The 144,179-nt window shown below is 45.1% G+C and overlaps 4 protein-coding genes across 6 annotated transcripts; 1 reads left to right on the forward strand and 3 right to left on the reverse strand.

Moving 5' to 3' along the window:
- Window positions 1–20,447: 20,447 nt before the first annotated feature.
- LOC121547751 (annexin A5) lies at window positions 20,448–38,290 on the reverse strand. Its single transcript, XM_041859169.2, has 15 exons — window positions 38,186–38,290; window positions 31,789–32,166; window positions 30,651–30,682; window positions 29,948–30,172; window positions 29,657–29,744; window positions 29,266–29,360; window positions 28,823–28,936; window positions 28,224–28,314; window positions 26,441–26,520; window positions 25,630–25,686; window positions 24,382–24,475; window positions 22,936–23,031; window positions 22,179–22,237; window positions 21,781–21,903; window positions 20,448–21,573 (listed from the first exon to the last, which is right to left on the reverse strand). Exons 2-15 carry the CDS (start codon window positions 32,156–32,158, stop codon window positions 21,514–21,516), a joined length of 1,584 nt encoding a protein of 527 aa, XP_041715103.2. The 5' UTR covers window positions 32,159–32,166; window positions 38,186–38,290; the 3' UTR covers window positions 20,448–21,513.
- A 4,152-nt stretch (window positions 38,291–42,442) lies between these two features.
- Window positions 42,443–77,356, reverse strand: LOC121547881 (ribosome-binding protein 1-like). Its single transcript, XM_045218063.1, has 31 exons — window positions 77,134–77,356; window positions 74,080–74,208; window positions 73,743–73,841; window positions 72,395–73,043; window positions 69,536–69,687; window positions 68,956–69,078; window positions 67,074–67,226; window positions 66,713–66,831; window positions 65,324–65,477; window positions 58,963–59,080; window positions 58,466–58,647; window positions 57,784–57,818; window positions 57,609–57,696; window positions 57,103–57,140; window positions 56,866–56,980; window positions 56,371–56,408; window positions 55,961–56,051; window positions 55,580–55,620; window positions 55,325–55,397; window positions 54,832–54,921; window positions 54,441–54,533; window positions 54,272–54,343; window positions 52,486–52,575; window positions 52,117–52,209; window positions 51,948–52,019; window positions 51,693–51,773; window positions 50,944–51,027; window positions 50,712–50,804; window positions 46,875–46,916; window positions 46,627–46,725; window positions 42,443–43,469 (listed from the first exon to the last, which is right to left on the reverse strand). The coding sequence occupies exons 2-31, from the start codon at window positions 74,179–74,181 to the stop codon at window positions 43,431–43,433; spliced, it is 3,318 nt and encodes a 1,105-aa protein (XP_045073998.1). The 5' UTR covers window positions 74,182–74,208; window positions 77,134–77,356; the 3' UTR covers window positions 42,443–43,430.
- Window positions 77,357–121,589: 44,233 nt separating this feature from the next.
- On the reverse strand, window positions 121,590–138,947 carry LOC121547752 (sorting nexin-5-like). Of its 3 annotated transcripts, none has more exons than XM_041859170.2 (13): window positions 138,647–138,946; window positions 136,467–136,571; window positions 135,876–135,986; window positions 134,986–135,107; window positions 134,649–134,772; window positions 133,050–133,145; window positions 131,656–131,761; window positions 130,543–130,618; window positions 128,421–128,460; window positions 127,431–127,517; window positions 125,363–125,522; window positions 124,630–124,715; window positions 121,590–123,315 (listed from the first exon to the last, which is right to left on the reverse strand). In XM_041859170.2, the coding sequence occupies exons 1-13, from the start codon at window positions 138,680–138,682 to the stop codon at window positions 123,265–123,267; spliced, it is 1,200 nt and encodes a 399-aa protein (XP_041715104.1). In that variant the 5' UTR covers window positions 138,683–138,946; the 3' UTR covers window positions 121,590–123,264. The 3 variants fall into 3 exon arrangements, with proteins under 3 accessions (XP_041715104.1, XP_045073999.1, XP_045074000.1); XM_045218064.1 differs by lacking the exon at window positions 138,647–138,946 and adding an exon at window positions 138,482–138,553; XM_045218065.1 differs by lacking the exon at window positions 135,876–135,986 and having other exon boundaries at window positions 138,647–138,947.
- Window positions 138,948–139,154: 207 nt separating this feature from the next.
- Window positions 139,155–140,786, forward strand: LOC121547754 (mitochondrial genome maintenance exonuclease 1; the record flags this gene model as incomplete). Its single annotated transcript, XM_045218066.1, is given in 3 exon segments — window positions 139,155–139,922; window positions 140,052–140,292; window positions 140,654–140,786. Coding segments are annotated over 3 exon segments (927 nt in total), but the record flags the coding sequence as incomplete, so codon positions are not given.
- Between the last annotated feature and the right edge of the window lie 3,393 nt (window positions 140,787–144,179).

Here is a 144,179-nt window from a genome sequence, read left to right on the forward strand (position 1 = left end):
TCTGCACACTCACAGGACTCTACACACTCACAGGACTCTACACACTCACAGGACTCTACACACTCACAGGACTCTACACACTCACAGGACTCTACACACTCACAGGACTCTACACACTCACAGGACTCTACACACTCACAGGACTCATATGCGCTGCTGCTACTCTGTTTATCATACACTGAGTGTAGGAAACATTAGGAACACCTTCCTAATATTGAGTTGTACCCCCTTTTGCCCTCAGAGCAGCCTCAATTCGTCGGGGCATGGACTACAAGGTGTCGAAAGCATTCCACACGGATGCTGGCTCATGTTGACTCCAATGCCTTCCACAGTTGTGTCAAGTTGGCTGGACGTCCTTTGGGTGGTGGACCATTCTTGATACACACGGGAGACTGTTGAATGTTTATAAAAAAACAGCAGCGTCGCAGTTCTTGACACACTCAAACCGGTGCGCCTGGCCTCTACTAACATACCCTGTTCAAAGCAACCTTACCATACCCCGTTCAAAGCAACCTTACCATACCCCGTTCAAAGCAACCTTACCATACCCCGTTCAAAGCAACCTTACCATACCCCGTTCAAAGCATCTACTACCGTACCCTGTTCAAATAACCTGCCCAGGGACTGCGGTTGAAAATTAGCCGGCACTTTTACTGAAACGTTGATTTAATGTCTGAAATAAAAAAAGGATAAACTCAAACTCAAAGCATCTACTACCATACCCAGTTCAAAGCATCTACTACCATACCCAGTTCAAAGCATCTACTACCATACCCAGTTCAAAGCATCTACTACCATACCCAGTTCAAAGCATCTACTACCATACCCAGTTCAAAGCATCTACTACCATACCCAGTTCAAAGCATCTACTAGACTACCACCAGAGCTACCATACCCAGTTCAAAGCATCTACTACCATACCCAGTTCAAAGCATCTACTACCATACCCAGTTCAAAGCATCTACTACCATACCCAGTTCAAAGCATACTACCATACAGTTAAAATCTACTACCATACCCAGTTCAAAGCATCTACTACCATACCCAGTTCAAATGATCTACTACCATACCCAGTTCAAAGCATCTACTACCATACCCAGTTCAAAGCATCTACTACCATACCCCGCACTTAAATCTGTGTGTGGGTTTTGTGTACGACTCATAATATTATATTCTGGGTCGTACTCTCATCTTGTAGGGTTATAAGATTCTAACCTGGGTCGTACTATCATCGTGTAGGTTTATATTGAGGTATTCCCATCCTGGCAGTAGGTTTTTACTTCAAAGCATTCAATCAAGACCGTGGGACGGCATTCTGAAAAAACAAGCTAAAATTCAGCTCAAACAGGCTGCTGGGTTTTTCCTTTATGAACAAACACACCCAACATGTTAGACCTGTTTGATCAACACTTTTCTGATCAGATTTCCATGGTTTATTTGTTATCTTCTTTGAAGAGTTGGTATGGACTGATAATGGAATGGCCATTCAGAGGAACAGGCTAGTTTATCAGAATCTGTATTGAGACCATAGATGAGTAATTTGATGGTTGACACAGCATACTTTTCTTATCCTTTACTCTCACCTGGTGTTCAAACTACAATTTTGGGTTTAGAGCTTGCAAGAAAGGCATTTCACTGTACTTGTGCACGTGACATTAAAACTTGAAACTAGAATATCTTAGCCTTTACTCTCTCATCTGGTGTTCAAACTAGAGAACTGCTTTTTTCAAATCAAATCACATTTGTATTTTATTTTATTATTTATTTTTTACCCCCTTTTTTCTCCCCAATTTCGTGATATCCAATTTGGTAGTTACAGTCTTGTCCCTCCCGTACGGACTCGGGAGAGGTGAAGGTCGAGAGCCATGCGTCCTCCGAAACACGACCCTGCCAAGCCGCACTGCTTCTTGACACACTGCTCGCTTAACCCGGAAGCCAGACGAACCAATGGCGTCGGAGGAAAGGCCGTACAGCTGGCGACCGAATCGCCCGGCCCGCCGCAAGGAGTCGCTAGAGCGACGGGCCAATCGGGTCTCCCGGTCGCGGCCGGCTGCGACACAGCCCTGAATCGAACCCGGGCTATTTAGCAGACGTAATTGCGGGTGTAGCGAAAAGCATGTGTTCCTAGCTCCAACAGTGTAGTAATGTCTAACAATTCACAACAACACACACAAATCTAAAAGTAAAATAATGAAGAAATATATAAATATTAGGACGAGCAATGTCAGAGTCCGGAGCTATATATACTGCATGTATGATGGGATGCATAGACATTATGGACAGTATGTGGATAGAATATGTAGTATATCTGTAGAATATGTAGGATAGAATAGCATATGTACAGCAATAGTTGAATAGGATGGACTTGACTAGAATACAGTATATACATATGAAATGAGTAAAACAGTATGTAAACATTATTAAAGTGACCAGTGATTCCATGTCTATGTACATATAGGGCAGCAGACTTTAAGTTGCAGGGTTGAGTAACCGGGTGGTAGCCGGCTACTGACAGTGACTGAGTTCAGGGCAGGGTACTGGGTGGAGGCTAGTGATGGCTATTTAACATTCTGATGGCCTTGATATAGAAACTGTTTTTCAGTCTCTCAGTCCCAGCTTTGATTCACCTGTACTGACCTCGCCTTCTGGATGATAACGGGGTGAACATGCCGTGGCTCAGGTGGTTGATGTCCTTGATGATCTTTTTGGCCTTCCTGTGACATCGGGTGCTGTAGGTGTCCTGGAGGGCAGGCAGTGTGCCTCCGGGGATGCGTTGGGCACACCGCACCACCTTCTGGAGAGCCCTGTGGTTGCGGCCGCTGCAGTTGCCGTACCAGGCGGTGATGCAGCCCGACAGGATGCTCTCAATGGTGCATCTGTAAAAGTTTGTTAGTGGCCAAGCTGAATAGGGGCCAAGCTGAATTTCTTCAGCCTCCTGTGTGGGTGGACCATTTCAGATTGTCAGTGATGTGTACGCCGAGTAACTTGAAGCTTTCCACCTTCTCCGCTGTGGTCCCGTCGATGTGGATGGGGGCGTGCTCCCTCTGCTGTTTCCTGAAGTCCACGATCATCTCCTTCGTTGTGTTGAAGATGATGGAGATGTTATTTTCCTGGCATCACTCCGCCAGGGCCCTCAACTCCTCCCTGTAGGCTGTCTGGTCATTGTTGGTAATCAGGCCTACTACTGTTGTGTCATCTGCAAACTTGATGATTGAATTGGAGGCGTGTTTGGTGAACAGGGAGTACAGTAGGGGCAGTGGCGGCTCCTGAAAAAATTCTCAGGAGGGGCAATTTTTCTGATGATTTAGGTGACCTACACACATTTTAAAAAAGATATGTCCAGCAACAACATGAAGACAGGGGCAGCATATAAGTCAATACCAGAAGCATTTATTGACTGATCTGGGGAGATGGATTCCAGTTTCTGTGACAGATTATAAATAATCTCTGATGCCTTTGTTATATTAGCTTTTGGTTGAATGTACTGTCGTAGTAAATATATAATGTTATAGCTTGGTCTGACTAAAATCTTGTGCATGACCCATTTTGTGTTGGGCGTTTGTTTTCAATCAATGCTGTTCCTATCCTATAACAATGGACAAAAGATTCCTATCTTGTCAGCCTTGTCAGCAGGTGGCCAAGGACAACACCCACGCCATAGGTCTCTCAGTTCTTCCAACTCACGAGTTCTTGCTCTGAGGACACACACACACACACACACACACACACACACACACACACATCATCACTGATAACACACACACACACACACATCATCACTGTTAAACACACACACACACACACACAAAAATCCCCTCTCTTTAGGCTGAACATTTGAAGACAGAGAACCCGACTCAGAGCCAATGCAACAGTGGAGGGGACCTCGCCCAACTCATCAGGACCAATCAGAAGATCAGAACTACTAGATTCAACCTACATCATTTATTGTATAAAATGTCTGCACACAATGTTTTCGGGGCTCTCTTCAGATAGCTCCCTAAGAGTTTGACGAACGAGTCCGTGCACGCGATTCCAGATATCTTTACCTCTGAATAAACTGCCTTTATTATACCATATCCACCCTGTCCAAAGTCTCTACTTGGTCTCAGTTCTCCAGTAAACTTGTGATTATCAACAGTACACAACGGTAACAAACAATTGGGGGAACTCACGGGGCAGATAGTAAGGTCGCAGTGACACAGAAAGCAGTTCAATGTCGGGGGTACAGAGTCGCTCTCTTACCAGGATCGATTTTCCCTGTGACTGTCAGATCGCGGTCCGCTCTGACCAGGGTGAAGCCGGCCGGCTCCACTTCTCTGTCCGGGGACTCTGTCATCCAGCCAAGTCTCCCAGCTGTATTGGATTCCGCTGCCAGCAGCGTTTTCATTATTTAGTCCGTTCGTAGCGGGTATGTACACGATCAACAAGATCAGTCCAAAACCCACCACTGGAAATCCATGGTTGGCAGAATGTTTGTAAACTAAGTGTACAAATTAAAAACATAAAATAACGCCACTAAGTGTACAAATTAAAAACATAAGATAACGCCACACTGCAGGTCGCAACAGAGACGCTGCTAGCCGCTATTTTCTTAGTTACGTTTCATGGTTACGTCACGTATGACGAAAGCGCGTAAGTGCAAGCCCACAGACACCCATAGAGATTGTATTGAAAGCTTTGAAATTTGAAAAAATAGATTTTACATGGGAGTCTATGACAGACTTCTGGGCGATTTTCAACCTGACTGAAATCGCCCCCAAAAACGGCGGGCCATTTGAAGCACGACTTTAGCCTGATTTGACATTTAGTGGCAGTCAGATCAGATTAGAACACTGATAACTACTGTTGCCGTGATATAATTGATTAGAAAAAAAATCCCTTTCTTTTCCCGTTTGGCAGTGCGTCGCCCATATCGCCCTATTGAACACACCGCCCCTGAGTAGGGGGCTGAACACCCTTGTGGGAGGCCCCTGTATTGAGGATCAGTGTAGTGGAGGTGTTGTTTCCTAACTTCACCACCTGGGGGCGGCCCGTCAGGAAGTCCAGGACCCAGTTGCACAGGGCGGGGTTCAGACCCAGGGCCCCAAGCTTAGTGATGAGCTTGGAGGGTACTATGGTGTTGAATGCTGAGCTATAGTCAATGATCAGAATTCTTACATAGGTTTTCCTCTTGTCCGATTGGGATAGTGCAATGCGATGGCGATACGCATTGTCTGTGGATCTATTGGGGCGGTATGCAAATTGAAGTGGGTCAGGTGACCTCTTCTGGTTGTACCGTGTGTAAAAAAAAAAATGTATTAAAAATGTAACATAAAAGAGCCATAACGGTACAGATACGTCATACAGGCTCTTTGCCACCTTCTCCTCCCTGCTGAATCCTCCTCCTCCCCCTCCCTCCTCCCTCTCTGTGGATGACTTAATCAACCATTTTGAAAAGAAGGTTGATGACATCCGATCCTCATTTATTAAGTCAAATGACACCGCTGGTCCTGCTCACACTGCCCTACCCTATGCTTTGACTTCTTTCTCCCCTCTCTCTCCAGATGAAATCTTGCAACTTGTGACGGCCGGCCGCCCAACAACCTGCCCGCTTGACCCTATCCCCTTCTCTCTTCTCCAGACCATTTCCGGAGACCTTCTCCCTAACCTTACCTCGCTCATCAACTCATCCTTGACCGCTGGCCAAGAGAGCGAGAGTTGCACCCCTCCTCAAAAAACCTACACTCGATCCCTCCGATGTCAACAACTACAGACCAGTATCCCTTCTTTCGTTTCTCTCCAAAACTCTTGAGCGTGCCGTCTCTAGCCAACTCTCCTGCTATCTCTCTCAGAATGACCTTCTTGATCCAAACCAGTCAGTGTCACGGAGGCTCTCCGCACTGCTAAAGATAACTCTCTCTCCTCTGCTCTTATCCTTCTAGACCTATCTGCTGCCTTTGATACTGTGAACCATCAGATCCTCCTCTCCACCCTCTCCGAGTTGGGCATCTCCGGCGCTGCTCACTCTTGGATTGCGTCCTACCTGACAGGTCGCTCCTACCAGGTGGCGTGGCGAGAATCTGTCTCCGCACCACGTGCTCTCACCACTGGTGTCCCCTAGGGCTCAGTTCTAGGCCCTCTCCTATTCTCTCTATACACCAAGTCACTTGGCTCTGTCATATCCTCACATGGTCTCTCCTATCATTGCTACGCAGAAGACACACAATTAATTTTCTCCTTTCCCCCTTCTGATAACCAGGTGGCGAATCGCATCTCTGCATGTCTGGCAGACATATCAGTGTGGATGTCGGATCACCACCTCAAGCTGAACCTCGGCAAGACGGAGCTGCTCTTCCTCCCGGGGAAGGACTGCCCGCTCCATGATCTCGCCATCACGGTTGACAACTCCATTGTGTCCTCCTCCCAGAGTGCAAAGAACCTTGGCGTGACCCTGAACAACACCCTGTCGTTCTCCGCTAACATCAAAGCGGTGACCCGATCCTGCAGGTTCATGCTCTACAACATTCGTAGAGTACAACCCTACCTTACACAGAAAGCGGCACAGGTCCTAATCCAGGCACTTGTCATCTCCCGTCTGGATTACTGCAACTCGCTGTTGGCTGGGCTCCCTGCCTGTGCCATTAAACCCCTACAACTTATCCAGAACGCTGCAGCCCGTCTGGTGTTCAACCTTCCCAAGTTTTCTCATGTCACCCCGCTCCTCTGCACACTCCACTGGCTTCCAGTTGGCTTGCATCTACTACAAGACCATGGTGCTTGCCTATGGAGCTGTGAGGGGAACGGCACCTCCTTAACTTCAGGCTCTGATCAGACCCTACACCCAAACGAGGGCACTACTTTCATCCACCTCTGGCCTGCTAGCCCCCCTAACTCTACGGAAGCACAGTTCCCGCTCAGCCCAGTCAAAGCTATTCGCTGCTCTGGCACCTCAATGGTGGAACAAGCTCCCTCACGACGCCAGGACAGCGGAGTCACTCACCACCTTCCGGAGACACTGGTGCGGCTGGCTTCCGGGTTAAGCAGGCGGGTGTTGTTTCGGAGGACGCATGACTCGACCTTTGCCTCCCGAGCCCGTTGGGGAGTTGCAGCGATGAGACAAGATCGAAAAATGGGGGTAAAAAAAAAGAACACGAATTATAGAACACAAAAATAGAATGACCTTAAATCCCCTATTGCATGTCATTTATCAGAGGCCGGTCACCCCGCGTCCTTCTGTGCTACACAGTAGATAAAACGTTCACGTATGGGAGTTCATCTTTAACTTAGTCTTCTCCAGACCGAATGCAGGTGGATGTTCTATTTAAAAACGTTCCACCCATCAAGCATGAATGAAGAATTGTTATTGAAGTGTTTTCTGTAACTCTTATTGGTGTTCTATATCCCCATCTAGTGGCATCTCTAGCTCCCTACTCTTACACAATCATCCTTTGTTATTTATTCTGAGGAAATGTTCACGTGGTATATATGTAAAAGCTTTAATTTCTCTTTCCGCTTTTGTATATGTTGTATATCATCTAGATCATGCATTCTATTCTACTAGGTAGTGATTCATAGATTTTCTGATGCGTTTTCTTGCTTGATCATGTGACATATGCAATTATCCTTGAACTAGAACACAGGTGTGTGTGAGGATTTACACTGATGATGGCCTGAAGCCCAAACGTTTGTGTTTTGTTTTAATTTATGCACTTTCTTGCACTAAGATTTTTTTTTAAATAAACATCTTTATTTTGCATTCAAGCCTCAGTTTTGGATTTATTCCTTTTTTTCGACAGTGTGTGGGTCTCCATCTTTTCAAGTATTCTTATTTTGACTCCTACGTACCTGGAACAGACACTATTCAGTAGTAAGGACCTATGAGGTTGGAATAATACTGCGAAATTGTGAAAATGATGATAATGCATTTTTTTTTTGTGTGAGAGCTGGTTGAAAAGACCACCTCAAATTTCATCCTGTTTTGGATGGAGTTTTGACCTGCCTGGTGACCGACCACTCCCAGACAGTCCTAGAAAAAGGATTGCCTGAGAAATTGCTCTTTGCTCAAAAGCAAATTGTGTTTCTTTTTGACCATTATAATTGAAAACAATCACAGTATGGTACTTCATTGTTACCCAGAAATGATTTGATATTGAGATAAAAAAAAAATGTCTGTGTTTGTTTTAAAAAAATGATATTTCCCCACTATGAGGTCTAAATAACACTCTGACATCTTGAAAATTATGATCATTGCCCTTTCTGTGTAAGAGCTGTTTGGAAGAAACAAAACGCCTGGAATTTCAGCCTGTTCAGGTGGGTTGGTTACATGCACTGGAGAGACTGTGTAGTATACTGGCTGCAAGGCAGCAATTATTTATTCTATCAGAACAATCACTTCATCTGATTTGGCAAATGCACAGCACTTTTCGCTAGCGGATTTGCTAGAAAGCTTTATCCATCCTGCTCCATCTGGGTTCTGTCCTGTCCCATACATCTCGCATCCAGCAGAGTAGGTCCATGCAACTTATTATGTGACTTGTTAAGCACATTTTTACTCAACTTATTTAGGCTTGCCATAAGAAAGCGGTTCGATTCTTATTGACTCAGAACATTTCAGTTTTTCATTTTGTAATTAATTAAAACAATTATAAAACATAATTCCACTTTGACATTATGGGGTATTGTGTGTAGGCCAGTGGGAGAAAAAAAATCTCAATTTAATCCATTTTAAATTCAGGCTGTAACACAACAAAATGTGGAAAAAGTCAAGGGGTGTGAATAATTTCTGAAGGCACTTCAGGTGGTTGGCTGGGTTAGCAGTAGAATATTGTCGTGTACCAAGATGACAGCGCATCTTGCCTCAGCGAGGGCACTGGATGGGCGTCACATGAGAATTAGCTTCTTAGACTATGAGTAGTGGTGTGATTACGGCACAGTGTAGATGGGTAGTTTATTTTTTATTTACCAAGATGACAGCTATTCGGAGGACAGAAATTATTAAATATTAAAGCATTAGACCTATCACTAAAAGCTTCAGTCATACAAACGTTATACTTAAATCCGAACTGGTTCTCAAGCAAATTAGTAAGATTGTCTCACCCAATGTTCAAGAATGGCCTTTTTCCCTTTATTCAGATTACAACCACTCATTTTCAGTTATTTGAAAAGGAAATCATCTCCCAAATATCACTATTTCTAAAACAAGCCATAGAAAGTTGGTTGCAATTTCAATTTAATCCTCCAGAAACGACAGAACAAATAATGCAACAAATATTGTGGTTAAATTCAAATATACTAATTGACAAAAAAACTTTATTTTTTGACAAAATGTTTAAAAAAGGTATAATCTTCGTAAATGATATCATTGGTAGGACTGGTGTAGTTATGTCGCACATGCAGCTAACAAAAACATGGAAATGTCTGCTCTACCCAAAATTACAACCAAATAATTGCAGCATTACCGCAAAAGTGGAAGAGGAAAGTGGAAGGGGGAGAAAGTAAGGAACTTGTCTGTCGGCCTTGCATTAAAGAATATAATTGGTTAAGGAAAACTGTGATAAATAAAAAAGTATATCAGTTTCATTTAAGGACCAAAGGATTGACAGCCGTCCCATATAGATTGCAAAATAATTGGGAAGAGATTTTTGATGTACCGATCCCATGGCATAGTGTTTATGAACTGATACGCAAAACGATGCCGGATTCAAAAATTAGAATCTTTCAATTTAAATTATTATATAAAATTCTTGCTACCAATATAATGTTATTTATATGGGGGATACAATCTTCCCAGCTCTGCAGATTTTGCTGTGAAGAGACAGAATCATTAGATCATTTGTTTTGGTTCTGTCCATTTGTAGCTTGTTTTTGGACACAGGTCCAGGAATGGCTAAAGGATTGCAATATTTACCTGGAGCTAACCTTGCAGATAGCATTACTGGGTGATCTGAAAAGTCATAGTCAATCGATCAATAATATAATAATACTTTTAGCAAAAATGTTAATTTTTTATTCACAATCTGTAGAAGCAATGAGAATAGAAAGGTTCAGAACTTTTGTAAAACATCACAGTACAGTTGAAATATATATGGCAAATAGAAATCCTATATGGATGGTGTTAAGAGATAGATGGGAGATATTGAATGGAGTTGAAGGATGGGACTAATAACAAATAACAACAAATAATAACAAAGATAGCTAATAATATAAGCATACTGTGTCCATAATAAGTATATAGGTTGTATGTTGGGAGCTTTTGTGAAAGAGCACAGTTAGAAAGATATGGCATATAGAAGCAAACCGGATGGACATCATGAAAATGATCGTAGAGGTTGAGAGTAGAAGAAGTTCAGGAGCAAAAACTAATAAAATATAATTATTGTAAAATTGACTGTGTCCATAAAATGTAGATAGTAAGTATAAGCTGGAAGTAGAGGCCCAAGCATTGTTGTTCACTAATTTATCCCAAGTAGGGAAAGGATGGCGGGGTTGAAAAGTAATAAAGGGGAGTATATATATAAAAAACATGGGGGATTGGAAGTGATGCAGACAATTACATTGATAGAAGATACAATCTATCTGCAATATTAAGCTGATCTACCCCCCCAAAAAAAATAAACATAGAAAAAAAAGAAGAAGATGACAGCTCATCTTGCCTCAGCGAGGTCACCGGGCGGTTAGTGACATGGGAAATAAGCCTACTGCGGTTTTCTGAGAAGCCATTTCAGTAAGGTGTGCCTGCTATTGCCTACATATCGCTTCACCTTCATGCTACACATAGTATCATACATATGACATTATCTTTAAACTCTTAAATGCTGCGGTTCTGCCATACACACAGTTTGTTGTCTGTTAGCAGTTCTGCTGTTTTGGGGATTTGGGGATTGGTACAGTGTACCTTGCTCACTGCCTGTAATCATTATCTTAACATGATGCACGCGCTGGCGGCGAGCTACCCCGAAGGAGCAGAGCTCTGGCGGCGAGCTTCCCCAAAGGAGCAGAGCTCTGGCGGCGAGCTTCCCCGAAGGAGCAGAGCTCTGGCGGCGAGCTTCCCCGAAGGAGCAGAGCCTAGACAATGTATTGTATGTATAGTAATCTCTCTAATAAATGGTTAAACGAGTATGTGGCATTTCCTGTGTGAAATACCATTCCTGTGTTTACACGACATCATTGGCTAACTGCTGGGGGGCATGGAAAACAGCGAGTGCTTAGCCAAAGAGCTGGGAGCGACAGGTCCAGACTCTCCTCCCCCTCCCAGGGATAGTTTAACTAGACGCCCCCGCAGCCTGCCACAGAGCTGGTAGTGTACCATAAGGCCCAGCCTCCAGACTCTCCTCCCCCTCCCAGGGACAGAGAAGCTCAGCCCCCACCACAGAGCTCAACCCTGGGAGCATACCATACCACCAGACTCTCCTCTCCTTCCAAGGACAGCTGGCACTCAGCTGATGACAGAGGAGGCTTAGCTTCAATCAGACCCACTCCATGTTCACCTGTGTGTGAGTGTTTGTGTGTGTGTGTGTGTGTGTGTGTGTTTGTGTGTGCGTGCATTCGTGTCTGTGCCTGAGTTTGTGTCTGTGTGAGTGAGAGCGTGCATGTGAGTGTGTGCACGTGCGTCCATAGAGGACCTCAGTGCTGGGTTCAGCAGACTTAATCTTCCCTCCGATTACAAATGAAAATGCCAACCAGAGGTCGCCTTCAGTGGATCACCATGATCCTGCCCTAGCCAATGCAGCTGGAGGAGAGGAATGTCGTATAGCGCCGTTTTTAGATTAATTACATTTTTATCACTTTAATAATCTGTTTTGCAACGTGTCTGTGATAGGACCCTTACGGAAAAAACACATGATTTCACATGTGGAAAATCACATGATTTCACGTGACATTTCCACATGTTTTGCACATGCGAAATCATGTCTTATTGGAACATGTGATGATATTTTCGCATGAAGTTTCACATGTGGATTTTCACATGATCACATAACCTTTCACATGTGCATTCACATTTTTCATGAGATATCACAGGTGATGCCCTGCAAACCAAAAAATGAGACATTATGATATACACACAGGGGGCTTTTAAACATAGTGTTTTCAATTGACCTTTTTGACACACGACTACAATGTGTATACAGTAATTATTATTCAACATGTCCTCATCTGGGATTTGAACTCACAACCTCTTGGTTAACAGCGTGCCACTCTTCCTGCTACGCCACCACTCAGTAACATACCCATATTTATACACTTTGGACTTCAAAGTAAATCTCAGCTTTGTAAAAAAAAATGCACTCAAGAAAAACCATTATATTTATCCTAGTGATTCAGGAGTAATATTAAAACAGAATAATATACCAACATTAGACAACTATACAGAAAACCCTCAAACAGCTGAAATAAGTAAATTAAATCAATGATGAGAGAATAGTCAGAATAACTAATAGCTAAAATAACATTGCAGATGGCACTGTTTTTTAGCTTTTTGCCTGGGATTTGAACTCACAACCTCTGTTTTACTAAGTGCACAACCTCTGGTAATTCATGTTTAGTGGGTTGCTACAGACTTTGTGGTGCAGAAGAAATACCAGCATACCTAAAATCCAGAGGTTGTGAGTTCAAATCCCAGGCATGGTGTAAATTACTTAAGTAAATATACTTAAAAGTGCTACTTAGGCCTCCCGAGTGGTGCAGTGGTCTAAGGCTGTGCTAGCAGTGTCACTAGAGATCCTGGTTTGAGTCCAGGCTCTATCGTGACCGGGAGACCCATGGGGCAGTGCACAATTGGCCCAGTGTTGGGAGGGTTTGGCCAGCTGGGATGTTCTTGTCCCATCGCGCACTAGCGACTCCTGTGGTGGGCTGGGTGCAGTGCACGCTGACTTGGTTGCCAGGTGTACGGTGTTTCCTCCGACACATTGTTGCGGCTAGCTTCCAGGTTAAGCGGGCACTGTGTCAAGAAGCAGTGCAGCTTGGTTGTGTTGTGTTTCGGAGGACGCACGACTCTTGACCTTTGCCTCTCCCCTGTCCGTACAGGAGTTGCAGAGATGGGACAAGACTGTAACTACCAATTGGATACCATGAAAAAGGGGGTAAAATACCAACAAACAAAAACATAATTATATATTTTTTAAATTAAGTGCCACTTAGAGGAAAATTCCAGCCCAAAACACATCATACGGTGATGATTTCTGTATTTTGAAAGTGACATATCTTGAAAACTTGATTGCTGACAAGCAAATCATTTTGGGACTATGTCAACAATGGATTAATGAAACAAACAACAAAAGATAGTTTTAGGGTGGAGTTTTCCTTGAAGTCGTTTTTTGTGGTATCTGTACTTTACTATTGACATCTTTTACTTTTACTCCACTACATTCCTAAAGAAAATATGTACTTTTTACTCCATCAATTTTCCCTGACACACAAAAGTACTCGTTACATTTCGAATGCTCAGGCAGAACAGCAATATTGTGCAATTAACGCACCTATCAATATAACGCATTATCAACCCTACTGCCTCTGATCTGGCGGACTCACTAAACACAAATACAACAAGTTGGGGCTCATTAGCATATTTGGGCGCATGGTCTAAAATATATTGTATTTGTGCCAACCATCAGTTGAAATGTTGTACCAGTTTAAGTCATCTTATCATTATGTTGGTTAAGGTGGAGCATGTCTTTTAACATTATTAGTTCTGCAATCTTTGTAAGAATTTGTAGCGCTCAAGCGCTGCACTGTTCAGAGGTAGATGTGTATTTTCCGGTAGCTGCTTCTCAAAAAGTTAACGTTTAATCTTCAATGACTAACTTAACTAATTACAAGGGGTTTCTGGTCAAATCCACAGTAGTTTGCAGTAGCTGATCTATCACACTCCCTGACCTGATAGTCTGGTAGGAAACGGAGTATAACAATGACATGGTGACTGGCTACAAATGAAATGTGGTTATTCAGTATCACATGCACTTTTGTTGTAGGCTGTACAACTGACAGTTTTGAAGGTTTTTGTGTAGGAACAGACCAGATTAACTGGGATGACATTCCCCCTTATGGGAGACCAAAAAGAGCTGCCTGAATGAAAGCCACACCTCGAATAAGCCACGCCTGCAATCTTCTGATAGGCTGCCGCTGTGAAAAGTGTGCTGCCAATCAGCAATTGATGTGCTTGTTGTCTACAGAAGCAGTAAGTGTCCTGTATTTTACTGGCAACATTTTGTTATTGTGACTTTTACAATAACTTACTGACAAGTAGTTTCCAGTTAAGAAATTACACTGGCAATAGTAGCCATCAAGTTACTGGAAAATGCACAATAACCTCTTCACAGTGCAGCACATTACTGACATTTACTCTTTAGGGAAACAAAACTTTGATCAACACACTAGTGGCACCTGCTGGTCAAAATTATTTCAAATTTAGTAAAAGCCAAATTATTACAGGGTAGCCTTTTTGTCTTCTATCAAACCAATACCAAACCAATCAGGTGGTTGTTCGACAAAAACGAAGCTTCGGACGTCATTGATCACGTGCTTCTGATACATTGATACAAGCATCGGCACACTGCCTCGAAGTAAACTGCTTAGCGATTTCGACACTCCGGCATCCAAACCTAACATCACTAGTTCTCTTACAAAGATTGCAGAATGTATGTGTGAAAGGCGGAGCTCTACTTGCAAAAGGCATAACCTTCAAAGAACTTAAACTGCTACAACACTTCCACTGACGGTTGGCACCAATACACAGTGGCGATTTTAGCATGTAAATCTTGGTCCGCATTTTTGTTTTAGATGTATGCCAGCAAAGCCACAACACAACACTAAACAATACATTAGTTGCACTATAACGGTGACAAACGATGCCCACAAACTGTAAGGGCCTACATAAAGCTGTCCCAACAGCAGAGCTTTCTTTTCAGCACCATGAAGTGAATCCTTACCACCTCTAAACCTGGCTATCAGCGGAGCCTTGTCTGGCAATAGAGTGTCTAGTTTGAGAAACAGACGCCTCACAGGTCCTCAACTGGCAGCTTCATTAAATAGTACCCGCAAAACACCAGTCTCAACGTCAACAGTGAAGAGGCGAATCCGGGATGCTGACCTTCTAGGCAGAGTTGCAAAGAAAAAGCCATATCTCAGACTGCCCAATAAAAATAAAATATTATTATGAGCAAAAGAACATAGACACTGGACTTTTTCTTTGCAACACTGCCTAGAAGGTCAGCATCCCAGAGTCGCCTCTTCACTGAAATAATACGTGTCACATATCAGTTTGCAAACAATATATTTTTTTAATGTATTGTACTCCCGAGTGGCGCAGTGGTCTAAGGCACTGCATCGCAGTGCTAGCTGTGCCACTAGAGATCCTGGTTCGAATCCAGGCTCTGTCGTAGCCGGCTGTGACCGGGAGACCCATGGGGCGGTGCACAATTGGCCCAGGGTAGGGGAGGGAATGGCTGGCAGGGATGTTGGTAGAGCATGGTGTTTGCAATGCCAGGGTTGTGGGTTTGTTTCTCACGGGGGGCCTGTATGAAAAAATAATATATGCACTAACTGTAAGTCACTCTGGATTAGAGCGTCTGCTAAAATGTAAACATTAATAAAGCCACATACAAACATGGTGTCTTTCTTGAGTAAGGCAGCTCCAAAATGCAAGTGTTTCAGCCTAGCTCAGTGCTTTCTGTGGTGGAGGGGCAGCCAGCGGAAAATACGGAGTGTAGGGGTTGGTAATGTTCTCTAGTTGCGCCGTGATTGGCTCAATGTTCTGTCACTCATGGGGACACTACATCACCACAAAATCTAGTGGGTGAGTTACAAAGTTCAAGCCCCCTTGGGTGCTGCCATAGATTTACATTAGAAGTGCCCATCCAAGAAGGCTCAAGGTCATTGGCTACAGATCAAATTACGTTATATCTACAGTAGCTTTGATTGGACTGATCATGTCAACATCCTACTTTCAAAACCTTAACTAGCAAGCTAGACAAGCAGTCATCATCATGAATCACATCGACAATCTACTGGCAAATCCTTGTCATATGAAGATAAATTATAGATAAAACCTATCGGTGCTCATCGGCCATTGGACATAAACATTACACAACAAGTTGGAAATCGCAAATTCAACAATGAGTGGTTTGGAAGGAATCAGTGGCTAACTGCCAGTGTTGCAAAGCATCACAATTTTGCTTCCCCAGCTTCCCCTGCCTGCTACATCTCCCGAGTGGCGCAGTGGTCTAAGGCACTGCGTCGCAGTGCTAGCTGTGCCACTAGAGATCCTGGTTTGAATCCAGGCTCTGTCGTAGCCGGCCGTGACCGGGAGACCCATGGGGTGGCGCACAATTGGCGCAGCGTCGTCCAGGGTAGGGGAGGGAATGGCCGGCAGGGATGTAGCTCAGTTGGTAGAGCATGGCGTTTGCAACGCCAGGGTTGTGGGTTTGATTCCCAGGGGGGGCCAGTATGGGCAAAAATACAAAAATAATGTATGCACTCAATAATGTAAGTCGCTCTGGATAAGAGCGTCTGCTAAATGAATAAAATGTAAAAATGTAAATGCTATTTGGTGGAGAGGGTGTAAGGGTCTACAGTGGCTTGCGAAAGTATTCACCCCCCCTTAGCATTTTTCCTATTTTGTTACCTTACAACCTGGAAATAAAATGGATTTTTTGGGGGTTTGTATCATTTGATTTACACAACATGCCTACCACTTTGAAGATGTAAGACAAAAAAAACAGAAAATGCATAACTATTTACCCCCCCAAAATCAATACTTTGTAGAGCCACCTTTTGCAGCAATTACAGCTGCAAGTCTCTTGGGGTATGTCTCTATAAGCTTGGCACATCTAGCCACTGGGATTTTTGCCCATTCTTCAAGGCAAAACTGCTCCAGCTCCTTCAAGTTGGATGGGTTCCGCTGGTGTACAGCAATCTTTAAGTCATACCACAGATTCTCAATTGGATTGAGGTCTGGGCTTTGACTAGGCCATTCCAAGACATTTAAATGTTTCCCCTTAAACCACTCGAATGTTGCTTTAGCAGTATGCTTAGGGTCATTGTCCTGCTGGAAGGTGAACATCCGTCCCAGTCTCAAATCTCTGGAAGACTGAAACAGGTTTCCCTCAAGAATTTCCCTGTATTTAGCGCCATCCATAATTCCTTCAATTCTGACCAGTTTCCCAGTCCCTGCCGATGAAAAACATCCCCACAGCATGATGCTGCCACCACCATGCTTCACTGTGGGGATGGTGTTCTCGGGGTGATGAGAGGTGTTGGGTTTGCGCGAGACATAGCATTTTCCTTGATGGCCAAAAAGCTCAATTTTAGTCTCATCAGACCAGAGTACCTTCTTCCATATGTTTGGGGAGTCTCCCACATGCCTTTTGGTGAACACTCTTCCGTAAAGCCCAGCTCTGTGGAGTGTACGGCTTAAAGTGGTCCTATGGACAGATACTCCAACCTCCGCTGTGGAGCTTTGCAGCTCCTTCAGGGTTATCTTTGGTCTCTTTGTTGCCTCTCTGATTAATGTCCTCCTTGCCTGGTCCGTGAGTTTTGGTGGGCAGCACTCTCTTGGCAGGTTTGTTGTGGTGCCATATTCTTTCAATTTTTTAATAATGGATTTAATGGTGCTCCGTGGGATGTTCAAAGTTTCGGATATTTTTTTATAACCCAACCCTGATCTGTAGTTTTCCACAACTTTGTCCCTGACCTGTTTGGAGAGCTCCTTGGTCTTCATGGTGCCGCTTGCTTGGTGGTGCCCCTTGCTTAGTGGTGTTGCAGACTCTGGGGCCTTTCAGAACAGGTGTATATATACTGAGATCATGTGACACTTAGATTGCACACAGGTGGACTTTATTTAACTAATTATGTGACTTCTGAAGGTAATTGGTTGCACCAGATCTTATTTAGGGGCTTCATAGCAAAGGGGGTGAATACATATGCACGCACCACTTTTCTGTTATTTATTTTTTAGAATTTTTTGAAACAAGTTATTTTTTTCATTTCACTTCACCAATTTGGACTATTTTGTGTATGTCCATTACATTAAATACAAATACAAATCCATTTAAATTACAGGTTGTAATGCAACAAAATAGGAAAAACGCCAAGGGGGATGAATACTTTTTCAAGGCACTGTATTTTCCAAGCTTAAAATGAGAAACATTCACACGCAACACCATGGGCCAGAAAAGGTTAAATGCATTGGCCATGCTGTCAATCCAGCATGACTTCTGACACTTTCAAAACAACTGGAAACTCAGAACTGGGAAATGTCAGACATCATTGAATTCTAGACAACTGTTTTGAATTCCGACTCGGAATTCCAAGTAGGGAACACGGGCCTCTTTCTATCGCTCCGACCTGAAGATCACTGACGTCATGATTCAAACTTATTTTTTCTCAGAGTTTCCAGTTGTCTTGAAAGCGCCATACATCCAGAGAATGCCAGACTTTGATGACAAAGTTCCATGACAAAATTTGCCTGTTCAAGTAAGCACAGCACAATGGTGAGTCCAAAAATTTATTGTATGCTGCTGCATAAATGGTGTCATACACCAGGGAGATATGTACAGTTGTGGTCAAAAGTTTTGAGAACAAAATACTAATTTTCACAAAGTCTGCTGCCTCAGTTTTGATGATGGCAATTTGCATATACTCCAGAATGTCATGAAGAGGGATCAGATAAATTGCAATTAATTGCAAAGTCCCTCTTAGCCATGAAAATGAACTTAATCCCAAAAAAAACATTTCCACTGCATTTCAGCCCTGCCACAAAAGGACCAGCTGCCATCATGTCAGTGACAGGTGAGAGTGTTGACGGGGACAAGGCTGGAGATCACTCTGTCATGCTGATTGAGTTAGAATAACAGACTGGAAGCTTTAAAAGGAGGGTGGTGCTTGAAATCATTGTTATTCCTCTGTTAACCATGGTTACCTGCAAGGAAACACGTGCTGTCATCATTGCTTTGCACAAAAAGGGCTTCACAGGTAAGGATATTGCTGCTAGTAAGATTGCACCTAAATCAACCATTTATCGGATCATCAAGATCCACTGAAAGTGTATGTTGGTGTTCTTCGGCTTGCAAGCGACCCCCTTTTTCCGCCAAACATAACAATGGTCATTATGGCCAAACAGTTCTATTTTTGTTTCATCAGACAAGAGGACATTTCTCCAAAAAGTACAATCTCTGTCCCCATGTGCAGTTGCAAACCATAGTCTGGCTTTTTTATGGTAGTTTTGGAGCAGTTGCTTCTTCCTTGCTGAGCGGCCTTTCAGGTAATGTCGATATAGGACTTGTTTTATTGTAGATACTTTTGTACCTGTTTTCTCCAGCATCTTATAATATAATAATAATATGCCATTTAGCAGACGCTTTTATCCAAAGCGACTTACAGTCATGCGTGCATAAATTTCTTTGTGTATGGGTGGTCCCGGGGATCGAACCCACTACCTTGGCGTTACAAGCGCCGTGCTCTACCAGCTGAGCTACAGAGGACCACATCTTCACAAGGTCCTTTGCTGTTGTTCTGGGATTGATTTGCACTTTTCGCACCAAAGTACGTTCATCTCTAGGAGACAGAACGCGTCTCCTTCCTGAGCGGTATGACGGCTGCGTGGTCCCATGGTGTTTATACTTGCGTACTATTGTTTGTACAGATGGGTCCTCCTGTAGCTCAATTGGTAGAGCATGGTGCTTGCAACGCCAGGGTTGTGGGTTCGATTCCCACAGGGGGCCAGTATGAAATATGTATGCACTCACTAAGTGTATGTCGCTCTGGATAAGAGCGTCTGTAAAATGTAATGAACGTGGTACCTTCAGGCGTTTGGAAATTGCTCCCAAGGATGAACCAGACTGGCTGATTTCTTTTGATTTTCCCATGATGTCAAGCAAAGAGGCACCGAGTTTGAAGGTAGGCCTTGAAATACATCCACAGGTACACCTCCAATTGACTCAAATGATGTCAATTAGCCTATCTGAAGTTTCTAAAGCCATGACATCATTTTCTGGAATTTTCCAAGCTGTTTAAAGGCACAGTCAACTTAGTGTATGTAAACTTCTGACCCACTGGAATTGTGATACAGTGAATTATAAGTGAAATAATCTGTCTGTAAACAATTGTTGGAAAAATTACTTGTGTCATGCACAAAGTAGATGTCCTAACCGACTTGTCAAAACTATAGTTAGTTAACAAGAAATTTGTGGAGTGGTTGAAAAACAAGTTTTAATGACTCCAACCTAACTGTATGTAAACTTCCGATTTCAACTGTAAGTGTATGTTGGTTAGTAAGCTGTTAGTAGCCCATGTGCCTCACCCTAATAATGAACCTGGTGCCAAATCGGTTTGTGCTCGTGCCATCTCCAATGCTGTCACTGTCAAGCCAATAAGAGACAGGGACTTGGCTTGAAAGCACAAAAAGACTAGCACTCAGGCTATGACAATCAATGTTATGAAGCACAAAAATCTCATTATTGAAACAATAAATCATAGCCAGTCAAAATATTTTAATTGACACGAATGACACCATCATAAGCCTGTGGGTGAACATTACAACAATGAAATGATTCTCATGTACTAACTAACATTTACGAAGGCAGCACTTTTGGGCCATTGTGACAAGTTACAAACGTGGTACTGGTATATAGTTATATAATATTGCAGTTACAATGCCTCAGTGGACCCGTTGCCAATTTCACGTGCGTGTTCAAACTGCCCTCTACTGGCATCAAATTATTGTATACAGTTTGTGTACTGTATATAACTATGTGATGAATAAATCCTTCAACAATATTGACAACAAATAATGAAATATTTCAGCAACAAAAAAAACATTGAAAGAGTTGCATGCCATGGCGGCTTTGGGTACGCAGCATAAAAAGGCAACATTGTGTTTAAATCTGGGAAACAAGCAATGGAAAATAACCAAAATTATTAAAAGGTGTCAATAAGAGAAAAAAAAATACCAGCTTTGTGTGGTGATATTTCATTATCATTGGCTTTCATTTTAAATGAAACACGGTGGTAATTTGCATAGAATATAGCAGTCAGCAATAAAGCTCTAAGATACTCAATTTTAAATACCTTAAGTATCTAAATCTCCTAAAATATTTGCACGTGTTGACACATCCAGAAATATTCATATACATTTAGTATTTGGCACTAAGCTAATATAATAATTTGTAAATTAAAGTACTATATGTTTTTTAAATTATATTATCCTGATAACATGAAATATGATTACACATATCACAATTAAAAAAATAACTCCTGAAAATGAATCAAGACTACATAATAACAATAACTGATTGCATATGCAGCAAATAAAGTAATTATCCTGCATATATCACCCAGCACATTATGGTGTGAGACACAAATTTGGCAAAAATAACTACATGCATCACAGGTTGATATAGGATCCTGTCTGGTACATTCTTATGGACTACTACAATCATAGAATCAGAATGAGGTAACCATAGCACCTCTGATTCTATGATTCTCATTCTAATTCTATGACTTCACTGTCCTGCTGTATATAGATGATGTCTTCATATCCCTCTAATCACTTCCACCACACAGTTTCAGCAGTAGCTTCTTATAGTCCCCAGAGGTATCACCCTATCAGATGAAATAAAAATAAAAACCACATACAAGTCACAGCATGTTAAAACAGCATCATATTTCCATCAGATAGACCAAGAAATTAACATAATGTATTATTAATTAAATGTACATTATTTTGGCAGCAATCTTTCTCCATAGCATAAAAGCAGTGGATTGGTTCCAACCATATAATTGTAGTGATTATTTGTGTAAGGTACATACAGAGATGGCGGTGTACAGTGATTTCCCGTAGTTCTTCTGGTACACCTGTCTGATGTCCAGCATGTCCACCTCAGAGCGAGTCACCATGACCCGAATCAGAGTCCTGTCCTTGGTCCCAGCCCCCTAGGGACAACACATAGCACAGACTGGTTAGTCATCTGGTAAGTGCTAGGCCTGAAACATGGCTTGTGGTCGCCGTCACTATGGTGTCTAAATGTGTGTGTGTGTGTGTGTGTGTGAAAATACAATATGTCTAAGACACCATAGTGATTGAGACTACAGACCTTGTCTCAGGGCTACACTTAAACATGGTTAAAGAACATTTCCATCGGCGGAGTCAGAGTGCGCGGGGTCAGAGTGCGCGGGGTCAGATGTGAGAGACAGTTGTTCTTTCTTACCGCCATGGCCTTGTGCAGCCTCTCTGCAAAGTATTCAGGAGTGTTCCTGATGCTTTTCACTGGAACACAACAAGACAAGGCTTTAGTTCATAGAGTAGAAACATGACTAACCTTTATACCGGCTCAGTCCCAAATGCCACCCCATTCTCTGTATAGAGCCCTATGGGCCCTGGTCAAAACTAGTGCTCTAGATAAGAAATGGGGTACCATTTGGGACTCACCCACGGTCATATCAAACCAATTCAAAAAATCAGGGTGATCCTGAATCACCTGATTCTAAACATTCAACAGCTATGGGATTTCAGATCCCAAAAGGTGATAGTCACTGAACTTGGAGAATTAAGTCACACACACTGTTCTCTCCTTGCAGTGACCAGATGGTTATTACTGACACCGTTCTCTCCTTGCAGTGACCAGATGGTTATTACTGACACCGTTCTCTCCTTGCAGTCACCAGATGGTTATTACTGACACCGTTCTCTCCTTGCAGTGACCAGATGGTTATTACTGACACCGTTCTCTCCTTGCAGTCACCAGATGGTTATTACTGACACCGTTCTCTCCTTGCAGTCACCAGATGGTTATTACTGACACCGTTCTCTCCTTGCAGTCACCAGATGGTTATTACTGACACCGTTCTCTCCTTGCAGTGACCAGATGGTTATTACTGACACCGTTCTCTCCTTGCAGTGACCAGATGGTTATTACTGACACCGTTCTCTCCTTGCAGTGACCAGATGGTTATTACTGAACTTACCAACAGCCACCATGCCATCCTCCACGTTTCCAGACATCTCTCTGCAGATGCTCTTCACGATGTCTCTGCCACTCATCTGCTGGTACTCATTGAACACTAGCAGAAACAAGAACCATAGGCAAGGTTGTTATAACCATGTCATAAGGTTGTTATAACAAGCTAACAAAACCATAGGCAAGGTTGTTATAACCATGTGGTAAGGTTGTTATAACCATAGGCAGGGTTGTTATAAACACGTAATACGGTTATAATATACTAATTAGCCATGGGCAGGGGTGTAGAAATAGTATTGAGATAATATAGACATATACTGTTCAGTCATAACAGTATACTAGTATACGTCTAGTATGAGGAACTACAACCCTTCGAGAGAAACAGAACTTGGTAATATAAACACAGTATGATTACCTACCTGCTTTCAGGTGGGGTTTGCTCCTGGAACACAGTATGATTACCTACCTGCTCTCAGGTGGGGTTTGCTCCTGGAACACAGTATGATTACCTACCTGCTTTCAGGTGGGGTTTGCTCCTGGAACACAGTATGATTACCTACCTGCTCTCAGGTGGGGTTTGCTCCTGGAACACAGTATGATTACCTACCTGCTTTCAGGTGGGGTTTGCTCCTGGAACACAGTATGATTACCTACCTGCTCTCAGGTGGGGTTTGCTCCTGGAACACAGTATGATTACCTACCTGCTTTCAGGTGGGGTTTGCTCCTGGAACACAGTATGATTACCTACCTGCTCTCAGGTGGGGTTTGCTCCTGGAACACAGTATGATTACCTACCTGCTTTCAGGTGGGGTTTGCTCCTGGAACACAGTATGATTACCTACCTGCTCTCAGGTGGGGTTTGCTCCTGGAACACAGTATGATTACCTACCTGCTCTCAGGTGGGGTTTGCTCCTGGAACACAGTATGATTACCTACCTGCTCTCAGGTGGGGTTTGCTCCTGGAACACAGTATGATTACCTACCTGCTCTCAGGTGGGGTTTGCTCCTGGAACACAGTATGATTACCTACCTGCTTTCAGGTGGGGTTTGCTCCTGGAACACAGTATGATTACCTACCTGCTCTCAGGTGGGGTTTACTCCTGGAACACAGTATGATTACCTACCTGCTCTCAGGTGGGGTTTACTCCTGGAACACAGTATGATTACCTACCTGCTCTCAGGTGGGGTTTACTCCTGGAACACAGTATGATTACCTACCTGCTCTCAGGTGGGGTTTTCTCCTGGAACACAGTATGATTACCTACCTGCTCTCAGGTGGGGTTTACTCCTGGAACACAGTATGATTACCTACCTGCTCTCAGGTGGGGTTTACTCCTGGAACACAGTATGATTACCTACCTGCTCTCAGGTGGGGTTTACTCCTGGAACACAGTATGATTACCTACCTGCTCTCAGGTGGGGTTTGCTCCTGGAACACAGTATGATTACCTACCTGCTCTCAGGTGGGGTTTACTCCTGGAACACAGTATAGCGTTGAACTGGGACTCATCCGTCCCCACTTTGTTCTCCCCGGCAGCATACAGTTTCTAACACACAACATAACATGATCAGTTTCTAACACAACATAACATGATCAGTTTCTAACACACAACATAACATGATCAGTTTCTAACATAACATAACATGATCAGTTTCTAACAACATAACATGATCAGTTTCTAACATAACATAACATGATCAGTTTCTAACATAACATAACATGATCAGTTTCTAACATAACATAACATGATCAGTTTCTAACAACATAACATGATCAGTTTCTAACAACATAACATGATCAGTTTCTAACACACAACATGATCAGTTTCTAACAACATAACATGATCAGTTTCTAACAACATAACATGATCAGTTTCTAACACACAACATGATCAGTTTCTAACAACATAACATGATCAGTTTCTAACAACATAACATGATCAGTTTCTAACACAACATGATCAGTTTCTAACACACAACATGATCAGTTTCTAACACCCAACATGATCAGTTTCTAACACCCAACATGATCAGTTTCTAACAACATATAACATGATCAGTTTCTAACATAACATAAAATGATCCGTTTCTAACAACATATAACATGATCAGTTTCTAACATAACATAACATGATCAGTTTCTAACATAACATAACATGATCAGTTTCTAACATAACATAACATGATCAGTTTCTAACACACAACATGATCAGTTTCTAACATAACATGATCAGTTTCTAACATAACATGATCAGTTTCTAACACACAACATGATCAGTTTCTAACATAACATGATCAGTTTCTAACATAACATGATCAGTTTCTAACATGATCAGTTTCTAACATAACATAACATGATCAGTTTCTAACATAACATAACATGATCAGTTTCTAACATAACATAACATGATCCGTTTCTAACATAACATAACATGATCCGTTTCTAACATAACATAACATGATCAGTTTCTAACATAACATAATCAGTATAAATCATGAACTGCTTGTCTATGATTATAGAAGCATATCTCTGCCAATATTTTCCAATTTGAAATTTTTTAAATAAATAACTGACAGCCGTAGATAATGTCCCCTTTCCTGTTCGCCTACGGGGTATATAAGCACTATTGTGGCATCAAATAGATCTTTAAAACAGTAAAATAAAAAGTATTATATTAGCAGAACAAGAAACAGTGTTCACCTGAGCATCCTGTTTGGCCATGTTGATGTCCACTTGTTCCCTCTCGTCTCGATTTCCCTTCAAACAGGAAGCGAATAAATTGTTTACTACAAAAGGAATGGATGAGTCTCAAATAGCGCTCTACTCTCTATCTAGTACACTACTTTTGACCAGAGCCTTGGGATGCTGATTATATTATTCCATGGGGCAAAAATCTGGAAAACCCTTACAAATTATTAACAGAGGAATACTGGCATCTTGGAAGGAATTTGAGGCATGGAAACTGTAAACTTCTCCTCCCCAATTGCTGTAATTGCTTCCATAAAACTTCAAGGGTATCTTTAGAGTAGTTCTTACTTCCTGACTCAAGAGTGTATGTCTCAAATGGGCACCCTATTCCCCATACAGTGTGACTTTGAAGGCCAAAGCTGATTTAAATTATGGCAACCTCCCAGTACTCAACATAATTGGTGCTCTTGCACTTTCCATTGGCTATCTGATGGCTACAAATATTATTATCCTTAAGTTTTGTTAACAATTCTGAAATGCTAAGATTAAAAAGACTCAGGAAACCAAATATCGCACCTCTCAAGATAAACATCTACTATAGCCACTTCCTTTCTGAGGCTACGTCCCAAATGGCACCCTATTCCCTACATAGTGCACTACTTTTGACCAGAGCCCATAGGAGCACCAATTATGTTGAGTACTGGGGAGGTTGCCATAATTAAAATCAGCTTTGGCCTTCACTTTCAAAGCCGTTACTCAATAATTAATAACATATCAATCAACATATTAAAAACCCATTAATAACATATCAACAAACAGTTACCTGACAGAGTGAGACGAGGAGTCTACGGAAATGTCCTGAGGTGTCGTTAATGATGGAATCCTCCAATTTCTTACCATACTCTGAAACACACAGCATTTCATTGATACTCTGAAACACACAGCATCTCAGCCACTATGCTTGTTGTAAATGATATTGCAAATGCCTCAGATGATAGAAAGCACTGTGCTGCGTTGTATGTAGATTTGTCAAAAGCATTTGACACTGTAGACCATGATATCCTTTTGAGTAAGCTGTCATCTATAGGACTGGGCACTGATGCCTGTCGATGGTTTTATGACTATCTTAAAGATAGAACTCAGGCCGTCATGGTCGATGGGGTCAAGTCTGACCCCTTACAGTTACTTAAAGGGGTCCCTCAGGGTTCAATAATTGGCCCACTATTGTTCTCACTTTATATAAACAACATTGGTGATGATGTCAGATATTGTAAATTCCATTTATATGCAGATGACACAGTGATGTACTCTATTGCTCCAACAGCGGACCAAGCTTTAATGCAGTTGGAGTCTGATTTTAGGATACTACAGGGGTCTCTTTTACAGCTTAAACTTGTCATGTTTTTTTCTAGGTCTAAACTCTCAATTAGAAACACTTTTGTAATCACTAGCTTGGATGGTACTCAAATCAAACAGGTCTCTGCATATAAATACTTAGGGGTGTGGTTAGATGATAGGCTTTCTTTTAAAAAACATGTTACTGAATTGGGAAAAAAACTCAAATTCAAGATAGGGTTCCTTTACAGAAACAGGGCTTGTCTGTCCTCCGTAAATAGAAAACAAATTGTGCAGGCTACTTTTATGTCCGTTTTAGATTATGGTGATATTATCTATATGCATGCATCGGCAAACACATTAAAACCACTGGATGCTATTTACCATTGTGCACTCAGGTTTATCACGGGTGATAGTTACAAAACTCATCACTGTTTCCTATATCAACATGTGGGTTGGGCCTCTCTATCTGTGAGGCGAGAGCAACATGCTCTCTTGTTTATTTATAAAGCACTTCTTTTAAAACTACCTCCATATATATATCATAATTAATTTCCACTAGATATACTAATTTTAAAACCAGATCACAGATGTGGATTACATTAGAGACTCCTGTGGTCTCCCCAGAGTTGGGTAGGACTGCCTTCAGTTCCTTTGCACCTTATTTATGGAACAAACTGCAGATCCAACTTAAGTTAGACACTCTGGTGTCCCTTGCCCATTTTAAAAATGTTATGGAGGATCAATATGATGTTGTCTGTGATTGTTTCTGTTGAATTGTGTTTTTTGTTTTGTATGTTTGAAATGTTCTTGTCTGTATGTCTAAAACTGTACATGTCAACATGTTTACACAGGGCACAGCCGTAAAAGAGATCCAGGTCTCAGTCAGTTTTTCCCTGTTAAAATAAAGATTTAAAAAAAAAAAAAAAAAAAAATATGTAATTGATTCTCTGAAACACACAGCATTTCATTGATACTCTGAATGAAACAACATTTCACTCTTATTCTGAAACAAACTGCATTTCAGCCCTACTCTCAAACACAGCATTTCAGCCATATTCTGAAACACAAAGCATTTCAGTTCATCATACAAGTAAATGTGTCTTGGTGCATCCCCAACACACAAACGGTGCAAAATGTATCAACATAGCTAAGACACATTTAGTTGTATGACTTAAACTGAAATGCTTTGTTTCAGAGTGTGAATTGAAATGCTGTGTGTTTCAGAATATGGCTGAAATGCTGTGCTTCGGAGACGGGCAGACACTTACCGTTTTTGTACATTTGATTGATTTCTCTGATTTCTGCGTTGGAGCGAGATGACAGGATCTCAATCAGACATGCTTCATCGGTACCTGCACCCTGTCCAGAGAACAAAACGGGTTGTACAGTGGATGGAATAAAGGCAACATGTAGGGTACTAGTAAAACAATTTACTAATCAAATGACTGAGAATCATCCTGAAGACAAAAAAGATTGATTGTCTACAATCAAAAGCGAAATTTTCTTTATAAAGTGCCTTCAGAAAGCTAAATTAATTTTGGACAATGTATGAGCGATGTACAATTCACGCCCCAACATGCCTGACATCGACGGTCTTTAAATGGAGCTTTTCTTTCTGTTCCTTACTGAGATGACTCACTAAAGACACTGGAAAAGACGCCCAATATAAAGAGTGAAATAATCTGGGTAGTGTTCAGTAGGAAGAAAACGCTCCAAAACGGACTGAAGTGGGGGAGGTACGATCAGAACTTGTCCAATAATATATTAACTCCAATAACTTGTTTCAGCTGTTTTCCAATTAAAAAATGTTATGCTACGTTTTTCTCGAATGAACATGTAGAGAAGAGTGACTAAAAGCCCCACTAACCGATATGGCTTCTTTGAGTTGAGATGCATCAAACTTGGTTGGCGTCTGCAACATGGCAATAGCCAGCTTCTCAAAGTTCCCAGTCAGCTCGGACTTCAGATCGTGGAATAAATCCTGTGAAATAGAAGATTGTGTAAGAGGTCACTCTAGATAGAGTATGCCCTTTATAGTGCACTACTAGACCAGAGCATTGGAGCAAGGCACTTCCATATCAACCGCTCCACCGCGCCCAGTGTGGCAGTCCACTGCTCTAACCTGTATATATATATAAATATGTATGTCTTTCGGAGGGGTTGGGATAAAGCAGAAATCCAATTTCCGTTGTACCTTATGTCCAATTGGACAAATAAAGTGATCTAAAATCTTTAATCTTAATATGGTGTTCATTGAACTCCAACAATAGAAGGAACAACACAACGTCATTACTGTAGTGTAAACCTCACCTTCCCATAAGTGGTTTTATAGGCTGCAACCATGGGAACCCTCTGCTTGTTTGTGCGACTCCCAAGAAGCTCAATTATAGCTGCCTCATCCGTGCCTGTTGAAAATAATCTGTTAATATTATTATTACCACTTTAACTGATAGTAAATTGAATGTGTGTCACTAAATAATGTGTTGTTAATTGTAGAATATTCTACACATGCAAATCTAGCCATAGAAAGTTGATATTTATAGAAGATTTACAGAATTGAATAAAATAACCAGAAGGTACTTCAGTTAAGTAATGTGTATCTCTCTAAATAATGTGTTATTAGATCTGTACTGAATCTCATTAACTCCTACATACATCTATCCATGATATAAGTGAATGTCTAGAATGATGAACTACTGACCAAAGCCCTTCATGGCCTTGCGGAGGACTTCCACATCCCTCAGAGGGTCAGCACCTGGGTGGTCCTTAATCACACCCCTATAGCCTCTCTAATGACAAATACAAGAAAATACTGGATCAAGCAAATACTGAAACTGAAGCATGGAAATACTGAAACCGAAGCAAGCAAGTACTGAAACAAGGAAACATTTTGTAAAGCATGTTAGGGAAAAGCATAATGTAAATAAATGTAATACAGAGTAACAGGGTTGATGATTTCATGTTAAAGACAACAACATTTAGAGACTCTCACGTTGATGGCAGGTGAACAGGGAGTAGCCGGAGCACCACCTCCGTATCCTGGCATGGAGGGGTTGGGGGCCGGGGCACCACCAGGGTAGCCAGGCATGGGGTGCTGTCCTGGGGCAGGACCGCCTGGGTACCCCTGGGGTTGACCTGGAGCAGGACCGCCAGGGTATCCCTGGGGTTGACCTGGAGCAGGACCGCCAGGGTATCCCTGGGGCATACCTCCGCCTGGCTGGAGGGAGAAGAGGAGCTGATTAGCTGGCATCACATTACTGACTCTGGTTATGTGCCCAAATGACACCCTATTCCCTACATAGTGCACTACTTTTGACCAGAGACCTATGGGAATAGGGTGCCATTTGTGTCGAGGGAAACAGGTTGGTATAATGTAAGACCATGTGGCAAACAGTAATGCAGGCACTAGGGATAGAGGCGTGAGCATGCGGGTCTGGGCAGATGTAGTTGTTGTTTGTCTGCGTCTGTAAGTTGTTTTTAGTATGTGTATGTTTGTATCTGGTGTGGGGAAAAAACTGAAAACTGAAATATTATCATACATTTAAAAAAAGATGTAACATAATGACTTGGTAACAGACTCCACACACGTTACAGGGAGTATAGATGAGGTGGTAAATAGAGCCAGCGGATTTAGAGGCTGTCAATATGTTGGTAGTCATCATGTTACTTGGTATAAAATAGGAAGTTATATTTACCATTCCACCAGCAGGGGATCCACCCCAACCACCTAGAGAACAAACACGATGAGTGGTGCGTCTTTTAGTAGATTTTAATACAGAAAACACAGGATCACTTCAAATATGGCTCGTTCCATCAGTTCGGTGCCTTTTGAGAAAAGTAACTTGGTAAAAAAAAATCTACTAAGATTTCACCTAATTTTAACATTCTCTTAGAAAAAGCACATGTTCAATTTAATTTTAAAAAAGTTTTTTCCCCATCTCAAGAGATTAAAGAAATAAACAAAAATACTATAATAAGTGCCTATTAAGTGTCAAATAAATAACAGAGTTGAACGTAACTTAAATCAGCCATAAATCCCCTTGTGACAGGGGGAATGGAAACGTATTGTGTGCAACAGGGAGTGCCAATTGAATGCAAGCGTAAACATTTGTTTTGAAGTTGTTCAAACATTTGACGTGTTATGCTCAAGTCGCTCAGTTTGCCACCACAAAATGACAAAGAATAGAAGAACCAGCTCTCTCTCTCTCTCTCTCTCTCTCTCCCTCTCCCTCTCCCTCTCTCTCTCTCTCTCTCTCTCCCTCTCCCTCTCTCTCCCTCTCCCTCTCCCTCCCTCTCCCTCTCCCTCCCTCCCTCCCTTTGGGTGCATCTTGCTAGCTGTCACTCAAATGACGAGGGGCTGAAGCTCATTGGTTGAACTCTAATTGCTAGGGGGCTGGCCCACATGGGGGAAAATGGCGCAGCACAGCTTCCAGAAAAACTAGGGATTTCGTGGCTAATTGAGGTAAAATAATAGTAATTCTGCATGCCTCAACTACACTTTGTAGCCGTCAAAGTACCGGAGCATGTCTTTAAAAGGCACTTCATTTAACAGGCTTTTAAAATTCAATATTGGTGAACAATTTCTACTTAAAATATCAGGGACACAAAAGGTACTATTTTGTGTGTCAAGGTCACAGACCAGGGTCTCATCTCAGATTTCCTGTATACCTTTTTTTAAAAACACAACAAGCGCACATTTGCACGACCATGAAAACAAATAGCAATAGCCTTAGAGTTGAGATGTGCAGGTGCTACTTAATGGCTTCTCTGGAATGGGGTGCTTATCTGGGTAAAGTCATGTAATCCCCAAAAATATATTAGCAATACCCTTACCTTGTGCTGGAGGCATAGAAGGATAGCCTCCGGCCTGAGGAGGGAAGCCTCCCCCCTGGGGGAAACCTCCACCTGGTTGAGGGTAACCCCCGGCTCCTGGAGGGTAGCCCCCGGCTCCTGGAGGGTAGCCCCCTGCTCCTGGAGGGTAGCCCCCGGCTTGGGGCGGGTAGCCCCCGGCTTGGGGCGGGTAACCTCCAGCTTGGGACGGGTAACCTCCAGCTTGGGGAGGGTAGCCCCCTGCCTGGGGAGGGTAACCTCCGGCTTGGGGCGGGTAACCTCCAGCTTGGGGGGGATATGCGCCTGATTGTGGGGGGTAGCCACCTGCCTGGGGAGGGTAGCCGCCTGAGGGAGGGTAACCTGGATAACTCATCTTTGGGACTTGAAAGAAAGGAAACAAGATACATATACATTTATGAGATACATATATACACACACAGTGTTCAAAACATGATGAACACCTGCTCTTTCCATGACATAGACTGACCAGGTGAATCCAGGTGAAAGCTATGATCCCTTACTGATGATGATTTTTAAGCCTCGAGACAATTGAGACATGGATTGTGTATGTGTGCCATTCAAAGGGTGAATGGACAAGACAAAATATTTAAGTGCCTTTGAACTGGGTACGGTAGGTGCCAGGCGCACCGGCTTGTATCAAGAACTGCAACGCTGCTGGGTTTTTCACGCTCAACAGCTTCCCGTGTGTATCAAGAATGGTCAACCACCCAAAGGACATCCAGCCAACTTGACACAATTGTGGGAAGCATTGGAGTCAACGTGGGCCAGCATCCCTGTGGAACGCTTTCCACATCTTGTAGAGTCCCTGCCCCGACGAATTGAGGCTGTTCCGAGGGCAAAGGGGGGTGCAACTCAATATTAGGACTAAAAAGCACTTTCAATGTAGAATCTCTTTTTAGTCCAGGACTAGGCATGATCTCTGTTCGGGAAACCGGCCCTAAGAGTTTATTGAACAACGATTTTAAAACAGTTTTGGTCGAATGGCCTTCATCACCTGAAAAAACAATGACTCTGAAATAGAAATATGGTGTCATGCACTGGTTCATCATAACAGTCACTGGTTCATCATAACAGTCACTGGTTCATCATAACAGTCAGTGGTTCATCATAACAGTCAGTGGTTCATCATAACAGTCAGTGGTTCATCATAACAGTCACTGGTTCATCATAACAGTCACTGGTTCATCATAACAGTCACTGGTTCATCATAACAGTCAGTGGTTCATCATAACAGTCACTGGTTCATCATAACAGTCAGTGGACCACCTGTTGCACGTATATCTAGCCTCATAGTGTTTTCCTTTGTTTGAAATGTTAGACTATACTATAGCTAAATGCATAAATGCCTGCACGTGCGGAAAATAATTGCTTGTGTCCAACAAAATGTAATATACAGTCGCTAGTGATCGTCTACAAACCCCTTGTAAAGTCTTGACTTTTTGCTGCCTGAAAGTTTAACCCAAGAGAATAGTAAATAACTGATCTACACGTTTTCAAAAGAGAAAGAAAAATTCTGAAACATTTTCTATAAACACAAAGACGTCTTGATTGTGAACAAAAAAGTATACTATTACAACCTATTGACCAGTATTCCATTACCAGGGGCCATATCCAGAAAGAGTAGAAAATTGGTCATACGTGCTGAGAATAAAGACGTCTTATTTTGTATTTATTAATTTTTTGTCATTTAGCAGACGCTCTTATCCAGAGCGACTTACAGGAGCAATTAGGGTTAAGTGCCTCGGGGATTAGAACCAGCGACCTTTCGGTTACTGGCACAACGCTCTTAACCACTAAGCCACCTGCCGTCTTACTACCTACTCTTAAAGGTTAAAAATAAAAGCTATTCATGAAGCCTCATTAGTCATAACAAGAGTCCCACCTAGTCGACAGATATTTAGGAGACCTCGAGAGCTGCTGTCCGAACCAGCAGGTATCTTGATTATAGAACAGGGCAGTGACTCAGTGGTTCCTGCGTCACATGCAATTTCGTTGGGAGTTGAAAGAACGTTTAAATATTTCTATGATCAACCCATAAATAATCTAGACCTACATGCAACAGTATCTCTTGTGCTTTTTACAATGATTTTACATGACGCCTAATTTACATGATATGGCTAAATATTTACAACCACTAGGTGAATAAATAAATCATATTTTCCTTTCGATTCTTTCATTAAACCTACATCGTGTTATTTCAAGTTCCATCCGTTTGGAGCAGAATATCACGTTGTTAAAAAAAAGTTGCCCATTATTATAAATTGTGCAATTGACAACATCTACAGTGAGGGAAAAAAAAGTATTTGATCCCCTGCTGCATGCAAATCAATTTATAACATTTTTGACATGCGTTTTTCTGGATTTTTTGTTCTGTCTCTCACTGTTCAAATAAACCTACCATTAAAATTATAGACTGATCACGTCTTTGTCAGTGGACAAACGTCGAAAATCAGCAGGGGATCAACTACTTTTTTCCCCTCACTGTATGTCCTTTGTGTTCGGTGATAATGCTTGAAAGGTCTAACGTTCTATGCAACATTATTGTGTGACTTGATACCTAGAGGGCCTACAGAAAGTCTGCACCCCCTTGAACTTTTTTCACATTTTGTTGCGTTACAAAGTCGGATTGAAATAAATGTAATTGTAATTTTGTGGTCATTGATCTACACAAAATACTCCATAATGTCAAAGTGGAAAGAAAATTCTACACATTTTTACAAATGAATAAACATTTAATAACTAAATATAGTCGGTGCATAAGTATCCGCCCCTTTTGTTCAGACAAGCCTAAATTAGTCCAGAAGTAAAATTTGGCTTAACAAATAATATAATAAGTTACATGGACTCACTCTGTTTGAAATAATAGGAGTTGACATGATTTTTGAACGACTACCCTTTTCCTCTGTCCCCCATACGTACATCTGTAAGGGCCCTCAGTCAAGTGTTGAATTTCAAGCACAGATTCAACTACAAAGACCAGGGAGCTTTTGGAAAGCCTCATAAAGAAGGGCAGTGATTGGTAGATGGGTAAAAATAACAAATCAGATATGGAATATATCTTTAATTTAAGCATGGTGAAGTTAATAATCATGCTGTGGATTATGTATTAAACCACCCAGACACATCAAAGATGCAGTCATCCTTCTGAACTGAGCTGCAGGACAGGAAGGAAACTGCTCAGGGATGTCACCATGAGGCCATTGGTGATTTTAAAACAGCTACAGAGTTAAATGGCTGTGATAGGAGAAAACTGAGGATGGATCAACAACATTGTAGTTACTCCACAATAATGACCTAAACGACAGAGTGAAAAGAAGAATACAAATATACAGAATAAAACATGCATCCTGTATGCAACAACGCACTAAAGTAATACTGAAAAAAAAATGGAATACACTTTTTCGGCCTAAATACAAAGCCTTATGTTTGGGGCAAATCCAACACAACACATCACTGAGTAACTGCCTCCTTATTTTCAAGCATGGTGGTTGCTGCATCATGGTATGGGTATGCTGGACATCGGCAAATACTGGGGAGTTTTTCAGGATAAAAAGAAACGGGATGGAGCTAAGCACAGGCAAAGCAGACTGAAGCAGACTGCTTTACACCAGAGAGGAATTCACCTTTCAGCAGGACAATAACCTACAACAACAAAACAATTACAATTAAATCAATTTTAATCCAAGGGGGGTATAACCTTTCTATAGGCACTGTACTGTGCAAAAAGGGATTTAGAGTTGTTGAACGAGAGTGACAAGCTATTGTGTTGATATAACGGTAATATTATATTTTTATAGAGTGGTCCTCTGTAGCTCAGCTGGTAGAGCATGGCGCTTGTAACGCCAAGGTAGTGGGTTCGATCCCCGGGACCACCCATACACAAAAATGTATGCACGCATGACTGTAAATCGCTTTGGATAAAAGCGTCTGCTAAATGGCATATTATTATTAAAAAATTACTTTTAACAACCGTCAAACTGTATGATTGCAATATGTCTATCACATTATCCAAAATATCATAATAAATAAATAAAATAATAAATAAATAATAATAACTCATGCATGCCAACATATTAGGCAAGAATAAAGAAACTGATCGTATCAGGCGAAGATTATATCAAAGGTTTTAACAGTACAGTCACATTCACTGTGGTTATCTGAAGCGTGCTATAGAGTTCACCGCTGGTGATGCCTCATCACGATTGATTATCCCCCATCATTTGCAACAATGTCAATGAGCATCATCACCCTCTTTCCTTTGCGGTACGTCAAAATTGTCGTGATTACCAGCTGAGATAAACTTTTATGAGTTGATTTTACTCCTGGCTCAGAGTTTGTCCGTAAGTCTCCTTTTCACCTCATTTAACACCTGATTTACTGAACAAAAGGTCTGTCATGACATAGCACAAGGGGGTGGGTCTTTCCTCTTTGGTTCTCTTGCACTGGGCACAGACGTCAGTTCAACGTCTAGTTTTGATTTACATTTAGTTGAGTTGTCAACTAACATGAATTCAACATGAAATCCGTAACAATAAGAAAATCACCATGTCATTGGATTTTTAATTTGCAATTTGGGTGAAAAACATACGAAATCCCTTACGTTGATGACTTTTTTGCAAATCCAAAACAGTTTTTCCATGTTGAATCAACGTCATCACAATGATTTTTTGTTTTGTTTAAAATGACGTGGGAAAAATATTCATTCAACCAGTTTTGGCCCAGTGGGCTATTGCGCCACTATTGTTGCTCAAGCAAAGGGGGAGGCCGATGACATCACAGGTTCCCCATCAGATCAACTCCTTGAAGTTTGCAGTGGTGTCTAAAAAAATACAACACTATTTTGCACAAAACTTAGTTTTTACCCTTTAGTATGTGTACTTTACTGTATTTATACTTGGGATATCGCTTTTCAACAGTAAAAGTATGTCTTTAACATCAGGTTAAAACCTACACTGAGCTGGGAGTATTTTTTTTGTCTTAAAACTGGTTTACATCAGCACTCCTCCTTTGAGGCACTCCCTGGACTGGTTAACCCAGACTGAGCTATATAACCTGTGACATATGAAGGGCGATTGCGTGTCCCCTACCCCACCCCATCTCCCATCGTCACACATTCCAGGATCTCCATGGAGTCTACCCTAAACATGGACTTATCTGAATAAACAGACCAGTGCAGCCTAATGCAAAGATTAAGGTGGCATTCCCCTGCTGTGTCATTGACTGACAGATTGCTATAACATATGGGGCGTGTTCCTCTGCCCAGGCATTGCTGATGCCTGCCAGATCTTACAACGCTTGGATAGGTATTTTATGTATAAGCTAAACACATATGTTAAAGCAATCAGTCAGTCGATGACGTGCGCAACAACTATGTGGTTATGGTGCTTTCAAGACAACTGGGAACTTCGGAAAAAACTACTTCAGCGAGCTTCGGGCAGGAAAGTCGGAGCTCTAGAAAGATGCCCGAGTTTCCGACTTGGAATTCCGAGTTGGAAGACCCCCGAGTTCCCAGATGTCTTCAACGCACTGCCGTCAGAAGTCGGACATTCCGAGTTCCCAGTTGTTTTGAACGTGGCATCTGCTGATACCTAAAATACCTATCCAGGCGTTGTAATATCTGGCAGGTTTCAGCAACGCCTGGGCAGAGGAACGCTCCCTAAGGAGGACACCCATTGCTCCAGAACTAGCCTCGAACACAATAAATGGATCTGTCAATAGGCCTGCTCCTTTGATTTGAACGCAACAAAATAACACTACAACGCTAATAATTTCCTACGCCAGTAAAACAACGTTCTTTCGGCTACATTAGGAGTGCTACAATGTAACCTTCCATCCAATCAGAATCGGTGGTCTCACATGTTTCGTGTGTCCCCTTCACTGCTGAAAAAAAATAATATATATATATATATATATCTACTAGGCTACACTGAAGCTGTTACATAATATTACAATGTAGCCATCCAAGATGTCACATTGTAGCTAAGTACACATCCTGAACTTGAGACAAAATGGCAGTTTGAGATTAAAGTACTTTATAGCGTACTTACAACCTAGTCGATCTGCCATTAATGCAGGAGAGGAATAATATGAAAACACGATTAAACTGTGACCAATAACTAAACCCAGGATCGTTCACAAATAAGAGCGTTTTTAAATGGCGATTGCTGGACGTTGTAGGGAGACGCGGATATGCTAACTGCTTTGGTCTGACTGTAACTGATAAATAGCAGCGCTAGTCTATATCAAAAAAAGCCATTCAGAAGCTTAAACCTGCACGCAATTCTAGAAGCCTAATTCTAGAACATTTCGAGTTGGCTTAGATCTGTACAACACCTAACATTGAAGAATATAATCATTTTCAAAGCAAACTGTGTCTTACTTGTTTCTGACGCTCGGGATTGTAGAAGGGGAAGAGATTGAATCAGGAAGAGTTTAAAAGATGGTTGCGCAATGTAGTTGTGGGTGGGCTCCTCCAATGTGTTGGCAACAACCTTTGCGCAGAACAGTCAAGTCATTCTCTCAGAGTCAAATACAACAACCAAAAAATGCTTTGAAAAGTTTAGAGCCTAGCGTCTAGACATTAATCTGTCTTAATTGTCATGTATGCCTATAGAGGCCTTACGTTTCAGTGTTTTGAAATGTCAATTAAAAAGTAGGCTTTGCAGAACAGAAATTGCCAGACATAATTAGGTCTAATAACCTATGAATTGCATTTATTTTCTTTGGGATTTATGGAAACAGATGTGGATATGTTGGTTCACATGGTGACTTAGATATGTTAATTTAGAAGTAGCCTATTTAAGAAACAGAATACATCATCAGCAGTGCAAACATTCTTTGTAAATTCTGTGTTATACAGTATTGCATTGAATGGAGTGGGTGGAGTAATGCGTCACCAGCACTCTGTATTAACCCCCCCCATCCCCAACCCCATGGTCAGTCTGTCATGGAAAGAGCAAGTGTTCTTAATGTTTTGTACACTGTGTATATTCCCAATGCTTTCACCGTAGGGATGGTGCCAGGTTTCCTCCAGATGTGACGCTTGGCATTCAGGCCACAGAGTTCGATCTTGGTTTCATCAGACCAGAGAATCTTGTTTCTCATGGTACGAGAGTCCTTTAGGTGCTTTTCGGCAAACTCCAAGCAGGCTGTCATGTGCCTTTTACTGAGGAGTGGCTTCCGTCTGGCCACCCTACCATAAAGGCCTGATTGGTGGAGTGCTGCAGAGATGGTTGTCCTTCTGGAAGGTTCTCCCATCACCACAGAGGAACTCTAGAGCTCTGTCAGGGTGACCATCGGGTTCTTGGTCACCTCCCTGACCAAGGCCCTTCTTCCCCGTTTGCTCAGTTTGGCCGGGCGGCCAGCTCTAAGAAGACTGTTGGTGGTTCCAAACTTCTTCCATTTAAGAATGATGGAGGCCACTGTGTTTTTGGGGAGCTTCAATGCTGCAGAAATGTTTTGGTGCCCTTCCCTAGATCTGTTCTGTTCTGATAAGAGCGTCTGCTAAATGACTAAAATGTAATGTCCAATCAATTGTGCCTCGACACAATCCTGTCTCTGAGGTATACGGACAATTCCTTCAACCTCATGGCTTGGTTTTTGCTCTGACATGCCCTGTCAACTGTGGGACCTTATATAGACAGGTGTGTGCCTTTCCAAATCATGTCCAATCAATTGAATTTACCACAGGTGGACTCCAATCAAGTTGTAGAAACACCTCAAGGATGATCAATGGAAACCGGATGCACCTGAGCTCAATTTCGAGTCTCAAAGCAAAGGGTCTGAATACTTATGTAAATAAGGTTTCTGTTTTTTATTTTTAATAAATGTGCAAACATTTCGAAAAACCTGTTTTCGCTTTGTCATTATGGGGTATTGTATGTATTGTGTGTAGACTGTCCTTCTGGAAGGTTCTCCCATCTCCACAGAGGAACTCTGGAGCTCTGTCAGAGTGATCATCGGGTTCTTGGTCACCTCCCTGATTGAACAACAAGATTGAACATCTGGAGGAAACCTGGCACCATCCCTACGCTGAAGCACGGTGGTGGCAGCATCATGCTGTGGGGATGTTTTTCAGCGGCAGGGACTGAGAAACTAGTCAGGATCGAGGGAAATATGACGGAGCAAAGTACAGAGATCCTTGATGAAAACTTTCTCCAGAGTGCTCAGGACCTCAGACTGGGGCGAAGGTTCACCTTCCAACAGGACAACGACCCTAAGCACACAGCCAAGACAACGGAGGAGTGGCTTCGGGACAAGTCTCTGAGTGTCCTTGAGTGGCCCAGCCAGAGCCAGACTTGAACCCGATCAAACATCTCTGGAGAGACCTGAAAATAGCTGTGCAGTGACGCTCCCCATCCAACCTGAAAGAGCTTGAGAGGATCTGCAGAGAAGACTGGGAGAAACTCCCCAAATACAGGTGTGCCAAGTTTGTAGCGTCATACCCAAGAAGACTCGAGGCTGTAATCGCTGCCAAAGGTGCTTCAACAAAGTACTGAGTAAAGGGTCTGGAAAAAAAAAAAAACTGTTTTTGCTTTGACATTATGGGATATTGTGTGTAGATTGATGGGGGACAATTTAATCCATTTTAGAATAAGGCTGTAACGTAATAAAATGTGGACAAAGTCAAGGGGTCTGAATACTTTCCGAATGCACTGTAAACGCAACAATTTCAATGATTTTACTGATTTACAGTTCATATAAGGAAATCAGTCAATTGAAATAAATTCATTAGGCCCTAATCTATGGATTTCACATGACTGGGAAGGGGCTCAGCCATGGGTAGGCCCAGCCAATCAGAATGAGTTTTCCCCCACAAAAGGCCTTTACAGACAGAAATACTCCTGTTTCATCAGCTGTCCGGGTGGCTGGTCTCATACCATCCCGCAGGTGAAGAAGCCGAATGTGGAGGTCCTGGGCTGGCGTGGTTGCATGTGGTCTGCGGTTGTGAGGCCGGTTGGATGTACTTCCAAATTCCCTAAAACGACGTTGAGGCGTCTTATGGTAGAGAAATTAACATTAAATTATCTGGCAACAGCTCTGGTGGACATTCCTGCAGTCAGCATGCCAATTGCACGCTCCCTCAAAACTTGAGACATCTGTGGCATTGTGTTGTGTGACAAATCTAGCCATTTAAAGTGGCCTTTTGTCCCCAGCACAAGGTGCACCTGTGTAACAATCATGCTGTTTAATCAGCTTCTTGATATGCCACACCTGTCAGGTGGATGGATTATCTTGGCAAAGGAGAAATGCTCACTAACAGGGATGTAAACAAATTTGTGAACAACATTTGAGAGTAATATGCTTTTTGTGCATATGTGAAATTTCTGGGATCTTTTATTTCAGCTCATGAAACATGGGACCAACACTTTACATGTTGCATGTTTATTTTAGTTCAGTGTATAATAGCGAGGGCATGAAGCTGGTCCGCATGGACACCACCCAGATTGGCAGCCTCTGCCCACAGGTGAGCGCCTCACTGCATTTCCTGGGTCCTGTTCAATACAGAGAAAACGTTTTGAAACTGATTGCTACTGGAGTAATCTGTCAAATAAAACATCTGCCCGTCCCTCTGGTTTCTTTCATATATTTTCTACGTTTTTAGTTTGTTCCTCATGGGGGCTGTCACAGAAAGCTGAACCAACAAGTTAGCCAGCTAACTTTTCAAAACTGCTTGAATTAACGTTGAGAAATTTAGACTCCAAATTGACTTCGACAACAACCATTAACAACTCTTTTTTTGTTTGTTTACCAGAGTCAAGAGATATACGTGGCTGTTTATTAGTTAGCTGGCCACTAATAATCCTTCTTTCTGGAACAGACCCATGGTTTGTCACATCAATCCTTGGTTTAAAATCAACATCAACAACAGGTTCAAGCACGAGTCATAACACAATAGCTACATTGTAGTTTTATTCTTTATCAAATTCATACATTTGTGTTGGCAGCCAGCTACTGCACACAGTACTGAAGGAGGCACTCAATGGATCGTATCCGTCCATCCGTCCTGTGTACCATAACTTCTTCCCATCATTCATCCAACCACTTACAAAAAGACACACAAAGTTGCGTCTGAAAATGGCACCCTACTTATTCCCTATACTGTACTGCTTTTGACCAGGGCCCATAGGGTTTCCCTATAGTAATATATAGGGAGCCATTTTTAGACACACAAAGTAATTGCACAGGTTGATGTACGTTTTAACGCACAATCGTTCTCCCTTTTAACACTGTGGACTCTGGGGGGGGTTCATTGTGACTATAAGGCAGAGTAGGTTAGCTCTGGTCCAGGGTGTTAGTGTGATCGATACATGGCATAGTGGAGGAACGGTGCAGTAATGCCCTGGACCAGAGCTAGTCTTAGGTATAACTTCTGACATAGCCAGAATCGTTGATGGAATGTAAGTTTGTCTTCAAAGTTTTGTTTGCAGCATAGTCTTTTTTTCCTCATCCCTAGATCAATGGAATGTAGCAACAGTTGGGTCGTTCCACGAAATGAGGGCCTTTTGCGTCCCTTTGATATTTTTAAAGTAGGAATTCTACACCAATATTGAATTTTAAAAGCCTGTTATATTCAATGAAGTGCCCTTTAGTAGACCACAGAGAATTCAATAAATCAGATTTTTAAAATATGAATAAAGTGCCAAAATTCAGCATTTTGACATGTCCCTACATGCATCCTCTATAATAATAATAATAATATCCTCTGACTCCTCGATAGATTTCAACCCACTTAATCCTAACATGTCGCAAAGGTTTCACCATCATTGTAAAGCCCTAGTTATTTTGTTGCTTTTACAAAGTCATTTCCAAAGATGATTATTTATTTAAAATGTAAATTAGTGATTCATTTTAAAAAAAAGGTACAAAAAAAAATATGTCCCTCATTTTAAGGCCAACCCTGTTACGGGAACTGAACTTGTTTTAATACGGTGAAACTATTCCTTTTTAAATGTTATAAAAAATAAACATTGAACATCTAATAGTCAAGTCATCATGAAAAAGCAGCTGGTTATACTATTTTTGGTCATTTTCTGTTGTTTTGTGGTGGAAAACTGAGTTGGTTCAGCATAAAACCCGTTATCCATAGATAGACAGGCTAGGAATGTTCACACAATATCTTTTTTTTGTGTGACGCTTGCATTCAATTGCCCTTCCCTGTTGCACATAACAAGGTTCCATTTCCCCCGTCACAAAGGGATTTATTGCGGGGTTTTTTGATGAAATCGTCAACCCTGTTACTTTATTTGGCACTTAAATATAGTAATCTTTGATTTAACCTCGAAGATGGGAAAACATGTTTTTTGATTAAGTTGAACATGTTCTCTTTATGACAAATGTTAAAACACTTCCTCATCTGAAAAGGCACCGAATTGGTGGAACGACCCAGAAATACTTTGGTCCGGTTTCCCCCAGACACAGATTAAGCCTAGTCCCTGACTAAAACTTAACTTTAAAATTGAGATTCTCCACTGAGCATGTATTTTAGCCCCAGGAACTAGGCTTAATCTGTGTCCGGGAAACTGGACCTTTGATTCTTACAGGAGTTGCAGCATTCAACTACTACAGTATAATAAATAAGAACAGTTATGGTAATCATGTTTTAGTGTCATATCTTCAGTCTCTTAAACAGATGTTCCTTCCTTCAGCCCTGTACTCTCTTCCTGAAAGACAGAAACAGAGATACATTACATTTACAACCACACCCAATACATTAAATCAATCAATCAATCAATCAATCAATCAATCATTGATGGACATTACTAAAATACATGACATAACTAGGTGGTCATGAAATTGTCAGCCGGTGATTTGTCAAGCAAATAACTGGTCGGTCTCACGGTAATTGACCATTAATTAACAAACACATTTAGCATCTCCTGGCTTCCACATATAGCCTACAAGCCACCGATGCAGACCTTTGGAACAGCTACATAAAAAAAAAAGTATAATAAATCCATTTAGCCTACACCATTACCATAAATCCATTTTTATTTTAGACAGCTCTAAAGAAACATGATATGAAGAAAATTTTGTATAATTCAGAAGAACAGAATAGATATGCCTATGCCATATTTGCCAAGATTTTCGTAGAATTCCGTGGCATTATTTTATAATATGAAGAATACAACTGAACAAAGCTGAATAATATAGAAAGGATATTTTCTCAAGATGATTTCCGAGGGAGTGGCCACATGCAGCTATTCTGTGTTGAGCGGTTAACAAAGAAAAATATGCTTAATTTAGAGTTATTTATTAAAACTTTACTTGCGATAAACGTAGGGGTATATGTTTTGATTTTTAATACATTCTAAGGCTGCATGATGCAACTCTAATGATGATTTGAATAAAGTCTCATGAAAAGACATGAGCTCTGCTCTGTTTCTTACACAGACTGCACACACACTTGTTAATATCCTCACCAGGCCTCGAATTTCCCAGCGGCATCCCACTTGTGTGGCCGTAATGCCCCCTAAAAAAGATCCATGCCTTTTGCGGCCAAAGTGGGCGTTGTGCCCCTTGGGCTGAATATAATCATTATAATTCCCTTCTCCTGGCTGTGTGCTCCGAAGCACCTCTCACTCACATGGCTCTCTCAGATATCTCAATTCTTATTAGCCAATGCCCGTCACGTGATCGGTTCCTTCTCACGGCGAAGAAGTAGGCTACAATTAATATTCCAAAACAGTCTGGGACAGTTGTGGGATGCGATAGATCCTAAACTAACACAACCACTTGCATCAAAAAACCTTTAAAAAGAAATGAGATTGATGCAACAGATCAGAACTTTTAGCTTAAAATGTTGATAAACTATTAGGCTATTTCTTCACATTATAAGCGCAGCAATGCGCACACGGCAGTAGTGTACAACATTAAGTGCAAATGTTCCAAAATGCAATCAACTAGCGGGAAAACACTCTCCTCAAAAGTGACCGCAAATGTGATTATAATAAAGCATTACATGCATAAAGATGCAATTTTAATGGTGAAAATGATCTTCCCCAAACTCGAAACTCCTTCGCCACCTATGGATGCCAGTTAAGCTCTACACCCCTTGTAAAGCGGACTAATGGTGCTTCATTTAAAGAAGTTATTTGGCCACTTTAGTTGTGATACAAACCTTATCAAAACATATAGGCCTATGGGCTAGGCTACATGAGGTGTGAGACTATGGATTTGAAAAAGTCGCCCCCCAAAGAAAAAAAGCCATGCACTGTTTCTCGCCTTACTGCACATGCTGGGCATCATACAAGTGAGAGGCTAATAGCCACCCATCAGACTATTCTTGATTTAATGTTGTCTTTACATATGCTAAATAATATATGTGCGGAATTAGTTTTGATTTAGAATGGACCATTATCATGCACCTGTCTCAGAACAGGGACATGAAAAAAATTAAGATAAAAAAAAAGTAATCTACGCACTTAAATAGAGAAGGGAGGACACTATTCCCGTGGTTCATTTTCATGCCAGACAGGTAGGCTATACTCCGGTTGTAAAGTGAAGCAATGTGCTTTAATATTAGGAAAGTTGATACATAAATATAGGCCTAGAAAGCTGATGGGATCCTCCTCTTTTTAATAGTGGCCATCAAAACTCTGTTCTCTCACGCAATTGCACAGCCTATAGAAATGTTGCGCAACATGACAGGTGGGCGGCAGGTAGCTTAGTGGTTAAGAGCGTTGTGCCAGTAACCGAAAGGTCGCTGGTTCTAATCCCCGAGCCGACTAGGTGAAAAATCTGTCGATGTGCCCTTAAGCAAGGCACTTAACCCTAATTGCTCATGTAAGTCGCTCTGGATAAGAGCGTCTGCTAAATGACTAAAATATAAATGTAAACATGGGCTCTCATGAAGTGTTTGATTAGATGTTCGAAAACATTTGCATTGATGTCAGAGTGATTAGAGGAACAATAGAGTGCTGAGTACCAGGCAGTTAGCAAGTTTGGTAGGCTACTAATGACCATCAGCAGCATCAGAGCTCGGAGAAGCCTAGTTACCGTCACATGGGATTTGACTGCGGTCATGGCGGTAAAACAAAAACCAGCATTACTGTAGTCATTCAGGCGAAGGTATTCCACTAAGCAGTTTACTCAAGAGTGACTTTCAGTACAGCAAGTGCTTATTTTAGTATCTGTATGTGATCCCTACGGGAATTGAACCCACAACCCTCGGTGTAATGTATTGTAATAGCCACCTTGGCCTCATCAGAGAGGTCCTGTAGAGTGTTGTGGTTATCCCACTCTCTGGGAAGCTGCTCCTGAGCGAACTTTAAGGAGCAGCTGGAGTTTGGGTGGCTGCTTGGCCCAGGTCTTTGGTTAGTTTCCACTCAGCCTTCTGACCTCACAACAGCATCAGCACTGACCTGGGCCTGTATTCATAAAGCTTCTCGGAGTAGGAGTGCTCGTCTAGGATCAGTTTTGCCTTTTAGATCATTGAATGGACATTACATCATAGATCAGCACTACTACTCAAAAAAAAAAAAACCCGCTTTCTAGGGAGTTTTTCCCTAGCCACCGTGCTTCTACATCTGCATTGCTTGCTGTTTGGGGTTTTAGGCTGGGTTTCTGTATAGCACTTTGTGACATCTGCTGATGTAAAAAGGGCTTTAAATACATTTGATTGATTGATTGATTGATTGATGAATACGGGCCCTGGTCCATGTTCAGTAGGTAAACGTTGTCCAACGTTGCAGGGTTAGCGTTAGAAATAGCATGATGTTTTTAATTCTACATGTCAGGAGAGGCAGGTTTGTTCTACATAACATATTTCTATCTGAAAGTTCCACAACATTCTGCTGAACGTGGCCCACGGTCACGTACCTTTAGCTGGGTTACGTCCTCTGTGTCGGCCTGTGGGGAGTCTCCTGCCTCTTTCAGCATGTCCAGCTGGGCCTGGAGTTCTACAACGGTCTTCTGAGCCTGGGAGGACAAGATCAAGTCAGACACAAAATACAAAAAATGTCAGTCGGATAAAGTCACAGAGACAAGTCACTGTCCAACTAAGCAGTTGTTTTTTTTGTTAGCCAATGTCCAAGTTCTGCCTTCTTCCGATTGGCTGTTGCGCGTACCTGTTCAAACTCGTCTGTGGTCTGACTCAACTGGGTCTGGACCTTGAGATGCACAAAACATAGTATTAGGATATGATGCATCACACACACACACACACACACACACACACACACACACACACACACACACACACACACACACACACACACACACACACACAGGCAGAAGATGAAGAACTGGACGAACACTGTAGATGCGTCCCCCATCGCCACAGACACAGATAGATAAAAGCTTGTCGTGTTTGACTAAAAGCAATGACTTGCACACCCACGCAGACACCCACACACACCACCCCTGTGCCATGTCAGTGCATCACTCCACACCACGCAAGAAGCAGAGTCATTTCAAAAACAAACCGTACGGCTCTTCAGTGAAAAACCCAAATCAGTGGAAAACTGAACCCAAGGAGTGAGTGATCATGCTAAGAATAGAGTGAGCCAGGCTGTGGTTAGGGCAGCTGAGAGTCAACACACCGGGTGGTTAAACAGCTGCTGCGTATGGAGAGAACTGGACAGACTGGACACACTGCCTTTAATAATACATTCATAATAACGCCGCCAAAGTCAAGACACTGGGGCGTCAACATTCTTGAGCTAAGGACACACAATCCGAGTTGACAGTGACACACCCAAGCCCGAAGCATAGGCATTCCTATGTTGCTATAGACTGCTCTTGTTTTTTTTATTGCTCTAATGGTTTTACCCAATCAAAATGTGTCAGTAAAGAACAGTGGGCTTTTTCTATTGGTCAAATGGATCACTGCACATATTAGAGCTGTATAGGTTCATGACATCACTCCATTATGAATTATATATATATATATATATTCCTAGGCAATGGTTAACCTGGAGCTATAGTACTAGTGGCCAATGGCATAAACTAGGGATATCAACGGTTAACCGGTTAGCTGCCGAAAATATACTGAACAAAACTAAATGCAACAATTTCAAAGATTTGACTGAGTTACAGTTCATATAAGGAAATCAGTCAATTGAAATAAATAAATTAGGCCCTAATCTATGGATTTCATATGACTGGGAATACAAATATGCGTCTGTTGGTCACAGATACCTTTAAAAAAAAGTAGGGACGTGGATCAGAAAACCAGTCAGTATCTGGTGTGACCATTTGCCTCATGTAGCGCGACACATCTCCTTTGCATAGAGTTGATCAGGCTGTTGATTGTGACCCACTCCTCTTCAATAGCTGTACGAAGTTCCTGGATAGTGGCAGGAAATGGAACACGCTGTCGTACACGTCGATCCAGAGCATACCAAACATGCTCAATGGAAGAACTGGGACATGTTCAGCTTCCAGGAATTGTGTACAGATCCTTGCGACATGGGGCCGTGCATTATCATGCTGAAACATTAGATGGCGGTGGATGAATGGTGCGACAATGGGCCTCAGGATCTCGTCACGGTATCTCTGTGTATTAAAATTGCCATCGATAAAATGCAATTGTGTTCATTGTCCGTAGCTTATGCCTGCCCATACCATAACCCCACCATGGGGCACTCTGTTCACAACGTTGACATCAGCAAACTGCTCGCCCACACAACGCCATACACATGGTCTGCGGTTGTGAGGCCGGTTGGACGTACTGCCAAATTCTCTAAAAACGACGTTGGAGGCGGTTTATGGTAGATAAATTAACATTAAATTATCTGGCATTCCTGCAGTCAACATGCCAATTGCACGCTTCCGCAAAACTTGAGACATCTGTGGCCTTGTGTTGAGTGACAAAACTGCACATTTTAGAGTGGCCTTTTATTGTCCCCAGCACAAGGTGCACCTGTGTAATGATCATGCTGTTTAATCAGCTTCTTGATATGCCACACTTGTCAGGTGGATGGATTATCTTGCCAAAGGAGAAATGCTCACTAACAGGGACGTAAACAAATTTGAAATAAGCTTTTTATTTCAGCTCATGAAACATGGGACCAACACATTACATGTTGCGTTTATATTTTTTGTTCAGTGTACATTTGACCGGTCATGCTTATCGGTCTATAGGTTAATTTGCATAATTTAGTGGAATTAAATTGGCACGTGTATTCGTTAGTTCGTCATATATATACAGTGGGGAAAAAAAGTATTTAGTCAGCCACCAATTGTGCAAGTTCTCCCACTTAAAAAGATGAGGCCTGTAATTTTCATCATAAGTACACGTAAACTATGACAGACAAATTGAGAAAAAAAATCCTGAAAATCACATTGTTGGATTTTTAATGAATTTATTTGCAAATTATGGTGGAAAATAAGAATTTGGTCACCTACAAACAAGCAAGATTTCTGGCTCTCACAGACCTGTAACTTCTTCTTTAAGAGGCTCCTCTGTCCTCCACTCGTTACCTGTATTAATGGCACCTGTTTGAACTTGTTATCAGTATAAAAGACACCTGTCCACAGCCTCAAACAGTCACACTCCAAACTCCACACTCCAAACACACTGCCCGGGCAACGAAGGAGTGGCTTCGTAAGAAGCATTTCAAGGTCCTGGAGTGGCCTAGCCAGTCTCCAGATCTCAACCCCATAGAAAATCTTTGGAGGGAGTTGAAAGTCCGTGTTGGCCAGCGACAGCCCCAAAACATCACTGTTCTAGAGGAGATCTGCATGGAGGAATGGGCCAAAATACCAGCAACAGTGTGTGAAAACCTTGTGAAGACTTACAGAAAACGTTTGACCTGTGTCATTGCCAACAAAGGGTATATAACAAAGTATTGAGAAACTTTTGTTATTGACCAAATACTTATTTTCCACCATAAATTGCAAATAAATTCATTAAAAATCCTACAATGTGATTTTCTGGATTTTTTTCCCCTCATTTTGTCTGTCATAGTTGACGTGTACCTATGATGAAAATTACAGGCCTCTCTCATCTGTTTAAGTGGGAGAACTTGCACAATTGGTGGCTAACTAAATACTTTTTTTCCCCACTGTGTATATATATATCTATATCTCACACACAGCATACAGAGCGTTATTCAGCTCTGGTTGCTCCAACAGCTGGTTGCTGCTGGAGCAAAACGTCTTCTTATAAGCCCAGTCATTGCGCAACAATTCTAAATGCAATCGCGTGTTAAAAACAGAGTTTTGATGGCCAAGATAAAAATAAAAAGGAGGATCTATTTTTATATTTCAACTCCTAATTGAAGCACATCCTCCATTCACCAATTTTAGTGGATGAGAATATGGTATGCAGGCTATCAGCGAGTCACCCACCACCTTGCAATCTGAGCTGGAGGCAGTGTGCATTTTGAAAAACATTGTTTGAAACATGGGAGGTTTTACTACATATGATGAGGAATGTCTTAACTTGCGTCGAAGTAGCCTAGCCAAAATCAGACCATAGAAACGTGGATGCAATTATTTTAATTTTATAAAGACTCATATGCCATTGAAACAAGCATTTATCTCCTGTTCGATTGGTTTTCATATCAACTTTCTTTCGTTGTCCAGAAGCCAAAAAGGCCCAATCCTAGTCATTAGCAACCCATCCTAGTTGTTGCATCTTTAGGTTTCCCCTCTAAGCTTTTAACTGAGATGTATCTCCATCACATGAAACCACTAACATCAGGTGTTTTTTTAATAACAGTATTTTCCCGCAAATTGCCGTTTTTTGGGAGGGTGGCTGCTTCATTACAGTGGTTGTTTAATAATATAGCCTTTGGCTGTGAGACAATCGGCTTGCTATTCCTTCCTAATTAGAATGTGCTGAGGACTATATTATGGAGTGGTGGTGACCATTAGGGACCAGTTTCCAGTTCCCTCCAATAGAGTAGACCGGCAGTGAAGGATTGCCCCATGACCTATAACCTTCGATGCACCCTGACCTCAGGCTCTGATTGGCCATTCTGTGCCCCGGCCTCAGGGACCGCCTTCTGGCTCTGAGCGCGCTCCATCGCCTCGTTCAGCTGACCTCTGACCTGGAACAGGAAGCTCCAGGGGTTAGAGACAAGAGGGAGAGAATTGGAATACACAAACTCATACACACACACACACTAAGTTGACCTCAACTCATTGATGTTCCGGTCAGGACCACAGGAGACAGACACACACACTTACCATAGCCAGCTCTTCCCTGTGCGTCTGGGCCTGCGTCTGGGCTGACTCCAGCTGGCTCTGAGACTCTGACAGCAGCTGCTTCAACTGGAGAACACACGGACTCAATAATGTACTACATTCTGTGGTCACTCACTCTACCAGCAATGTGATTTAGTGAGACAGAGCAAAAAAACAGCTGGTGATATGGGATGATGTCTTTACTAGTCGGTGTACCGGAGTCATTTCCTCTGACTGTTTCTACTACATGTATAACTAGTGTACCTATGGTCTATGAATATTGATGTGTATAACTAGTGTACCTATGGTCTATGAATATTGATGTGTATAAATAGTGCACCTATGGTCTATGAATATTGGTGTTTAAATAGTGTACCTATGGTCTATGAATATTGATGTGTATAAATAGTGTACCTATGGTCTATGAATATTGATGTGTAGTGTATCCATTTATGGTCTGTATAATAATAATCGTAATTTGGTGGGTGCTTATATTTGTCCCATTTCACCCATTATACACACACGCGTGTGAATTGGAAATGTGTTTTTTGCTTATCCCAACTCCCAGAGACACCCCCGGAGAGTGGGTTCACGGTCAGGGTCTGTCATCATCAACGGCGATCCTGGAGCAATTAGGGTTAAGCGCCTTGCTCAAAAGGCACATCGACATAATTTACACCTTGTCGGCTCGGGACTTGGACTAGCGCTAACTGCTAGGCTAGCTGCCGCCCTTAACGGATGTAGATGTGTACCTGAGACATTTCCTCCTCTGTCGGGGCGGTCTCGGACTGTTTCTCCAACTGGGCTTCCAACAGCATCACCTGCTCCTTCAGCTGCAGAGAGAGGGAGGAGTCCATTACTAAAACCTCCATCAGACAGAACCAGTCAGTCACTACACACCTACTGGACCGGATATTAAAACATTACACGGAGCATCATGATAAACCCCTTCAGGTGGAAATTAATTAACATATTTTTTTTTTTTTACATTGATGTATTTATTATACCTGTTCTATGCTTTGGTTTTCTGCCTTCAAGCTCTCTGCAGTCTCCTTCAGAGTGTGCACTTGTTCCAGAGCCTAGTGTGAGTAGAGAAGGAGTGGTTTAGAACAGACCCACAGACAGCACAATATCACAAGCATTACAGAGGAAAGGGACACAACACTGCTTCTTCACCTTCTTCAACTGGTCCTCAGAGTCGGCCATCTTGGATTTCCACACCAGCTCCTCCTCCTCAACACTCTTCTGAAGGTCCTTCAGCATTCCTTCCTGTGGAGGGAGACAGATCCATGACATGTAGACCACGACTCGCTCTCTCGCCCGCTCACAGAGAGAGAGTTTTGTTTCACATCTTTATAGGTGTTGGGTGATAAATTCAGCAGATTTATTCCCCATCCACACCTCTGGCTCGCTCTCTCTCTCTCACTCACTCAAACACGCTATTGTCTTTTGTAGTAAAAAGGCTGTAGGCCAAATGTTAAGTTCATTTAGAGATTCAGGTGATGGTTGACCAATTGGGCATGTTGTATTAGTGCAAGTCTTCACCGTTTCAGCCAGGACTGTCCTGTACTGGTCACACTCTGCCTGCAGTGTCCCGTGGCTGTCCTCGGTCTCCTTCAGTTTCTCCAACAGCTCCTGGAATCAAAACCCCACAGACAGAACCAATAAGAATGTCCATTACATTTGATAAACATTTTATATTTGTCTTTACCTGTAAAAACCAGAAACTATACAGACTGCATTAAAACACTGTTAACATACTATACAGACTGCATTAAAACACTGTTAACATCCTATACAGACTGCATTAAAACACTGTTAACATACTATACAGACTGCATTAAAAACACTGTTAACATACTATACAGACTGCATTAAAACACTGTTAACATACTATACAGACTGCATTAAAACACTGTTAACATACTATAGAGACTGCATTAAAACACTGTTAACATACTATAGAGACTGCATTAAAACACTGTTAACATCCTATACAGACTGCATTAAAACCCTGTTAACATACTATACAGACTGCATTAAAACACTGTTAACATACTATAGAGACTGCATTAAAACACTGTTAACATCCTATACAGACTGCATTAAAAACACTGTTAACATACTATACAGACTGCATTAAAAACACTGTTAACATACTATACAGACTGCATTAAAACACTGTTAACATACTATACAGACTGCATTAAAACACTGTTAACATCCTATACAGACTGCATTAAAACACTGTTAACATCCTATACAGACTGCATTAAAACACTGTTAACATACTATACAGACTGCATTAAAACACTGTTAACATCCTATACAGACTGCATTAAAACACTGTTAACATACTATACAGACTGCATTAAAACACTGTTAACATACTATACAGACTGCATTAAACACTGTTAACATCCTATACAGACTGCATTAAAACACTGTTAACATACTATACAGACTGCATTAAAACACTGTTAACATCCTATACAGACTGCATTAAAACACTGTTAACATCCTATACAGACTGCATTAAAACACTGTTAACATACTATACAGACTGCATTAAAACACTGTTAACATCCTATACAGACTGCATTAAAACACTGTTAACATCCTATACAGACTGCATTAAAACACTGTTAACATACTATACAGACTGCATTAAAACACTGTTAACATCCTATACAGACTGCATTAAAACACTGTTAACATCCTATACAGACTGCATTAAAACACTGTTAACATACTATACAGACTGCATTAAAACACTGTTAACATCCTATACAGACTGCATTAAAACACTGTTAACATCCTATACAGACTGCATTAAAACACTGTTAACATACTATACAGACTGCATTAAAACACTGTTAACATCCTATACAGACTGCATTAAAACACTGTTAACATCCTATACAGACTGCATTAAAACACTGTTAACATCCTATACAGACTGCATTAAAACACTGTTAACATCCTATACAGACTGCATTAAAACACTGTTAACATCCTATACAGACTGCATTAAAACACTTAACATCCTATACAGACTGCATTAAAACACTGTTAACATCCTATACAGACTGCATTAAAACACTGTTAACATCCTATACAGACTGCATTAAAACACACTGTTAACATACTATACAGACTGCATTACAGGGAGGAGTCCATTACTAAAGCCTCCATCAGACAGTACCAGTCTGTCACCACACACCCACTGGACGGGATATTAAAACATTACACGGAGCATCATGATAAACCCCTTCAGGTGGAAATTAATTAACACATTTATTTATTTTTTACATTGATGTATTTATTATACCTGTTCTATGCTTTGGTTTTCTGCCTTCAAGCTCTCTGCAGTCTCCTCCAGAGTGTGCACTTGTTCCAGGGCCTAGTGTGAGTAGAGAAGGAGTGGTTTAGAACAGACCCACAGACAGCACAATATCACAAGCATTACAGAGGAAAGGGACACAACACTGCTTCTTCACCTTCTTCAACTGGTCCTCAGAGTCGGCCATCTTGGATTTCCACACCAGCTCCTCCTCCTCAACACTCTTCTGAAGGTCCTTCAGCATTCCTTCCTGTGGAGGGAGACAGATCCATGACATGTAGACCACGACTCGCTCTCTCGCCCGCTCACACTTGTTTTTATGCAAGAAGAGAGTTTTGTTTCACGTCTTTATAGATGCAGGTGTTGGGTGATAAATTCAGCAGATTTATTCCCCATCCACACCTCTGTCTCTCTCTCTCTCTCTCTCACTCACTCAAACACGCTATTGTCTTTTGTAGTAAAAAGGCTGTAGGCCAAATGTTAAGTTTATTTAGAGATGCAGGTGATGGTTGACCAATTGGGCATGTTGTATTAGTGCAAGTCGTCACCGTTTCAGCCAGGACTGTCCTGTACTGGTCACACTCCGCCTGCAGTGTCCCGTGGCTGTCCTCGGTCTCCTTCAGTTTCTCCAACAGCTCCTGGAATCAAAACCCCACAGACCGAACCAATAAGAATGTCCATTACATTTGATTAAAATGTTATATTTGTCTTTGATGCCCTGGCTTACAGGTAAAGGGTAAAAACCAGAACCTATACAGACTGCATTAAAACACTGTTAACATACTATACAGACTGCATTAAAACACTGTTAACATACTATACAGACTGCATTAAAACACTGTTAACATACTATACAGACTGCATTAAAACACTGTTAACATACTATACAGACTGCATTAAAAACACTGTTAACATACTATACAGACTGCATAACCATGACTTCTGTCAGACCAGACCAATCAATAATCAATTATCATTATTATGGCTCAGTCTTAACGGCAGCTCTGTGCTCAGCTGGGACTGAGCGAGAGTCTCCTGTACCTTCTGTGATTGGTCCCTGGCTTCCCTTAGCGCCTCCTGTAGTGACGTCATCATAGCTTCCCTCTCTGCCAGACTAACGGAGAACCAAGGGAAAGAAACAGTTTACTTTTTATACAGAAGAGCCAAAAGCCCATATAACTTTTATCCCCTTCATTTGTTTTGGTTTACTGTAAAGTGTGTTGTGATTTTTTAAAATACACTTTAAATACAGTTTGATTTGAATTTCAAAACGCCGATGACCAAGTTTCCATGTACCTGGTTTGTAGCGCAGCCAGTTCTGCTGTGTTGTCAGACTGCTGAAACCAAAACAGATCGTTCACTAATACAGATCATGTTGATAGACAAGCAGGGTAACTATATCAAATCACATGGATTAATAAAGACCTTTTTACATCAGTAGATGTCACAAAGTGCTATACAGTAACCCAGCCTAAAACCCCAAACAGCAAGCAATGCAGATGTAGAAGCACGGTGGCTAGGGAAAAGGCAGATCTAGCCTGGTCCCAGATCTGTTTGTGCCGTCTTGCCAACTCCTATGGTCATTGTCACACCAAACGCCCATAGGAGTTGGCTGTACAGCACAAACAGGCCTGGGACCAGGCTAAGGTGACTGTAGGAGAAGAATGGGGAACTTACAGTGGTGCTGCTCTGGGCCTGTTCAGATTTTTCTTTGAGTTCCTTCCCTTCCGCTTCTAGCGATGCTTCCTGGCTCTCGCTCTTCTCCAGACTGGAAGGAAGAGCACATGGTTAACCAGTGTTAGACAATGTCGTGTTGTAATACAGCTGTATTGAACTGATTGTTTTTTGTGGAGTTGAGCACAAGGCATAGGACTAGAACTGACAGTCCTATTCAAGTCAATGTTCTGTCCCCTAGTAAATCTATTTCTCTGGAACAAGTCAATGTTCTGTCCCCTAGTAAATCTATTTCTCTGGAACAAGTCAATGTTCTGTCCCCAATTAAATCTATTTCTCTGGAACATGACAATGTTCTGTCCTCTAGTAAATATATTTCTCTGGAACAAGGCATCAATAAAATCATAACATACCCGTTGCGTAGCTGTTTAGTCTCTCCTGAGACATCAGCCTGGTAAAAAAGGAGTTTCAACATTAAGATTACTTTATTGGTCTGCTTTATCCCAACCCCTCTGAAAGACACACACACACACACACACACACACACACACACACACACACACACACACACACACACACACACACACACGTATGTATATATACACACACAGGTTGGAGCAGGGGACTGCCACACTGGGCGCCGTGGAGTAGTTGTTGTGGGGGGGTAAAGTGCCTTGCTCAAGGGCATAATGGCAGGCAATGGCATCTAGGATTTGATATCAGCAACCCTTCGGTTGCCAGCTCACATCCATCCAGATATTTTTCGCAGACCAATGTTTTTCGAACTGGCAACCTTCTGGTTGCTGGCTCACCCCTCTAGCCACTGGACTACATGCCGCCCCAAGTTAACCACGAGAACATGTCAATATTCATCATGGAAAAACTGTCGTTTAAATATAGAAACGTACCGCTTTTAGTTCGATGAAACTTGGGGGAGCTACGGGAGAGTTTAGTAGTTGTTCCATCTCTTCTCTAAGCTGCTTCAGTTCTTCCTGAAGTGATGCCACCAGGCTTCTGTCCTCACTAAAATAAAATAAAAAAGATACATACGAGAATGTTCAGGTACATAATAGCCAGAATTAAACAAAGCTGGGGACTGATTCAAATGGATGATATATACACAGATGGAGGTGGACTAGGCGTACCAGTTAGGATCCTGCTCAGTCTCAGTTGTAGTGATCTCCTGTCGCGACAGAGTGAGAAGATCATTAGAAAGATCAAATCTATGGTTTTCTCAATACCCTTCTTTGGAAACAAGAGGTCTCTTCCCAATGGACACAATTCTGCCTAGACATGTCTAAATAATATTTTTTATCAGCTAGGAAATCAATAGAGAAATAACTGATTCAGTTAGTGAATGAATACAGAAATAACCGATTCAGTTAGTGAATTAATACAGAAATAACCGATTCAGTTAGTGAATCAATACAGAAATAACCGATTCAGTTAGTGAATTAATACAGAAATAACCGATTCAGTTAGTGAATTAATACAGAAATAACCGATTCAGTTAGTGAATTAATACAGAAATAACCGATTCAGTTAGTGAATCAATAGAAAAATAACTGATTCAGCTAGCCATGGACCATGGCCTTCCCACTAGCAAAGTGACAACAGAACAGAGATTTTGTCTCAGAGTTGAGATACTTACGGCAGTTATAGCTGCCTCCTGTTTCATTTCTTTGAGCTGCTTCAGCTCCTCTTGGAGTGACGCCAGCTGAATGTCTCGGTCTTGAAGACTGGAAGAGAAAATGATTGGCGTTGTTGAGAAAATATCAACTCTACATCTATATAGAGAGAATTATGAGGGACAGATCAGAAGGTACCTCATCTTTAGCCGTTCCAACTCAGTGGAGTTTTCCTACAAAACATAAACAAACATCAATTCAGACATCCTTAGAAATCGACCCAAAAGAACAGTCAATAACATAGTTTCCACCACTACACCATCTCGGGACAAGCCCATGCTAACTAGCACCAGAGAGGTTTGGAAACAGATACTCAACTTGTGATTGATTACCTCCTGCAAATACTTTGTGAACAAATTTGCCACTCTCCCATTGACGGTGCTCTGAGTCTTCATCCTGGGTGTTTACAGGAAGTAATCGCATGTCGAGTCTCTGGGTTTTAAACCTCTCTGGCACTACTAAGCACTGGCTCGCGCAGGTCTAGGCTCCTACCCGCCCCATAATATCATATAATCTAATCTAATCTGATAACTCACCTCCATGTCCTCATTAACATCATATCATGTAATAACTCACCTCCATTTCCTCATTAATATCATCTGATCTGATAACCCACCTCCATGTCCTCATTAATATCATCTGATCTGATAACCCACCTCCATGTCCTCATTAATATCATCTGATCTGATAACCCACCTCCATGTCCTCATTAAAATATCATCTGATCTGATAACCCACCTCCATGTCCTCATTAAAATATCATCTGATCTGATAACTCACCTCCATGTCCTCATTAACATAATATAATCTGATAACTCACCTCCATGTCCTCATTCTCCTCTCTGTTGTGGCTGGCCTCTAGAAGTACATTAATGGATCCCACCTGGTCCTCCAGTTGTCCCTTCTCCAGCTCTGTCTGCTCCAGCTGGGCTGCGAGGGCCTCCACCTGGGCACTACGCTCCTTCAGATCAGCCTCTACACTGCCCAGGTGGACCTGGAGGTCTGGAGGGATAGCAGACAGCACTACAAACTATCAGCATTGTTTAATCAGTAGTCAAAAGTCCTTATTCACCTGCAATTTTAAAGAATAAAATAACGTAGGTTAAATTTGTCAGTGAAAAATAACGTGATTATACGTACTCTGATTTGTTCTGTTGGTCGGTTTATCAATCATCCAAGTACATTTTTAAAAGGTTGAACTTGAGGAAAGTTTCAGCACGAGTTTACATGGACTTCAAAACGGAGGACTTTCACTTCATGCCCCGTCAGCTCACTGGAATTCCAAGAAACATGGCCGAAACGTGAATAATGTTTTACCTGAGAGGGTTGTAGCGTCCTGCTGGGCTTTCTCCAGGGTGCTCTGAGAACTCCTCAACTCCTCACTGACTTCCTCCAGCCTCCTCTGCAACATCTGCTCACTCTCAGCATGACTGGCCTGATAGACAGATAGATAGTATTCTGTGATACTGCAGTGTGACAGCATGCTCAGGGCAAGTTATGACATTCATCCATCCACAATATGCCATTTAGCAGAATATTTTTATCCAAAAGCAACTTATAGTCGTCATGTGTGCATACATTTTTACATATGGGTGGTCCCGGCGGGAATCGAAGGCACGACCCTTGGCGTTGCCAATCTGTACCGGCTGAGCCTCTATTTGTTATGGTCTCGCTATCTGCATGGCTGGCATGATTATGGAAGCAGGGGGCACTGTTACTCACCACCAGAGGGCAGCAGAGGATAAATACAATTTCTCTACTACATTATCCAGCTACAGAGTTAGTATGAACTATAAAACTGAGGAGTGAGACAGAGCAACACAGACGCTAACCACACTGCTCGCGTTACGTGCGCGAGCGTTGCAACATAAATGTACACATACGTCATTCAAATTATTTCATCCAAACTGCGCGCGTCAACGATCATCTGCGTAGCCAGGCCCTAAAATAGAACTTGGTTCCATTCGTGACACTTGACGCGCTGCAAGTCCCGCCTCTCCCATCTCCTCATTGGTTTTTAGTAACATATACCCACGTGGGTGATTGAAAGATGAACTGCGGTCCACACTCCAGTCCAGTTGGTGGTGGTAATGCACCTTAAAGTTGGTTGCCAACCGCCATATATATTATGTCCAAAGAAGAAGACTGAAGGCGGAGAGATTACTAGAAATTAACTAGGTTTACCCTTTTACCTGTGGATTAATTGTCGGAGTAGAGGACCTTGTGCATTTCGGGTAATATAACAACCCAATGTTTATATCCCAGGACAAATTAGCTAGCAACAGCAAGCTAGCTAGCTACATTTCCATGAATGTTTAATGCGTTTCGACCGGTCCCCAAGTTAATATAGTTGGTTCAGAGTTGGTTTTGATATTTCAACCTGCGTGTCCTGATCGCGTCTGGGGCAGATGGACAAAATCAACATGCTTGCGATGGCGGACGCAGTCGGCGTGTAACGATACTGACACAGCGTAAAGAGCCTGGGACGTCTACATTCACTAATAGGCACTTTTATTACATTCGGATGATAAACTTCAGGACTGGTCCAGGAAGAGGTCATAGTTAAAATGATTAAACAACATGTGGTCCTCTGTAGCTCAGCTGGTAGAGCACGGCGCTTGTAACGCCAAGGTAGTGGGTTCGATCCCCGGGACCACCCATACACAAAAATGTATGCACGCATGACTGTAAGTCGCTTTGGATAAAAGCGTCTGCTAAATGGCATATTATATTATTATTATTATTATTATAACATGAAGTCTTCACTATCAGGAAGTAAAGGACCGACTCACTCCCCACATTCCATGATAACACACACAAAACAGCATTCCATTAGAATGTAGCTAACGTACTAAAAACACAGCTGGGTGTGCTAGCATTTTAAACACTGTGCAGGGCAGGAAGGTGCAAATGTCAAGAATGGAGCCAAGAACTAACCCTGCTGTATGAGTCTAGTAATAGTATTAGTCGTATTCGCCGCAGTAGTGGCAGTCTTCGCAGTAGTAGTAGTCATAGTAGCCGTAGTAACAGTAGTAGTAGTAGCCGTAGTAACAGTAGTAGTAGCCGTAGTAACAGTAGTAGTAGCCGTAGTAACAGTAGTAGTAGTAGTATCAGTCATAGTAGATTCCATATAGCAAACAGTCTGATGTACAGTATACAGTCAGTTCCACTAGATGACGGCCATTTTGCAGACAGCTTATGCAGAATGGAGTCCTGCTTTGCTTGGGCACGTAGCACACATTCCATCTGGTGCTGAGAGAGAAAAGCATTTCCCTTACAGCCAGCAGCCAGCCCCCCATTATTGTGTGGTTGCATTCCAGTCCAACACACAGCTCTGTGATTACAAACCCCATCAGAGATCCAGCCCCCATCACCGGCGTTTTGGAGGGGTGAGGGGGCCCAGCCAATAGATACGGGTTTAGAGGGGGGGAACCAGCCAGAAGATAAGGGTTGAGAGAAAGAGAGGCAGAGCGAGAGAGAAAGAAAGAGACGTGAATAGAATTGACAGAGCGAGAGTACTTTGATGACAATAGGGTGATCAATTGAGAGTCACAGAATTGGAGTAGTTTAGACTCCAGCCCTCATTTTACATTTACATACATTTTAGTCATTTAGCAGACGCTCTTATCCAGAGCGACTTACAGTTAGTGAATACATTTTTTTTTTATACTGGCCCCCCGTGGGAATCGAACCCACAACCCTGGCGTTGCAAACGCCATGCTCTATCAACTGAGCTACATCCCTGCCGGCCATTCCCTCCCCTACCCTGCGCCGCCCATGAGTCTCCCGGTCGTGGCCGGCGGCGACAGAGCCTGGATTCGAACCAGGATCTCTAGTGGCACAGTTAGCACTGCGATGCAGTGCCTTGGGGGGACCAGACGAGGCTCTCAGCAAACTGCCAGCCTCCAGCCCACTCTCCAGATGTTGTTATCAGTCTGACCGTGTGTGTGCTCTCTCCAGTCCTGCCTGTAGTAAAGACAGTTGTTTCTCTACAGGAGACACCAGTCCTGCCTGTAGTAAAGACAGTTTTCTCTACAGGAGACACCAGTCCTGCCTGTAGTAAAGACAGTTGTTTCTCTACAGGAGACACCAGTCCTGCCTGTAGTAAAGACAGTTTTCTCTACAGGAGACACCAGTCCTGCCTGTAGTAAAGACAGTTGTTTCTCTACAGGAGACACCAGTCCTGCCTGTAGTAAAGACAGTTTTCTCTACAGGAGACACCAGTCCTGCCTGTAGTAAAGACAGTTTTCTCTACAGGAGACACCAGTCCTGCCTGTAGTAAAGACAGTTGTTTCTCTACAGGAGACACCAGTCCTGCCTGTAGTAAAGACAGTTGTTTCTCTACAGGAGACACCAGTCCTGCCTGTAGTAAAGACAGTTCTCTCTACAGGAGACACCAGTCCTGCCTGTAGTAAAGACAGTTGTTTCTCTACAGGAGACACCAGTCCTGCCTGTAGTAAAGACAGTTGTTTCTCTACAGGAGACACCAGTCCTGCCTGTAGTAAAGACAGTTGTTTCTCTACAGAAGACACCAGTCCTGCCTGTAGTAAAGACAGTTGTTTCTCTACAGAAGACACCAGTCCTGCCTGTAGTAAAGACAGTTGTTTCTCTACAGGAGACACCAGTCCTGCCTGTAGTAAAGACAGTTGTTTCTCTACAGAAGACACCAGTCCTGCCTGTAGTAAAGACAGTTGTTTCTCTACAGAAGACACCAGTCCTGCCTGTAGTAAAGACAGTTGTTTCTCTACAGAAGACACCAGTCCTGCCTGTAGTAAAGACAGTTTTCTCTACAGGAGACACCAGTCCTGCCTGTAGTAAAGACAGTTGTTTCTCTACAGAAGACACCAGTCCTGCCTGTAGTAAAGACAGTTGTTTCTCTACAGGAGACACCAGTCCTGCCTGTAGTAAAGACAGTTTTCTCTACAGGAGACACCAGTCCTGCCTGTAGTAAAGACAGTTGTTTCTCTACAGAAGACACCAGTCCTGCCTGTAGTAAAGACAGTTTTCTCTACAGGAGACACCAGTCCTGCCTGTTGTAAAGACAGTTGTTTCTCTACAGGAGTCACCAGTCCTGCCTGTAGTAAAGACAGTTGTTTCTCTACAGAAGACACCAGTCCTGCCTGTAGTAAAGACAGTTTTCTCTACAGGAGACACCAGTCCTACCTGTAGTAAAGACAGTTTTCTCTACAGGAGACACAAGTCCTGCCTGTTGTAAAGACAGTTTTCTCTACAGGAGACACCAGTCCTGCCTGTTGTAAAGACAGTTTTCTCTACAGGAGACACCAGTCCTGCCTGTTGTAAAGACAGTTGTTTCTCTACAGAAGACACCAGTCCTGCCTGTAGTAAAGACAGTTTTCTCTACAGGAGACACCAGTCCTGCCTGTTGTAAAGACAGTTGTTTCTCTACAGAAGACACCAGTCCTGCCTGTAGTAAAGACAGTTGTTTCTCTACAGAAGACACCAGTCCTGCCTGTAGTAAAGACAGTTTTCTCTACAGGAGACACCAGTCCTGCCTGTTGTAAAGACAGTTTTCTCTACAGGAGACACCAGTCCTGCCTGTTGTAAAGACAGTTTTCTCTACAGGAGACACCAGTCCTGCCTGTTGTAAAGACAGTTGTTTCTCTACAGAAGACACCAGTCCTGCCTGTAGTAAAGACAGTTTTCTCTACAGGAGACACCAGTCCTGCCTGTAGTAAAGACAGTTGTTTCTCTACAGAAGACACCAGTCCTGCCTGTAGTAAAGACAGTTTTCTCTACAGGAGACACCAGTCCTGCCTGTAGTAAAGACAGTTTTCTCTACAGGAGACACCAGTCCTACCTGTAGTAAAGACAGTTTTCTCTACAGGAGACACAAGTCCTGCCTGTAGTAAAGACAGTTTTCTCTACAGGAGACACCAGTCCTGCCTGTTGTAAAGACAGTTTTCTCTACAGGAGACACCAGTCCTGCCTGTTGTAAAGACAGTTGTTTCTCTACAGAAGACACCAGTCCTGCCTGTAGTAAAGACAGTTTTCTCTACAGGAGACACCAGTCCTGCCTGTTGTAAAGACAGTTGTTTCTCTACAGAAGACACCAGTCCTGCCTGTAGTAAAGACAGTTGTTTCTCTACAGAAGACACCAGTCCTGCCTGTAGTAAAGACAGTTTTCTCTACAGGAGACACCAGTCCTGCCTGTTGTAAAGACAGTTGTTTCTCTACAGAAGACACCAGTCCTGCCTGTAGTAAAGACAGTTGTTTCTCTACAGAAGACACCAGTCCTGCCTGTAGTAAAGACAGTTTTCTCTACAGGAGACACCAGTCCTGCCTGTAGTAAAGACAGTTGTTTCTCTACAGAAGACACCAGTCCTGCCTGTAGTAAAGACAGTTGTTTCTCTACAGGAGACACCAGTCCTGCCTGTTGTAAAGACAGTTTTCTCTACAGGAGACACCAGTCCTGCCTGTTGTAAAGACAGTTGTTTCTCTACAGAAGACACCAGTCCTGCCTGTAGTAAAGACAGTTGTTTCTCTACAGGAGACACCAGTCCTGCCTGTAGTAAAGACAGTTGTTTCTCTACAGGAGACACCAGTCCTGCCTGTAGTAAAGACAGTTGTTTCTCTACAGGAGACACCAGTCCTGCCTGTTGTAAAGACAGTTTTCTCTACAGGAGACACCAGTCCTGCCTGTTGTAAAGACAGTTGTTTCTCTACAGAAGACACCAGTCCTGCCTGTAGTAAAGACAGTTTTCTCTACAGGAGACACCAGTCCTGCCTGTTGTAAAGACAGTTGTTTCTCTACAGAAGACACCAGTCCTGCCTGTAGTAAAGACAGTTGTTTCTCTACAGAAGACACCAGTCCTGCCTGTAGTAAAGACAGTTGTTTCTCTACAGGAGACACCAGTCCTGCCTGTAGTAAAGACAGTTGTTTCTCTACAGGAGACACCAGTCCTGCCTGTAGTAAAGACAGTTGTTTCTCTACAGGAGACACCAGTCCTGCCTGTTGTAAAGACAGTTTTCTCTACAGGAGACACCAGTCCTGCCGGTTGTAAAGACAGTTGTTTCTCTACAGAAGACACCAGTCCTACCTGTAGTAAAGACAGTTTTTTCTACAGGAGACACCAGTCCTGCCTGTTGTAAAGACAGTTTTCTCTACAGGAGACACCAGTCCTGCCTGTTGTAAAGACAGTTTTCTCTACAGGAGACACCAGTCCTACCTGTAGTAAAGACAGTTTTTTCTACAGGAGACACCAGTCCTGCCTGTTGTAAAGACAGTTGTTTCTCTACAGGAGACACCAGTCCTACCTGTAGTAAAGACAGTTTTCTCTACAGAAGACACCAGTCCTGCCTGTAGTAAAGACAGTTGGTTCTCTACAGAAGACACCAGTCCTACCTGTAGTAAAGACAGTTGTTTCTCTACAGAAGACACCAGTCCTACCTGTAGTAAAGACAGTTGTTTCTCTACAGAAGACACCAGTCCTACCTGTAGTAAAGACAGTTGTTTCTCTACAGAAGACACCAGTCCTACCTGTAGTAAAGACAGTTGTTTCTCTACAGGAGACACCAGTCCTACCTGTAGTAAAGACAGTTGTTTCTCTACAGGAGACACCAGTCCTACCTGTAGTAAAGACAGTTGTTTCTCTACAGGAGACACCAGTCCTACCTGTAGTAAAGACAGTTGTTTCTCTACAGGAGACACCAGTCCTACCTGTAGTAAAGACAGTTGTTTCTCTACAGAAGACACCTTAGCCTCCAGCCCTCTCTTGATGTTCTCATCAGCCTGAAGGCTCTCGCTCTTCTCCCCCAGCTCCTTGGTTAGTCTGGCACAGTCCTGTCTCAGCTTGGTCAGCTCTGCATTCTGTCTGAGAAGAGACATTTTACATTTGAGTCATTTAGCAGATGCTCTTACTCAGAGCAACGAAGAGTTAGTGCATTCATCTTAAGATATATAGGTGAGACAACACATATCACAGTAGTAGCAAGTACATTTTCCCTCAATAAAGTATTTATCAGAAAAGTCAGTGCTACTAGGAAAAAAGACAAGTGCAGGTATTGTTTTGTTTTTCGCACAGTGGGAAGAGATGAGTAGATACCTCAACCCACAGTAGACACCTCAACCCACAGTAGACTTCACAGTAGACACCTCAACCCACAGTAGACTTCACAGTAGACCCCTCAACCCACAGTAGACTTCACAGTAGATACCTCAACCCACAGTAGACACCTCAACCCACAGTAGACTTCACAGTAGATACCTCAACCCACAGTAGACTTCACAGTAGACACCTCAACCCACAATAGACTTCACAGTAGACACCTCAACCCACAGTAGACTTCACAGTAGACACCTCAACCCACAGTAGACTTCACAGTAGATACCTCAACCCACAGTAGATACCTCAACCCACAGTAGATACCTCAACCCACAGTAGACTTCACAGTAGACACCTCAACCCACAGTAGACTTCACAGTAGATACCTCAACCCACAGTAGACACCTCAACCCACAGTAGACTTCACAGTAGATACCTCAACCCACAGTAGACTTCACAGTAGACACCTCAACCCACAGTAGACTTCACAGTAGACACCTCAACCCACAGTAGACTTCACAGTAGACACCTCAACCCACAGTAGACTTCACAGTAGATACCTCAACCCACAGTAGACTTCACAGTAGACACCTCAACCCACAGTAGACTTCACAGTAGATACCTCAACCCACAGTAGGCTTCACCCTAGTAATCCTAGACCTAGAACATAATGCATTTGATCTGCAGTTCCATTTCCACTCTCAAAACACCAGATTCTGGCTTATTCTGAAACGTATTCTTCATAGTGGCAAATGCTAAAACGTTTAGGGGCTGAGACAAAGGACAGGGAGAGCCACCTACTTGCTGTCTGGCTGGTGGCCTGGTTCAGGGGTTAGGGTTCAGGGTAGGAGAAGACACCTACTTGCTCTCTGCCTGGCTGGTAGCCTGGTTTAGGGTTAGAGGTTACGGTTTAGGGTAGGTGCAGACACCTACTTGCTCTCTGCCTGGCTGGTGGCCTGGTTCAGGGTTAGGGGTTAGGGTTTAGGGTAGGAGCAGACACCTACTTGCTCTCTGCCTGGCTGGTGGCCTGGTTCAGGGCGTCTCTGAGAATAGAGTTCTCTTGCTGCAGACGAGCCAGCTGGGCGGTGGGACCAGACTCCAACTGCTCCTGAAGACCGAGGACCTGAGAGGAGGGGATTTCACTTTGGACTTACTTTTTGAATGCTGTGGCAATCTTTACATAATTAATTTAAATCCAATAAAGCACATTCAATTCAACTGAGAGAAAGGCACAGAGGCCGACACGGACAGAGGCCGACACGGACAGAGGCCGACACGGACAGAGGCCGACACGGACAGAGGCCGACACGGACAGAGGCCGACACGGACAGACTGTCCTGGTCCTATTCTCATGTACATCAGTACCTTGGCGTTGAGTTTCTGTGTCTGGGCTACGTGGTCCTGGTAGGAGGCCTGCATACGAGCCTGCAGGGCAATCATCTCCTGCTCCCTGGACGAGAGCTGGGAACTCAACCTGGTCTCCACACTGGCCACCTTCGACTTCTCAGCCAACAGCTCCTATAAAGAGGAGAGAGACGCCACACTGTCAGACAGCTCCTATAGAGAGACACCATACTGTCAGACAGCTCCTATAGAGAAAGAGACACCACACTGTCAGACAGCTCCTATAGAGAAAGAGACACCACACTGTCAGACAGCTCCTATAGAGAGAGACACCACACTGTCAGACAGCTCCTATAGAAAGAGAGAGACACCACACTGTCAGACAGCTCCTATAGAGAGAGACACCACACTGTCAGACAGCTCCTATAGAGAGAGACACCACACTGTCAGACAGCTCCTATAGAGAGAGACACCACACTGTCAGACAGCTCCTATAGAGAGAGACACCACACTGTCAGACAGCTCCTATAGAGAGAGACACCACACTGTCAGACAGCTCCTATAGAGAGAGACACCACACTGTCAGACAGCTCCTATAGAGAGAGACACCACACTGTCAGACAGCTCCTATAGAGAGAGACACCACACTGTCAGACAGCTCCTATAGAGAGACACCACACTGTCAGACAGCTCCTATAGAGAGACACCACACTGTCAGACAGCTCCTATAGAGAGAGACACCACACTGTCAGACAGCTCCTATAGAGAGAGACACCACACTGTCAGACAGCTCCTATAGAGAGACACCACACTGTCAGACAGCTCCTATAGAGAGAGACACCACACTGTCAGACAGCTCCTATAGAGAGAGAGACCACAGTGTCAGACAGCTCCTATAGAGAGAGACACCACACTGTCAGACAGCTCCTATAGAGAGAGACACCACACTGTCAGACAGCTCCTATAGAGAGAGAGAGAGAGACACCACACTGTCAGACAGCTCCTATAGAGAGAGACACCACACTGTCAGACAGCTCCTATAGAGAGAGACACCACACTGTCAGACAGCTCCTATAGAGAGAGACACCACACTGTCAGACATCTCCTATAGAGAGAGACCACACTGTCAGACAGCTCCTATAGAGAGAGACACCACACTGTCAGACAGCTCCTATAGAGAAAGAGACACCACACTGTCAGACAGCTCCTATAGAGAGAGACACCACACTGTCAGACAGCTCCTATAGAGAGAGAGACACCACACTGTCAGACAGCTCCTATAGAGAGAGACACCACACTGTCAGACAGCTCCTATAGAGAGAGACACCACACTGTCAGACAGCTCCTATAGAGAGAGACACCACACTGTCAGACAGCTCCTATAGAAAGAGAGACACCACACTGTCAGACAGCTCCTATAGAGAGAGAGACACCACACTGTCAGACAGCTCCTATAGAGAGAGAGACACCACACTGTCAGACAGCTCCTATAGAGACACCACACTGTCAGACAGCTCCTATAGAGAGAGAGACCACACTGTCAGACAGCTCCTATAGAGAGAGACACCACACTGTCAGACAGCTCCTATAGAGAGAGACACCACACTGTCAGACAGCTCCTATAGAGAGAGAGACACCACACTGTCAGACAGCTCCTATAGAGAGAGAGTGGTCCAACTCATCCATGGGGAGTTCTATTGTATGTGGCTAAATAAGCAGTCTTTCAGAGATATTCTCAATGTGTGTAAGTGTGTGTTTTACCTTTGTGTCTGTGTGTTCCCCTGCTGAGTTCTCAGAGTATGTTCTTGGCGGTTGTGGCGTCCCCTTGCTCAGTGTGTGTGTGGTGTGTGTGTGGTGTGTGTGTGTGTGTGTGTGTGTGTGTGTGTGTGTGTGTGTGTGTTACCCTGCTGATTTCTCTGAGTCTGTTTTTGGCTGCAGTAGCATCCTCCTGCTGATTGGCCAGCTGTTTCTGATTCTCCTCCAACTGTCTCTTCATCATAGCCACCGGGTCGCCCTTCTGAGTAGCCTGAGTAGCACACACACACAGTGTCACCATAAGCATCAGCATCTGCAGTGTGAGAGTCTGTCTGACCAATGACCCCCCCTGCTCATGCATTTATACAGTATTTTAGTCATTTAGCAGATGCAAATTAGGGTTAAGTGCCTTGCTCAAAGGCACAGACTGATTTTTCACCTAGTCGGCTCAGAGATTCGCAACCAGCAAACTTTCGGTTAATGGCCCAACGCTCTTAACCGTTAGGCTACCTGCCGCCGACAATGTGTTTGTGTCCCGTCCCATACCACCCCAGCTCCAACCCCTTTGAAAGACGTCTCCCAGTTCCGACCGGATTGTACCATGTGCCAGGTGTCCTGCCAGATTCCCTACCCGCCACTCCAAGCCTGACATGTGTCAACACCCCTTCAACCGCACAGTGGTATCTCCCATCCCGGGTCATATAATCCCCCCACACCCACGGTCCTACCATGTGCCAGGTGTCTTGTATGATGCCAGCCTTGTCAGAGAGGATGTCTAGAAGGCGCTGGGCCTCTCCCTGCCTGAAGACCATACTGCTTACAGTAGAGACCAGGGCCTGATAGGGCAGGTACAGGGGGGAATCCACACCAGACTCCACCACTAGAGAGAGACGAGAGAGAGACAGAGAGAGACAGAGAGACAGAGAGACAGAGAGACAGAGAGACAGAGAGAGAGAGAGAGAGAGAGAGAGAGAGACAGAGAGAGACAGAGAGACAGAGAGACAGAGAGACAGAGAGACAGAGAGACAGAGAGAGACAGAGAGAGACAGAGAGAGAGAGAGAGAGAGAGAGAGAGAGAGAGAGACAGAGAGACGAGAGAGAGCAGAGAGAGAGAGAGAAAGAGAGAGAGAGAGCAGAGAGACAGAGAGACAGAGAGACAGAGAGAGCGAGAGAGAGAGAGAGAGAGAGAGCGAGAGAGCGAGAGAGCGAGAGAGCGAGAGAGCGAGAGAGCGAGAGAGAGAGAGAGAGAGAGAAAGAGGGGGAGAGAGAGCGAGAGCGAGAAAAAGAGGGGGAGAGAGAGCGAAAGAGAGCGAGAAAAAATTGAGGGAGAGAGAGAGAGAGAGAGAGAGAGAGAGACGAGAGAGAGAGAGAGAGAGAGAAATGGGGATACACATGTTCTTACAGGTCAGCTGCTGCTACAGCCAAGGAGAAGACATCATCATCACATTCTCTTACCACCAATGAAAACACACATTAAGCCTAAGTCCTAAAACAATGAAGACAGACCTGACATCCTTCCCCATTTCCTTACTGAAAAACAGCTCTCACCAATGTTGGCAGAATTTAGGTGTCTGTAGGCTAGAGCTGGGTTAGTAACAGGGGGAGGGAACTTCCTGCACTGCCTGCAGGCTACAGCTGGGTTAGTAACAGGGGGAGGGAACTTCCTGCACTGCCTGCAGGCTAGAGCTGGGTTAGTAACAGGGGGAGGGAACTTCCTGCACTGCCTGCAGGTTAGAGCTGGGTTAGTAACAGGGGGAGGGAACTTCCTGCACTGCCTGCAGGCCAGAGCTGGGTCAGGCACTAGGGCTGGCACAATTACTGTATAATCGTGTAACCGACAATTATGGATGAGGACCGTCATTAAAATAAATTAACTGTCATAACTGTTTATAACAAATAAAATAACGAACAGCTGACTGAAAGACGGGTCGGCCGTGCATTCATGCGGTTGAGTCCGTTTCCCGGGGTAACATGTACTTTTACAACGTGTCCCGGGGTAACATGGACTTTTACAACGTGATGAAACTTTGACTTTGTTGCTCCTTGCTGAAACAAGGCTTTGGTAACGCCTACTGTCTGAGTTACTGAGAGGCTATGTCAGCTAACAACGTCGCCAGTGCTGTGCACAAGGGCACACACACACACACACACACACACACACCTCAGACAGTTTGTCATCGTTGCAGTAGTGGCACATTTCCACTGACGATTTACCCCAGTGCTTTACTCAAAAGGCTCAGACTTTTCTGTTTCCGTGTCTCACTGGGCCATGGCTCCAGCGGACCAGAGGGGAATACTACAAAGCAGGATCAATGAGTTAGCCAGCTAACTTTGATAAACAACCAGAAATAACTGCTGATTTTCTGGTTCATTAAGAAATCTAAACTTAGATATGTGTTTTTTTGGTTGTTGAGTCAATAAAACGTTATTTCAGAATATTTAGAGAAGTTATCTGGCTAACGCATTGATCCTGCTTTGTTCTATAGCCCTCAGCTTTTACATAACAAAATGGCCAACTGAATTGTAACTTCTCACAAAGCAACCATCTTGAATGATGCAGAGGTTGTTGATTCTGCTAGCCACAAGTCATTAGTGTGTCACACGCATGATGGAAAGACAATTACACTAGAGCTGACATTAACATAAAACACTGGTGGCACCTTGGTGTGGGGGGGGTAAGTCTAGAAGGAAATGCACCATAGAAGAAGTCCTACAGTAGTGCTTGTGTTATGGCTAAAGTAGTTCCTGCCATCCATTCAAACATAGAGAGATATTTTGTAACATCCTGACTAGCAGTTTCCTCAATCCCTGTGTCACACAACATGACCCATAGAAGGAAGAATGGCATCTTGAAATGTACAACTACAGACAGAGACTGAACAGACTATACATTTGCAAGATTCTCATTTCCAGACTAAATATAAAAACGGTCAATAAAAAAAATAAAAATAAAGTATTTACTATATGAACATGTAACCTTAAACATTTATAGACTGTTCATAATACTAGCAGACTACTTCACCGTAATGAGAAAACAGCTAAGCTATGTTCTGCAGTGTAGAGCATACGGCTCTCTGCAGATAGGATTAGGATACAGACTATATTATACAATTAAGCAATAAGGCCTGAGGGGGTGTGATATATGACCAATATACCACAGCTAAAGGGCTGTTCTTATGCACGACGCAATGCGGAGTGCCTTGATACAGCCCTTAGCCGTGGTATATTGGCCATATATCACAAACACCCCGAGGTGCCTTATTGCTATTATAAACTGGTTACCAACGTAATTAGAGCAGTAAAAATAAAGGTTTTGTCATACGGTCTGATATACCACGGCCTTTCAGCCAATCAGCATTCAGGGCTCGAACCACACAGTTTATAATCCTAGATAAACACTAAACAACTTATTTAGAGTAAATAAATCATATTCAATTTTCAATCCAAAAATTATACCAATAGTCTAGCAGTTAGAAATGGAACCTACATATGCTGTATTATCAACAGTTGTGCTGCTCTAGTTATGGGACATAATAACTAGGATGTAAAATGATTGAAATGAATTGAAAATAGACAAAATTCCTTACCAGGCTCAGCCTTCTTCTTGGAGGATGCCTTCTTCTTGGAAGGATCCTGTGCCTTGGCTACAGTCTGCTGGGAGCCCACCGGGGGCACTGCCATCACAGGGACCTCCTTGTTGACAGCCACCAGGACTGGGGCAGGCTTGGAGGGGGCCATGGGGGCTGGGGCAGGAGCAGGCTTGGAGGGGGCCATGGGGGCTGGGGCAGTCTTGGAGGGGGCAGTTTTGGAGGGGGCCATGGGGGCAGTCTTGGAGGGGGCCATGGGGGCAGTCTTGGAGGGGGCCATGGGGGCAGTCTTGGAGGGGGCCATGGGGGCAGGAGCAGGCTTGGAGGGGGCCATGGGGGCAGGAGCAGGCTTGGAGGGGGCCATGGGGGCAGGAGCAGGCTTGGAGGGGGCCATGGGGGCTGGGGCAGGAGCAGCCAGGGCTGGCTCTACCTTAGCCATCTTCTTCTCCTTCTTCTTCTTTGGGGCAAGTGACGCCTCTACAGCGGTGGGAGCAGGGGCAGGGGCAGGGATTGGTTCGGGAGCAGAAGCAGCAAATGGTTCTGGGGTTAGTTCAGGCTCGGCCACTGGGACATCCTCTCGTTCTGATTCTGGCAGCTTCTCATTGGGCTGGTCTTCCTTCTTCTTACCCCGGTTCTTCTTCTCAGACGCCTTAATGATAATAAGAATACATTTAATTTAGTATTACTTTTTATTATCCAACAATCACAATGTGCTACAGTATGTGCATTAAAACACATGCCCCATTATCGGTATTCAGATTTTCATACGGTCATACCGTTTCTGTACCATACCAGGGAATACAGTATTACAGGAAGTGCACAAAAAATAATTTTAGGCAACATACATCTTGATGCAGGAAGTGACTGAATGTCTCTTCTGTAACCAAGAAGCTCAATCTTGAAATCCAGCTAGCAAGTTAGCAAACAAATGCATAAGCTGGAGTCCTGAGCTGGATATCATTTATTTGACACATCTTCGATCGTTAACTTCTAGTTATAAGCAGTCGTGTAGCACGCAGCCCGGCAGCCCCGGCGAGACGCTATTGACAATCTCTTGAGCGGTTATAGACTTGAGACCTGTGCGCAGCAATAATGAGTGGTTTACATTGGAGCTGCTTCTAAATGGATATTTAAACCTTTTTTTTGGACACACCAGCCGGTAACGGGAGTAAATGAAGATAGTTTCTCATCGAAACTCAATATTTTGTGAGTAACAAACTTATTTTGACATTCTAAACACCTACAGAACGGTCTAGTGGGAGTTCGAGTCGGAGCTTCCTTGGGTGTTAGAGAGGAGACGTGTCATACTCCTCGTCAACATTTAGGTAGAGGTAAGTTCTCATCTTACCTTCTCCTTCTTCTTGTCCTTCTTGGTCAGCTGTCCTGGAGGCGCCATCTTACCCAACTCTCTGCGCTGCTTGGCCAGGGCCTCCTCATACGAGGTCTCCTTCATGGAGAAGGAGACAACATACAACCGTTCACATAAGACATTATCACCCCAACAACAACAACAACAGTGTGGCTCAGTTGGTAGAGAACGGTACTTGCAATGCCAGCGTTGTGGGTTCGATTCCCGCTGGGGCCCACCCATTCGAAAAATGTAATGCACGCGTGAATTAGTCGCTTTGGATAAAAGCGTCTGCTAAAATGGCATACATTATCATTACCAACAACAGTTAGCCTACCTTCATGGAGAAGGTGGAGACCAGAACGATACCGAGGGCTGAGATGACCATGAAGCCTCCAAATACCATGATGCCCAGCGTCTGAGGGTCATACAGATCCATGATGACCACTATGGCAGGTTAGCTGTCCTGTTGGATGGAGGAGAAAAACAGAAATTAAATCAGAATTGTATTTAACCTTTATTTTTAAATCCGTAGCCCAGTGGTTAGTGTGTCCACCCTGAGATTGGAAGGTTGAGGGTTCTATCTCTGGTCGAGACATACCAAATACTCTAAAAATGGGAGCTGATGCATCGCCTTTTGGCCCTCCGCATTAAGGAGATGGGTTGAGGGCAAGGCCCTCTGACAGACCAGCGTCCTGTCCAGGGGGTGTACTTGCGCCTCAGTCCAGGGGGGTGTACTTGCGCCTCAGTCCAGGGGGGTGTACTTGCGGGACCATTTCAAAGAGATACAGCCGAGCTCTGACTTTGAATCTTCTTTGAGTTACAACTTTTAGGCCTAGCTGGCTCTGGCAGTAGTAATAAACTGATTACTGAGCAAGGCAGTAGAGTGGGTCCAGTGTGCCTGGTATGGTGGCCTTGATGTGGGCCATGACCAGCCTCTTGAAGCACTTCATGATGACGGAGGTGAGCGCGATGGGGCGATAGTCATTCGGGCATGTCACCTTGTTTTCCTTGGGCCCTGGGATGATGGTGGTCTCCTTAAAGCAGGTGGGGACTACAGGTTGAGAATGTCCGATAAGACGCCCGCCAGTTGGTCAGCAAACACAGAGGACGCGGCCAGGGATGCCATCTTGGCTGGCGGCTTTGTGAGTTTTCACTCAAGAGTTTTCCTAACGTCAGCCTTGGAGTGCGAAAGCACCTGTTCAACCAGAGCAGCGAGAGTCTTCCTGGATCGCTCGGGAATTGTCTGCCTCAAAGCGAGCTTAGCATGTGTTGAGCTCATCTGGGAGGCAGGCGTCGGTGGGCACTGCACAGCTAGATCTGCCTTTGTAGTCTGTAGTCCTTGCCACATGCGACGCGATTCTGAGTTGTCGAACATCAATTCAAGTTGAGTCTTGTCGCATCCCTAATGGATTTGCGGAGCTCGTACCTGCTTGCCTTGTACCCGTCGCACGCCACCAAGTCATCTGGGTTCGTTCTGCTGACGTTGAACGCTGCAGTACGGGCTCTCAGCATTGTACAGATATCTCCGTTGCTGCTTGTAGGCAGGGGAGTATGAACAGAGACGTGATCTGATTGGCCGAAGTGGGGGAGAGGGATGGCTTTGTATGCGTCACAGATGTTTGTGTATACATGGTCAAGCACACTGGATCCTCTTGTGGGGCAGGATAAACATTGGTGATATTTTGGGGAAATTAGTTTGACGGGCTTGGTTAAAGTCACCCGCGACAATAAAGACTTATTCTGGGTGAGAGGATTCTTGCTGGCTAAATTCTCTTGTACAGTTTGCTAAGTGGTGTTAGCTTGTGGTGGTACGTACCCAGCTGTGATAACACACGCGAATTCCCTCGATATATAGTGGGGTCAGCATTTTAGCATCGGAAACGCCAGTTCGGGTGAACAGGAGCTCGCAATGTTTTCGTCGTCGGTACACCAGGAATTGTTTATGAGGAAACACTAACAACTCTTACCAGAAGCTGACGTTCGATCCATTTGGAATATGGAGAAGCCGTCTGGTTGAATAGCAGAGTCTAACGTATTGTCCCAGTATCTGGGATTCCCTACATAAGAGGGCTCAATGACAAGTTGTTATAGACTGCAAAATGTTGGAAGAAACTTAACCCAGCTTGGCAAATTAAATGGATGAATTATGCTTGAATGCTCTTTGCCACCCAAGCTTAACATAGCCCTTACTGCTCAATGTTTTATAGGCCTAAGTTAAGGCTTGGTGGAATTAACCATTTGGCAAACTACACAAAGTGTGTAGAGGAATTTAAGCAGTGAGTCATGTCAAGAGCCTCTTCATTTGGATGGGAAGCAAGGCTACAGACAGAGCAAACAGATTGTGGGGCCTCTGTCTTGCAGAAAGGAAAGGCAACACACACTGCTTTTGGTGCCACCTACCTCTGAAGAAAAGCATTACATGCAGCTCACCAGAGCTGAGTACCGGCACCTCGATTTCTACTGCTTGAGCTGGTGTTCCTCTTATAAAATATACTGTATGTTCAAAAGTATTGTGGGAGCTCCTGCACCTAAATATAAACAGTACAGGCACCCAAAGTGAGTAAAATGTAAAATGTATCGAAACCCATTTCAGTCCACGTCAAGCACTGCATGCAGAGAGAAATGCAAACCTCAGTCGTTAAGGAAAACAATATATTACTCCACATTCCTTTCCAATCCTTCCTACTCTCTCTGCCATCAGAAGCTCTTCCATTCCCTAGCTCTCCACTACAGAATGTCGCCTATGCAAATACCCATATTCACTAACAAGTGCTTGGCATAATGTCAACACCCCAACTCTCTGCTCAAGTCTGTCTGGACATCCCAGAGGGATTCTCTCCCTCCCTGGACAGAGCAGTGACTGAGGGGGGCTAGCTACCCCCCAACCCTCTGACTCCCATCCCTACAATACATGACGCGGCATAATATTGTGAGAAATACTTCCAAATATTATGCATTCAGCAAGTACTGAAAATTGTTGTCATTAAACGCTGTGACCTAAAAAAATATATATATATTTTGACATAACGTGTGAAATGGAAAAGGAGAAGTGTCATCATTTATTTGGAAATCGAAAATAAAGTTAGCTACAGAGTTTCTCTTTTATAGCTCTGTAGCTAACTTCATCACATCTCAGGAGTTGAGAATTAACGTTAACTAGGTTAGGTTACAACAAGCTAGCTAGCTGGCTTGCTAGTTAGTCTCATAGCTAGTTACGTTAGTTTAGCTACTACAGTATTGTTACAAAATTGCTAAATTGTCAGCTGCTGTCTAATAAGAATCACAAGCTAGCTAACCCGGTTTCAAATAGCTACGGTCATCATTAACGTTAGCCAGCTAAGTTACCTACCTAGTAAGTCTGACTTCAAGAGCTCTTCAAAATTCCTACCTTCTTTTATTATTTTTATCTGCTGATGTAACTACACCACTTCTGTAGGCGGTTGAAGAAGCACGGATTTTGTCGTTGAATTTCTTTCAATATGGTGTAAAATATGCTGCTATTTCCGCAAATTCTCTTTCTCAGTCAGTCCGTCTGGGAATCCTATTTCTTTCAATGGAGTCGTGGCACTTTGAGCTGGCGAGACGCCGGACAACCGGCCAGTTTTATGCGCCGGGCCGGTCTCATGTCCCACATAGGTATTCCACAACATTCCTAATTGGCTAGTGGAATGTGCTTCTGGGAGTTGTAGTTTAAATACTAGTTGAAGTGTAATGGTTTAAGCGGTCAAAGCTCGTTCTTAAAACTACAACAGATGTGGCGGGTGGACACGCATTGCGAGGATGTAGAAATCGTCATCACTGATTATGTTCACGCCCCTTTGTGGACGCAACTGAAATTGAAAAATGTCAAGGTAGCTATGCAGGTCTGTTTCAAGATCTCCAGAGGTGTAGATTTGCTCTGCGACAAAGGATAGGATGGAGAATTCCAAGTCAGATATTGAATTCCATGGAGAATCGGACTATAAAACAGTCCTATGTCTCTTTGAGTAGCCTATGTCTGATCAGATGAAGTAGTTTTGAAGTGGTGGTGGTGGTGAATATAATAGAGTAACTTTATTTTCCCCAGAGGGACCCGGGTGAGTTGCCCATGATTATCCCCATCCTTGTTTCCTCAGTGGTGTAAAGTACTTAAGTAAAAATACTTTAAAGTACTACTTAAGTAGTTTTTTTTAGGGTATCCGTGCTTTACTTTACTATTTATATTTTTGACTACTTTTACTTTTACTTCACTACATTCCTAAAGAAAATAATGTACTTTTTACTCCATAAATTTCCCTGACACCCAAAAGTACTGGTTACATTTTGAATGCTTAGCAGACAGGAAAATGGTCCAATTCACACACTTATCAAGAGAACATCCCTGGTCATCCCTACTGCCTCTGATCTGGCGGATCTCCTAAACATAAATGCTTCGTTTGTATATTATGTCTGAGTGTTGGAGTGTGCCCCTGGCTAGCCGTAATATATATATATTTTTTTTTATCGTGCCGCCTGGTTTGCCTAATATAAGGAATGTGAAATGATTTATACTTTTACTTTTACTTTTAATACTAAAGTATATTTTAGCAATTACATTTACTTTTGATACTTAAGTATATTTAAAACCAAATACTTTTAGACTTTTACTAAAGTTGTATTTTACTGGGTGACTTTCACTTTTACTTGAGTCATTTTCTAATAAGGTATCTTTACTTGTCCTCAAGTATGACAATTGGGTATTTTTTCCACCACTGATTTCCAGGCAACCATCTGAATAAGAACTGAAAACCTTGACAACCTGTCTTTCATCTGTCATGCTGAGGGAGAGAAATTAGAGCTGTCGTTGACACCACTGCAGCTCATCCAGACTTAGGCTACACAAGAAGTGGCCATCAATCATTCAAATGTATTTTATAAAGCCGTTGTCACAAAGTGCTTTACAGATACAAAGTGCTCTACCCACATGTACATATTACCTCAACTACCTCAACTAGCCGGTGCCCCCGCACATTGACTCTGCAACGGTACCCCCCTGTATATATAGCCTCCCTACTGTTATTTTATTTTACTTCTGCTCTTTTTTTTCTCAACACTTTTTTTGTTGTTGTTTTATTTTTTACTTTTTTTGTTAAAAATAAATGCACTGTTGGTTAAGGGCTGTAAGTAAGCATTTCACTGTAATGTCTGCACCTGTTGTATTCGGCGCATGTGACCAATACAATTTGATTTGATTTGATTTGATTTGATACCCAGCTTAAAACCCAAAAGAGCAAGCAATGCAGAGGCAAAAGCACATGTGCTACTTTGTCAGCAGGGGGGTCCGGGACATGCTAGCACGAGTGGTGAAATCAGGTCAGGGGTCCATAGCTGCAGCCTGACCAGGTGGACTGGGGACAGGAACAGCCAGGAATCATCAGGCCAGGTTGGACTGGAGACAGGAACAGCCAGGAATCATCAGGCCAGGTTGTCAGCACTGGTGAGTTCTGGAAAATGTAATGTATTCGAAGAGGAGTCCGTAATTTGTTTTCTAATGTTTATGATAATTTCGTTGAAGAAGTTCAAATTGATCCAAATTTTACGTCAGAGCGCCTTCCACATACATTCCTCTCAAGCTACCTTGAGAGGAACGCATATCTTCCTCAACAAGGACTATCCCGAAGCTGTGCGCCAGAAGAGGAAATAACTTATCCCAGCCATGACAGCTGCCAGAGCGTGTGAGGACATTGCTTACATCTGCTATGACAGGCTCATTGTCCACCCTCCCTCCCAAAAGCCTGGAAGGGATGAGAGCCAAGCCTATGGGTTCGTAGCTATAACCCCACAGCACACACACTTACACACACCAACTGATTAATGGACTGCTGAATGTATATATTTTTTCTCTTGCTTTGTTTGCTCTTTTCCATATTATTTCTATCTCTGATAAGCTACACAGGAAAGGGCTGAAAATAGCCCATATGTAGCCTTAGAAATAAGGTTCATGAAATCAATAACTTGCTAACATCAGATAACATTCATATATTAGCAATTTCTGAGACTCACTTAGATAATTCCTTTGATGATACAGCAGTAGCAATACAAGGATATAACATCTATTGAAGAGACAGAAATGCTTATGGGGGAGGTGTTGCTGTATATATTCAGAGCCATATCCCTGTAATGCTTAGAGAAGATCTTATGTCAAGTGTTATTGAAGTGTTGTGGATGCTGGTTCACCTGCAACATAATCAAAATCACATTGTAGGATTTTTAATGAATTGATTTGCAAATTATGGTGGAAAATAAGTATTTGGTCAATAACAAAAGTTTCTCAATACTTTGTTATATACCCTTTGTTGGAAATGACACAGGTCTTACGTTTTCTGTAAGTCTTCACAAGGTTTTCACACACTGTTGCTGGTATTTTGGCCCATTCCTCCATGCAGATCTCCTCTAGAGCAGTGATGTTTTGGGGCTGTCGCTGGGCAACATGGACTTTCAACTCACTCCAAAGATTTTCTATGGGGTTGAGATCTGGAGACTGGCTAGGCCACTCCAGGACCTTGAAATGCTTCTTACGAAGCCACTCCTTCATTGCCCGGGCGGTGTGTTTGGGATCATTGTCATGCTGAAAGACCCAGCCACGTTTCATCTTCAATGCCCTTGCTGATGGAAGGATGTTTTCACTCAAAATATCACGATACATGGCCCCATTCATTCTTTCCTTTACACGGATCAGTCGTCCTGGTCCCTTTGCAGAAAAACAGCCCCAAAGCATGATGTTTCCACCCCCATGCTTCACAGTAGGTATGGTGTTCTTTGGATGCAACTCAGCATTCTTTGTCCTCCAAACACGACGAGTTGAGTTTTTACCAAAAAGTTATATTTTGGTTTCATCTGACCATATGACATTCTCCCAATCCTCTTCTGGATCATCCAAATGCACTCTAGCAAACTTCAGACGGGCCTCTGCAGGTCATTCACTAGGTCCCCCTGTGTGGTTCTGGGATTTTTGCTCACCGTTCTTGTGATCATTTTGACCCCACGGGGTGAGATCTTGCGTGGAGCCCCAGATCGAGGGAGATTATCAGTGGTCTTGTATGTCTTCCATTTCCTAATAATTGCTCCCACAGTTGATTTCTTCAAACCAAGCTGCTTACCTATTGCAGATTCAGTCTTCCCAGCCTGGTGCAGGTCTACAATTTTGTTTCTGGTGTCCTTTGACAGCTCTTTGGTCTTGGCCATAGTGGAGTTTGGAGTGTGACTGTTTGAGGTTGTGGACAGGTGTCTTTTTATACTGATAACAAGTTCAAACAGGTGCCATTAATACAGGTAACAAGTGGAGGACAGAGGAGCCTCTTAAAGAAGAAGTTACAGGTCTGTGAGAGCCAGAAATCTTGCTTGTTTGTAGGTGACCAAATACTTATTTTCCACCATAATTTGCAAATAAATTCATTAAAAATCCTACAATGTGATTTTCTGGAGAAAAAAAATCTCAATTTGTCTGTCATAGTTGACATGTACCTATGATGAAAATTACAGGCCTCTCTCATATTTTTAAGTGGGAGAACTTGCACAATTGGTGGCTGACTAAATACTTTTTTCCCCCACTGTATCTAATAGAACTCAGAGGGTTTTCTTTAATGGAAGCTTCTCTAATGTCAAACATATAAAGTGTGGTGTACCGCAGGGCAGCTCTCTAGGCCCTCTACTCTTTTCTATTTTTACCAATGACCTGCCACTGGCATTAAACAGAGCATGTGTGTCAGTGGGTGCTGTAGGTGGGTGTGGTGCAGGAATCAGGCGCAGGACGCAGAAACTTAGTCCAAAAGACTTTAGTGAACCATCACTTAGAACACGAGCCAAAAAAGTCCGGAGGCGAGAAAATACGCACACAGGCGTAAACAAAATGCGCACTAACATGTGCGAGAACCCTCTCCAAACAGAGGAGGAAACAACGAAGCACAGACAACCAACAGTAGCGCAATCACACACAACACATGACAAAACACAACGAGAACTTATAGGACAATAATGAGCGCTAAACGATAACAGGTGTACAACATAAAGACAAAACCAAACGAACATCGAAACATACAACGGTGGCAGCTAGTACTCCGGGGACGACGACCGCCGAAGCCTGCCCGAGCAAGGGAGAGAGGCAGCCTCGGCCGAAACAGTGACAGTACCCCCCCCCCTTGACGCGCGGCTCCAGCCGTGCGCCGACCCCGGCCTCGGGGACGACCAGGAGGACGCGGAGCAGGGAGCGTCGGATGACTACGGTGGAATTCTGTCAGGAGAGACGGGTCCAAAATGTCTCTCCTCGGCACCCAGCACCGTTCCTCCAGGCCGTACCCCTCCCACTCCACGAGATATTGGAGACCCCCCATCCGACGTCTCGAATCCAAGATGGAGCGCACGGTGTACGCCGGTGCCCCCTCAATGTCCAATGGGGGCGGAGGAGTCTCTCTGATCTCATCTTCCTGGAGTGGACCAGCTACCACCGGCCTGAGAAGAGACACATGGAACGAGGGGTTAATACGATAGTCACTAGGCAGTTGTAATCTGTAACACACCTCGTTCAATCTTCTCAGGACTTTAAACGGCCCCAAAAACCGCCGACCCAGTTTCCGGCAGGGCAGGCGGAGGGGCAGGTTTCTGGTAGAGAGCCAGACTCGATCACCAGGTGCATACACCGGCCCATCACTGCGGTGGAGATCGGCGCTCGCCTTCTGACGACGGATGGCCCGCTGCAGGTGGACGTGTGCAGCGTTCCACGTCTCCTCCGAGCACCGTACCCACTCATCCACCGCAGGAGCCTCGATCTGGCTCTGCTGCCACGGTGCCAGAACCGGCTGGTAACCTAACACACATTGGAAAGGGGTTAGGTTGGTTGAGGAGTGGCGTAGGGAATTCTGGGCCATTTCTGCCCAGGGAACATACCTTGCCCACTCCTCCGGCCGGCCCTGGCAGTATGATCTAAGAAACCTACCCACATCCTGGTTCACACGTTCCACCTGCCCATTACTCTCTGAATGGTAACCCGAGGTCAGGCTCACTGAGACCCCCAAACGCTCCATTAACGCTCTCCAGACTCTGGAGTTGAACTGGGGACCTCGATCAGACACAATATCCTCGGGTACCCCGTAGTGCCGAAAAACGTGGGTGAATAGAGCTTCGGCGGTCTGTAGGGCAGTAGGAAGACCCGGCATAGGGAGCAAACGACAGGCCTTAGAGAACCGGTCCACAACGACCAGTATGGTAGTATTCCCCTGCGAGGGGGGAAGGTCTGTGACGAAGTCCACCGAGAGGTGAGACCATGGTCGTTGTGGAACGGGCAGGGGTTGAAACTTACCCCTAGGCAGATGTCTAGGCGCCTTACACTGGGCGCACACCGAGCAGGAGGAGACCTAAACCCTCACATCCCTGGCTAACGTTGGCCAGCAGTACTTAGCGCTAAGGCAGTGCACTGTCCGGCCAATACCAGGATGTCCAGAGGAGGGTGACGTGTGAGCCCAATAGATCAATCGATCCCGAACCTCGAGCGGAACGTACGTCCGACCCTCCGGGCATTGAGGAGGACTAGGGTCGGTGCGCAACGCCCGCTCGATCTCAGCATCGACCTCCCACACTACCGGTGCCACCAGACAAGACTCCGGCAGTATGGGAGTGGGCTCCACGGACCTCTCCTCCGTGTCATACCGCCGAGACAGTGCGTCTGCCTTACCGTTCTGTGACCCAGGGATGTACGTGATCTTAAATACGAACCGGGCTAAAAACATGTTCCACCGCGCCTGGCGAGGGTTCAGTCTCCTAGCTGCCCGGATGTACTCCAGGTTACGGTGGTCAGTCAAAATGAGAAAAGGGTGTTGAGCCCCCTCAAGCCAATGCCTCCACACCTATAGGGCCTGTACCATGGCTAACAGCTCCCTGTCCCCTACGTCATAATTTCGCTCCGCCGGACTGAGCTTTTTGGAATAAAAGGCACAGGGGCGGAGTTTAGGTGGCGTGCCGGACCGTTGCGAAAGCACGGCCCCTATACCGGCCTCGGACGCGTCCACCTCTACCTGAAATGGTAAAGCGGGATCCGGATGCGCCAGCACCGGAGCCGAAGTAAACAGGTCCTTCAGTCTCCCAAAAGCCCTGTCCGCCTCGGCTGACCACTGCAAATGCACCGGACCCCCCTTCAACAGAGACGTAATGGGAGCTGCCACCTGTCCAAAACCCCGGATAAACCTCCGGTAGTAATTTGCAAACCCCAAAAACTGCTTCACCTCTTTAACAGTGGTTGGAGTCTGCCAATTACGCACGGCTGACACCCGGTCAACCTCCATCTTCACCCCTGACGCAGACAACTGATAACCCAAAAAGGAGACCGACTCCTGGAAGAACAGACATTTCTCTGCCTTGACATACAGGTCGTGCTCCAACAGCCTCCTCAACACTCGGCGCACCAGGGCTACATGCTCGGCTCGGGTAGAAGAGTACACAAGAATGTCATCTATGTACACGACCACCCCCTGCCCCTGCATGTCCCCTGAAGATCTCATCCACGAATGATTGGAAAACTGAAGGAGCGTTCATCAACCCGTATGGCATGACGAGATACTCGTAATGACCCGAGGTGGTACTAAACGCTGTCTTCCATTCATCGCCCTCTCTAATACGTACCAAGTTGTAAGCACTCCTGAGATCTAATTTTGTGAAGAAACGCGCCCCATGCAATGACTCCGTCATGGTCGCAATCAGCGGGAGTGGATAACTGTATTGGATAACTGTATCTGATTGAGACTACGGTAATCAATGCACGGGCGTAACCCTCCATCCTTCTTCTTCACAAAAAAGAAACTCGAGGACGCAGGGGAAGTGGATGGCCGTATGTATCCTTGTCTCAGAGATTCGTCTATGTAAGTCTCCATAGCTCTCTTCTCCTCTTGAGACAGAGGATACACATGGCTCCGTGGGAGCGCTGCTCCTGCCTGGAGGTCTATCGCACAATCTCCCTGCCTATGAGGAGGCAACTGCGTCGCCCTCGATTTACTGAACACGATAGCCAAATCCTCATACTCGGGGGGAATGTGCAATGCGGGCACCTGGTTTGGACTCTCCACCGAGGTCGCCCCCACGGAAACACCTAGACATCGCCCCACACACTGGGCAGACCACTCCATCAGAGCCCTCTCCTGCCACGAAATAGACGGATTATGGAGACTCAACCAGGGAATTCCCAGCACCACCGAATACGCAGGAGAGTCGATCAGATACAGTTGGATAATCTCCTCATGACCCCCCTGCGTACACATCCTAAGTGGTGCTGTGTCCTCCCTGATCAAGCCCGATCCCAACGGACGGCTATCTAGGGCATGAACGGGGAATGGGACATTAACAGGAAGAAGGGGAATCCCTAATTCTAAACAAAATTTACGATCAACAAAATTCCCAGCCGCGCCTGAATCTACTAGCGCCTTATGCTGGGAATGAGGTGCAACCTGTGGAAAACGCACAGGTAGACAGAAGTGCGCAACAGAGAGCTCTGGGTAAGTGGGGAGCCTACTCACCTGGAAGGACTCCCCAGTGCGGAGCCTGCCGTCTTCTCCCCTAGGAGACCCTCCCCAGCACCTGGCCGTGGTGTGTCCTCCACGGCCACAGTTGGTGCAGGGGACGGCCCCCCTCGTGCTCCGACCCCTCCTCTCTCTAGCGCCAGCTCCCCCGAGCTCCATCGGGCTCGGCTCGGAGGTGCTGGAGGATGAAATGGACGGACCCCCCTCGGAACGTCCGCGGGTAGCCAGCAGGGTGTCCAGCCTGATGGACATGTCCACTAACTGATCGAAAGTGAGGCTGGTATCCCTGCAGGCCAGCTCCCGACGGACGTCCTCCCGTAAACTACAGCGGTAGTGATCTATGAGGGCCCGCTCATTCCACCCTGCATCCGCCGCTAGAGTTTGGAATTCTAAAGCGAACTCCTGGGCGCTCCTCCTCCCCTGCCGGAGGTAGAACAGACGCTCCCCCGCCGCTTTCCCCTCAGGTGGATGGTCAAACACAGCCCTGAAGCGGCGGGAGAACTCAGAGTAGGTGATAGTGGAGGCGTCTATTCTCCTCCACTCGGCGTTGGCCCATTCCAACGCCTTGCCGGTAAGACAGGAGATGAGGGCGGACACGCTCTCGTGTCCCGAGGGCGCCGGGTGTACGGTGGCCAGGTATAGTTCCACCTGCAGAAGGAAGCCCTGACACCCGGCAGCGGTCCCATCATATGCCCTCGGAAGCGAGAGCCGAATTCCCCTGGGTTCCGGAGCTTGAATGGGCTGACTGGCCGATGGTGATGGCACGGGAGGTGGAGTTGTGGTTGTCCCTCTGGTCTCCCAGCGTTGAAGGGTGTTGATCACGTCCTGAAGGGCGGTCCCGATACGAAGGATCTGATCGTTCTGCTCACGGACCCGTTCCTCCAGAGACTCAGGTGCTGCTGCGGCTCCTGCTGATTCCATCTTTATGGTGTGTGATTCTGTCAGTGGGTGCTGTAGGTGGGTGTGGTGCAGGAATCAGGCGCAGGACGCAGAAACTTAGTCCAAAAGACTTTAGTGAACAATCACTTAGAACACGAGCCAAAAAAGCCCGGAGGCGAGAAAATACGCACACAGGCGTAAACAAAATGCGCACTAACATGTGCGAGAACCCTCTCCAAACAGAGGAGGAAACAACGAAGCACAGACAACCAACAGTAGCGCAATCACACACAACACATGACAAAACACAACGAGAACTTATAGGACAATAATGAGCGCTAAACGATAACAGGTGTACAACATAAAGACAAAACCAAACGAACATCGAAACATACAACGGTGGCAGCTAGTACTCCGGGGACGACGACCGCCGAAGCCTGCCCGAGCAAGGGAGAGAGGCAGCCTCGGCCGAAACCGTGACAATGTGTGTCCATGTATGCTGATGATTCAACCATATACACATCAGCAACCACAGATAATGAAGTCACTGAAACCCTTAACAAAGAGTTGCAGTCTGTTTTGGAATGGGTGGTCAGTAATAAACTGGTCCTGAACATCTCTAAAACTAAGAGCATTGTATTTGGTACAAATCATTCCCTAAGTTCTAGACCTCAGCTGAATCTGCTAATGAATGGTGTGGCTGTTGAAAAAGTTGAGGAGACTAAATTACCTTAGATTGTAAACTGTCATGGTCAAAACGTATAGATTCAATGGTTGTAAAGATAGGGAGAGGTATTTCCTTAATAAAGAGATGCTTTGCCATTTTGACACCACACTCCACAAAGCAAGTCCTAGTTTTATCTTATCTTGATTATTGTCTAGGAACTAGGAAAGACCTAGTTAAGCTGCAGCTGGCCCAGAACAGAGGTGCACGTCTTGCTCTTCATTGTAATCAGAGGGCTAATATTAATACTATGCATGCCAGTCTCTCTTGGTTGAGAGTTGAGGAAAGACTGACTGTGTCATTCATTGTTTTTATAAGAAACATTAATGTGTTGGAAATTCCTAATTGTTTGCATAGTCAACTTACACACAGCACTGACACACACACTTACCCCACCAGACATGCCAACAGGAGTCTTTTCACAGTCCCCAGGTCCAGAACAGGTTCAACGAAACGTACAGTATTATACAGAGCCATGAGTGCATGGAACTCCCTTCCATCTTATACAATGCAAGTGAACAGCAAACCTGTTTTCAAAAAACAAATAAAAGAACACCTCACCGCACAACGCCTCTCCCCATGTGACCTATTTGTTGTGTGTATGAACTGACATGTATGTGTAACTGATAGATGCAGACACACACACACACACACACACTACATGTTCATGTTTTTAAATGTACAGTGGCTTGCGAAAGTATTCACCCCCCTTGGCATTTTTTTTATTTTGTTGCCTTACAACCTGGAATTAAAATGGGGTTTTGGGGGGTTTGTATCATTTGATTTACACAACATGCCTACCACTTTGAAGATGCAAAATATTTTTTCTTGTGAAACAAACAAAAAATAAGACAAAACAACAGAAAACTTGAGCGTGCATAACTATTCACCAAAGTCAATACTTTGTAGAGCCACCTTTTGCAGCAATTACAGCTGCAAGTCTCTTGGGGTATGTCTCTATAAGCTTGGCACATCTAGCCACTGGGATTTTTGCCCATTCTTCAAGGCAAAACTGCTCCAGCTCCTTCAAGTTGGATGGGATCCGCTGGTGTACAGCAATCTTTAAGTCATACCACAGATTCTCAAATGGATTGAGGTCTGAGCTTTCACTAGGCCATTCCAAGACATTTAAATGTTGCTTTAGCAGTATGCTTAGGGTCATTGTCCTGCTGGAAGGTGAACCTCCATTCCAGTCTCAAATCTCTGGAAGACTGAAACAGGTTTCCCTCAAGAATTTCCATGTATTTAGCGCCATCCATCATTTCCCAGTCCCTGCCGATGAAAAACATCCCCACAGCATGATGCTGCCACCACCATGCTTCACTGTGGGGATGGTGTTCTCGGGGTGATGAGAGGTGTTGGGTTTGCGCCAGACATAGCGTTTTCCTTGATGTCCAGAAAGCTTAATTTTAGTCTTGACTCTGACCAGAGTACCTTCCTCCCAGATGCCTTTTGGCGAACACCAAACGTGTTTGCTTATTTTTTTCTTTAAGCAATGGCTTTTTTTCTGGCCACTCTTCTGTAAAGCCCAGCTCTGTGGAGTGTACGGCTTAAAGTGACCTATGGACAGATACTCCAATCTCCGCTGTGGAGCTTTGAAGCTCCTTCAGGGTTATCTTTGGTCTCTTTGTTGCCTCTCTGATTAATACCCTCCTTGCCTGGTCCGTGAGTTTTGGTGGGCGGCCCTCTCTTGGCAGGATTGTTGTGGTGCCATATTCTTTCCATTTTTTAATAATGGATTTAATGGTGCTCCGTGGGATGTTCAAAGTTTCTGATATTTTTTTATAACCCAACCCTGATCTGTACATCTCCACAACTTTGTCCCTGACCTGTTTGGAGAGCTCCTTGGTCTTCATGGTGCCGCTTGCTTGGTGGTACCCTTTGCTTAGTGGTGTTGCAGACTGGGGCCTTTCAGAACAGGTGTATATATACTGAGATCATGTGACAGATCATGTGACACTTAGATTGCACACATGTGGACTTTATTTATTTAATTATGTGACTTCTGAAGGTAATTGGTTGCACCAGATCTTATTTAGGGGCACACACCACTTTTACGTTATTTATTTTTTTGAATTTTTTAGAAGAATCCTCCTTTTCCTTTATTTCCTCCTTCTCTTCCTCCTTCTCCTTCTCTTCCTCCTTCTCCTTCTCTTCCTCCTCTCCTTCTCTTCCTCCTTATCTTCCACCTTCTCCTTCTTCTTCTCTTTCTCCTTCTCCTTCTCCTTCTCCTTCTCCTTCTCTTTCTCCTTCTTCTTCTCTTTCTCCTTCTCCTTCTCTTTCTCCTTCTCCTTCTCTTCCTCATTCTCCTTCTCCTTCTCCTTCTTCTTTTCCTTCTCCTTCTCCCTCTCCTTCTCCTTCTCCGTCTCTTTCTCCTTCTCCTTCTTTTTCTCCTTCTCTTTCTCCTTCGCTTCCTTCTTCTCTTTCACCTTCTCTTTCTCCTTCTCTTTCTCCTTGTTAGGCTATGGTTCAACCCAGCACTCAGAGAAACAACACGACAAAGGGAGTGGAAGAAACAAAAATATTTAATCAAAGTTAAAATTGTCTTAGTCCAAAAACAACTGAAGTAAAGGAACAGAGTGGGCTAGTCGGCTCCGGAGGAAGGAGAGGTGAGGCAGGCAGGCAGGCAGGCAGGCAGGCAGACCGACAGGCAGGAAGGCAGGCAGGTTGGGAGATATGTCCGAAACGCTCTGGTAAGAACAACGATCTGGCGCCGGTGGAGAGCCATGCCCAGGAATAAGTAGTGCAGGTTGATGAGAGAATAGGATGCAGCTGCGTAGGCAGGAATCACTGGAAACAACCCGCAGCTGCACAGGAGAGGCAGATCCTGAGCACGCCCCCTGATCCACTCCAGACACACCCACATAAAGGGGACAAACACACATACAGATACAACAGAAAAGAGGGGACAAAACAAGGAGGAAGGGAAACAGAAAAGGGAGAGACAAGCTGCCCACATAACAGTACCCCCCCTCAATGGTCGCCACCTGGCGACCCACCAGGCCTGTCAGGGTTGTCGTGATGGAAGTCCGTGATCAGCTGAGGATCCAACACAAAACGCTTAGGGACCCAAGACCTCTCCTCTGGTCCATAACCTTCCCAATCGACTAGGTATTGGAGACCCCTACCCCGCCTCCGAGAGTCCAGGAGCCTACTGACGGTGTAGGCCGGATGGTCGTCAATGAGGCGAACAGGTGGAGGTGGATCAGCCGGCGGACACAAAAGGCTGGAGGACACAGGTTTCAGTTGGGAGACGTGGAAAGTAGGGTGTATCTTCATGGCTGAAGGCAACTTCAAGCGAACGCAGCGGGGTTAATGATGGACTCCACCACAAACGGACCCAGGTACCGAGGAGACAGCTTGCGTGATTTGGTACGAAGAGGTACGTTCTTAGATGACAGCCAAACCTCTTGACCAGGATGAAACACAGGTGCGGGAGTCCTGCTCCTATCCGCTGTTGTCTTGTTCCTGTCGGTGGTCGAAGCAATGCTTCCCAGCGTCGCTCCACACTCTCTGGCAGCGGCGGAGGTTCTCCTGAACCGAAGGAACAGCCAATTCCTTCTCCTGAGCAGGAAACAGAGGGGGTTGATAACCCATGGTAACCTCGAAGGGTGAAAGACCGGTGGCAGAGGCGGTGAGGGAGTTGTGGGCGTACTCTATCCAGGGCAGATGTTTGGCCCAGGATGATGGATGTTGAGCAGCCACACAACGAAGGGTTGCTTCGAGGTTTTGATTGGCTCTTTCTGTTTGACCGTTGGTCTGGGGATGAAACCCTGAGGACAGACTAACGGAAGCACCCAAAGCAGAACAGAAAACCTTCCAAACACGGGAAGTAAACTGTGGGCCTCTATCAGATACGATGTCCACAGGTATTCCATGGGGACGGAATACATGTTGGACTAGGAGGTCCGCTGTCTCACTGGCAGACGGTAATTTTGGTAATGCTATATAGTGGACAGATTTAGAGAATCTGTCCACAATGGTAAGTATAGTATCATTACCTTCAGACTTGGGTAGGCCGGTGACAAAATCCATGGCAATGTGGGACCAGGGACGGCTGGGAACTGGGAGGGGTAGCAGCAGCCCCGAAGGGGGACTGATGGGAGGCTTTGCCCCGAGCACAGGTTGAACAGGCTGCCACAAAAGCCCGAACGTCAGTTTCCATTGAAGGCCACCAAAAATGTCTCCTAAGCAGCGTCAACGTGCGTCTCATCCCAGGGTGACCAGCAAAACGGGAGGTGTGAATCCACTGCAACACCTGAGACCGGACCGTCTCGGGAACAAAGAGTAGGTTGGGAGGTCCATCACCCGGTCCCGGGTCCGTGGCAAGTGCAGTCTTCACAAGAGACTCGATCTCCCACTGAACAGCCGCCACGACGCATGAGGAAGGCAGGACTGCCTCAGGCTCGCTGGTCTCCGAAGGGTCAGCAAACTGGCGGGACAAAGCATCTGGTTTAACATTTCTTGACCCCGGTCTGTATGTAAGAATAAAGTTAAACCTACTAAAAAACAGGGCCCATCTGGCTTGGCGTGAGTTGAGTCTCTTAGTGGCTTGGATGTAAGCCAAGTTTTTGTGGTCAGTCCAGACCACAAACGGCAGTTCAGCTCCATCCAGCCAGTGCCGCCATTCTTCCAGTGCAAGCTTGACCGCCAGCAGTTCCCGGTTTCCAACGTCGTAATTCCGTTCTGTGGGTGACAATTTCTTGGAGAAAAAAGCACAGGGGTGAAGCTTTTGGTCAGTGGGGGAGCGCTGGGAGAGGACTGCTCCCACACCTGAGTCCGACGCGTCCACCTCCACAACAAACTGCAGAGAGGTATTGGGGTGTATCAACACGGGGGAGGTGGAAAACAGTTCCTTCAAAACCCCTACCGCCTGCTCCGCCTCAGGGGACCACCGAAAAGGGACTTTAGGAGATGTGAGTCTTGTAAGGGGTGCCACCACTCTACTAAAACCCTTAATGAATCTACGGTAGAAGTTAGCAAAGCCCAAAAATCGTTGAAGTTGCTTACGGGTGGTGGGTGTGGGCCATTCCGTCACTGCCGGATCTTCTCGGGGTCCGCCTTCACCTGCCCGCTCTCAATTATGAATCCAAGGAACGATGTAGACTGTTTGTGGAACTCACACTTCTCTGCTTTGACGTACAGCTTGTTCTCCAAGAGCCGTTGAAGGACTTGACGGACGTGTGACTCATGCTCCTCGGGTGACTTGGAAAAAACAAGAATATCATCCAGGTATACAAAGACAAAACGGTTCAAAAAAATCCCTAAGAACATCGTTCACCATGGCTTGGAAAACCGCAGGGGCATTTGAAAGCCCAAAGGGCATGACCAAATACTCAAAATGTCCCAGTGGAGTGTTGAAAGCGGTTTTCCACTCATCTCCCCTTTCGGATACGGACAAGGTGATAAGCATTCCTGAGGTCGAGCTTGGAAAACACTGTGGCGCCATGCAGAGGTTCAAAAGCTGAGTTGATGAGTGGAAGGGGATACTTGTTTTTAACAGTTATGTTGTTTAAACCCCTGAAATCGATACAGGGGCGTAACGACTTGTCCTTCTTTTCCACGAAAAAGAAACCTGCACCCAAAGGAGACGACGAGGGACGGATTATGCCCGAGACCAGAGAATCACCAATGTACTGCTCCATTGCCTCTCTTTCCGGTCGGGACAGATTGTATAACCGACTAGAGGGCAAGGGAGCACCAGGAAGCAGTTCAATAGGGCAATCATAAGGCCTATGTGGTGGTAGAGACAGAGCCTTGTCCTTACTGAAAACCTCCGCTAAGTCATGGTATTCTTTGGGGACAGATGACAGATCAAGAGGAGCTGAGGGAGGAGTTGGGTTACACTTAGTGGGGGAACCGCTGACCTCAGGCACTCGGAATGGCAGTTAGTGCTCCAACTGAGAATGGTGTGACGTGTCCAATCAATTTGTGGGTTGTGAAGAGCCAACCAGGGGAAGCCAAGGATTAGGGAGGTAGCTGAGCCAGACATAACTCTTAGCTGAATGCTTTCACAATGATTGCCAGAAATCACTAGGGAAACGGGGGTGGTTTGATGAGTTATCTCCGCGAGGGGCGCCCATCAAGGGCTGTGACCCGAATGGGGGTAGGTAGTGGCTCCATGGGGATACGAGCTTGTGTAACGAACTGGTGGCTAATAAAGTTATCTTCTGCACCTGAGTCTATGAGAGCTGAGAGTGGCAGGGAATGACTCTGGAAACGCAAGGTTACAGGTACTTGTAATCGGGGAATGATGGGTTCAGGATCTAACTCTGGGCTCGCAAGTAGACCCACCGTTCGAGCGAGCCTTGTCTTTTGGCCGCTTAGGGCATGTAGCCAGAATGTGTGTGGCGTCTCCACAGTACAGGCACTCACCCGCCTGGGGCGCCGTTGCCGCTCTGCTGGAGGTAGTCGAGCTCGACCCACTTGCATAGGTTCCTCCTCTGTGCTCGGGATGGAATCAGGAACAAGAAGCTGCCGACTCCGGAAGAGGCGAGACTCGAGTGGTTGAAGGCTGGGGAACTCGTCCTCCTAGATGTGGCCGATCGCCTCTCTCCCGACGCCTCTCCCGCAACCGATTGTCTAGCTTGATGGACAGGGAAACGAGAGAATGTAAATCATGTGGCTCATCACGAGCAGCCAGTTCATCCTTAATGGCTTCATTCAAACCGTTTAGAAATGCTCCTTGAAGTGCCACATTGTTCCACTTGGAGTCCGCTGCCAACGTCCAGAACTCAATAGAGTACTCTGCCACACTGTTAGAACCCTGCCTCAAATTAAAAAGTATCTTGGAGGAATTACCCACATGGTCAGGATGGTCAAAAACAGTCTTCAATTTAGCAGAGAAATCAGCAAAAGTCAATCCAGTCAAAGTTTGATCTGAGCACACAGCCTCAGCCCAAACCAGAGCTTTCCCTCTTAACAGCCCCAGAACATAATGTACCTTAGATGAATCAGTAGAAAACGACAGTGGTCTCTGCCGAAAAATCAAGTCACACTGAAGCAAAAATCCCGGCACTTGTCCAATTCTCCATTGAACGGTTCAGGCGACGTGACAGGGGGTTCCCGACGGAACGAAGCCTGCCTAGTGTCCGAGGAAACAACTTGGGGTGCATCAAACTGGGGGTCAGAGAGAGATGGAGAACTGATAACAGACAATTTAGAGACGTGTGTAGTTAACTGAGTCACCTGGTTCAGCAGTTGATGATTATCTTCCACAAGAGTCCGAATCAACTGGTCATGCTGTCCTAGCAACGTTCCTTGAGCCTGGATAGCTTGTTGGAAGCTGTCTTTGTTTGCCCCGTGCTGTTTCTCTGTTGGGTCCATGGCCAGATCGTTCTGTTAGGCTATGGTTCAACCCAGCACTCAGAGAAACAACACGACAAAGGGAGTGGAAGAAACAAAAATATTTAATCAAAGTTAAAATTGTCTTAGTCCAAAAACAACTGAAGTAAAGGAACAGAGTGGGCTAGTCGGCTCCGGAGGAAGGAGAGGCTGAGGCAGGCAGGCAGGCAGGCAGGCAGGCAGACCGACAGGCAGGAAGGCAGGCAGGTTGGGAGATATGTCCGAAACGCTCTGGTAAGAACAACGATCTGGCGCCGGTGGAGAGCCATGCCCAGGAATAAGTAGTGCAGGTTGATGAGAGAATAGGATGCAGCTGCGTAGGCAGGAATCACTGGAAACAACCCGCAGCTGCACAGGAGAGGCAGATCCTGAGCACGCCCCCTGATCCACTCCAGACACACCCACATAAAGGGGACAAACACACATACAGATACAACAGAAAAAGAGGGGACAAAACAAGGAGGAAGGGAAACAGAAAAGGGAGAGACAAGCTGCCCACATAACACTCCTTCTCCTTCTCCTGCTCCTTCTCCTTCTCCTTCTCCTTCTCCTTCTCCTTCTCCTTCTCCTTGTCACGTCTCCTCCCATTGCTCCCCTCCAGCGCTCTGATTCGCCACTCTACTGAGCCACCGGTCTGAGTCCACCACCTCGGCAAACACAGGAATGGATACCCAACGCACCCTATTCACCTCCAGCGCACCTGCACCTCATCATCTCATCACCACCCCTATTTAGCCCTGGACTGTTAGTTCATTGTTGTGTGTGTAATTGTTAGCGCCATGTCGTTTACGCTCTCTTTGTTATTCTCTTTCTCATTATTAAGTAAACCTTTACCTTATTAATTCCTGTGTCTGCGTCCTGCCTCTTCGTATACTCCGTACTCGTCACAGAATCACACACCTCACGAAAATGGATGCAGCAGGAGTTTCCCAGTGCCTCGACCAGCACCAGCAGCAGCTTGCCCAGTTGAACGGCGCCATGCAGGAAGTGCTCCAAACTCTGCATAATCTGCTCAGCGCTCCGGTTCCACCTCAGGGAGTGGCGAGTGCATCCAATCCACCTGTTCCCGTGCTATCACCCACTTCTGAGGGAACCCTCGCCCTACCGGAGCGCTATGACAGTAAAACTACTAAATGTAGCGGCTTCCTGCTACAGGTTTCACTTTATCTGGCGCGTCAGCCTGGGGCATATCCATCTGACCATGCCAGGATAGCGCTGGTGATTTCACTACTTAAAGGAAAGGCGCTGGATTGGGCCAAAGCAGTCTGGGAAGGAGAGGAGGCAGTGGCGCTTCCCTACTCCACCTTCCTCGCTCGGTTCAGGGCGGTGTTTGATCATCCCACAGAGGGAAAGGACGGGGGTAAGCATCTCCTCCAGCTACAACAGAGAGAGGGGCCCGCGTCCGAGTACGCTCTGAGATTTCGCACGGTGGCGGCATCTTCCGGCTAGAATGAGCGTGCTCTGCGCACGGCCTTCAGGAAAGGCTTACGGGAGAACATTAAGACGGAACTCGCATGTCGGGACGACGAGATGGACCTTGATACCCTCATCACCACGTCCATCCGTCTTGACGACATGTTGAGAGAGAGACGGTGTTCCCAACACCTCCCGGTGCCTCGACGCTCACCCCATCTGAGTTATGGAAGCCGCCCTGCCTCCGAGTCCTCACCCATGGAAGTGGGCAGCACCCCCTACACCACCACGGACCACAGATCTCCTGGCGGCTCCCAATCTAGGCAGTATGACTCCCGTAGCCGCTCCGTGAGTGTTACGTCATCTCCTATCACAAAACCATTGTTTTTAGTTCCCATAACGGTGACTGGTTATTCCATCTCTTCCATTTCTACTGCAATGATAGATTTCGGATCAGCGGGGAACCTTATAGATAGGGAGCTGGTCTCTGAATGGGGGTTTCCCACCGTGCCACTGGCATCTCCGCTACACATCACCTCGCTGGACAATAAACCCCTTGGATCAGGCACCATTTCGCACGTCACTCTCCCCATCGCCATCACCATTCCCACACTACCGGAGCACCACGAGGAGCTGTCATTCCACATCATCACGTCACCCCTTCACCGGATCGTCTTGGGATTGCCCTGGCTCAGACTACACAACCCCACCATATCAATTGGATCACCAAGAGGATCACAGCCTGGTCCACCTCATGCCGGAAGACCTGCCTGCCGGTGTTTTGTTGTTCCACGTCAGTGGAGAGTCCGGAGTCCGCCCTCCAGCCCAACATTCCACGTGAGTACGCAGATCTCTCCGATGTCTTCTCTTCATTAAAGGCTACGTGTCTCCCTCCTCACAGGCCCTGGGACTGCGCCATTGACCTGCTGGAGGGACAACACCCCCCGAAGAGTCGCATTTACCCCCTTTCCATGGCGGAGACTGAGGCCATGGAGAAGTATGTGGCGGAGACCCTGAAACAGGGGTTCATCAGACGCTCTACCTCTCCTGCCTCCGCCAGCTTCTTCTTCGTGGCTAAAAAAGACAGAGGACTGAGACCATGCATTGACTACAGGGGGCTGAACACAGTCACCACCAAGTACCGGTACCCCCTCCCTCTGGTTCCGTCGGCCATCGAGGGCCCGGTACTTTACCAAGTGTGAAGGAGAAGCCCCCCCGCTTCTCCTTCACACAAATTCAGACAGCTGATGTTCTGAAAGAGCTGCAAAATCTGGACCCCTACAAATCATCTGGGCTAGACAATCTGGACCCTTTCTTTCTAAAACTAGCCGCCAAAATTGTCGCAACCCCTATTACTAGCCTGTTCAACCTCTATTTCGTAACGTCTGAGATCCCCAGAGATTGGAAAGCTGCCGCGGTCATCCCCCTCTTCAAAGGGGGTGACACTCTAGATCCAAACTGTTACAGACCTATATCCATCCTGCCCTGCCTTTCGAACGTTTTTGAAAGCCAAGTTAACAAACAGATCACCGACCATTTCGAATCCCACCGTACCTTCTCCGCTATGCAATCCGGTTTCCGAGCTGGTCATGGGTGCACCTCAGCCACGCTCAAAGTCCTAAACGATATTATAACCGCGATCGATAATAGACAGTACTGTGCAGCCGTCTTCATCAACCTGGCCAAGGCATTCGACTCTGTCAACCACCACATTCTTATTGGCAGACTAAATAGCCTTGGTTTCTCAAATGACTGCCTCGCCTGGTTCACCAACTACTTCTCAGTTGGGGTTGTGGGTTCGATTCCCAGTATGATTTTTTTTTTTTTTTATAATAATGTATGCACTCACTAACTGTAAGTCGCTCTGGATAAGAGCGTCTGCTAAATTACTAAAATGTAAATGTAATAGAGTTCAATGTGTCAAATCGGAGGGCCTGTTGTCTAAACCTATGGCAGTCTCACAGGGTTCAATTCTTGGGCCGACTCTTTTCTCCGTGTATATCAATGATGTCGCTCTTGCTGCTGGTGACTCTCAGATCCACCTCTACGCAGACGACACCATTTTGTATACATCTGGCCCTTCATTGGACACTGTGTTAACAAACCTCCAAACGAGCTTCAATGCCATACAACACTCCTTCAGTAGCCTCCAACTGCTCTTAAACACTAGTAAAACTAAATGCATGCTCTTCAATCGTACGCTGCTGGCACCCGCCCACCCGACTAGAATCACTACTCTCGGCGGGTCGGACCTAGAGTATGTGGACAACTTGTCACGAGTTACAAAGCCAGAACCCAGAAGCAAACCAGGACAAGGTAAGTTGAAACGAAGGTGAGTGTTTATTTACAAATTCAAGAGTGATGCTGAATAATCCAGGGAACAGAGGGGGGTTGGGGATTAGTTGTTGGGGGTGCAGTGGTTGATCCCATCATGGGTCGGCAGCCACCACCAGGCAGAGGTTGGATGAAGGTTCCGGACGAGTGACTGCAGATGGAACAAAACGGAGGTAAGTAAACAACAAACCAACAAGGTGCAAAAACAACAAAACTACCGCTAGAAGCTCTAAGACTGATACTCTGGTAAACCTACTGTTCATGGCTAACGATCCGGCAGGAATGGATGTTAGGCCAGAGCCTAAGAAGGGTGATGATCAGGACCAGGTGTGCAGATTGCAGATGGGATGCAGGTGCGGAAAATCAAGAGAGCTCCCCGAGCGTTCCAGAACCCTCGGGAAACTGGAGATCCCGAGCAGAAAAACTAGTCCACAGACAGGACCCGACTCGACTGCCGGGATCGTTACAGTACCCCCTCCGACGAGACGCCACCGGGCGGACTCCCCGAGCGCCAGGATGGAGGCGGTAGAAGTCACGGATGAGGTCAGCATCTAGGATCTGTCGCCGGAATCCAACTCCTCTCTTCAGGACCATACCCCTCCCAGTCCACGAGATACTGGAAACCCCGGCCCCGCCGTCTGGAATCCATGATGCGTCGCACCGTGTAGGCAGGACCACCTCCGATCATCCGAGGAGGAGGAGGAGGAGGCGGAGGAGGCAACAGAGGACTGGAGAAAACAGGCTTGAGGCAGGAGACATGAAAGGTGGGATGGACTCTGAGCGTCCTCGGGAGTTTGAGTCGAACTGCCACCGGATTGATCACCTTCTCCACCACAAACGGACCAATGAACTCGGCACAACTTCCTAGACTCAGTCCGTAAAGGAAGATCCCGTGTGGCCAACCAGACCTATCATTCCGATGGTGTAGGTGGGAGGCGGGGATCCGCGACGTTCGCCTGGAGCTGATACGGTCCGAACTCTAGGGAGTGCCTTTCTGGCCCGATGCCAGGTCCGGGGCAACGCCATGGGCCTGAACAGAAGGCACTGAGAGCTCCTTCTCCTGAGAAGGGAACAAGGGAGGTTGGTAGCCATACAGGCACTGGAAGGGAGACATCCCAGTGGCAGATGTAGGGGAGAGTATTGTGGGCATACTCAACCCAAGGCAACTGAGAGACCCAGGAGGTGGGGTTGGAAGAGGCCAGGCAGCGTAGGGTGGATTCCATCTTCTGGTTGGCTCTCTCCGCCTGACCATTAGATTGGGGGTGAAAACCAGATGTGAGACTGACTGTAGCTCCAATGGCCAAACAGAAGGACTTCCAGACAGCAGAGGTAAACTGAGGGCCACGGTCGGAAACGATATCACTGGGCAACCCGTGGACCCTGAAAACCTCCCTAACCAGGATCTCGCATTCTCGAGGCAGAGGGAAGCTTGGCAATTGGCACAAAGTGGGCGAACTTGCTGAATCTGTCCACGATAGTCAGAACGACCGTGTTCCCCTCAGAAGCGGGCAACCCAGTGACAAAGTCCAGGGCCAGATGCGACCATGGTCGCCGGGGAATAGGAAGGGGGTGAAGTAGTCCAGAGCTGGGCGATTGGTACCCTTATTCTGCGCACACACTGGACAGGCAGCAACATAACCCCGAGTATCCGCGGCCATGGCAGGCCACCAAAACCGTCTGCGAAGAAACGCCATCGCCCGAACCCAGGGTGACAAGCCATCTTGCTGGCGTGGGATCTTTTGAGGACCGCAGGACGAACCGACTCAGGCACAAACAACCGACCGGGTGGACCGCGGGACCGGGCTGCGTCCGAAGAGCCGCCATCACCTCCTCCTCAATCTTCCACCTAAAGGTCCAGCCGACGCAGTTCCGGGGGAGAATTGTCTCGGTCTTGGACCCACTCTCCTCCGTCTTGGAGAACATCCGAGACAAGGCGTCCGCCTTGCCGTTCTTAGATCCAGGTCGGAACGTCAGGGAAAAAATTGAATCGTCCGAAAAAAAACGACCACCTGGCCTGACGGGAGTTGAGACGTCTAGCCGATTGCACGTAGCAAGAAGATTCTTGTGGTCCGTCCAGACAATAAACGGGTTGCTCCGCCCCCTCCAACCAGTGGCGCCACTCCTCCAAGGCAAGTTTCACCGCGAGAAGCTCCCGGTTACCCACATCGTAATTCCTCTCCGCAGGCGAAAGGCGACGAGAGTAGTAGGCGCAGGGATGGAGTTTACTGTCCGTGGAGCATCGCTGCGACAGGATGGCGCCAACTCCCACATCAGACGCGGTCCACTTCAACGACGAACTGGACGGGCCGTGTCGGGTCGGTTGAGAGAGAATCGGTGCGTTGGTGAATCGCCTCTTCAAATCCAGAAACGCTCGATCCGCCTCCGGATTCCACTTGAAGCTCCTGATACTGGAAGTCAAGGCAGTTAACGGAGCGGCCACACGGCTGTAATCCCGGATGAATCTGCGGTAGAAATTCGCAAACCCCCAAAAAATCTCTGGAGCTGCAATCTCGTACCGGGCTGGGCCCATTCCAGAACCGCTCTAACCTTCTCCTGGTCCATCCTAATCTCCCCCTGGAGATGATGTACCCGAGAAAGGATGTCGTGTGGGCGTGAAACTCGCACTTCTCGGCCTTCACGAACAGGCGATTCTCCAACAATCGCTGCAGAACCTGCCGGACATGCTGGACGTGGTCGGAAGGTTCCTTCGAGAAGATCAGAATGTCATCCAGGTAAACAAACACAAAGAGACCGATCATATCTCTCAGGACGTCGTTCACCATACTCTGGAATACCGCTGGAGCATTGGTCAGTCCAAACGGCATCACCTGATACTCGAAGTGACCCATCGGTGTATTGAAACCCGTCAACCACTCTCGTCTCCCTCTCTGATCCGGACCATGTGATACGCATTGCGTAGGTCTAGCTTGGTGAACACCGTAGCACCCTGTAAGGAGTCGAAGGCAGAACTCATCAAGGGCAGGGGATACTTGTTCTTGACCGTGATGTCATTCAACCCCCGATAATCAATACACGGTCGAAGAGAGCCATCCTTCTTACCCACAAAGAAGAATCCTGCCCCAGGGGTGATGACGAGGGAACAGAGACCAGCAGCTAGGGACTCCTTGATGTAGGTCTCCAAAGCCTCACGTTCAGGGCGGGAGATACTGTATAACCTTCCCTTGGGGTAGACAGCTCCAGGGAACAGGTTGATGGCACAATCATATGGTCGTGGGGTGGGAGTAGTGACAGAGCCTTCTGCTTACTGAACACTTCCCCCAAATCGTGATATGTCTCGGGAACCAGGGACAAATCTGGGGTTTAGCCTCAATCACCTGACTGGGAACCGAATGGGGACAGGCAGTCTTGAGACAGTTAGCATGACAATCAAGGCTCCAACTCGTTACCTTGCCCGTCACCCAATCGAACGTGGGATTGTGTTCCTTCAGCCAGGGGTATCCAAGGACCAGAGGAACATGGGAAGACGGCAGAATGAAGAATGAAATCATCTCCGAATGATTCCCCGACAACAGCATCTTAACCGGTTCAGTCCTCATCGTGATACCGTGCCAGACTACTGCCGTTTCAGAGTGGTCGCTTCAATGGCTTCCGGCAATTGCTTCTGGAAAGCCCCAGCTGTTCCACCAACTCGGCATCAAGAAAGCTTCCATCGGCACCGGAATCGATAAAAGCGTTAATCGCTAAGCTCTGATTCCTGTTCACAAGGGTAGCCGGAAACGGGGTCTGACAGAGGTACTGAGAGGTTGAAACTGGCTCGCTAAAAGTCCTCCCAACTTTAGCGAGCCGGGAGAGACCGCCGGGAACAAGTGGAGATGTAATGTCCCGAGCTACCACAGTAGAGGCAGCAGTTGGTCTTACGTCTATGTTGACGCTCCTCCTTGGTTAACCCGTGCCGCCCCACTTGCATGGGTTCAGAATCGGGGGAGAGGACCTCTCCACTAATCCTTTGTGGTGGAGAATGATCGACGTGTTCTGGTCCACCACCCGACCCGACTGGAACCTGAGAAGCTGATCGGTTGGACGGAACCCATTGCTTCTCCCTCCTTCGCTCTCGGACTCGATTATCCACCCGAATAGACAAGGCTACCAAGCTGTCCAGGTCACTAGGCTCCGGATAGGAGATCAACTCATCCTTGAGCTGCTCCGACAGACCCTGGTAAAAGGCCGCTTGCAGAGACTCCTCATTCCACCCACTCTCCACAGCCAACGTCTTGAACTCGATCACGAAGTCGGCCACGCTGCGAGTTCCTTGGCGAAGCGAAAACAGGCGCCTAGCCGCGTCCCTCCCTCGGACGGAATGGTCGAAGAGCTTCCTCATCTCGGCCGTGAACCCCTGGTATGAAGCCATGCAGGGATCCTGTCGTTCCCAAACGGCTGAAGCCCACTCCAGCGCTCGACCACGCAGCAACTCAATCACAAAGGCTATCCTAGCCTTGTCTGTGGCATAAGAGTAGGGCTGTAGATCGAACACTAATCCACACTGCATAAGGAAGGAACGGCATCTTCCCAGCTCCCCCTCATATTTATCCCAAGGCGGTAAACAAAACAACAAACCAACAAGGTGCAAAAACAACAAAACTACCGCTAGAAGCTCTAAGACTGATACTCTGGTAAACCTACTGTTCATGGCTAACGATCCGGCAGGGAATGGATGTTAGGCCAGAGCCTAAGAAGGGTGATGATCAGGACCAGGTGTGCAGATTGCAGATGGGATGCAGGTGCGGAAATCAAGAGAGCTCCCCGGAGCGTTCCAGAACCCTCGGGAAACTGGAGATCCCGAGCAGAAAAACTAGTCCACAGACAGGACCCGACTCAGACTGCCGGGATCGTTACACAACTACAAATACCTAGGTGTCTGGTTAGACTGTAAACTATCCTTCCAGACTCACATTAAGCATCTCCAATCCAAAGTTAAATCTAGAATCAGCTTCCTATTTCGCAACAAAGCCTCCTTCACTCATGCTGCCAAACATGCCCTCGTAAAACGGACTATCCTACCGATCCTTGACTTCGGCGATGTCATTTACAAAATAGCCTCCAACACTCTACTCAGCAAATTGGATGTAGTCTATCACAGTGCCATCAGTTTTGTCACCAAAGCCCCATATACTACCCACCACTGTGATCTGTACGCTCTTGTTGGCTGGTCCTTACTACATATTCGTCGCCAAACCCACTGGCTCCAGGCCATCTATAAATCACTGCTAGACAAATCCCCGCCTTATCTTAGCTCATTGGTCACCATAGCAACACCCACCCGTAGTATGCGCTCCAGCAGGTATATCTCACTGGTCATCCCCAAAGCCAACACCTCCTTTGGCCGCCATTCCTTCCAGTTCTCTGCTGCCAATGACTGGAACGAATTGCAAAAATCTCTGAAGCTGGAGACTCTTATCTCCCTCACTAACTTTAAGCATCAGTTGTCAGAGCACCTTACCGATCACTGCACCTGTACACAGCCCATCTGAAATTAGCCCACTCAACTACCTCATCCCCATATTGTTATTTATTTTGCTCATTTGCACCCCAGTATCTCTATTTGCACATCTATCATTCCAGTGTTAATACTAATTGTAATTATCTTGCACTATGGCCTATTTATTGCCTTACCTCCATGGCCAGGAAACTCCCCAGACCTTAATCCCATTGAGAACTTGTGGTCAATCCTCAAGAGTCGGGTGGACAAACAAAAACCCACAAATTCGGACAAACGCCAAGCATTGATTATGCAAGAATGGACTGCCATCAGTCAGGATGTGGCTCAGAAGTTAATTGACAGCATGCCAGGGCGGATTGCAGAGGTCTTGAAAAAGAAGGGTCAACACTGCAAATATTGACTCTTTGCATAAACTTAACGTAATTGTCAATAAAAGCCTTTGACACTTATGGAATGCTTGTAATTATACTTCAGTATACCATAGTAACATCTGAAAAAATATCTCATAACACTGAAGCAGCGAACTTTGTGAAGATCAATACTTTTTCAAAACCTTTGACCACGACTGTACATTGTGGTTATATACACATTGTTGCTATATATACATTGTTGTTTTATATACACAAGGTATTTAGAGAAAGAATGGAATCCGGTCAATCCTCCAATGCTGACGAATGAATTGTTCTTGTGCACAGATATTTGTTTTCCATTGAACTGGTAAAAATAGTCATTGCATGACCTAAAAAAGGAAACATTGAATTCCTGACAGGAAATGCTAAAAGTACTTTTTAGGATTTAGTCATTTGATCATTGTTTAGTGAACATATGTTGAACATTGTGACACATGTTGGGCCTAACAACAGCCTTGTGTAGATAATAGCTGTATTATATAGCTGTATTATATTAGACCATGGAAGTCTTGACCTCAACCTTGACCTCAGCTCCATGGATGGTCACAACCCTCCCCTGATTCCCCTTCAGAGTGAGCTCATCTCTGCTACAGTGTACACCAACCTCCTGGGTTACACCGTAAGTACTCTTGACACAGACTGCACTCCATTGGTCTGTGATGTGTGAGCCTCTTATGAAGTACTTCGCATGTGCCCCGTCTGATGCATCACTGGAGCCCTGCCGTCTTCATCTTCAAGTTCAACCCAGCAGCATTCAGGAGAGCCTGAAGCACTTTATTCCTCTCCTGGGCCTGTACTGACGAAGCGTCTCAGAGAATGACCACAGGCCCTGAAGCCTACATTAGTGGCTGACCCTGGCCGCAACCCATTCTCCAAGGGTGTCTGAGGGAGAGTTGGGATATGCAAAAAACACATTTCCAATTCACACATTTGTATAATACACACTTGTACATGTGTGAAACAGCACAAATATAAGCACCCACCTAACTATTGTATTATTTTTTATTATAGTGTTCTACTCTACTCTACTCTGCTCTACTCTGTTCTACTTTGTTCTGCTCTACTCTACTCTACTCTGCTCTACTCTGTTCTACTCTACTCTACTCTACACTACAATACACTACTCTACTCTACTCTACTCTGTTCTGCTCTGTTCTGATCTACTCTGCTTTACTGTACTCTGTTCTGCTCTGCTAAGCTATGCTCTGCTCTCCGGCTCTGTTTCCTCATTTTTGGCAACACCCTGTGACTCATATCCAGCTCCTAAAAGTTCAACATTGGATGAGTCCCAAATGGCCCATATGGTTCTGGTCAAAAGTAGTGCACTATATAGGGAATTGGGTGCCATTTGGGATGCAGTCATTGACGTTAGTTCAGTCAGTATGTGTCTTTAACTCCCCTGCTATATACGCAAGGCCTGCTGTTGCTTAACTTTGGCAAATGCTACTAATATGTCAAATACAGAACGATATACATTCAGTGGCCAGTTTATTAGGTACACCCATCTAGTACCGGATCGGACCCCCCCCTTTGCCTCCAGAACAGCCTGAATTCTTCGGGGCATGGAAACGTTGCTCAATTGGTATCAAGGGACCTAACCTGTGCCAGGAAAACATTCCCCACACCATTACACCACCGCCACCAGCCTGTACCGTTGACACCAGGCAGGATGGGGCCATGGACTCATGCTGCTTACGCCAAATCCTGACTCTGACATCAGCATGGCGGAACAGGAAACCGGGATTCGTCGGACCAGGTGATGTTTTTTTTCGATTTCTCAAATTGTCCAGTGTTGGTGATCGTGTGTCCACTGGAGCTGCTGCTTCCTGTTTGTAGCTGATTGGCGTGAAACCCGGTGTGGTCGTCTGCTGCAAAAGCCTGATGAGGACTGACGAGTTCTGCGTTCCGAGATGCTGTTCTGCACACCACTGTTGTACTGGGCCGTTATTTGTCTGTTTGTGGCCCGCCTGTTAGCTTGAACAATTCTTGCCATTCTCCTTCGACCTCTCTCATTAACGAGCTGTTTTCGCCTACAGGACAACCGTTGACTGGATGTTTTTTTGTTTGTCGCACCGTTCACGGTAAACCCTAGACACTGTCGTACGTGAAAAGCCCAGGAGGGCGGCCGTTTCTGAAATACTAGATCCGGCACCCCTGGCATCGACGATCATACCACACTCAAAGTCACTTAGTTCATTCGTTTTGCCCATTCTAAAGGTCAATCCAACAGTAACTGAATGTATTGATGCCTGTCTGCCTGCTTTATATAGCAAGCCACGGTCACGTGACTCACTGTCTGCAGGAGCGATTCATTTTCGTGAATGGGGTGGTGTACCTAATGAACTGGCCAGTGAGTGTATTCACATTAAATCCACATGATGAAAGTATTTATGCCCCAGACAACAACATAAATATAGAGATTTCATGTGGACCAACAAAATAATGATTTTTATCCTAAATGTTTCTCTTTAGCATTTATGTGGTGTTTTATTGAGTATAATTTGACCTCTGATAATTTTGTCGTGAGCAAACAGTATTATCAGTGACGCAAGACATTGCCTAGGCAGGGCACTGCAGGGCAGGGCAAACTAACCTGACTATCTGTAGTAGTGAAACACTGGCACAAACACACAGCACAAGCAAATCATAGTTCAGTCTGCTGCTAAATATATGATCCCAGAAAAAAATACTACAGCTTATGTGTCTTTATCGGATGTTATGTTATGTTATGTTATGTTATGTTATGTTATGTTATGTTATGTTATGTTATGTTATGTTATGGTATGGTATGGTATGGTATGGTATGGTATGGTATGGTCCTGTGTAGCTCAGTTGGTAGAGCATGGTGCTTGCAATGCCAGGGTTGTGGGTTCGATTCCCACGGGGACCAGTCTGAAAAAAAAATATATACACTGCTCAAAAAAATAAAGGGAACACTAAAATAACACATTCTAGATCTGAATGAATGAAATAATCGTATTAAATACTTCTTTCTTTACATAGTTGAATGTGCTGACAACAAAATCACACAAAAATTATCAATGGAAATCAAATGTATCAACCCATGGAGGTCTGGATTTGGAGTCACCCTCAAAATTAAAGTGGAAAACCACACTACAGGCTGATCCAACTTTGATGTAATGTCCTTAAAACAAGTCAAAATGAGGCTCAGTAGTGTGTGTGGCCTCCACGTGCCTGTATGACCTCCCTACAACGCCTGGGCATGCTCCCAATGAGTTGGCAGATGGTCTCCTGAGGGATCTCCTTCCAGACCTGGACTAAAGCATCCGCCAACTCCTGGACAGTCTGTTGGTGGATGGAGCGAGACATGATGTCCCAGATGTGCTCAATTGGATTCAGGTCTGGGGAACGGGCGGGCCAGTCCATAGCATCAATGCCTTCCTCTTGCAGGAACTGCTGACACACTCCAGCCACATGAGTCTAGCATTGTCTTGCATTAAGAGGAACCCAGGGCCAACCGCACCAGCATATGGTCTCACAAGGGGTCTGAGGATCTCATCTCGGTACCTAATGGCAGTCAGGCTACCTCTGGCGAGCACATGGAGGGCTGTGCGGCCCCCCAAAGAAATGTCACCCCACACCATGACTGACCCACCGCCAAACCGGTCATGCTGGAGGATGTTGCAGGCAGCAGAACGTTCTCCACGGCGTCTCCAGACTCTGTCACGTCTGTCACATGTGCTCAGTGTGAACCTGCTTTCATCTGTGAAGAGCACAGGGCACCAGTGGCGAATTTGCCAATCTTGGTGTTCTCTGGCAAATGCCAAACGTCCTGCACGGTGTTGGGCTGTAAGCACAACCCCACCTGTGGACGTCGGGCCCTCATACCACCCTCATGGAGTCTGTTTCTGACCGTTTGAGCAGACACATGCACATTTGTGGCCTGCTGGAGGTCATTTTGCAGGGCTCTGGCAGTGCTCCTCCTGTTCCTCCTTGCACAAAGGCGGAGGTAGCAGTCCTGCTGCTGGGTTGTTGCCCTCCTACGGCCTCCTCCACGTCTCCTGATGTACTGGCCTGTCTCCTGGTAGCGCCTCCATGCTCTGGACACTGCGCTGACAGACACAGCAAACCTTCTTGCCACAGCTCGTTTTGATGTGCCATCCTGGATGAGCTGCACTACCTGAGCCACTTGTGCGGGTTGTAGACTCCGTCTCATGCTACCACTAGAGTGAAAGCACCGTCAGCATTCAAAAGTGACCAAAACATCAGCCAGGAAGCATAGGAACTGAGAAGTGGTCTGTGGTCACCACCTGCAAAACCAGTCCTTTATTGGGGGTGTCTTGCTAATTGCCTATAATTTCCACCTGTTGTCTATTCCATTTGCACAACAGCATGTGAAATGTATTGTCAATCAGTGTTGCTTCCTAAGTGGACAGTTTGATTTCACAGAAGTGTGATTGACTTGGAGTTACATTGTGTTGTTTAAGTGTTCCCTTTATTTTTTTGAGCAGTGCATATAATAATTCAAATGTATGCACTCTACTGTAAGTTGCTCTGGATAAGAGCATCTGCTAAATGTAAAGATGTATGGTCTGTACAGTTACACTGTCATGTTTTTTTCCACAGCACATGCAACACACACGCACAAAATGGCACTATATAGTGAATAGGGTGTTATTTCCGAGGCAACCGTTGACAGACATTCTCTCTGATAAAGCAGACATTTTGGAACGGGGGGCTTTTTGGCTCCTGCAGCTGCAAGATGTGAATATAGAGGCATATCCAATCAGATTGCATTGCTGGATTCCAGAATGACTGTGTCTAAAATTCTTTCTGTCTTTCGCTCGTCATGACAACGCATTTGAGTAGTTGGTTTCACCAGGCTTCTGCTCCAGGTGTATCTATTCAAGCGAGACACTTGACATTTTATTTCACAAGTAATGCAATTCATTTCAATGCAACTTTATCCCACCAGGGGCAATTCCCACTGCACACCCTCATACCAGCATCCTGCTCCATTTTCCATTGTGAGTATTCATCACATCCAGATTGAATGTGGAGCTTAATAGTGCAACAGAGCGTGAGAAGAGAGGCATGCAGATAAGACAGGAGAGACACACAGCTGATCCTAGCATCCTGCACCCCGTTTCAGATCGACTGAGCATTAGACAGTAACAGTGCATCAGACCGTGAGAAGAGAGGCATGCCAATAGGAGAGACAGACACAAAGCTGCATCCAAGGATAGTCAGCCAGATGCTGAGAGAGGAGAGAACATTCCAGAGTCTCCACCAAAGCCACTACACTCTCTGCCAACCCGGACACACACACACACACACAAACACACACATGGATATCCACACACACTATGCAGTGTTTACCAGGGCAGAGTGCACCATGCTGCACCATACATGTATAGGGAAAGGTACCATGTGTTTCTGTTGACCAGGTCTTTTTCACATCCTGCCTAGGCCTCCTTTACTGGACTCTACTGGACTTCCTGTGGCATAGCCCTGCCAAATACAGAGAAGTCTGCGTGTCTGTCAGAAATGTGTGCAGCCTATCAGGAGCATTGATGGTCATGGTCTACCATCTGCTCTTATCCAGAGCGACTTACAGGAGCAATTAGGGTTAAGTGCCTTGCTTAAGGGCACATCGACAGATTTTTCACCTAGTCGGCTCTGGGATTAGAACCAGCGACCTTTCGGTTACTGGAACAACGCTCTTAACCACTAAGCTACCTGCCTCCCCGGTACTCTAACGCCTTGTCAGTGTCTGTGTGTGTATGTGTATGTGTGTCTGTATGTGTCTGTCTGTGGATGTGTGTACGTGTGTGTGTGTGTGTGTGTGTGTGTGTGTGTGTGTGTGTGTGTGTGTGTGTGTGTGTGTGTGTGTGTGTGTGTGTGTGTGTGAGAGAGTGACAGCTCAAAGGATCATAGATTAGCCTGATCTGATATCCACGTTAATGGTCGACTGTAGGTTGCTCTGTGGATCTGTGCACTGGTAAACAGCTTGCCAATAACTTAGAGCTATTTTCAAGAGACGCTCCAAACACGTTGTTTAATTTGCTGTGGCTGGCTGGGTCACATTGGATGGCAGATGACTGAGTCATATTCATTTGGCGCCAAACGGAAGAAAGCGGCGAGAACAAGGCGGGTCTAGCTACCACAACTTCTCCAATAAGACACATTTTCTTTTGTTTTCCCAGCGCAAAGTGTTTCGCTTTGGGGTGCACTAATGAATACAACCCTGGCTTGAACGTAAACACACTTCTGATGTGTCCTGTTCTCATTGGTTCTTCTCCAGTGAGGTCAGTGAGGTTGGTGTGACACACTAGAGTTGCAAAGATTCCTTCAAACTATCAACCACAGCTGGCTTTAGGAAACAGGACCTAATGGTAACTCTGACCTAGTGGTAACTCTGACCTAGTGGTAACTCTGACCTAATGGTAACTCTGACCCTGTGGTAACTCTGACCTAATGGTAACTCTGACCTAATGCTAACTCTGACCTAATGGTAACTCTGACCTAGTGGTAACTCTGACCTAGTGGTAACTCTGACCTAATGGTAACTCTGACCTAATGGTAACTCTGACCCTGTGGTAACTCTGACCCTGTGGTAACTCTGACCTAATGGTAACTCTGACCTAATGGTAACTCTGAACTAGTGGTAACTCTGACCTAATGGTAACTCTGAACTAGTGGTAACTCTGACCCTGTGGTAACTCTGAACTAATGGTAACTCTGACCCTGTGATAACTCAGACCCTGTGGTAAATCTGACCTAGTGGTAACTCTGACCCTGTGGTAACTCTGACCTAGTGGTAACTCTGACCCTGTGGTAACTCTGACCTAATGGTAACTCTGACCCTGTGGTAACTCTGACCTAGTGGTAACTCTGACCCTGTGGTAACTCTGACCTAATGGTAACTCTGACCCTGTGGTAACTCTGACCTAATGGTAACTCTGACCCTGTGGTAACTCTGACCTAGTGGTAACTCTGACCCTGTGGTAACTCTGACCTAATGGTAACTCTGACCCTGTGGTAACTCTGACCTAATGGTAACTCTGACCTAGTGGTAACTCTGACCCTGTGGTAACTCTGACCTAGTGGTAACTCTGACCCTGTGGTAACTCTGACCTAATGGTAACTCTGACCTAATGGTAACTCTGACCTAATGGTAACTCTGACCCTGTGGAAACTCTGACCCTGTGGAAACTCTGACCCTGTGGTAACTCTGACCTAGTGGTAACTCTGACCTAATGGTAACTCTGACCTAATGGTAACTCTAACCTAATGGTAACTCTGACCTAGTGGTAACTCTGACCTAATGGTAACTCTGACCTAATGGTAACTCTGACCTAATGGTAACTCTGACCTAGTGGTAACTCTGACCTAGTGGTAACTCTGACCTAATGGTAACTCTGACCTAATGGTAACTCTGACCTAATGGTAACTCTGACCTAATGGTAACTCTGACCCTGTGGTAACTCTGACCTAATGGTAACTCTGACCCTGTGGTATCTCTGACCTAGTGGTAACTCTGACCTAATGGTAACTCTGACCCATTGGTAACTGAATGGCAACTGTGGTAACTCTGACGTAGTGGTAACTCTGACGTAGTGGTAACTCTGACCTAATGGTAACTCTGACCTAATGGTAACTCTGACCCTGTGGTATCTCTGACCTAGTGGTAACTCTGACCTAATGGTAACTCTGACCTAATGGTAACTCTGACCTAATGGTAACTCTGACCCTATGGTAACTCTGACCTAATGGTAACTCTGACCTAGTGGTAACTCTGACCTAGTGGTAACTCTGACCTAATGGTAACTCTGACCTAATGGTAACTCTGACCTAATGGTAACTCTGACCTAGTGGTAACTCTGACCTAGTGGTAACTCTGACCTAGTGGTAACTCTGACATAATGGTAACTCTGACCTAATGGTAACTCTGACCCAGTGGTAACTCTGACCCTGTGGTAACTCTGACCTAATGGTAACTCTGACCCTGTGGTAACTCTGACCTAATGGTAACTCTGACCCTGTGGTATCTCTGACCTAGTGGTAACTCTGACCCTATGGTAACTCATGCTGCTTACGCCAAATCCTGACTCTGACATCAGCATGGCGGAACAGGAAACCGGGATTCGTCGGACCAGGTGATGTTTTTTTTCGATTTCTCAAATTGTCCAGTGTTGGTGATCGTGTGTCCACTGGAGCTGCTGCTTCCTGTTTGTAGCTGATTGGCGTGAAACCCGGTGTGGTCGTCTGCTGCAAAAGCCTGATGAGGACTGACGAGTTCTGCGTTCCGAGATGCTGTTCTGCACACCACTGTTGTACTGGGCCGTTATTTGTCTGTTTGTGGCCCGCCTGTTAGCTTGAACAATTCTTGCCATTCTCCTTCGACCTCTCTCATTAACGAGCTGTTTTCGCCTACAGGACAACCGTTGACTGGATGTTTTTTTGTTTGTCGCACCGTTCACGGTAAACCCTAGACACTGTCGATGCGTGAAAAGCCCAGGAGGCGGCCGTTTCTGAAATACTAGATCCGGCACCCCTGGCATCGGCGATCATACCACACTCAAAGTCACTTAGTTCATTCGTTTTGCCCATTCTAAAGGTCAATCCAACAGTAACTGAATGTATTGATGCCTGTCTGCCTGCTTTATATAGCAAGCCACGGTCACGTGACTCACTGTCTGCAGGAGCGATTCATTTTCGTGAATGGGGTGGTGTACCTAATGAACTGGCCAGTGAGTGTATTCACATTAAATCCACATGATGAAAGTAACTCTGACCCTATGGTAACTCTGACCTAATGGTAACTCTGACCCATTGGTAACTCTGACCTAATGGTAACTCTGACCTAATGGTAACTCTGACCTAGTGGTAACTCTGACCTAGTGGTAACTCTGACCTAATGGTAACTCTGACCCATTGGTAACTCTGACCTAATGGTAACTCTGACCTAATGGTAACTCTGACCTAATGGTAACTCTGACCTAGTGGTAACTCTGACCTAGTGGTAACTCTGACCTAATGGTAACTCTGACCTAGTGGTAACTCTGACCCAGTGGTAACTCTGACCTAGTGGTAACTCTGACCTAGTGGTAACTCTGACCTAATGGTAACTCTGACCCATTGGTAACTCTGACCTAATGGTAACTCTGACCCAGTGGTAACTCTGACCTAGTGGTAACTCTGACCTAATGGTAACTCTGACCTAATGGTAACTCTGACCCTGTGGTAACTCTGACCTAGTGGTAACTCTGACCTAGTGGTAACTCTGACCTAATGGTAACTCTGACCTAATGGTAACTCTGACCTAATGGTAACTCTGACCCTGTGGTAACTCTGACCTAGTGGTAACTCTGACCTAGTGGTAACTCTGACCTAATGGTAACTCTGACCTAGTGGTAACTCTGACCCTGTGGTAACTCTGACCTAGTGGTAACTCTGACCTAGTGGTAACTCGGACCTAGTGGTAACTCTGACCTAGTGGTAACTCTGACCTAGTGGTAACTCTGACCCTAGTGGTAACTCTGACCTAATGGTAACTCTGACCTAATGGTAACTCTGACCTAGTGGTAACTCTGACCTAATGGTAACTCTGACCTAGTGGTAACTCTGACCCTGTGGTAACTCTGACCCTGTGGTAACTCTGACCCTGTGGTAACTCTGACCTAATGGTAACTCTGACCTAATGGTAACTCTGAACTAATGGTAACTCTGAACTAATGGTAACTCTGACCCTGTGGAAACTCTGACCCTGTGGAAACTCTGACCCTGTGGAAACTCTGACCCTGTGGAAACTCTGACCCTGTGGAAACTCTGACCTAATGGTAACTCTGACCTAATGGTAACTCTGACCTAGTGGTAACTCTGACCCTGTGGTAACTCTGACCCTGTGGTAACTCTGACCTAATGGTAACTCTGACCTAATGGTAACTCTGACCCTGTGGTAACTCTGACCTAGTGGTAACTCTGACCTAGTGGTAACTCTAACCTAGTGGTAACTCTGACCTAATGGTAACTCTGACCTAATGGTAACTCTGACCTAATGGTAACTCTGACCTAGTGGTAACTGACCTAGTGGTAGCTCTGACCCTGTGGTAACTCTGACGTAGTGGTAACTCTGACGTAGTGGTAACTCTGACCTAATGGTAACTCTGACCTAATGGTAACTCTGACCTAATGGTAACTCTGACCTAATGGTAACTCTGACCCTGTGGTAACTCTGACCCTGTGGTAACTCTGACCTAGTGGTAACTCTGACCTAATGGTAACTCTGACCCTGTGGTAACTCTGACCTAATGGTAACTCTGACCCTGTGGTAACTCTGACCTAATGGTAACTCTGACCCTGTGGTAACTCTGACCCTAGTGGTAACTCTGACCTAGTGGTAACTCTGACCCTGTGGTAACTCTGACCTAATGGTAACTCTGACCCTGTGGTAACTCTGACCCTGTGGTATCTCTGACCTATTGGTAACTCTGACCTAATGGTAACTCTGACCCTGTGGTAACTCTGACCTAATGGTAACTCTGACCTAGTGGTAACTCTGACCTAGTGGTAACTCTGACCTAATGGTAACTCTGACCTAGTGGTAACTCTGACCTAGTGGTAACTCTGACCTAATGGTAACTCTGACCTAATGGTAACTCTGACCCTGTGGTATCTCTGACCCTGTGGTAACTCTGACCTAATGGTAACTCTGACCTAGTGGTAACTCTGACCCTGTGGTATCTCTGACCTATTGGTAACTCTGACCTAATGGTAACTGACCCTGTGGTAACTCTGACCCTGTGGTATCTCTGACCTATTGGTAACTCTGACCTAATGGTAACTCTGACCTAGTGGTAACTCTGACCCTGTGGTTACTCTGACCCTGTGGTAACTCTGACCCTGTGGAAACTCTGACCCTGTGGTAACTCTGACCTAGTGGTAACTCTGACCCTGTGGTAACTCTAACCTAGTGGTAACTCTGACCTAGTGGTAACTCTGACCTAATGGTAACTCTGACCTTGTGGTAACTCTGACCTAGTGGTAACTCTGACCCTGTGGTAACTCTGACCCTGGGTTAAGTCTGACCCTGTGGTAACTCTGACCCTGGGTTAAGTCTGACCCTGTGGTAACTCTGACCCTGGGTTAAGTCTGACCCTGTGGTAACTCTGACCTAATGGTAACTCTGACCTAGTGGTAACTCTGACCCTGTGGTAACTCTGACCTAATGGTAACTCTGACCCTGTGGTAACTCTGACCTAATGGTAACTCTGACCCTGTGGTAACTCTGACCTAATGGTAACTCTGACCTAATGGTAACTCTGACCTAGTGGTAACTCTGACCCTGTGGTATCTCTGACCTAATGGTAACTCTGACCTAATGGTAACTCTGACCTAATGGTAACTCTGACCCTGTGGTAACTCTGACCTAATGGTAACTCTGACCTAATGGTAACTCTGACCTAATGGTAACTCTGACCTAGTGGTAACTCTGACCCTGTGGTAACTCTGACCTAATGGTAACTCTGACCTAATGGTAACTCTGACCTAGTGGTAACTCTGACCTAGTGGTAACTCTGACCTAATGGTAACTCTGACCTAATGGTAACTCTGACCTAATGGTAACTCTGACCTAATGGTAACTCTGACCCTGTGGTAACTCTGACCTAGTGGTAACTCTGACCCTGGGTTAACTCTGACCCTGTGGTAACTCTGACCCTGGGTTAACTCTGACCCTGTGGTAACTCTGACCTAATGGTAACTCTGACCTAGTGGTAACTCTGTCCTAGTGGTAACTCTAACCTAGTGGTAACTCTGACGTAGTGGTATCTCTGACCTAATGGTAACTCTGACCTAATGGTAACTCTGACCCTGTGGTAACTCTGACCCTGTGGTAACTCTGACCTAGTGGTAACTCTGACCCTGTGGTAACTCTGACCCTGTGGTAACTCTGACCCTGTGAGTCAGTAGCAGCAGGCTACAGTCAGTCCTGATCAGGCCAACCCAACTCGGGAGTCATGACGCAAACAGTATGGGGAAAGCTGGTGTGGCTGACATGAGAGCTGGCTGTGTGTGTGTGTTAGTGTGTGTCTTAACCATTATACGTCAGCAGTCACCTCACCCAAAAAGCAAGGGAGGGGCATTCATACTTACAAAGAAAATTAAACTGCAATTACCTGTAAACAACAAGTTTGACATGTTCCATGACATAAGCGATATAGAGGTAACAGTGTACTATTCTTAAAATGATTTATTAGTGGGTTATAAAAGGTGCAGCCATATCTCTAATGACCTCCGAGTACTACAAAGACTCTATGACAGCCTTGGCTACATACTCTATGTTCCCTCCATGGCACTGACTTTGGACGAGTTCATTGGACAGGACAGAATAGGCCTTTATCAAACATGTACAAATTCAAACAACTGCTCTAATTTACTCAAACACACTTTAATATCAACGTGGCAAGATAGTAATCAGACCACTTTCCCTGGGTGCTGATAGAGGTATGGCTTGCGTCTCAAATGGCACCCTATTCCCATATGGGCCCTTGTCAAAAGTAGTGCACTATATAGGGAATAGGGTGCCATTTTTGGGATGCAGCCATAGTCAGCACTTTCTGCAGTGTGATAGTGTTATTTGCCAGTCCAGTGTGGGAAATTGCTGTTTGCTCTCCACACGTTAGTATGATGTTTGCTCAGGAAGTCTCGGCAATCTCTCGGAGGATACACTCACAGTGTAGCTGACACACGCACGCATGCAGGCTAGCACGCACGGCAAACATTCTTTACTGGGGTAAAATGCTGATAGACCAGAAAAATACCTGTTGAAAGTTCATCATACAAGGTACAGTGTATACATGTACAGTTCTGTAGATAGTAGATAGCGTCAGTTATGTAGATAGTAGATAGCATCAGTTATGTAGATAGTAGATAGCATCAGTTCTGTAGATAGTAGATAGCGTCAGTTATGTAGATAGTAAATAGCATCAGTTCTGTAGATAGTAGATAGCATCAGTTCTGTAGATCCTCTGTAGCTCAGCTGGTAGAGCACGGCGCTTGTAACGCCAAGGTAGTGGGTTCGATCCCCGGGACCACCCATACACAAAACATTTATGCACGCACGACTGTAAGTCGCTTTGGATAAAAGCGTCTGCTAAATGGCATATTATTATTATTATAGATAGTAGATAGCATCAGTTCTGTAGATAGTAGATAGCATCAATTCTGTAGATAGTAAATAGCATCAATTCTGTAGATAGTAGATAGCATCAGTTCTGTAGATAGTAGATAGCATCAATTCTGTAGATAGTAAATAGCATCAGTTCTGTAGATAGTAGATAGCATCAGTTCTGTAGATAGCAGATAGCATCAGTTCTGTAGATAGTAGATAGCATCAGTTCTGTAGATAGTAGATAGCATCAGTTCTGTAGATAGTAGATAGCATCAGTTCTGTAGATAGTAGATAGCATCAGTTCTGTAGATAGCATCAGTTATGTAGATAGCATCAGTTGTAGATAGTAGATAGCATCAGTTCTGTAGATAGCATCAGTTATGTAGATAGTAGATAGCATCAGTTCTGTACATAGCATCAGCCAAACCATATTTTTACTGAACCCTAACAAGAAAAGAGCTTGGCCAGTGCAGGGCTGTAGGCCCATTGGTTTGTTTAGTAGTGGTTGCTAAGCAGCTCACCAAGCAGGATATGTACAGTCACAGTGTGGGTTTTGGTGGTGAAAAGTCCCTGAGGCACACTGGCATTTTCTTTCAACTCAACTACAGTACACTACACCAGACTGAACCCTAACCCTCCAGTATAATATACCAGACTGAACCCTAACCCTCCAGTATAATACACCAGACTGATCCCTAACCCTCCAGTATAATACACCAGACTGAACCCTAACCCTCCAGTATAATACACCAGACTGAACCCTAACCCTCCAGTACACTACACCAGACTGAACCCTAACCCTCCAGTATAATACACCAGACTGAACCCTAACCCTCCAGTATAATACACCAGACTGAACCCTCCAGTATAATACACCAGACTGAACCCTAACCCTCCAGTACACTACACCAGACTGAACCCTAACCCTCCAGTATAATACACCAGACTGAACCCTAACCCTCCAGTATAATACACCAGACTGAACCCTAACCCTCCAGTATAATACACCAGACTGAACCCTAACCCTCCAGTATAATACACCAGACTGAACCCTAACCCTCCAGTATAATACACCAGACTGAACCCTAACCTCCAGTAAGTCAGACTGACCCTAACCTCAGTACAATACACCAGACTGAACCCTAACCCTCCAGTACACTACACCAGACTGAACCCTAACCCTCCAGTATAATACACCAGACTGAACCCTAACCCTCCAGTATAATACACCAGACTGAACCCTAACCCTCCAGTATAATACACCAGACTGATCCCTAACCCTCCAGTATAATACACCAGACTGAGGGACATTTTTGTCTACAAATTATAATACAAGTAATAAAGGCCTAGTGCACTAATCTGGTGGATTTATTTAAAAATATATATTTATACTTTTTTTAATTGATCAGGGGGTACTGCAGCACCGTCAGCACCCGTACTTCCTGTGGCTATGGTTCTAAGATAGGCAAGTTAACTCTCACAGCTGAGTAAAGTTGCAGTCAACATAAGATTATTTTACAGTCCAAGGCAAGGGAAAATAGCCCCTGGCAACCATTCCACTGATACGCTCACACGACACTCCCAAATATCCCGTATCAAATCAGCACTGCCGATTGTAATATTACTGTGAGCAGGGGAACTCTGAACAGGCACGTGGTCCCAAATAATCCTTTAGGACCAATAGCATAGTGGTAACGCTCTGAGAGAAAGTACTGTAGATGTAATTACATAGGAGTGTTGAGGTAATTATGGAGTCTATTCATGCAATGGTCACATTCTGCAGAATGACCATTCCCTGCATTTTCGACACACAACATCACAACTGACATAGCCTGTTGTGGGATGAAAGGCAGCAAAGGAATAAGTTAAAGAACACTCTTCCAGGTGTTACAGTAGGTTTTTGGTGAGGTCTACTCAGCCAGGTCGTTCAAGATTGATGTTGGGAAATGCCCTCAAAACCGGCCACTAGGGGCAACAGTGAGCGCTTTTACCATCTAGTAGACTTGGGTTTATTTTTTTTTTTTTTGTCATTTAGCAGACGCTCTTATCCAGAGCGACTTACAGTTAGTGAATACATTTTTTTATTTTTATACTGGCCGCCCGTGGGAATCGAACCCACAACCCTGGCGTTGCAAACGCCATGCTCTATCAACTGAGCTACATCCCTGCCGGCCATTCCCTCCCCTACCCTGGTTTTGTGAGGGTGTTGTGGAAGGGGGTGATCCCATGACTCTGGATCCGAAAGATGGGTGTTCAATCCCAGTAAAAAAAAAAACAGTATCTAAATAAGTAATTCACAGTTGGAATCCATTAGAAATACTTTCAATTATCAATCCTATGACTCTGGATCATGACTGTGAAACAGATTTTTATCCCAAACTTTAACCCTTACCGTAACCATTTGGAATGAGTGCCTAATCTTTAACTTCGAAATTTGACGTTTGGAGAACGTCTAATTTTACAAAGAGAGAGCTTGTTGGGTCTACTCTCCCCTATCCGCTTCAGGATGCAGACTGCACCACCTGCTGGTGTGACGGTGCAATGGTCCCGGTAACAGTTGATCACTTCAATAGTAATAGTATCATCAGAATTATGATATCACACAAGGTTCATTAATAAGAGACTAACACAATGAGGATTTTGGAAAGTAGTACTTATTTAATGTCATTATTGCAAATGTGAAAAAAAATAGATGCTCCGTAAGAAAAAAACCCAGTTGGAATCCATTAGAAATACACTCAATTATCAAAAACACCACTTTATAAACACAGCTCTCTCTGGGCATGGAAATTATTGTTAAGTATTTACCACCATAGTGCACGTTTAGGCCTGGTCCCAGATCCAACTCCTAACAGACTGGCGCCCAGGCTAACAGACTGGCGCCCAGGCTAACAGACTGGCGCCCAGGCTAACAGACTGGCGCCCAGGCTAGTTTAGCAATATAAAAAAGGTTCCGTCAGTAACAAAAAGCAATATGAGAAATATAAGCGACCCTAAAATGTAATTCTTCAAAGAAATCCTGCACCAGCAGTAATAAGCAAGGGGATGGGAGGATGGATGGATGGATGGGAGGATGGGAGGATGGATGGATGGATGGGAGGATGGATGGGAGGATGGATGGATGGACGGGAGGATGGATGGATGGGAGGATGGATGGATGGATGGGATGGATGGATGGATGGATGGGAGGATGGATGGATGGATGGGAGGATGGATGGATGGGAGGATGGATGGATGGATGGATGGATGGGAGGATGGATGGATGGATGGATGGGGAGGATGGATGGATGGGAGGATGGATGGATGGATGGATGGATGGGAGGATGGATGGATAGGTTAGGTTAGTGTTGCTCAGTACATCTCCCTAAGAGCAGGTGCAGTAGCCACACTCGTAAACACAGCAGGATATCAATGAAGTGCACAGGAAGCCACACTGGTAAACACTGCAGGATATCAATGCAGTGCACAGGAAGCCAACTCTCCCTGCATCCTAATTATCTAAGTGTCCTCCCCACACAATTAAAAGCGTTGGATAATTGGTGTAAGCACGGGAGTACCCCCCATTTTTCTTAAACTAGTCAGTCTCTTTAAAATCCATGAAGGGAAGTGATCAAGTGCACACTTAGGGCAGAATGTTAAAGAATCGGGACATAGACAACAGCTACAAGCAGACGCTGAAGGACACATCAGTCACACTCCTCTGAATAAGTGCTGGGGCCAGAGTTCCTCTCCAGTAGCCATTAGCCTAAACTTGTCAAAATCAATTTGAGTCTTAAGACAAAAATATGATTTTTGGCTCCAGTTGTTACTGGCAGTAATGTAGACGAATGTGCGCAAAAGAGCTGTTCCTGAGGTACAGCCACAGCGTTTCTGTGTGGTACCACACTGTTGGACAAACTACTACACACTTCTTAACCACTGGTCGTTTGAGTGAGTTCATCCCAGCCTGGTGGTGAAAACTCCTTTCAGCCAATGCTTACATCATAAGGACCTGTATTTAGGCACTAAGTTAGTCTTTCTCCCTTTTCCCATCCACTTTGTACCCTCTTTGTAAACAGTCGCTCCCATCTGGGTCGTATTCACTAGCCACCAAACCGAAGAAAAACAGGGAGGGACTATCTGAACCTGTCCAATAAGAAACAATCGTTTTAGTTTTTCCATTGCAAAAACGTTTTGCTACAGCGTGGCCTAATGAATACGACCTTGTAAACAGTTCCACTAGAAACCAGAGAGGGGGCAGCTGAGTGATTCAGTGTGTGACTCTTCAGACTAGTATTAGAGTGGTTTAAAGTGGCGTTGCAATGAGAAAACGTAACTATTCCATTATTGCTAGCTATGCCTGTACCGTAAAAACACCAGGTCATCCGAAAATCACTCCACTCTGCCTAGTTAAACTGTTCTGCTAGGACCAAATTCAACCTAAATGAAACGCTTGTTTACGTGTTTTGTGTCTAATGAACACCACCCAGGAGTCGGTCTTTATGCGTATAAGTGCGGGGCGTAACGGGGTTAGTAGGCGCATGCCTTGAAAAGCAACCCCAAAATTAGAAACATTATCACAATGCGGCAAAAAGGCCACCATCAGCAGCATTGTTACAAATAGAAAATCCAATACAAGAATACAAGAATACAAGAATACAAGTGTAATTCATCCAGAATAGAAAAAACCCATGATTCAAAAACAGACAGGAAGAGGAAGACAGGGCAGGCTGCTGGATTCTCCCTGTTCCGGAACACAGACAGGAATAGGAAGACAGGGCAGGCTGCTGGATTCTCCCTGTTCCGGAACACAGACAGGAAGAGGAAGACAGGGCAGGCTGCTGGATTCTCCCTGTTCCGGAACACAGACAGGAAGAGGAAGACAGGGCAGGCTGCTGGATTCTCCCTGTTCCGGAACGCTGTCACCACAAAAGGTGAGTGTTCCATGGGACATGGGGGAGGGGTAGAAGGAGACATGGAGGAGGGGTAGAAGGAGACATGGAGGAGGGGTAGAAGGAGACATGGAGGGGATAGAAGGAGACATGGAGGGGGTAGGAGGAGACATGGAGGGGATAGAAGGAGACATGGAGGGGGTAGAAGGAGACATGGAGGGGGTAGAAGGAGACATGGAGGGGGTAGAAGGAGACATGGAGGGGGTAGAAGGAGACATGGAGGGGTAGAAGGAGACATGGAGGGGTAGAAGGAGACATGGAGGGGCAGGTGGACAGAGACTCTAAACATCCAAACAGACAGAGAGAGTGAGACAGACAAACTGCAAACAGACATCTGCAGGTTCTTGTGCAGGTTTCTGAAGTGGCATCTGACCCTTTTTGGCGTGGAGGAAGGGGGTATCCAGGATCAGGTTCAAGGCACGAAACACTCCGCAAATGAGTGAAACAGGGAGGGACTATCTAATCTTCACCAATAAGAAATGCTTATTTTCATTTTCTGTTGCAAAGGGAAGTTTTTCTACCGTGTGCCCTAATAAACACGACCCAGGTTCCCCTGGGGGAAGAGGGTGGAGGGCATGGGTACCCAGGTCCCCTTGGGGGTAGAGGGTGGAGGGCATGGGTACCCAGGTCCCCTTGGGGGTAGAGTGTGGAGGGCATGGGTACCCAGGTCCCCTTGGGGGAAGAGGGTGGAGGGCATGGGTACCCAGGTCCCCTTGGGGGTAGAGAGGGGAGGCCATGGGTACCCAGGTCCCCTTGGGGGTAGAGGGTGGAGGGCATGGGTATCCAGGTCCCCTTGGGGGTAGAGGGTGGAGGGCATGGGTATCCAGGTCCCCTTGGGGGTAGAGGGTGGAGGGCATGGGTACCCAGGTCCCCTTGGGGGTAGAGGGTGGAGGGCATGGGTACCCAGGTCCCCTCGGGAGTAAGCAGGGGTGTCAAACTCATTCCATGGAGGGCCAAGTGTCAGCAGGTTTTTGGCTTTTCCTTTCAATTAAGACCTAGGTAACCAGGTGAGGGGAGTTCCTGACTAATCAGTGACCTTAATTCATCAATCAAGAACAAGAGTGGAGCGAAAACCCGCAGACACTCGGCCCTCCGTGGAATGAGTTTGACACACGTGGGGTGGAGAGCAGGGGTATCCAGGTTTCCTTCTCAAAAAGGTTGCTGGTCAGTATCCTGGTCCCAGATCAGTTTGTGATTTTGCCTACTCCAGTCATTGTTTTGCATGACGATTCCATAAGGAGTTGCAAGAGAGCACAAACAGTCTGGCGCCCAGGCTAGCTGGTCAGTGGTCTGGTCTGGTGGTCTGGCGCCCAGGCTAGCTGCTCAGTGGTCTGGTCTGGAGGTCTGGGAGGGTTGCTAGGAGACCGGTGGCTCAGCTGCTCTTGAGAAGCTCAATGCAGCCCTGCAGCAGAGACATGTTGTTCTGGGAAAACAGAGAGAACAGCGATATCAGTATCATATCCATGACAACAACCACAAAAACAACAGACATTTCACAAGGAATGGGGCACAATATATACATACACACCACGACCACATAACATGAACCACTACTAGACTTGGGCGGATTGTCATACCTTCATACCGACCTTGTGCCATACCGGGATATTCAGTAATACCGGCACTGAACACAAGGGGCGCTGTTTTCAAACCCCACTGAGGCTCTGTAATCCGATGGTTAGCAATGCTAACAAGTACATGTAAAATCCCATAGAGAATGCTACCTAAATGCTGAAGAGCGCATTGCGCACACTTTATACAGTCTCTGACCTAAACTTATACAAGTAACTCAAAAATGCTACTCACAGTTTGCTGCACCCACAAAACTAATATTAGACAGTAAGGCTCTTGATCCAGGAGGGGATTCTCTGCTGATAGCAAGGCTCTTGATCCAGGAAGGGATTCTCTGCTGAAAGTAAGGCTCTTGATCCAGGAGGATATTCTCTGCTGTCAGCAAGTGAATGCTTGATTTTGGAGGAAGCTAACCACTTAGCTAGATGGCTAACTAACTACTAAATTAGCAAACCAAATGCACAACTGCAGAGCATTTAGCACATTTTAGACAATTAACTTAATAGTTATAAGATATCTAGCTGGCAAACATTTAGTTGTGAATTCCATCCTGTGATTAGATCACATGGCCCATGCTGCTCAACAGTGAGTGACTCACAAGGCTCCGGTCTCTAGTCGTTGTGTGCTTGTAAACAAACGCCATGTGACAGGGGACTACCGGGAAGCTTCATAATCAAAAAATGATGTGACAGGTGAAATTAAGAACGTAATCTTCTTTATCTCCTAACGTATGGCACAAGTTGACTATAGGTACAGTATTTACTTAAAAAGTAGCTACAAATTTTCAAATGTATTAAAAAACATCAAATAAATAGTTTCAACGGTATTGAAAAACCATCCCGTGGCTTTTTCCAAATACCCTGGTATACCAGAAAAGCCTAATCACTACCACATAACATGACCCTCTAGCAAGGCAGCTAAACCCCAGACAACAACTGCTCCCCGGGCGCCGATGACGTGGACTTCGATTAATGGAGTCCCCCCCCGCACCTCTCTGATTCAAAGGGGTTGGGTTAAATGCGGGAGACATTTCGGTTGAATGCATTCAGTTGTACAACTGACTAGGTATCCTCTTTCCAACAACAATGTAGAGCGTTGTGTTTGGGGCTGGTCTAGCGGGTAACACCACCTGCAGATACTCACCTCACTAGACAGTCCGACTCACCTTAGCATGCTTGATCTCCAGTTCAGCCATCTCTATCAGGTTCTTACGGAAAGCCACCACTCTCCTGCCCTTAAAACTGGTCAGCTCTGGGAAGAGAACACCACGCTGTTAGTACTCACTGTACTGTGTTAGAAAACGTTAGCCCAAACCTACATTCATCCTGTCTAAAGGCATTCGTATACATAGGTTCGGTGTGCTCCTAGCAGAACTCGGCTAGGTGAAAAGCGAACGTCTGTGCATCGCATACTCCCTAAAAACCTTCGCTTGAAAAACGACCGTTGTTTGTTCCTCTTGAGACGCCGTAGAAACAATTTAAGCCAGTAAACACTTCCTCAAAATAGTCCATATTAATCTAAGATAAATCAGGAAATCTGTAATAAATGTTAACGTTTTTTTCCGAGGAGGTCATAGTCGCGCAATTTTACAAATGTAGAGGTTTAATGCAGTACTTCGAGTGATAAATGTGCATGAAAACTAGTAGTGCACTGCAGACAGTAGTTCCTATCTGCCGCTGCCCTCTCCACTCTCTCGTTGAATGATCGCAAAACACTTAATTGAAGAATCCGGTCCATACCTCCCACCCCTACTGTTGACCAATCACCGAGGAAGGAGCGTATACTTTGGCTACCGAACAAATATTGTGGGCGCGAACAGCCCCCCAAAAAACTGCCGAACACCAAAACGTCACAAAATGTCATAATATATGCGAACTGTTTCGACTGGCATTACACACCTCTTTTTCCCGACTCGGAGAGCTTGTCAAACTTCTGCAGACATTGTTGTTGGTGCTCCTCAGCCAGACTGATGTCTTTACTCTTCAGCCGGGCCTTGTCCAGAGCCTTGTTACTGTTCTCATAGTCAGCCAGGGCCCGAGCCCGCCTGTATAACAGGTCCTGATACACACACACACACACACACACACACAGCCGTTAATAGGGTTGGGCGGTATCCAGATATTCATACCATCATATTGTTTCTGTGCCATACCGGGGTAGACGGTATTACCAAATGTTTTTTTTTTTTTTTTTACCCACAAAGCATATTTAGGCAACACAGATCTTGATCCAGGAGGGGTTTGAATGTCTCTGCTGTAACCAAGAAGCTTGATCTTGACATTTAGATTTCTATACTTACCTTATGGTTATAAGCAGTGGGGTACCCACCCCTCCCAAAAAATTATATTGAAAATCAGACCGTCGGTATTTCTAAATATACCTTTATACCGTGGTATCGCCTAAGCCTAGCGGTTAAGACACATCCATATAGAGGTCAAGACACAAACACATCCATATAGAGGTCAAGACACAAACACATCCATAGAGAGGTCAAGACACATCCATAGAGAGGTTAAGACAAACACATCCATATAGAGGTCAAGACACAAACACATCCATATAGAGGTCAAGACACATCCATAGAGAGGTTAAGACAAACACATCCATATAGAGGTCAAGACACATCCATAGAGAGGTTAAGACAAACACATCCATAGAGAGGTCAAGACAAACACATCCATAGAGAGGTCAAGACACAAACACATCCATAGAGAGGTCAAGACACAAACACATCCATATAGAGGTCAAGACACATCCATATAGGAGGTCAAGACACATCCATAGAGAGGTCAAGACACATCCATAGAGAGGTCAAGACACATCCATAGAGAGGTCAAGACACATCCATAGAGAGGTCAAGACACATCCATAGAGAGGTCAAGACACATCCATAGAGAGGTCAAGACACATCCATAGAGAGGTCAAGACACATCCATAGAGAGGTCAAGACACATCCATAGAGAGGTCAAGACACATCCATAGAGAGGTTAAGACACATCCATAGAGAGGTCAAGACACATCCATAGAGAGGTCAAGACACATCCATAGAGAGGTCAAGACACATCCATAGAGAGGTTAAGACACATCCATAGAGAGGTTAAGACACATCCATATAGAGGTTAAGACACATCCACGTTCATGTAGCGTTTAAGAAAAATACAGAATTACTCAGAGTGATAAAGATAATAACTGACCCAAGACAGACCAGAGCTTCCTGTCCTTTCCAATGGGAGCAAATTAATCATAGTGGGCAGAACAAGCAAGGAGGTGGGCAGAGTCAAGCACGAGCTAGTGAGATCCTCTGTGAAATGCGTGTGTGCAATAACTCAATTCGTCCTTGCATTCCTTCTAAACAACGCAATTTTTATAAACTTTGGCAAAGGGTAAAGTCTACAAAATGCAGTCCACTCTTTGTTACAGACTCTAGTTTTGGAAACAGAAAACTCTATGGAGATTAAATGTTTCAACGATGAGAAAATTAGCAGAATGTTGGCCAAAATCCATCTCGTGCCATCTTCTCCCACTGCCGGCCAATGGGATTCCTCTCCTCATCATATTTGGTAGTGAATGGAAACGCCAACCGGATGCTTCACATTTATACATCCGGTGAAATATCACTGACCTAGCTGTTTTTTTAAATCTGTGGTCACAATAAGCCTGTTATTTTCTTGTCCTTGAAAAAAGTAATGTAAATAATATGTACGCCTATCGTGTTTCCAGGTAATGTAAGTAATATGTACGCCTATTGTGTTTCCAGGTAATGTAAGTAATATGTACGCCTATTGTGTTTCCAGGTGCATTGAGAGAAAAAAACTATTCAATAAAAAGGAATAAACTCCAGCACTCTGGGGGTCTTGGATGCTCCACAAACAGTTCAATGGATGTCACACCAACATTTCAACAGTCAAAAGAAGTTCATCAGGGTTTTTGACAGAGAAACAGACTGACCGACTAGAGGTGGCTCACCTTAGCTGCCTGGATGTCCCTCATGTAGTATCGGAGCAGCTCGGTGAGCTTCAGCTCCTCGTCTGACGCCACTCTGCCCTCCACCTTCTACAGACCAGATAGATAGAACACAGATGTTATGACGCCCCTCTACCCCCCTTTCTACAGGCAGAACCAGCTCTGGAACCAACAGGACCCTGAACAGCTTCTACCCCCAAGCCATAAGACTGATCAATAGTTAACCAAATAGCTACCCGGACTACCCTTTTGCACTAACTCTTTTGACTCGTCAAATATGCTGCTGCTACTGTTTATTATCTATCCTGTTGCCTAGTCACTTTATCCCTACCTATATGTACATATCTACCTCAATTACCTTGTACCCCTGCACATCGACTCGGTACTGGTACCCCGTGTATATAGCCAAGTTATCATTGACTCAGTACTGGTTCCCCGTGTATATAGCCAAGTTATCGTTACTCATTGTGTCATTATCTTTCTATATTTCTCTCTCTGCGTTGTTGGGAAGGGCCCTTAAGTAAGCATTTCACTGTTAGTCTAGACCTGTTGTTTACCAAGCATGTGACAAACACATACAAAATAGGAAGACGCACATTAAAACAAATAACACCCGTGTCTTTCGTGAACTAACACTCGCACTTGACTTTTCTTACTGGCACTGACTTTGCTGATGGCTACTTTGAGGAATAAATGTACTTACTATGACTGAGAAATGTGGTTGTCTCACCTAGTTACCTTAAGATGAATGCACTAACTGTAAGTTGCTCTGGATAAGAGCATCTGCTAAATGACTAAACATTTTAAAATGTAAAAAAAAAAATTGAAATATGAACAGCTCACAAAAGCAAACACAAGTGTTTAAATGTATTGCTGACTTCACAAAATTATTTTTGCATGGAAATGGACAATAAAAGGGATCATATAAAAGTTAATAAAGATAGGAAATAGTTGAGGATGAGGAGTGCAGAAGACCGGCACTGTGGTTCTTACCCTTAGTTTCTCAAACAGGTCGGCTAACTTCTCAAGGTGCCTGAAGGGAATACACAAACCATCAACAGTTGAGCAATGTCAGAACATTCTCTTTCGTTTTTCTGTTATTGGTTGAGATGTAAACCATTAATTTAGCAACCTGTTGTTGGCTTGAGTTAACAAATGGCCCCCATTCACATACTTAGTACTTTAATAAGATGCCTTCGGAAAGTATTCAGACCCCTTGACTTTTTCCACATTTTGTTACGTTACAGCCTTATTCTAAAATGGATTAAATAAAAAATCCTCAGCAAACTACACACAATACCCCGTAACAACAAAGTGAAAACAGGTTTTTAGAAACTGTGGCAAATTTATTAAAAATAAAAAAAACAGTGGAAACAGACAACAATGGAAACAGAAACCTTATTTACATAAGTATTCAGACCCTTTGCTATGAGACTCGAAATTGAGCTCAGGTGCATCCTGTTTCCATTGATCATCCTTGAGATGTTTCTACAACTTGATTGGAGTCCACCTGTGGTAAATTCAATTGATTGGACATGATTTGGAAAGGCACACACCTGTCTATATAAGGTCCCACAGTTGACAGTGTATGTCAGAGCAAAAACCAAGCCATGAGGTCGAAGGAATTGTCCATAGAGCTCCGATGCAAGATTGTGTTGAGGCACAGCTCTGGGGAAGGGTACCATGAAATGTCTGCAGCATTGAAGGTCCCCAACAACACAGTGGCATCCATCATTCTTAAATGGAAGAAGTTTGGAACCACCACCACTGGCCGCCTGGCCAGCTCTGAGCAATCAGGGGAGAAGGGCCTTGGTCAGGGAGGTGACCAAGAACCCGGTGGTATGAGCTCCTGAGTGGCGCAGTGGAGATCCTGGTTCGAATCCAGGCTCTGTCGCAGCCGGCCGCGACCGGGAGACTCATGGGCGGCGCACAATTGGCCCAGCGTCGTCCAGGGTAGGGGAGGGAATGGCCGGCAGGGATGTAGCTCAGTTGATAGAGCATGGTGTTTGCAACGCCAGGGTTGCGGGTTCGATTCCCACGGGGGGCCAGTATAAAAAAAGATGTATTCACTAACTGTAAGTCGCTCTGGATAAGAGCGTCTGCTAAATGACTAAAATGTAAAATGTAAATGTCACTCTGACAGAGCTCCAGAGTTCCTCTGTGGAGTTGGGAGAACCTTTTAGAAGGACAACCATCTCTACAGCACTCCACCAATCAGGCCTTTATGGTAGTGGCCAGACGGAAGCCACTCCTCAGTAAAAGGCACATAACAGCCCGCTTGGAGTTTGCCAAAAGGCACCTAAAGGACTCTCAGACCATGAGAAACAAGATTATCTGGTCTGATGAAACCAAGATTGAACTCTTTGGCCTGAATGCCAAGCGTCACGTCTGGAGGAAACCTGGCACCATCCCTACGGTGAAGCACGGTGGTGGCAGCATCATGCTGTGGGGATGTTTTTCAGCGGCAGGGACTGCGAGACTAGTCAGGATCGAGGGAAAGATGAATGGAGCGAAATACAGAGAGATCCTTGATGAAAACCTGCTCCAGAGCGCTCAGGACCTCAGACTGGGGCGAGGGTTCACCTTCCAACAGGACAACGACCCTAAGCATACAGCCAATACAATGCGGGAGTGGCTTCGGGACAAGTCTCAATGTCCTTGAGTGGCCCAGCCAGAGCCCGGACTTGAACCCGATCGAACATCTCGGGATAGACCTGAAAGTAGCTGTGCAGGAACGCTCCCCATCCAACCTGACAGAGCTTGAGAGGATCTGCAGAGAACAAATGGGAGAAACTCCCCAAATACAGGTGTGCCAAGCTTGTAGCGTCATACCCAAGAAGACTCAAGGCTGTAATCGCTGCCAAAGGTGCTTCAACAAAGTACTGAGTAAAGGGTGTGAATACATATGTAAATGTGATATTTCCATTTAATTTTAATAGATTAGCAACAATTTATAAAAACCTATTTTTGCTTTGTCATTATGGGGTCAAGTGTGTAGATTGATGAGGGGGAAAAACAATTTAATCCATTTTAGAATAAGGCTGTAACCTAACGAAATGTGGAAAAAGTCAAGGGGTCTGAATATTTTCCGAAGGCACTGTATGTTGTTACTTACTTTTTAAGTGCTGTGTTGTCATCGACAGAGAGACTGTTCAAAGTGGAAGAGATGTGGATGTAATCGTCAGCAACATCTGAGACAAAGAGAGACAAGACAATCAACACTCAGTATGGGTAACATACTGGAAGAAGTTGTACCACATCCTGCTGGTCATCTATGAATGTTTGAACGTCTTGAAAACTATCTGGCCTTAATGGCCACATGTACTCTTAAATCTCTACCCGGTACAGCCAGAAGGTGACTGGCCACCCGTCTGAGCCTGGTTCCTCTCTACCCGGTAGAGCCAGAAGAGGACTGGCCACCCCTCTGAGCCTGGTTCCTCTCTACCCAGCACAGCCAGAAGAGGACTGGCCACCCCTCTGAGCCTGGTTCCTCTCTACCCGGCACAGCCAGAAGAGGACTGGCCACCCCTCTGAGCCTGGTTCCTCTCTACCCGGTACAGCCAGAAGAGGACTGGCCACCCCTCTGAGCCTGGTTCCTCTCTACCCGGTACAGCCAGAAGAGGACTGGCCACCCCTCTGAGCCTGGTTCCTCTCTACCCGGTACAGCCAGAAGAGGACTGGCCACCCCTCTGAGCCTGGTTCCTCTCTACCCGGTACAGCCAGAAGAGGACTGGCCACCCCTCTGAGCCTGGTTCCTCTCTACCCGTGACAGCCAGAAGAGGACTGGTCACCCCTCTGAGCCTGGTTCCTCTCTACCCGGTACAGCCAGAAGAGGACTGGCCACCCCTCTGAGCCTGGTTCCTCTCTACCCGGTACAGCCAGAAGAGGACTGGTCACCCCTCTGAGCCTGGTTCCTCTCTACCCGGTACAGCCAGAAGAGGACTGGTCACCCCTCTGAGCCTGGTTCCTCTCTACCCGGTACAGCCAGAAGAGGACTGGCCACCCCTCTGAGCCTTGCTCTTTGGGACTTTTAGGCTGGGTATCTTTAAAGCACTTTGTGACAACTGCGGATGTAAAAAGGTCTTTATAAAATAAATGTGACTGAATCATCTATGAAAAAGGAAAATAACTGTTCTTATCAATAACACAAGAAAGCAAAAAGACATTTCCGATTCATATTTGACAACAAAGATGTTTGTTGGGGTTGTTGTTGTCATCATAGTCCTACTTTTGTGGGAGCGGGTCATCTTCTCTGCCCTGGCAGTGGAGTCTTTGATCTTAGACGAATAATCAAGCAGGAAGGTCTTCTCCTGCTCAAAGAAATCATCTACTTCCTGCAAGAAAAATCATTTAAAAGCAGGGGTTGGAAGCGGTTCAGGGAACAGGACGGAAAACAACAAATGTTCAAGGAACAGAACCGTTATTTTAAAAGCATGGAAACCGGTTAATAACGTTATTTTACGTTCCTGGCATTATTTTCTAGTCCCACAAAAAAACGCGACAAAGAGCCTATGCAAAGCCCTCGCTGTCACTCAGAAACACATTCCAGCGAGCTGAAAATCTTTGCCAGTGGGTGTGCGTGTTTAGACGAACTGCCCCTCCGAAGTATAGGCTACTGTACTGACGTTAGAAGCGTGAGAAGATAGAGATGTTTTATTAGCTAGAGAAGAATGGATTAACTTTTTCAAATGCTAGCTAAGGATTCTATAGGCCTAGTTATCACGTTGATTATATATTAACTACAAAAAAGGTAAGATGTGTTTTTAATTCTGTTGCTGCTCTGCACACACCTACACGTTAGCTAGCTAGCTAGCTCAAAGGACATTCAAAGTTCCTTCATAGAAGCAACTCCTCCCAGGTATAATTCTGTGGACCTAATTCAGATAATACATGTGATAAGATGCCCAGCGCTTCAAGCCTACTCCTCAACCCTTCAGTCACATCTTGCACCATAAGGTTACACTTGTCTGTCCATCACACATGTAAACAACTAGCTTGCCTGCTCTAACTGCACTGATTGGTGAAGAAATTTAATGAGCTAAATGTTTTAAAAATATATTGATTTCACATGTTAAAAAGGAACAACATAAACCAGTACTTTTTTTGGGTTCGAACCAGTTCACAACTTTATTTTGCTGGTCGGAATGAAGAAAAAAAAAATAGTGGTTCTGTTCAGAACAAAACGATTGGAAAATAATTTAGGTTCTGTTTAAAAGGCATCAACCTTCTGCCTAAAATACAGTCACACATACAAAGCCAGATCTTCATTCTGGATATGAAGGGCCCTGCTCAGCAGAACCGTGACGTTCCGTTTCTCTTTCTTGGAGTCTGCTACTGTAATGCATTGTACTGATTTTCCTCGGTCTAGTTTTTAATGCATAGCCGACCTCGCAAAATGGATTTCCATGGAAATACACAGTAAAAGCATTGGGCTTGTTTGACAATTCAACCGACAGTGCAGGCGACTGCTGACTGGACTGACTGATCTAGAAATCACCTCGCATAAATAACTACTCATTATTATTTGTAGATCAGTCAGTCAGTCACCATTTTCCCACAATGCATCATGGATTTGATGCTCTCGAACGCGGCTACTGTATGATATGAGGAGGCCACACCCACCTTTATCCCTGAGATGATGACCTCGTCAGCACTCTTCACCATATTCTTAAAGAAACTTCCAAACGTCTCCTTGGCATTTTTCCTCCGTACGCTCAGCTACACAGACCAATCACAGGGAGGGAAAGGATTTATTCAGAGACATGACTCAGCTAATGACATCACAGTAGAAGTTGGCAATGTAACATTGATTATGTGAGCTGCAACAGTTCCTCTTATGGAGCCCTTTTGTGCCAAATAGGAATGAAGAGGGTTCAGCAATAATACAATAAGCATCACACTGAATATGCCTGTATAACATTTCCCAAAAGGACGAACAAATCCATCTCAGCTGACCCCAGTTGACTAACAGCTCCACTGACAGCGAGAGAATGGTCTAGAATTACAGCTGAAGTCAGCAGCAGGATGTGTGTGTCATACAGTAGGTCTGCTGCCCTCTCTCTTTCCTGTCCTCCACCTCCTACGGTCCTGTCCTCCACCTCCTACGGTCCTGTCCTCCACCTCCTACGGTCCTGTCCTCCACCTCCTACGGTCCTGTCCTCCACCTCCTACGGTCCTGTCCTCCACCTCCTACGGTCCTGTCCTCCACCTCCTACGGTCCTGTCCTCCACCTCCTACGGTCCTGTCCTCCACCTCCTACGGTCCTGTCCTCCACCTCCTACGGTCCTGTCCTCCACCTCCTCACGTCCTGTCCTCCACCTCCTACGGTCCTGTCCTCCACCTCCCTACGGTCCTGTCCTCCACCTCCTACGGTCCTGTCCTCCACCTCCTACAGTCCTGTCCTCCACCTCTCCCTCCTACAGTCCTGTCCTCCACCTCTCCCTCCTACGGTCCTGTCCTCCACCTCTCCCTCCTACGGTCCTGTCCTCCACCTCTCCCTCCTACGGTCCTGTCCTCCACCTCCTACGGTCCTGTCCTCCACCTCCTACGGTCCTGTCCTCCACCTCCTACGGTCCTGTCCTCCACCTCCTACGGTCCTGTCCTCCACCTCCTACGGTCCTGTCCTCCACCTCCTACAGTCCTGTCCTCCACCTCCTACGGTCCTGTCCTCCACCTCCTACGGTCCTGTCCTCCACCTCCTACGGTCCTGTCCTCCACCTCCTACGGTCCTGTCCTCCACCTCCTACGGTCCTGTCCTCCACCTCCTACGGTCCTGTCCTCCACCTCTCCCTCCTACGGTCCTGTCCTCCACCTCCTACAGTCCTGTCCTCCACCTCCTACAGTCCTGTCCTCCACCTCTCCCTCCTACGGTCCTGTCCTCCACCTCTCCCTCCTACGGTCCTGTCCTCCACCTCTCCCTCCTACGGTCCTGTCCTCCACCTCTCCCTCCTACGGTCCTGTCCTCCACCTCTCCCTCCTACAGTCCTGTCCTCCACCTCTCCCTCCTACAGTACTGACCAGAGGGTAGTGTTCAGTAGGCACAAAACGACTCGAAACAGAGGTACTATCTGAACTGTCCAATAACAAACGTTCATTTTCCACTGCAAAATGTTTTGCTACGGTGTGCTCTAGTGAACACGACCCAGCAGCGAACCAGGAAGTCAGTACTACTGGAAAGTATGCAGTCTGTCTTCTATGTTTCCTTTTCAGTGTCAAACTCACATCCTGGTCATACTCCAGGAATATCTGGAAGTTTCTGTCCTTGCTCAGGATGGGGTGAGAAGATAGTCGCTGCAAGAATACTTCGTGGACTTGAACAGTCTTCTTGAATACAGCCAGGTACTCACTAGAAGAGAGACAGAGCCGGCAGACAGCGAATTACTAACTGATAGAGCACACATAGACAGACAGACACAGATACACACACAGACAGTCACGAGATTGAAATCACCAGAATCCTTCCCACAGGAATCATTAAGAACCATTTTCAAGAGAAATATTATAATACTGTGCCAATTAAGCTTGGACACAGTGACAAGGGGTAAGGGTCAGAACTCACGCTTCTAACTCCTGCTTCATCTTGGTGTATTCCTCCTTGGTCATGGTGGCTTCTCCCTCTCCCAGTTTATGCATCTTCTCCCTGGGGCTCTCAAAGTCTGGCTTCGGGGGGGCTGGAGGGATCTGGACAGACAGGGAGAGGACATGGGGAGAGGAAAGGAGGAGAGGTGAGTTTCTGGTAAGATTTCTTACACCAGCTGTATGCAGAGCTGTAATAAAACTCAGTTGATAGAGCCGATGGTATTAAGAACATTTGAGCAGACACTACAGAGTCCTCCGCACATTCCCCTTCAAGTAACACTTACATGTAATGACAGTGAACTTGTGAAATTACATTCAACTATAAATAAGTGGTGTGTGTGGTCTGTAGACCAGCGATTCTCAACTGGTTGGTCGTGGGTGTCTCAGTAAAAAATTAAATTACAATAAAAAATGTAATGACAACATCCTCCGACCTTAAACGACTTAAACCAGGTAGAAAGCGTGTAGAAATGATAATGAACTTAATATAGAGCTATTAGCGGCGCCATTTTGGTAGATTTTTGTGGTCTCAAACCAGTGAGTTTACTAACATTCTTCATCTTGAATATGGGCAAAATTGTATTATTGACAATGAAAGAGGTGGGAATGTTGTTCCCTTGTCATATAATTGCTACATTCAATATCAATATAGCATAAAAAAATAGTTTTCCAGATTTTATATTTTTGACGATTCTTTTTGGGATGCGAATATTGGGTCGCGACTGAGACAACCTGGTTCAATTTGGGTCCCGAGGCAAAACCAGTTGAGAACCACTGCCGTAGACTATTCAAGTCACTCACGATGAGACCGGCATAGTCTCAAACCAGCGTGTGTGTGTGTGTGTTTGGTGGATTTAACAGGTCACTCACAATGAGCCCAGCATAGTCTTCAGTTTCAACCAGCGTGTCATGGAGCCAGATAAAGTCCTCATGTTGCCTAGGAACAGAGAAGTCTGGCTTCTGGAAGGAGCTCAGGGTGGTCTGGTGAGACAGACAAGACAATTCAAGTCAAGCTCCATTTAAAGTGCATTATCAAAAGGTTTTAATATACACTGGGGGGGAGGGGGTAGAAGGATTACTGTTATACTATTCCAGGTATTCCTTAAAGAGGTAGGGTTTCAAGTGTCTCCGGAAGGTGGTCAGTGACTCCGCTGTCCTGGCGTCGTGAGGGAGCTTGTTCCACCATTGGGGTGCCAGAGCAGCGAACAGTTTTGACTGGGCTGAGCGGGAACTGTGCTTCCGCAGAGGTAGGGGGGCCAGCAGGCCAGAGGTGGATGAACGCAATGGGTGTAGGGACTGATCAGAGCCTGAAGGTACGGCGGTGCCGTTCCCCTCACAGCTCCGTAGGCAAGCACCATGGTCTTGTAGCAGATGCGTGCTTCAACTGGAAGCCAGTGGAGTGTGCGGAGGAGCGGGGTGACGTGAGAGAAGGATAAAGACTGGTACATTTTCAATACATACCTTGGTGTGGACAGTGAACTTGACTTTGTCTCGTTCACAGAGTGCATCAGGAATGTCGATGAGTAGAGAGGCGTCGTTGTTTAGGTCCACAGACACAGAGTGTGCCTAAGAGAGGGGGACAGAATCAAGGACACGGTCAACTTCCACAACTACCAGTTGGCAGAATCCTTCATCTGTGAAATATGTTACATATGCTTGTGTGTGAGACAGACATTCAACGGAATATTTCTGATCTATTCTAGAGGAGGGCATTCCCAGGAAGGGAATGCTGTCTGTAGGCTATGTGAGGCCTGGACAACGAGTGGCCTAGACCCTACCTTTAAGACACGGCAGTAGATTATGGCGTACCATGTCTCAGGGATACCTATTCCAAACTCCCTAACATATTCTTGAAAACCTTACTGTTGACTACCCATGGACTATTGAATGTGACCTTAGACTGGAGAGGACAGAGTGGAGAGAGAGGGTAGGTCTAACACAACACAAATGAAGGCTTTCTTTCACTTTAGAGTGGATTACCAGTAACTCCCATTACTCTTCACTGAATTCAAAGCCCTGTGATATGTGACTCATACTTGGGATGGAATTACACACACTAAATTGGTGGAATTACTACAGCTGTTAACACTCACTATGGTTATTGTTGTCAAGGCTACATTTCTCCCTTCTGAACAGCTGTTTCTGTTTGAGTGGGTGAAACATAATTTGAAAAGGATTTGCGAAACCTTGATCATAAACTTGATCCAGATGTTATTAGGATTCATAGATAGATAGGCTAGTACTGTGTGAATGATCCACAGCCTGTACTCTGATACTCAGCATTGCAGAGTCATCAGAAATAAAGCAGTGGAAGCTTCCTCTGTAAAGTCTCACAGGAAATGAAAAAAAAACCGCAGGACTTTCCAATTCCAAGCCAGTCCATATGTAAGCCATCCGAGTTCTTCTGTCATTGGCCAGGACAATACTTTGCGCACAACACTATTGTGATTTATTGTGCACCAAAGAATATGCAATGCAAAAAAGTAACCTGTTACTGCCACGTTGCAAGTCCCCAAAGGCAATGGTTAGCTCACTGGTCTGTGCTCCACACTCGAAAATCAATAGCCCTCTAGCCACATATCATTCCAAATATAGTGATTGGGGGAAAACGGCAAGAGCAGAAATTGAACCAGCGAGCCTGGTCTGACGTTATTGAAGAAGCCAATGCACTGCATCCGTGCCATAAAAGCTCTGCACCCTCCGCTGCCACTTGCCCATGCCCCCCCCATTCGCACACACTGTATATATATTTTCTATTGTGTTATTGACTGTACGTTTTGTTTACCCCATATGTGTTGTTGTTGTTTTTATCGCACTGCTTTGCTTTATCTTGGCCAGGTCGCAGCTGTAAATGAGAAATTGTTCTCAACTGGCTTACCTGGTTAAATAAAGGTGAAATAAATGAAAAGAAATTTAAAAAGCCCAGCTCTCTTGGCAGAGGCAGTAGAAGACTTAAGAGAGAGCCTACACATTTTTTTTTTTTCATTTAGCAGACGCTCTTATCCAGAACGATTTACAGGAGCAATTAGGGTTAAGTGCCTTGCTCAAGGGCACATCGACAGATTTTTCACCTAGTCGGCTCGGGGATTAGAACCAGCGACCTTTCGGTTACTGGCACAATGCTCTTAACCACTAAGCTACCTGCCACCCTATACAATTGAACAATACAATATCAAGCATTTTATTACAATAATGCATAAGATATTGTGAAGTAGCTAACATTCGACGGTGAAGTAGCTAGCTAACGAGTTAACGTTAGTTAGCTAGGTCAACACCAAAGAAAATACAATACTTTCTATACCGTCTCTGCCAATAATACTAACGTTTACGTTATAGCTAAGTTAGCTAACGTACTGTTACTTTCAACATACTAACGTCTTTCTTTTAGCTAGATAGCAGGCTAAGCAGCCTTACTTTCAGTTCATTAGCTAGTCAGCTAAAGTTATCATAGATAGCCGATTGTATAAATAACGTACCATTGTGCTTGAAGAAAGTGAGCGTCTCAAACTTCCTAGCTAGCTAGATAGTCTTATCTAACCACAGCTAGCCGCGTTAGCGGGCTAGCTAACGTTACGTTAATCAAATAGCTAGGTAGTTGGCTAACGATCCGACGTTATTCGCGTACATCGCTTATAACTTACCTTTTCTTTTTCGCTATCATCAAGGGTAGATGTCATGATTATAAAAACACAATACAAACGGTACAGATTGCGCTGTAAATCTATATTCGCTAGCTTCAAAACCCCCCCCCCGTTTCGCTCTTCCTGTCCTATGACAGATAAAGGTTTCTGAACGTCAATCAAAATAATTGTTTGCTTTTTTTTGTTGTGGATTCAACGCACGTGGCATTTTCAACATACCGATGCAACAATTAAATATCCTAAATTATTACGTATTTTAAAAACGTACTGTATATGGCCACGGAGTATGTGAACTTTTCAAACAAGCTTATTTTTTTGGCTGTTTCCAGCTACAATATCAAACTTCACTTTGATTCCATGTCAGGAAAACACGGACCAGTTTCAAAGACACACCTTCAAATGAATTACTGGACTTGTAGTTTTTTCTATATTGTCCCACACAGGATTTCCTTGAGAAGAAAATACAAGCCCCAGCAACCTCTCTCTCTCTGGTCAAAAGGTTCTAACAACAAAAATGGCGCGACGTTTGGGAGAGGTGACTGCTATCCTCTAACTTAATTCGTTATTTTTCTATATCTTCATTAATTATTTCATGTAACCAAAGCATAACCTAAGGTGTTGCTGTCTTGAGTCACTTTAAATACCTAGCTGCAAACGCAAAGATAAAGAAATAAATAGATATATCCTACAACTTTCACTGTGTGCTCCAACTAGCTAACTAGAATGCATTTTCATCAACTGTTGAGATGTGCCCAGCGTGTTGGGGAGCCATCTAGGGTTGTCCCTGGACTCTTCTCCCATTGTACCCGGACTTCCGTGAATACTTTCTCCACCTCCAATGTCTGTCCAGCTCGCAAGAAAAGCAGTCCATACAGTTCCGTGGACAGCGGACGCTACTCCTCACTCCTCAAGTCAGTTGTGTCCCACAGAGTCAGTGCTCAAACTCCCGAGATCCTAGAGGAGCAAGATGTTCAAATCTACGGACCTGTGATAAAATCCCCAACACCATCTCATCGAACCCAAGCACCATCCAAAGTGCCTAAAATCCTCCACCCGTTGCTCAACCAAGACAAGGTATTTGAATCTGGCGAAACTGAGTTTGGAGGGGCTCCAGCCAGAATTATCCTACGGAGGGGTCAGGACAGGGGCTCAGGGCCCAGTGTGACCTGTATCCTACAGGAGACTATGTCCCCAGAGCAACAGTTTTACCTGGAGAGATGGAGGAGGAAGATGATAGCTCAACTGGGAGAGGATGGCTTCAAGGAATACAGTCAGAGTAAGTATGTAGAACCATCTGATTCTAAAGGTTTGTTTAAGGCTCTAAAATAAGAATTTTCTTCATATGAGGACATGACACACACACACACACACTGTCATTCAAATGACCCAAATGTTTCTATGTCAGATCTCTTCAGGCAAGGGAAGCTTTTCCATACGGCCGTGGAGAGTGTTCTCCCATTGACAACAAAGGAGGTACCGGGGGAAGATCCTGAGGAGGCACCAGCGGTTCCGTCAGAGGTAGAGGGATACATGGAGAGTGTACGCCATGTGTTGGAGGACGTTAGGGGAGTGAGAGCCATCGAGAGCCGTGTGCAGCATGACACACTAGGCTACCTGGGGATAGTGGACTGTGTGGCTCTCTACAGGTAAGGGTGGTGATGGTGGGCCATGTTCCAGGGGCTGACTACATTGCAGACGACTAATAGATCTCTCGACAACTTGATAGGTGTTCAACACATCAGCTAACCACATCGTATGATGTAGCAATTTGATGTAATGCATTGTCTGCAATGCAGTGGACTCGATCTCTACCTGACCTGTCTGTTTATTTGGCCAACTCGCACTTTTATTCATTGTCTCCACTTGTGTGATTCCCACGGCCAGTTTCCCCCCAGACTATAAAACGTGCGTGCTCAATGAAGAATCTCAAGTGGAAGGGCCCTGGACTAGTTCTAAACTGTGTCCCCGGGGAAACTGTCCCCCTAAAGCTCAGCCTTCCTTCCTCAGGGGTGTGCTGTGTGTGATCGATTGGAAAACATCAGAGAGGTCTAAACCTTTCCTCAGCAACACGTACGACAACCCTCTACAGGTGGCAGCCTATGTTGGGGCCTTAAACAACGATGTGAACTACAACTACCAGGTAGGTGTGATTAAACGAGACCACCAGCGATGTAGCGGTAAAAAAAACAATAGGTGGATAAACGTTGATCGCAGTTCATGGTGAGTACAGTAACGCTCCCTGTACTTTCAATGCATTTTTCAGCAGAAGGTGGGGTAACCGCACAAGCAAAAATACAAAAGCTGCGTAAACTGCATTTACCCGCATTTACCCTCCACTACACCACTGGAGACCACCATACTCTCTCTCAGCCTGTCCTAATTCGCTTCCTACCGCTCCTCCTCGGCCCTAACCCTTCAATGTTTGCAGTTCTGGGTAGGTATAAGCAGTATAGTGAAGGAGCTTCCAGTTCTGAAGGTTCTGGGTAGGTATAAGCAGTATAGTGAAGGAGCTTCCAGTTCTGAAGGTTCTGGGTAGGTATAAGCAGTATAGTGAAGGAGCTTCCAGTTCTGAAGGTTCTGGGTAGGTATAAGCAGTGTAGTGAAGGAGCTTCCAGTTCTGAAGGTTCTGGGTAGGTATAAGCAGTATAGTGAAGGAGCTTCCAGTTCTGAAAGTTCTGGGTAGGTATAACAGTGTAGTGAAGGAGCTTCCAGTTCTGAAGGTTCTGGGTAGGTATAAGCAGTGTAGTGAAGGAGCTTCCAGTTCTGAAGGTTCTGGGTAGGTATAAGCAGTATAGTGAAGGAGCTTCCAGTTCTGAAGGTTCTGGGTAGGTATAAGCAGTATAGTGAAGGAGCTTCCAGTTCTGAAGGTTCTGGGTAGGTATAAGCAGTGTAGTGAAGGAGCTTCCAGTTCTGAAGGTTCTGGGTAGGTATAAGCAGTATAGTGAAGGAGCTTCCAGTTCTGAAGGTTCTGGGTAGGTATAAGCAGTATAGTGAAGGAGCTTCCAGTTCTGAAGGTTCTGGGTAGGTATAAGCAGTATAGTGAAGGAGCTTCCAGTTCTGAAGGTTCTGGGTAGGTATAAGCAGTGTAGTGAAGGAGCTTCCAGTTCTGAAGGTTCTGGGTAGGTATAAGCAGTATAGTGAAGGAGCTTCCAGTTCTGAAGGTTCTGGGTAGGTATAAGCAGTGTAGTGAAGGAGCTTCCAGTTCTGAAGGTTCTGGGTAAGTATAAGCAGTATAGTGAAGGAGCTTCCAGTTCTGAAGGTTCTGGGTAGGTATAAGCAGTGTAGTGAAGGAACTTCCAGTTCTGAAGGTTCTGGGTAGGTATAAGCAGTGTAGTGAAGGAGCTTCCAGTTCTGAAGGTTCTGGGTAGGTATAAGCAGTGTAGTGAAGGAGCTTCCAGTTCTGAAGGTTCTGGGTAGGTATAAGCAGTATAGTGAAGGAGCTTCCAGTTCTGAAGGTTCTGGGTAGGTATAAGCAGTGTAGTGAAGGAGCTTCCAGTTCTGAAGGTTCTGGGTAGGTATAAGCAGTGTAGTGAAGGAGCTTCCAGTTCTGAAGGTTCTGGGTAGGTATAAGCAGTATAGTGAAGGAGCTTCCAGTTCTGAAGGTTCTGGGTAGGTATAAGCAGTGTAGTGAAGGAGCTTCCAGTTCTGAAGGTTCTGGGTAGGTATAAGCAGTATAGTGAGGGAGCTTCCAGTTCTGAAGGTTCTGGGTAGGTATAAGCAGTGTAGTGAAGGAGCTTCCAGTTCTGAAGGTTCTGGGTAGGTATAAGCAGTATAGTGAAGGAGCGTCCAGTTCTGAAGGTTCTGGGTAGGTATAAGCAGTATAGTGAGGGAGCTTCCAGTTCTGAAGGTTCTGGGTAGGTATAAGCAGTATAGTGAAGGAGCTTCCAGTTCTGAAGGTTCTGGGTAGGTATAAGCAGTGTAGTGAAGGAGCTTCCAGTTCTGAAGGTTCTGGGTAGGTATAAGCAGTATAGTGAAGGAGCTTCCAGTTCTGAAGGTTCTGGGTAGGTATAAGCAGTGTAGTGAAGGAGCTTCCAGTTCTGAAGGTTCTGGGTAGGTATAAGCAGTATAGTGAAGGAGCTTCCAGTTCTGAAGGTTCTGGGTAGGTATAAGCAGTGTAGTGAAGGAGCTTCCAGTTCTGAAGGTTCTGGGTAGGTATAAGCAGTGTAGTGAAGGAGCTTCCAGTTCTGAAGGTTCTGGGTAGGTATAAGCAGTATAGTGAAGGAGCTTCCAGTTCTGAAGTTTCTGGGTAGGTATAAGCAGTATAGTGAAGGAGCTTCCAGTTCTGAAGGTTCTGGGTAGGTATAAGCAGTATAGTGAAGGAGCTTCCAGTTCTGAAGGTTCTGGGTAGGTATAAGCAGTGTAGTGAAGGAGCTTCCAGTTCTGAAGGTTCTGGGTAGGTATAAGCAGTATAGTGAAGGAGCTTCCAGTTCTGAAGGTTCTGGGTAGGTATAAGCAGTGTAGTGAAGGAGCTTCCAGTTCTGAAGGTTCTGGGTAGGTATAAGCAGTGTAGTGAAGGAGCTTCCAGTTCTGAAGGTTCTGGGTAGGTATAAGCAGTATAGTGAAGGAGCTTCCAGTTCTGAAGGTTCTGGGTAGGTATAAGCAGTGTAGTGAAGGAGCTTCCAGTTCTGAAGGTTCTGGGTAGGTATAAGCAGTGTAGTGAAGGAGCTTCCAGTTCTGAAGGTTCTGGGTAGGTATAAGCAGTGTAGTGAAGGAGCTTCCAGTTCTGAAGGTTCTGGGTAGGTATAAGCAGTGTAGTGAAGGAGCTTCCAGTTCTGAAGGTTCTGGGTAGGTATAAGCAGTGTAGTGAAGGAGCTTCCAGTTCTGAAGGTTCTGGGTAGGTATAAGCAGTATAGTGAAGGAGCTTCCAGTTCTGAAGGTTCTGGGTAGGTATAAGCAGTATAGTGAAGGAGCTTCCAGTTCTGAAGGTTCTGGGTAGGTATAAGCAGTATAGTGAAGGAGCTTCCAGTTCTGAAGGTTCTGGGTAGGTATAAGCAGTATAGTGAAGGAGCTTCCAGTTCTGAAGGTTCTGGGTAGGTATAAGCAGTATAGTGAAGGAACTTCCAGTTCTGAAGGTTCTGGGTAGGTATACAGTGTAGTGAAGGAGCTTCAGTTCTGAAGGTTCTGGGTAGGTATAAGCAGTATAGTGAAGGAGCTTCCAGTTCTGAAGGTTCTGGGTAGGTATAAGCAGTATAGTGAAGGAACTTCCAGTTCTGAAGGTTCTGGGTAGGTATAAGCAGTATAGTGAAGGAGCTTCCAGTTCTGAAGGTTCTGGGTAGGTATAAGCAGTATAGTGAAGGAGCTTCCAGTTCTGAAGGTTCTGGGTAGGTATAAGCAGTATAGTGAAGGAACTTCCAGTTCTGAAGGTTCTTGGTAGGTATAAGCAGTATAGTGAAGGAGCTTCCAGTTCTGAAGGTTCTGGGTAGGTATAAGCAGTGTAGTGAAGGAGCTTCCAGTTCTGAAGGTTCTGGGTAGGTATAAGCAGTATAGTGAAGGAGCTTCCAGTTCTGAAGGTTCTGGGTAGGTATAAGCAGTG

The sequence above is a fragment of the Coregonus clupeaformis genome, unplaced genomic scaffold (assembly GCF_020615455.1).
Source record: "Coregonus clupeaformis isolate EN_2021a unplaced genomic scaffold, ASM2061545v1 scaf1340, whole genome shotgun sequence".
Taxonomy (NCBI): domain Eukaryota; kingdom Metazoa; phylum Chordata; class Actinopteri; order Salmoniformes; family Salmonidae; genus Coregonus; species Coregonus clupeaformis.

Excerpts from the sequence above, each read along its gene's own strand:
- LOC121547751 (XM_041859169.2), bottom strand. The coding sequence starts at position 32,158 with ATGAGTTATCCAGGTTACCCTCCCTCAGGCGGCTACCCTCCCCAGGCA. Across the intron at positions 29,745-29,947 it reads CCTGTTCACCTGCCATCAAC|AGAGGCTATAGGGGTGTGAT; the intron begins GTGAGAGTCTCT and ends ATTTGTCATTAG. Across the intron at positions 28,315-28,822 it reads AACTCAAAGAAGCCATATCG|GGTGCAGGTACCGATGAAGC; the intron begins GTTAGTGGGGCT and ends TTCTCTGGACAG.
- LOC121547881 (XM_045218063.1), bottom strand. The coding sequence starts at position 74,181 with ATGGATCTGTATGACCCTCAGACGCTGGGCATCATGGTATTTGGAGGC. Across the intron at positions 58,648-58,962 it reads GGACGCTACAACCCTCTCAG|ACCTCCAGGTCCACCTGGGC; the intron begins GTAAAACATTAT and ends CTATCCCTCCAG. Across the intron at positions 54,344-54,440 it reads CTGAGGACCAGTTGAAGAAG|GCCCTGGAACAAGTGCACAC; the intron begins GTGAAGAAGCAG and ends TACTCACACTAG.
- LOC121547752 (XM_041859170.2), bottom strand. The coding sequence starts at position 138,682 with ATGACATCTACCCTTGATGATAGCGAAAAAGAAAAG. Across the intron at positions 135,987-136,466 it reads AGTTCACTGTCCACACCAAG|ACCACCCTGAGCTCCTTCCA; the intron begins GTATGTATTGAA and ends CTGTCTCACCAG. Across the intron at positions 133,146-134,648 it reads TCCTGGAGTATGACCAGGAT|CTGAGCGTACGGAGGAAAAA; the intron begins GTGAGTTTGACA and ends TGGTCTGTGTAG.